Source organism: Pinus tabuliformis, chromosome 1_2 (genome assembly GCF_031772625.1).
Source record: "Pinus tabuliformis cultivar Carrire ecotype Pingquan chromosome 1_2, CPIR1, whole genome shotgun sequence".
NCBI lineage: Eukaryota > Viridiplantae > Streptophyta > Pinopsida > Pinales > Pinaceae > Pinus > Pinus tabuliformis.
Genome location: NC_142298.1, coordinates 203,652,195 through 203,796,373, shown reverse-complemented (window position 1 = coordinate 203,796,373; position 144,179 = coordinate 203,652,195). Strand labels below are relative to the sequence as shown.

General features: G+C 40.1%; 1 protein-coding gene across 1 annotated transcript; it reads right to left on the bottom strand.

The window, feature by feature from the left end:
• Positions 1-61,129: 61,129 nt before the first annotated feature.
• Positions 61,130-121,701, bottom strand: LOC149205178 (uncharacterized). The gene is made up of 6 exons (XM_089397335.1): positions 120,181-121,701; positions 119,569-119,711; positions 118,013-119,459; positions 61,604-61,705; positions 61,308-61,327; positions 61,130-61,187 (listed from the first exon to the last, which is right to left on the bottom strand). Exons 1-6 carry the CDS (start codon positions 121,699-121,701, stop codon positions 61,130-61,132), a joined length of 3,291 nt encoding a protein of 1,096 aa, XP_089253461.1.
• Positions 121,702-144,179: the final 22,478 nt, after the last annotated feature.

Below are 144,179 nucleotides of genomic sequence, written 5' to 3'. Positions count from 1 at the left end.
AACATAAATGTTTCACCGCAACATCGAGAAGGCTCGGCCTGTGATCAATTTTTGTGGTGGCACTAAAAGGATCAATTAAGAAATTGGGAAACATTCATACAACATTTTTTGAAGAGATTTCAAAACATCAATGAGAAAGAGGTTTTTCTCCAAACTCACTCATTTACAACAATTGAGTTCAATGCAAGAATTTTTTAACAAATTACATGTGTTAGGCACTCACATTCTAGGATTACCAAACAAATATATCTTATAAGTTTTATTACCAGGATTAAAAAAACAAAAATAATGAACTCAAAATGTTAGATATAAATGAAATTGAATAGCCACAAATAAAAGCCAAAATTGTTTAAGAAAAAATGGCATCCTTGTAACAAGTCTCTTGGTTCCATTATGAAAAACAAAATTCCAAGGATTACACCATTTGACATAAATGATGACAAAAATTTATGATTTATATGTCACGTTCTCAACTAGAAGCTAGGCCACAAGTGCAAGAACAAAAAATTCTATTTGTGTGAGTTACATAGTGAGAATAACAAGGAGATAGGAAATACATCATCATGTGGGTCAAATTTAGTAATTGAAATGAAGAATAAAAAAAATGATAGAGGATGTGACCATCATAATTCCACTCCAACATATATGTTAACGTATGTTCATCATTTCATAATATCGAACTTTGAATGTTCTAGGCTATATTAAGAAGAGATCAGTAATAGTGTTATTAGATAGTGGGGGTTCCCATAATTAATTGATATTAAAATAGAAAAAAAAATTAAACTTGTTTATCTATTTCTCTTCTAACTTTAGGTAATAATCCCTGGGAATAAAAACTACTTCTTGCATAGGGAAATATCATAAAATAGCAAATTCAATTAAAGATCACCAATTACAATCCTTAATATATGCCATGGAAATTGGTGGAGTGGATATACTATTAAGAACCGAATGATTGTCCATAGTAAGTACAATGGGGATGAATTTATAGAAAAATTCCTAGAGTTCTTAATGGGAGGAAGTATACATTTTATAGAACTCAAATATTACCTCCACCCACCAACAAACACCCCCCTCCCAAAAAAATAATCTTATCTAATAGAATGAAAATATTATTAATAAAAGAGCACCAAATTACCTTCTCAATTGTTATTCATGGGAGTCCTTATCTAATTAAGTCGATGTTTTTGAAAATCTTGATGAAAATCTTTAGAAATAAAGTACAATTTTCAATACCTACCTTAAGGTCTCCCTCTAGCTCAATCTAGGTATCACATCATAGAATTGATCCCTGATTCAACTCTAATTAGAAGGAAATCTTACATACAACCTCCTAGTAACAAATAAAAATAAATTTGAATTTTTTCTCTAGAGTTATTGGATTGTGGTGTTATGGCTAGAACAAGAGTCCATTTTCAGCTTTAGTTATACTAGTAAGAAAAAAATATAGACTTTGTATTGATTATCACACATTGAATAAAATCACCATCAAACCTATTTGGTTTGTGGAAAATCTATTAGATGAACTCCATAGAGCTAAATATTTCTTGAAACTTAATATTAAATGTGATTATTATCAAAGAAGAATATGTGAAGAGAACATTTCAAAAACTTCCTTTTGTATTCAGGAGGGCCTATGTGAATTTCGTGTTATTCCCTTTGGATTTCTCAATGCCATGGCTACGTTCCGATCAATAAAGGATGATATATTTTATCCATACCCAAAGAATTTCTTCCTAGTATTATTTGAAAATATACTTTTGTATCATAAGACATGGAAATTGCATCTTAAGCATGTAGAGATTTTCTTGAAGTTATTAAAAGAAAATAAGTTCTTCACAAAAAATTCAATTGTAGCTTAAAAAGAAGATAAATAGAATTATTGGGCCACATAGTATCGATAGAAAGAATGAAAGTGGATCTTAAGGAGATCGAAGTAATTATTAAATGGTCTAGTCTAGAAATCTTGACATCTTTGTGAGGGTTTTGGGGTCTTACAAGTTATTATTGAAGATTCATAAACAATGGTGTAAAACAAGCTGCCCCACTAATAAAGTAGTGAAGGATTCATTTGGTTATAATAATATTGCTAAAGCATAATTTAGAAAAATGAAGACTTTAATGACTTCAACCCCACATTTTTCTACCCCAGGTTTCACTAAAACCTTTGTTCTTGAATGTGACACTTCACGTACTAATATTGGGATAGTACGAACACAAGAAAACCAATCCATTATATTTTAAAGTTGGAAACTAAATTCCATACAACAAACAAAATCTACATTTGATAAGGAAATGTTGGTAGTAATTCATACCCTAGAAAAATGGAAACAATATCTAATTTGGGATGAAAATCCAAGAAAAAATAGTCCACAACAACTTGAAATATTTGATAAGCTAGAATAACTTATCACCAAAACAACATAAATGAGTTAGCAAAATTTAGGTTTTATATTTTGAAATTCTCTATAAGAAAGGGAAATAAATTCAAGTTGCATATAACTTATTGTAAAGTAACTTATTTGCATAAGTTTTGGAACATTTACTTATCAATTGAAGTTCATTATCTTGTGAAGTGCAACCATATTATATGTAGAATATACTTGTCCAATCACTTAAAATCCTATCTTTAAGAATTATTCTACTTTTTGAACTAAGTTCAAAATGCAATATATCTAGAGATTACCTATTATTCTATGTTGGAACTATGGAAATTCATGCTACAAGCATAAAAAGAACTCTTCATGAAATTAGTTAAGTTTTTAATCTTATGAAGGAACTTCTCTTATGCAAATGAACATTTGATAGAATAAAAAAATTACGATCTACTACAGGAAAAAGGAATTAAATGCATGCATACTTCAAAGGATAAAGCATACAATCAAAGAAAACTAAATCTATGGATGGGATGTATCTTGTAACAATACTCTCATTAACTAATTCAATATCGATTAGGAAGGGTTACTTTCTATAACTGAATTACAATTATGAATCATATTATTTAACCTATGTAATTAAGACACGAAAATAAAAGTATTTAGTTTATGTTATAATTCATATTACACCAAAACTAAATAATATAAACATAGAAATGCAAATCATAGAGAGATACAACATGAATCAGACAAGGGGGCCCTCTAGATCTAGATGATGGGTTGTTACGTTTCACAACTTTCTTTTGCAACAATAATGTTTCTTTTCTAAGTAGGTGTTTCTTAGTCAACATGTATTCACTGGTTTTTTGTAGCCTTTTATTTATGTATCGGGTCTCTCTCTATTGGCTGGGTAGATGCTTATTGCATTTCCTTTCTTATCTGGACGTTCCTCTTTTGTTTTTTCTGCAACATATGGTGTTTATCCATATGCTCTATATGTAACTTATTTCATTTCAATATAAAAGAAAGTTGTTTTTTTTCTCCTGAAAAAAGGGGGGCCTCTAGATCTGACACATGTTCTAAAAGAATTTAGAATATTACAATAATAACACATGTTTACTACTCAATTTTTATATTTTTTCACAACTCCTAGATGACGGGTTGTTACATTTCACAATATTCATTTGCAACAATGATGTTTATTTTCTAAATAGGTGTTGCTTAGCCAATAAGTCTTCTATGCTTTTTTGTAACTTTTTTTTGTGTATCAGGTCTCTCCCTATTGGTTGGGAAGACACTTCTTGCATTTCCTTTCTTATCTGGGTGTTACGCTTTTGCTTTTCCTACAACATATGGTGTTTATCTGCTTGTTCTGTATGTAACTTTTTTATTTATTTAATTAAAAGATAGTTGTTTTTTTTCTCCTGAAAAAGGGGGCCTCTAGATCTGACACATGTTGTAAAAGCAATTAGAATAATAAAATAATGTTAATTTCATAACACATGTTTACTACTCAATTCTAAAATTGGTTATGGGCTAACAAAAAGTCTTCCTCATTCTCTATTCTCTCCTCAATTCATAACCAAACCTTATATATATGGCCTTGAAAGTTTAGGACCCAAAAAGTCATGGAAAATTTTCCATGAAGATAGAGAATTGTTGATTCAGTGGAAGGGATATCCACATGGATCAATCTAATGCCCTTTGTGAATCAATGGAATCAATTACATTAAGTTCCCTCATAGATGGGGAAATTTCTGCTAAATTTGGATCTTCGTGTGCCAACTACCTTGGTGAAGAAGTTGACATGCTTTAACAACCTGGTAGAGTTGTATGTTCTTTTATCATGCATCATTTATATTGGTGTCCATGACCTGATCCATTGTATATATTTCAAGGAAATTAAAATTGATTTCTATGGGGATAGATTGTTTACCTACCTCTGAGGTGTCCAACAATGGTGGAAAACATGGTCAAAGCAACTCCACATTAAATACTAAGTGAAGGCCAAGGAAAGGGGGAATACTCAATTCAAAAGAAATATCCCCCATAGCCTTTGTGATTGTGTAAGGCCCATATCATAGTGGTTTGAGCTTCCTGTAGGGTCCTGTGAGGTGCTTATTTTGTAAATGTAACCATACCTTATCACAAACCTAAAACTTGCATGGAACCTTGTTTTAGTCATGTCGCTACTTCTACTTGTCATTAGCTTTATGTAGGATATCATGAACTAGTTTTTGAAGGTCTTGGATCCTTTTGGATGCTCTATCTACCTTGACCTAAGCATGGGAGGACTCTGCTAGTGAATATGCAATGGGAATAACTATATTAATTTGGGCTAATGGTTGGAACCTCAAGCACACCTGAAGAGAATTGTGGCCAATAAAGCTATGGAGGGCTCTATTATAGTTATGTTGAACATATATAAGGATTTCATCCCATGTACATGGATGGTTGGAGTTGTATGTGTGAAAGATATGTACAATCATCCTATTGACCACTTATGCTTTTCCACCTATTTTGAGATGAAAGGCGATTGATTTGGTCAATTTAGTATTCATCAACGACCATAGAGTACACTAGGAGGAGTATTCATCAATGACCATAGACTAGACTAGAAGGAACTAAGGAACCTATTGTCCCTATTTAAAATAATCATCCAAGGAAGCCCAAAATAGACCCAAACATGCTTAAATAAGAGTTTATTAGTGGCCTGGGCTATGATACTATTCTCGCATGGTGCCAAGATGGTCATCTTGGATTAATGATCAACAACCAAAGAAAATAAATTGTTAACATGTTTTGTGGATGGGAAACCTAACATGAAATCCATGGAAAATGACTCCCAAGGCTTGTTTAGGGTAGGTAGATGAGTGTACATGTTAGGCCCCTATACTACTAGTGTAACCCCTTATTGTTATTAGTACAACCCACTTATTATATTGATGTACCCATGTAGTGCCCATATTGTTACTATTGTGCCACATAGAAGCCCACTATTGTTATTATTGTGCCCTTACATTATTAGTGTTATGTCGGCTCTGATTATGTTATGACCCCTTAGACTCCTATATATAGAAAGGAGGTCTTTTCATTTGTATCATCCAAGAATTGTTCATTTATGTAATGTAAAGGAGGTTGCCCCCTCGAAGAGGCTGAATTCTAAGGCGTTGATCTACCTTTTCTATCTTTTCTTGAGCTGGTTTCATAACATTTGGTATCGGAGCTGTGGATTCTAGGGTTTCGCTGCTCCAAACAGGTCATAGTGGCATTTTCGCTATAACTTTTTTTCTGTGACGTTTCAGAAGTCGCAAAATTTTTTTTTGAGAAGAAATCATGCTGAACCTTGGGTCCGAATTTCAGAGATTTTTGCGCGATATTTATGGAGATATGATCTGAGGAAGTTGGTCTTTTTGCAGACTCCTGAATTACATTCAAAACAGGTGACCTGGGGAAAATCGTCATAACTTTCTCTCTGGGGATCAGATTGAAATTTCGTAAGAAGGTACAGAAAGAGGACAGACTTTAGTTTCTTGTATATCTTTTTCAGATCCAAAGGTAGAAACAGTGACTTGTGGCACATCGTACAAGTTCACACTACTGAACTAGTCTATAATCAGGTCACTGTGGGAGATTTGGCATAACTCTTCCTTGGAGAATCCAATTTGGATCAGACTGGTGGCATTGGAAAGAAGACACAAAGGGCTACTACAGGTCACAATTTTAGAACTGTAAGAACTGAAGTTACAGAGTTATAGTCATTTCAAGATTGAGCTCCTAAAATCAAGAAAAGGCGATATGAGGAAGTTTGATGGCAAGGATCTGGTAAATTGGATACATCAAATGGAGCAATATTTTGATCTACATTGTGTACAATTGTTACAAAAGGTATGTATTGCATCTTCATATTTAGAACCGGATCAATTTTTATGGTATAAAGGGCTTTGTTCTCGTAAACAACTTGTTACATGGTCAATTTTCATGGAGGAAATGATAGCACATTACGAGCATACAAAGAGAAACACCTTCTTTAGAGCAACACCACAACAATTGGAAAGAGTAAAAGAACTTTTTTACATACTGGAAAGTAAAATTATGGCTACCCATCACAACTATAATAATGGAAGTGTTGTTTCTCCTAGTCTTCCACAACGTACAAGGGTTACACCACAAAAATTGGAAGAGAAAAGAGAAAAAGGGCTTTGTTACAATTGTGATAGAAAATGCACTAAAGGTCATAATTGTGATGAGAAGAAATTATTTTACATAGATTATGAAGAGGAGGAAGAAAAGGATCAAGAAACATCAAAAGAAGACTATATACACCAGGAACCAACCCCAGAGAAAGCAGAAATGAATCTGACCATATCTTGTGAAGCATTGGCAAGAATTACCACTCCTCAAACTCTCAAGATAGAAGGACATAGCAAGAAGAAAAAAGTTCAAGAAGTGAAAGATCACATCGAGAAAGAAGAAATGAATCCAACCATATCTTGTAATACATTGGCCGGAATTACCACTCCTCAAATTATCAAGATAGAAGGAAATATCAATAAGAAAAATGTTCAAGAAGTGAAAGATCACATCAAGCATCAAGAAATGAATCCGACCATATCTTGTAAAGGATTGGAAGAAATTACCACTCCTCAAACTCTAGAGATAGAAGGAAATATCAAGAAGAAAAAGGTTCAAGAAGAGAAAGATCACATCGAGCATCAACAACAAGTTCTCCAACTTTTAAAGGATAACGCCACTTCAGTGCAAAATCAAACGAAACAACAGGTAGATCAACATCGTAGTGAAATTTTTTTTGATGTAGGTGATTGGGTATTTTTACTGCTACATCTCAAGAAAGCTATTTATGAGGAGGAAATGTTGGCAATACTACATGCACTTAAAAAATGGCGACCTTACAGAATGGGAAGACTCTTCAAGGATGAGGATGTGGAAGCATTGTTTTTTGCTATTTCTATTATCCAACCAGATTGGATAAACGAAGCAAGGGATGAATGGAAGAAGGATGAATAATTACGGCCACTTATTCAAAAGTTGCAAAAGATCCCAATTCAAACAATATTGCCAAAAATTAAAGAGGAAGGAAAAATCATATTGGAACCTGGAGCAGTCACAGAAACAAGAACCTGACAGCTACGAAATCGATCAATTTCAGAGTATCTCATCAAGTGGAAGAACTTAACCGTTGAATATTCCACATGGGAGGACAAGAATTTTATACAGAAGCATCAAGAACTACTCAAGCATTGAGGACAACACTTTTTGAAGGAGAGGGGCATGTTAGGCCCCTATACTACTAGTGTAACCCCTTATTGTTATTAGTACAACCCACTTATTATATTGATGTACCCATGTAGTGCCCATATTGTTACTATTGTGCCACATAGAAGCCCACTATTGTTATTATTGTGCCCTTACATTATTATTGTTATGTCGGCTCTGATTATGTTATGACCCCTTAGACTCCTATATATAGAAAGGAGGTCTTTTCATTTGTATCATCCAAGAATTGTTCATTTATGTAATGTAAAGGAGGTTGCCCCCTCGAAGAGGCTGAATTCTAAGGCGTTGATCTATCTTTTCTATCTTTTCTTGAGCTGGTTTCATAACAGTACAACCCCTGCTTCTTGATAGTTAGTTTAGCAATGTCACAGGAATTGTATGATCTCATATTCTAGTGAACATCTCGTAAAATCTTTGGCTAGTAGAAATAATTTTAAACTACTACTATATTCTCCAAACTAAAGTGCCCTCCCCACCAACTATAATGTGCCTTCCATATTATCTTGCCACACTCACATGAAGGAAGATAATGTGGACCGTGTAGTACAAGAGCACATCTTGGGGGTGGAAATCTAGAACTTTTTTCATATGTTCAATATCTGGTATGCGGTAGTGAAGTCAAACTCGTTGTTGTATAATTATGGCCACCTAGAGGTCTCATGCCCATAAGATTTAAGAACTATGTTGAGCACCACAACGGTGGGCTAGCTATGGAATTATTCAACATGATTGGTGCTACTCTTTTTGTATTTGATGTTTGTGGAATTTTTGTAGGTATGTGGACCATTTTCAATGGAAACCAATTTGTAATTTTTTTTGTGTCTACATGAATATTAGATGTACGTCATCAATGTGGATGATTATCTTCTTCCCCATAATGTAATGCTTATATTATTAGAATGCTTGCATTATGGGATACATATCCTTACCATATGTGGCTTATCTCTAGATGGTATCAAAGAGTATTTTCACTGTGATAGGCTATAACATTTCCTTATTGAGTGAGAATTGCACCGATAACATAATAAGAGGCATTTTTCTCAATCTAAAATGGTTGTTGTAGGTTTGGTGGGGTCAGTACTGGTGGGGAATGTAGGCAGTGTTTCAAATTCTTGAATCCTTTCTACTATGACTCGGAGTAGGGAAAATTATATTTAATTCTATCCCTGGTCAATTGACCAACATAAAACTTCAGTAGAGGCTATCAAGGAGAAAGAAGCTTCTGAGTTTTATTAAAGTTATTTGGGCTTCCGAATCCACGATGACTTCGATCTTAGCTAGGTCCACATTGTAACAACCCTGGTGAAAATTCCATGTAATAAAAGTTAATAAAGGAAAAATAATAACCATGATTTATGGGACAATTATTACAAGTTGAATGTTGGGAAAGACATCCTAATGTGGGTGTTCATTTGATTTATTATGGCTAAGGAAATTGTCAAAGGAAATGGCTAAGGCTCTGGAAAGACAAAATGGAATTTTTGGCACATTTATTTATGAAAATAATGGAAATTAGGAGGAAAGGAAGGTGAAAGGTCACAAGTTGCATGTGAGGAGGAAAATGAAGGAAAGTAATGGAAAATGAAGAAAATAGAGGCCTCATTAATAAAAAGTATTTGGAGGACCAATTGGTACCTTTTGTTAGTGTCACATTTTGTCAGTTCAGTTTTGGAGCTCCCTCACTCTTGGACACTCAGAGATGTCTTGGAGAAATTTGGCATTGGATCAAGAAAGGAAAAGGAGGCAAGAGGAAGGAAGAAGCAAGCAAGGAAGAGCAGGATCAAGCAGCTACAACAGGATTCTTTGTAGGCATCGATTTTCATGTGTGTTTTCATTACTAGATTTGGCGTGCATGGTATTGAATGTGGTTTTTTGTTGTTATGTCATCGGTGTTGCTAGCTGTGACAATGTTTTTCAGCCTAGACTTTCCATTTCTGGATAGACATGGTGTGATGGGGTTCTCATGTTTTGGTTGAGTTGGATTGTTGGATGCATTCGAAGCTAAGTGAGGTGAATCTCTGAATAATAGACCACATGGCATATTACCCCCTTAAACCAGACTGTGGGTTGCGATAAAGCCAGATTTTTTGTTGCTTCAATGGGCCTAGGAATCCTTGACTGGTAAAGCCTAGAGGTGGGTGCTCTCTATCAGGCCTAGTAATCTCGAGATGGGATATGTGGTAAATCTTGGAGAGTGGGTATCGATTTAGGGCCTAGTGTTCCAATGTATATTTCAGTAAAGCTTGAGAGACTAGGAGATAGGAAACTTCCTCACAGTGTAGGAGGAGAAATCTGGTGGCATCCATGATTTTTTGGCCTAGTGATCTGGTGGAGATAATGGTAAATCCTGCTGTTACATATTTATTATTTGGCCTAGTGATCTGGGGTGGATTATGGTAAAGCCTGGTTTCTATTGATTAGTATGAGGTGGTTTAGCCTCGAGATGCCCTGGTTGGTTATTTTGGTTTGAGTCCCACATTCATGCTTGGAATATGGCACGAGGGTGAATGGTCGAAGAGAGAATTGGCTCATCCATTCTATGGTCAGGTGGAATGTGGTAGTCCCATCCTGGGTTAGCTTTTGAATTCATTAATAAGAGGTTCTTTCCTTGGTATCTTATGTCTGAATGTATTGGTTTATATGTGGATTATATGGCTGATGTATCCTTGATATTTATGTTGTTATTATGCTAGTTATAAGCATGTATTATGATAGTGATGATGTATGGATCTCCTTGTGTTTTGATTTGTAAATGAATGGATAATGTATCTATGAACTAATAGATGATAATGCAACTAATGATATAAGGTAACAATGCTTCTTAGTGATTCCTAGATAAGTATGAGACCCCTATGCTCAGAGTTATTTAAACCTATAGATTACATATTTGTGATATGTTTGATGAAATTATTGTCATGGCGAGTAGGGGTCCAGTCTAGACCTTATTATTTTTTTGCAAATGCATCATCAGTATGTTGTGTAAACTCATTTCTGAAAGTTTCATTGAGTTTTGGGTAGTGACTTGGGCTTTGGGACTGAAAAATTAGCTCAAATCTTGGAGATGCAGACACAAAATTGGGCAGAAATTCCCTGGGTGCATGCATACCCATGATGTAGGAGCATCTAGAGCCTCCTAGACACATCCATGCCCACATCTAGGGGTTTAATGGTGTAAAACTTCAGTTGGTCTCGGGGGTTGGTTACCTGAGTGGTTATGATGGCTCCTGGGAGTTCTGTTGCTGATGTAGAAGGTATTTATGGTGTTTTTCCGTCGATTCCACTTCCTTGAGGTCACCTAGGAATTTGAATCTCATTATAGTGGCCTCTCGTCACATATTTACCCTAGTTGGCTGGTTACTTGGGTAGATGTGGGATGAGGGTGTTATATAGTGGTATCAAAGCATGGTTCACCCATTGGACTGGATGGGCGGTGTGTGTTGGTCATGCATTCATGTCAGTTTCATATGTGTTAATCATCCTTGTGGTATATATGCTTGTTGCATATGCAAGGTATCCGTCATGGTTGTAATGATGTCGCCATATGAAAGAGGATGTTGTTGTTGTGAAGTGTGTCGTCATGAGTGCATGATTGGTTATGCATTGCTATGTGTGTCAGTTCTTACATGTTGTCAAATGTGCATTGGTATGGTTGTTGTTGTCATGCATGTGATCATGATGTGCAATTAATATGGTCATTCATTGATGATTGAACTCTAGCTAGACTGATAGTTACATGGTTATATGCTTATGTATTATATGTATATATGTTGTAATGATTATGTTATTCATGTATTATGTTGATTTGAAGATCTTCCAGATGAGATATCCTCCCCAAATTATACTAAGGTAAGTTTGTTTATTGTGATTTGGTTTAGTTGACATAATATGCTGTGCAAGAAAGAGATAAAAAATGACTAGAAAGATGGAAGACTACAAAGATTCTCCCTATGAATCAGATGACCAGAGTGATGTTGGGCACTCTTATGATTTAATAGACACATTGAGAAGCTTTAAGGAAGAAATAAGGAGTTGTAAGGCAGACAATGAGAAAATCATGAAGGCACAAGAGAAACAAGCAGAGGTTAATGCAATACTTCTTCAAATTTTGTTGGAATTGCAACAATAGGAGCCACTTCGGATCAGCCATGGGCAGGAGGACAAAACTAATGGGGCATATGGAAGTAGATATCATGGTCATCACAGTTAGATAGAGATGACATGGTTAGAGATGGTAGGTTGTTGGATATTCCAAATAGGAGAGGTGATGGAAGAAGGTACTACTCTAGTTTTGGTTTTGATAGGCATTATGATGATCATCATTATCATCCTTACAAGAGGAGTGATAGGGTATACTTTCCAAATGAATTTAAGAAATAAAATCCACCTACTTTTGATGGATATGTGAAGAAGCCAAAATATTTTTGAGACATGTTTTCGGCGATAATCACATTAGAAATTCTTTTTGTCAACACATTCCAAACCATCCAGTGTGGTTCATCACCAGAAGATGCAGAGGCTTGGATACTTAGGATCAAGAATTTCTTTGAGTTGCAGAATTACACAGATAATGTAAAGGCTAGAGTAGCTATATTTAGCCTATGAGGTAAAGAAAATATCTGGTGGGAAGATGTGAAGCAGGCCAGAGACATGAAGACAAAGGACTTGAGTTGGCATGAGTTCAAGTGGCTTTTCAGGAAGAAGTAATTATCAGAAAGGTATTGTGATGGTAAGTCCAAAGAGTTATAGGAGATAAAGATGGGATCAATGACATATGAGGAGTATATGACCATGTTCCTGGAGCTATTAAGGTATGTAACATATCTTAAATATGAGAAGGCTAAAGTTCAGTGGTTTGTCAGTGGTTTTCCATTAGCATTTAGAGATCAGATTGAGTATGATGAACCTCAGTCATTTGAGGAAGCTATTGCAAAATTGAAGCATTTCTATGAACAGTCAAAGTGTAAGAATGAATCTTAGCAAGGATGGAAAAGGATAAGGATAAAGGTAAAGATAAATGGCAGCTGAAAAGAACAAAGCCTTAGGATGCATAAGAGAAAGAAAATGTGGCACCATAAAAGAGGTTCAATGCAGCTAGACAGGGACATGGGTCAAAACAACAACATAAAGGTGATGGTATTGGATGGATGGAGTGTTAGGCATGCAGTAAGGAACACCTTAAGAGAGATTGTCCATAGAATTGGGGTGGTATGCCTCTGATCTATAGTGCACAGGATGCACAGACTATTGGGGATGTTGGTGAGAGCATTCCTCGCATATATGTAGCACTAGACAATAGACAGACAAACCATCAGGCATTTATCATTGAGATGGATGGTAATATTTATGATCAAGTTGTTTCTATTCTGATTGACCCTAGATCTAATTACACTTATGTTTGTCCTAACTTGGTGGATAAGTGTGGTTTGAATAAAAAATTGCATGTAGAATCTTGGTTAGTGTAGTCAAATATAGGTAAAAAGAAAAGAGTTCATCATTGGGCAAGAGCTTGTGCATTTGAGTTCAATGGCATGTCTACAACAACGCACTTGAATGTATTGTTGTTGGGATCATACAGTATGTTATTGGGTATGGACTCGCTATACCTTCATAGGAGCAAGGTGGATTTTTATGACAAATCTATTGAGTGCTTCAATGACAATGGGGAACCAAGAGTTTTATAGGGAAATAAGAAATCCACATTAGTTAGGATGGTGATAGCTATGCAGGCCAAACATAGTCACAGGAAAGGGTGTGTGTTATTTGAAGTGCATATTTCTAGCGACAAAGGTAAGGAACTTGAGGACGGAAATGTTTTGAGTAGGTACCTGGTTCTACAACAGTTTCAAGATGTATTTCCTCCAGATATTTCAGAGTTTCCACATCACAGGGAAGTAAATGTTTCTATTGAGTTGGTGCCAGGGGAAACTCCAACATCAAAAGCACCTTACAGGATGAGCACTCTAGAGTTGGTAGAGTTGAATTTGCAGCTGAAAAAGATGCTTGACAAGGGATACATTAGGCCAAGTGTATCACCTTGGGGCACATCAGTATTTTTTGTAAAGAAGAAGGATGGTACTTTCATATTGTGCATTGACTACAAGCAATTGAAAAAATTGACCATCAAGAAAAGGTATTCGTTACTGAGGATTGATGACTTGTTCAATCAGTTGAAGGGAGTAGTGGTGTTCTCGAAGATTGATCTAATATTCAGATATCATCAAGTACACATTAAAGAGGAGGAAATTTACAAGACAAATTTATGGACCAGGTATGGACATTATGATTTTTTTGTAGTTCCATTCGGGTTGACTAATGCTATAGCTACCTTTATGTGTTTGATAAATAGTTTGTTTCATCCCTATTTGGATAAGTGTCGGCCGGATAAATCATTCTTGTGGACAAGATCGATTTCCCTAGTATCAAATGATATCTAGCGACAAGCAGAACAAGCAAATCTACCTTTCTCTAAATATTGCGATTTATAAATAAAAACCAAGAGGTGTCTTTAGACCCTACCTTAAGTCCAACGCTAGTTTGTGGCAGCCATGCTTCGACCGTCTGAATGAGTTTCCTTTTAAGAACCTACAAACACAAATAAGCACACATCAAATAACACCTGCATAGCTAATATAATAAATCATATTCATCATGGTGATCAAGGAATCCATGAAATAAACCATAAGAGACAGCTTATTGAGAAAAATAAACTTGATTGTATTAACTTTAAACAAAGAAGAACTTTACAACCTTGGTGCCTTGATGTTGTACAAGCTCCTCCCAGGGTCCAAGAAAGAATCTCCTCTACTTTGACAAGCTTCACACTCTTCCCAATGAGATCAAAAGGTATGTAATCTCTCCTCTCAAGCTCAATTAGGAAGTCTAAATTCCAATAGCATTTACCCTCAAAAATATTCAGCTTTCAACCTCCTTAGTAACCAGCCCAATGCCTCATTTTATAGTGCAGAGGAAGGAAGTTACAGGTCCACCTATGAAGGGATAGAGTCCTCCTTCAAAGGGATAAGCTCCTCACATCAAGGGGTTAGCTCCTTTAGTTATGGGATGCATGAACCACCAAGGAGCGAACTTGCCACCTCAAGATTCCCTCTAGAAGCTTCCAGAAATAACCCAAAGTGAGTTTTTAAGAATGTACTTGCACCTTTTTGACTTTTACAGGGGTCCACACCCATTACACAGAAACAGAGCGGGCAGGTCCGCAGGGGACATGACCAGGGGGTGCGGGACCGCAGGTAATGCTAAGAGAAAGTGCGGAACCAGAGTTTTAGAGATTTTCAAGGACTTTCTCTCACTTTTCAAGGCTTGACATGAAGAGCTTAGGTTTAAGACTTGCATAGGAGGAAAGTATGAGTGGTGATAGACTCACACTGACTGCAGAATGTCATGGTGACAATATTTTGTGTAACAATAAGTTTGTTATTGTGTTCATTGATGACATATTGGTATATTATAAAAATGAGGAAGAGCATGTCGAGAATTTAGAAGCAGTGTTGATATTGTTGAGTGAGCATCAATTGTATGCTAAGCCCAACAAGTGAAACTTTTTTTAGGCTGAGGCATACTACTTGGGACATGTGGTTTCCAAGGATGGCATAATAGTGGATCTAGCGAGGATAAGAGTTATCATGGAGTGGGCAGCTCCCAGGAATGTGGATGAGGTGAGATCCTTCATGGGATTGGTAGGCTATTATAGGAGGTTCATTAGGAACTTGTCACAAATTGCTTATCCTATTACATCATTGCAAAGGAAAGGTAAGAAGTTTGAGGAGTGTGAGGCTAGTTTTGAGTAGCTTAAGTAGTTGTTAACACATGCACCAGTGTTGAAGATTGCAGATCTAGACAAAGAGTTTGTAGTATGTATAGATGCTTGTAGGAGAGGACTTGGTGGAGTCCTTATGAAGGAAGGATAGGTTGTGTGTTGTGAGTCACAGGAATGAATGAGAATGAGCATAACCATCTAGCACATGATCTTGAGCTAGCAGCAAGCATACATCCATCGAAGATGTGAAGGCACTATCTTCTTGGCAGGAGGTTTGTATTGATGAGTGATAATAATGGATTGAGACAATTGTTTGACCAACTGAATTTGAACTCCAGGAAAGCTAGATGGTTGGCCATGGTCAATGAGTTTGATTTTGAGATTAGATACATTAAAGGAAAGTAGAAAAGGGTCACATATTTTCTTAGCAGGCGGGTATAGATAAATCATATAACAACTATGAGTTCCTATGGGACAGATCTACAGGGTTGGATCTTGTAGGCAGTGTTGGGTTGTGTTATATTCTTTCCACAACTAGCCTCAATAGTTAAATTGGGGGGTTAGAGGGGAGCAGTTAGCCCCCCTCTACGGGGTCTGGGGTAGCGCCCCAAGGAATTTTTTTTTTTTTTGGACCCATGGTTTTGCCCATGGTTTTGTGTATGGTTTTCGCACATGGTTTTGGGCGCGATGATTTTCAATCCATGGTATTGGATGCTTCAACATGTATATATATATATATATATGTGTGTGTGTGTGTGTGTGTGTGTGTGTTGTAACATTGAAAGGAATATAATGAAAAATCAAGCTGGTAGTCCCGATTTTGGGATCCAGGGGAAAATATCTATGTATATGTGTTTTATGTGTTATGCTCTCGCATTGTTTATTTTCTGTTCTTAGAATTCGTATGCAGGTAATTTTTGTATGGGGTTAAAACATACATTTGGTATTATAGTTGTTTTGGCTTCAAGGGGACGTCTTTGTTGTTGAGCGGTTTTGCTCGAGCCTATGGTAGATCATATTCAGTGGGAGATCTGTGAGATTGATTCTTGTGGTGAAAGAAGATGGCGAGCAGTGGAAAGATAAAGATCAAGAAATCTAATGGTCAGAGTTTTGAGTTGTGGAAACGCAATATGGAGAATCTGCTGGTGGACAAAGATCAATGGATTGCGGTAGATCTGGGTACTAAACCAATGGGAGTGCTTGATGAAGAATGGAAGAAGTTGGATCGGAAGGTTAAGGGCACAATATGATTGTGTGTCTCAGATTCAATATTGCTGAATGTATTAGGGGAAGCTATTGTTGAGCCCTAAAACTACATCTCTTCTACACACTTTTCTAGACTTTTTCCCCTCACCAATGCCTCACAAGCTATCAAAAATCATTACATATTGATTCTGAGAGTGCATTTAAGTGGTTTTCTAACTATGTTTTTGTGTTTGCTATTTGATTTAGATTTTTCTCATCAGTTGTGGAATGTAGCCACTTTCCACAGCTGACTTGAGATTCTGCAGCTGTTTTTGTTGATCTCTAGGATGCAGGTGTCAAAAAGCAAAATAAGGCACGTGGGCAGGTCAGAAATGATCTGGACATGGACCAGGTCCTATTGGTTTAGCCAAATTCGTAGAGGAAAGACGTGGTCAAACGGTGGTCAAATGAGGAATCCTACGGTAAATAGGTCTCTGTTTCAGCACGTAAAAGGGTCCGAGACCATTCCTAGGTTCGTGGATTCATTTTGACAGCTGTAGACGGCCTTCATGACACAAATCCAACAGACACCTTTTGGTAGATTGAATGATCATGACAACCAACACGCTAAGCTCACAGATGCTGTCTTTTTACGTGTCTTCTGCTAAAGGAGTTCCATAAGAAAAACAGTTATGTAATTTCCCTTATAAATAACGCGTTTGCAAACACAAGTCGCTAGTTTTTGTTGATGTAATCTTGCTGTTAAGTTTATGTACTATGCCGTGACACTGGTTCTATTGTGGTAACGAGAGGATCCTTCCTCTGTTTTGCAATATAATAAGACTCTGTTTTATATGACTGTGTGAGCATAATCTCAGATTGACAACATGTTAACCGAGGCCATGCAAAGGGCCCCTGCTGGCTAAGGTTTCGTTCTTTATTTCTGTAAAGTTTTCATATGCTGTTGTTTTATTTCCATTGTAGATATTTCGTAGTTTTTTCACTTGTGTATATTTCACATTTCAGTTATGGTGTTAATATTTCATTCCTGTACATGATTTTCCAAGCATTGTATATTTTTGTTAACACTGATTAGTGTGTTTCAGGTTAGGATAGGCCCGGGCATTTTCATACATTTTTGCAGTAAATAGTGACATGAGATTGACCTCTCTGCTGAATTTGTTTTTCTTAGCTTTCAATTTCAGTTATGCTTAGTGTCATGCGGAAAGAGTCGATAATGCGGACAAAACCGACCTCCCTAGAAGCAAAGGCTTTCTAGTGACAAATAAGACAAATAAACACTACCTTTCTCTAAACATGCATTTAGAATACAAGTAATCAGGTGATTTTAACCTACCTTTAGTCCAACGCTTTGTAGTAGTCCAGTCTCGCCGATTCGGATGAGCTCCTCCTTCTCTTCGAAACCTGCATTCACTAACAAGCCAAAAGATTAAATAGCACCTGATAAACTCATAAAATAATACATATCCATCATACAGACCAAGGAGTATATGAAAAAAATCATGAATAACAATCTGTTGAGAAAAATGAGTTCATTTGTATTAAGTGGAAACAAAAGAAACCATTACAACCTGAGCCTTGGTGTTGTGCAGGTCCCTCCTAGGGTCCAACAAGAGTTTTCCTTTACTTTGATCAGCTCACCCACTCTCAAATAAGGCTAGGAAAGGATGGGAATCTCTCCTCTCAAGCTTTACAAGGGAGTCCTAATTCCAGCAGCATCTACCCTTAGGAATGTTCAGCTTTCAACCTCCCCTCCCTTTGGCCCAATGCCTGTATTTATAGTGCTCTAGAGGAAGTTATTCAGGTCCACCATCAATGGGATAAGCCCCTCTTTGGATGGGATAGCTCCCCTCTTGATGGGATAAGTTCCTCTTTCATAGGGATACATGAACCATCTGGAGGCGCTCCATACACGTCAAACAATCTTCTAGAATGCTCTAGAAATGACCACAAGTAACTTTTTTGGAGTGAAACTTGCGCCTTTTGACCTTTACAGGAGTACGCACCCTCCCCTTTACAGACAGAGCGTACAAGTACACAGGTATTGTGAACTTGGGGTGCGTACACGCAGGTAAGGCTAAGAGAAACTGCGTACCCAGAGATATATAGATTTTTAAAGACTTTCTCTCTTTCTTGGAGTTTGACATGGAGAGCAGAGGTATAAGACTTGCCAAGGAGGATAGTATGACAGTTGATGAAGCCATACTAACTACAAATAGTCATGGTGACAAATTTTAGTGTAACAGATTGCCCCCTAAAGTGCGAAGCCTGTAGTAGATAAGGGTTTCATATCATCTAGGAAGGGTGAAGTACTTTATCATTTCAAGGATTATCTTGTGGAGAGCCCAGTCGGAACCTGCAAGTATTCAACACAAAATACATATATAAGATCATATCATCGCTGAGGTAGGCATTCCCATACTCAGATTGAAAACTTTAACTAACAAACTATCTACTGCTCTGATACAGGAATGATTTTGCAGTACATCATAATCATAGACTTTTTGTAGACATAGTATGGACGCAGCCATCTATTTATAGTTGGTCTACTATATAATGAATACAAAACTCCTCGTAGCCTGGATGGTGGAAACTAGATCCAGGGTCTTCATTTCTACTTCCCGAATAGGTACGATTCTATCCATGCGAATAAATGAGTTGATGTCGAACATGGTAGAAACCACTTGATTACCAGTCAGTGATGTAAACTATTAACAAGTGTGAGAGAGACCACCAGTGATGTCAATGGTTCTCAAAGTACCCAGTACAATCCATGAGATGTGAATGAATGAGTTGATGTCGAACATTTCACGGAATCCTTCGATCGAAAGTCAATGATGTAAACCGTCATCAAAGGTGAGAAACCTGCCATTGATGCATGCAGACTTCAAGGTACTGACGATTCCTAGGTCATCTTTCTAGATAATGTGCTGATGTCGATAGAAAGCGACCCATTGCAGGCAAACCCACAACACGAAATCATAAATCAAGTTGAAGAAATGTAGCTGTAAGGACTGACTTAGGGATGGTCAAGATGAATGACGGGTATTTTGCAGATGAATGGTTTATATGTAGAGACCTCTTGAACACATAACGACACAACAGATGGCTTGGTGACATTTTACCCAAAGTTAATACCCGGCTGAAAAATTTCAATGTGGTTTGATCAACTGTGAGGCAAAGGATTTCCCAACCCAGGTGAATGCAAAGTGTCGTGTTCAAGAGTGGTAATAAGGCTTCTTCTAAGACAAAGGATAACAAATAGGCTCATTTTTCTCTCTTTTCCCCCACCATTTCTGGCAAGTACCTCTTTATTTTTTACAAGCTTGAGGAGGATAACATATGCTTGATTATAAGCTCATCCTTCGGATGAGTCCAACTTAGTTTTGATTCGAACCCTAAGAAGGAGTGGTCCATTCCTGTTTGTAATCGAACAGGTCCTTTACTGTGAAATTTTAACGAGTCCAGTATAGGAGAAACTTAGCATTTTTCATTTTTAGAGAGTCTGAAAAAACTTAAGAAGACTCCAGGTTGAACTTTTTCGTAAAGTTGTGTCTCCCAAGCCCGAAAAAGTATAAAATAATACTTGAGAGAACCGCTTGATCTTGCGACCAAGGAGTACTTTCATGATTAGTGTCTTTGACCTGAAAAGTAAAAAGCGATCAAGGACACGTCGTTTTATTTCCAGTATCGAATTTGAAATGACAAAAATCCGGCAATCTTTTCCTGTTTTTTACGGTCAGAAAAAGGGCTATAAGGGGACCGTCTTTTAATTCCGTTTTAACGAGTGTAAAAGAAATGCTCGGCAATCTTTTCATGTTTTAGGAGTCAGAAAAGGGCTTAAAAGATGACTCCGATGTTTTTGTATATGAAAAATGACAATTTTCCCTGAAAATCCTTTTATCCTGCACAAAAACCAACACATTACTCATACCTGTTTAATATAGATAAAAATACTTTGAAAAATACCTTTTCATGGTGGAAAATAAACAAATTTAACATTCATTTACTCAAAAAACCTATAAAAAGGGCTTTTACCATTTCATTTTTACCATTTCACTGTTGAGGAGAGAAAAAGGGCTTTTGGCAAGAAACTTCCCGTGGTCGTTGCGGAGAATCCGACCGTCGAAACCGAACGCCGTCTCATCAGGTATTCTTTAACATCCTCCCTTACATTTCCATCCATTTAGAATTCATTTTTAGGCTTTAGATTTATTTTTTGGAGGCCTTGGGGGTTTCAAGGTCTACTTTTCGAGGTATGCAGGTGCCCCATGGGTGACCTGCGTACCCCGACATTTTCTCCATTGGGAAAATGCCGGGCATACGCAGCTTGCCTTAAGAGAAGGTGCGTACATACGCCCTGTCTCTAAAAGGCTGGCTGTGTACACCGCGGAGTGGATTTTTAAACTCCAAATTCTCCAAAATGAACCAAAAATTTTCATTTTTATGGACTCTAACAGATGTTTTATGGTGTGTAGATTTCCCACCATGCTTGATTGGCATGAGAGGGAGCACGAAGATGTTGATTTGGCCGCGATTAATCATCAACCTTCCATTGATGCTTTGAAGGCATGCGGTCTTTACAAATACTGGGCCATACCAGGCATGAGGGCCCAGGTGCGCTTTCTAGAGTGGCTAGTCGAAAGGTGGAACGTTCAGGATCAGTGCTTTTACATTGGAGGGCACCAGCTCGAGATAGAGCCCTCTGATATTTACTTCCTCACTGGTTTGCCCAAGAGGGGTGAACAATTGACTCTATCTGGGACTAGGCCGAGTGGCCAGTCCATTGCTAGCCTCCGACTAGAGTGGTGTAACAACCAAAACCAGGATAAGGGGATAGAAATAAAAAAGATATCTCTACCTGAACTTATGGTAATTGCCTTTACAGTTACCAGACTTTGCGGCGCTGCCGCTTTGCACATTGCCACCGGGTCCCAAATGCGGATGGCGATTGACTGCTATCGAGACACCATTTTCAACTGGTGCAATGCTGTGTTGGCCAATTTAAAGGGCCAACTGACTAGGGCAAAAAAACGGGCAACTGAAGACTTTTGGTTATGGGCCCTTAGCTGTGAGTTTTGCCCTAGAGAGGGTTCCGATGTTGATCCCGCAGCAGCTCACTGTTGAGGCTGGGCTTCCTCGAGAGCCTAAGTTGATGTGATGGGTTGCGGTGATGGCCCGTCATCCTGACGAGGGCACGGAGGTTGTCCGATTTAGACCGGAGTATTTTCATTGGTTAGAGAACCAGGTCTTCTCGATTCAGGATTTTCCGTATACCGGAGTTGATTTTTGCGGAGATCCGGACATGATTCTTCCACCGGGAGAACAGTGGGATGACACAGGTACTTCATTTTCCACAAGTTTTTAAATTATTTACTTTTTTTTGTTTTTATATCGTCTCAAAACTGACAGTGACAATTTTCAAAATGCAGATGTAGGTCCACAGCGTCCGGCCAATCTCCGGCCTTTCGAGAGGAGAGTACCAGTTGCACCAGCACCGGCCCCACAGGATGCAGCCGTAGAGACCTTAGCTGAGTTGGAATAGGACCTAGAGCGTCTTACGGCAGACATACCAGAGACAACTATAGACGATATTCCTATCAGACTTCAGTGCTATGTGGTCGTAGTCCCAGGACTTTTTAGGAGGTTCTTGTGTAGGGTAGCGCGTGCAGTGGTGTCGTATAGAGAGCACCACCAGTGATTGGCTAGTCACTTTTTGTAGACACATGTGACATTTTGGTTTTTTGTACTTATCATTTTTGCCAATCATAAGGTGTTTTTCAACCTATGATCGCAGATGATGTATTTTTTGACACACTCCTATCTATATATATCATTATTACCGGCTTATCTTGTTAAACATGTGTGATGAAATGTTTTTAAATTTACATGTATAATTATCGCAAATGTCTGTCTAACATTCGAGAAGCAATTGCATCTGCTAATGTATTTAATGACCTTGGAATATGCTGATATTCAATGTAATCAAATTCACGTTCCAAGAGGCGCACTCTCAAAAATAACCTTAATAACACTGGATTTCTAATGGCATAAACTTTGTTAAGCTGTAATACAACGAGTTCAGAATCTAACCTCACTATCAAACTCTGAATCCCAAACGAAATAGATTCAGATAATAACTCAATCACTGCACTGTATTCTGCAATGTTGTTTGTTGTTTGACCGAGGCTCACCCCATGCATAGAAACTAACTCGTCAGAGGGCGAATAGATAACCCAAGCTACGGAAGAGATATTCCGTGTACTACGACAAGCACCATCAGCGAATCCAATGTACGTTTGGAGAGGCATCGACATCTGCAATATCAAGAGTATAACCAAGATAAGCCAGAATAACGACGAAAAACACACTCTCTAAGCTAAGCACACTGTCTATACTAACAAACACACCAGCTAGAAAGAAAAAATCTAACCTAACTAAATCTCCCATCATTTAAGCATAATACCTCTTTAGGTAAAGTCCATTTCTGGGCTTACCCAAAGAGTCCCCATCAAAATCTACCAGCTCATAGGCCCCTTTTGCTAGCTTTCGCTTGACAATGTAGGGCCCATGCCACATAGGAACGAATTTTCCAGCACCTAATTTATCGTTAGCTTGATCATATAATAGCACTAGGTCTCCTTCCGAAAAATTTCGAGGGGTCACGTTGCGATCATACTGAGCTTTCATCCGTTTTGCGTGAGTCTCGATTGCCAATGCAGCATCACGTCGAGTCTCATCTAATTGAGCTAAGTATAATAGACACTTCTCCTCTTCAGAAGTAGCTGGAAGTAATTCGTCAGCCATTTGAAGTGACGGGATTTCGCATTCAATGGGCAGCACTGCTTCCAAACCATAAACTAGTTGGAAAGGAGTGAACCCTATTGATGTTTTCACTGAGGTTCGGTACACCCAAAGCGCGGAAAATAACATGTTGTGCCAATTCGACCGATGAATACCAATGATTCGTCGGATCATGATAACTAAAACTTTGTTGATAGACTCAACCAGGCCATTTGCTTGTGGATAATAAGGAGTTGAGCTATCGTGATGCAAACCAAGCTGGCCTGTAAGTTCTGTCATCATAATGTTTCGAAAATGGCGCCCATGGTCAGTGATTATCGCTTGTGGGACACCAAACCTAGCAATAATGTGATTGAATACAAAAATCGCAGCTGTCTTGCCGTCTGCCTCGAATGTAGGCATCGCCTCGGCCCACTTAGTAAAATAATCAACCGCAAGGATGATATACGCATGCCCCCCAGCCGAGTGAGGGTTACATGTAATAAAATCGATACCCCATTTAGCAAAAGGACCAACGGCAATTATAGGGTGGAGAGGAGCAGGTGGTGCGCGCATCTTGCGATCAAACACTTGACAATTGTGGCATTTCCGGACCGCAATAATACAGTCTTTAAACAAGGACGGCCAGAAGCAGCCAGCGCGCAATATCTTTTGGGCTGTGGCATACCCAGACATATGACCGCCACACGCTCCAGAGTGACAGTCATTCAAAACCCTTTCAGCTTCCTCATGAGTTAAGCAGTGACGAAAAACCAAGTCCGCCCCACGATGATAAAGAGTATCTCCAATAATTTTGTATTGTTGGGTCTGGAATCGAATTTTCCGACGTTCCGACTTTGAAACTTCGGGCCGAAAGGATTGGGTTTGGAGATAGACAATTATATCCCCATACCACGGATCTAAAGTGCTGATGAGAAACAAAGATTCGTCCACAAGGGGTTCCTCTGCCACAGTTTCCGTGTCAGCACGTGGGAAATCACACATCAATTCCGCAAAAACTAAAGATTTCTTAGACTTAGACTTTTCAAATTCCAAGTCGAACTCCTGCAGGATAACGATCCATTTAGAGTACTTGCCCCCTAGCAATTGTTTAGTCAAAATGTAGATCATAGGGTTGCAATCCGAAATGACTGTAGTTTTACGGAGAAGAATGTAGTGACGAAAACGTTGGACAGCTTGAACAGCTGCCAAGGCCAATTTCTCCACATGTGAATATTTGAGCTCAGTGAGATTTAACGTCCGACTAAGATAATAGATCACATGTTCCGTTCCGAATTCATCTTCCTGAACTAAGACCATTCCAATGGTGGAATGAGCGGCGGCGAGGTACAAAAAGTAATCCTGGTTGTAGTTGGGAGGATGCAGCAACGGTGCATGGGTCAACGCGTGCTTGAGCGCATCAAAAGATTTCTGAGCTATCTCATCCCAAGAGAATTGAGAATTTTGTTTCAACAACTGGGTAAAACCCTTGGTAATCTCCGCGTAGTTAGGAATGAATCGGCGTAAAAATTTTGCTTTCCCCTGCAAACTTTGGAGTTGGCGCAGACTCGAAGGAGGAGGCAATTTGATGATAGCTTCTACCTTCGAGGGATCGATGCGAATGCCGGCTTTTGAAACTACAAATCCCAAAAATCGTCCCACTTCTATGCAGAAGACACATTTGTGTGGGTTCAACTGTATACGATAATGCCTACACCTCATAAAAATTGCTCGTAAATGGACAAGGTGATCAGCTCGATGTAAGGAGTGAGTGGGCAAATCATCGAGATACGGTTGCACAATGTGCTTGATGTCATGAAATGCATAAGACATCGCCCTTTGAAAAGTGGCTCCGGCATTCTTAATCCCAAAAGGTAATTTGCAATAAGCAAATGTCCCCCATGGACAAATGAAAGCCGTTTTTGGTTGATCGGCAGGTAGAATATTGATTTGGTTGTAACCGGAAAAACCGTCCATAAAGGAAAATATTTCACTGCCGGCACAATCATCAATTATTTGATCGATATAGGGTGTTGGATAGTTGTCCTTGGGACAAGCATGATTGATATCCCTATAGTCAATACATATTCTTATTGTTCCCTGTTTTTTGTTAACCGGAACAATATTCGATACCCAATCCGTTAACAGGATCGGATAAATGAAACCTGCTTTCAACAGCTTCTCAACTTATGCTTTAATCGCAGCCGCTTTTCGTGGGTGAATCTGACGCAGACGTTGCCGGACGGGTTTAGCGTCCGGGTAAGTCTTGATTTCATGGACAACAATGGCGGGATCAATTCCTGGCATTTCCTCGTAAGACCAGGCAAACACGTCGCAGAATTCTTGAAATAGGGCCTTGTATGTTTGAATTTCGTCATCTGAACACGAGGCACCTATATGAATGTGTTCAATAATTCCGGGCTTCACTGAAATGTCAATGGGAATAGTGCGAGAAATGTTTCCCAAATTCAGCTCTGAATCAGGATGTTTCATTGGACTCTGAGCGTCTTTGACATATTCAGCTGTAAAGATTGATGAGAAATCGTTTTCAAAATGATCATCCTCAGGTAAAAACGAAGATCTATGATGGAGATCTTCCCATGGTAAATCGTCTACGCACAGGACTTCGCAAATTTGTTCGTCAGATGACACAACTTCGGGAAACGTTATTAATTCCGAGGTTGACGCGAAAAGGGATTCCTCACGGACCACATTCATTTGGTCGATTTTGGTTGAACTTGGGTCGGAAAAAGACTGCACGGCTTCATAGGCAATTTCATATGGACTCAAAGGCATTGCATCACCAAATGAGTCTATCTCAGATTCAGAAGGAACGATCCAAGGATCGTCATAAATAATAGTGTCTGAAGTAATCATATGAATAGATGCAAACGAAGACACGACGTTGATTGGAGGAAAAGGAAAAGTTCCCAGTAAACCGGCATCTTTAACTAATCCTACGCCAACATCCTTGTAAGGGATAGTCGTTTTACCGACATGCTGGATACTCTCTGAAGAGGCTGGGTCAGATGAAAAATAAGCCAGCTGGTCTATGGTTACGATCTTGCCATTGTGTGGAAACTTTATTACTCTGAAGACCAATGAAACGACTGCTGTCATAGCGTAAGACCAACTTCAACCCAAAAGAAGGTTGTAGTCTAGAGGGGCATCAACCACCTCCACATCTAGACTAACGGTTTTTCCTTCAACCCCTATAGGCAAATCCTGTAGAATGCCAAACGGATGGAACCCACAGCCATCAAAGGCCTTAAGAATTGTCGGGGATTGATTTAGTGAAGGAGAACCAAGCGATCTCCAGCACTGTATCGACATAATACACGTGGAAGCTCCCTCATCAATTACAGTCCGATGAATAGGCCTGTTTTTGACTATCACTGGGATCTAGAAAGCCATATGATGAGGTAAACGCGGTGTACTATTTTCTATATCAAAGATTATTAGGTTCGGGTCCTGAACATCAACAGCTCCTATAGCCGACAAAAGTAATTTTCGCTGTGCTGGGCATGATTGCAGCACTTCTAAAGCCGACATTGCTGAGGGTGAAACAGCTAAATCCTCAACAATGTTGTAATTCTGGGCTGCTCTCGCATGTGGATTGAAAGCAGACCTTCGAAGTACACCCTTGGCGGGCGGTTTTATTACTAAGTCAGGGTTAGGTTTCTCGATCTGTAGTGGATCGGAACCGGGAGCTGAGGTTGATGGATTTGAATGAGAAGATTCTGCTTCTTTCGATCCATCAACAGGACTTTTACTACCATAATCTTGCGATCGAGTCACAATCCTTACATGAGACATCATCAATATGGGCTCTTCAGTGGCATCCGAGGAAGAACCTATCATCTTACTCTCCTGCTTTGGAAATGGATCCTTCAAAACGGCAGGAGTTGAGGAACCTTTGACGATTTTCACAACCTCGGCCCGATGAGGGCAATCTCTTGTAAAATGATCCTCTTCACAAATAAGACAAGGATATCGAGGTTTGCGCTTTTCGTCATTGGTTTCCGAATTTTCTGTTTTCTCCTTTGGAGTCTTGTCTGCTTTACTCTTCTTCTTACCTTTCTTCTTTCCACCGTTTTTTGATTTAGCCGTAGATGACTCTACAGTGTGAATATCAGCGGAAATTTCAGGAGAAGATTCTCCCGTCGGGGAATCTGGTAGGGTTATAATGGGCGAAGAATTCTTTGAAGACTTCTTCTTGCTTTTAGTATTGACCGTACCAATCATGCCATCAGTAACATGAGATCCCGAAGGAGCAGCAACGATTTGATTTGACTTTGGAAGATCTGGGATCTTTTCGTGTAACGTACCTGACTGAGTGTACACTAAGTCAAGGTACTGCGCTTGAGCAATTACTTGCTCCTCAGTAACTACTCCGGCCTTAGCTACGTCTTCAGTAATCTTCGGTAATAATGATTTAACAAACCATTCAGGTAAGATTTGGTCTGGGATAAAAACTTTCACTAATCGTCGTCAACGTCTCCATTCATGTATATGATCGAAAATATAAGTGGACGTTGACTGTTTTAGTGAAGTTAGTAGCTCCGTGCCATTATCATATCTGACCGGCAACTGAAAATGAGTTAGGAACGAGGTAGCTAACTGACTAAAATTGTAAAAAGAGGCCCGTGGTAACTCAATGTACCACTTGGCCGCGAGACCAATGAGCGTACGCTGGAAAAGACGTAAGTGGATCGAATCATCCGAGATGGAATTTAAAGCACACCAGAGGTGATAAGTCATCACATGATTTGACGGATCCTCTCCAGACTTACCTTCGAACTTGGGTATATCACTGGGCAACTTATTTGGCATTGGCGGCCAGAACGGAAGATAATTTATTGGATCGTTCGTTAGGCGCGACAAATCTGGTAAATCCAAAGTTGCGATAAACGGTAACTGCCGATTAGGATCCCTAAAACTCTGGGTCACAAGACCAGTTCCAGGAGGAGGATATCCAGGATAACTTGGAATAGGAATCGCATTCGGGATATTATATCCTCCTGGAAAACCAGGATTAACCGGACCGTACTGGGGTTGCTGAGGTTGTTGATAAGTGTACCCAGGATACGGTTGATACTGGTAAACCAGCTGTTGGACAGCAGGCCCGTATTGGTACTGTCCCTGGTACGGTTGATAAGCGAATTGTGGTTGACTAGTGACAACCGTACTTAAACCAGGTTGTCCTACAGGCATCTAAACCGTAGTTTGAATCGTAGATCCAGACAATGGTAAAGATGCCTGAGGAGTAGTTGCAGAGACAGTAGAAACCGGAGCTGTCGATACTCCAGAAGCAAGTGTGGTGGAATGAGCAGATGTTGCGGTAGTTGCAGCAGTCGTTTGAGATGGAGTACTAGGTGCAATTGGCGACTGAGTAACTACCGAAGGTACAGAATTTTGAACATTAGACTAGACTGGTTGTTGGGATGAACCAGCAACTAAGGGTTGTCCAGCTTGAGATGACAACCGTACGCTTGGCTGCAATACCTGTTGAACTTGCGATGGATCCCACACTATGTTCATTCCGGGGTATTGACCCATGACAGGTTGAGGATATTGAAATCCATAACCGGATTGAGGGTAGGATTGATAATTGAAAGGTACATTTCCCATACCTTGAACATAAGATTGACCTTGAGGTGGTTGATAACCTTGACTCGAGTATTGACCTTGAGGTTGATACCCTTGAGGTAAATACTGATACTGGGGTTGACCTTGAGCTATAAATTGATACTGAGGTTGACCTTAGGGTACATATTGAGGTTGGGGTTGACCTTGAGGAATGTATTGTACTATGGGTACATACTGTCCTTGAGGTTGCCCCCCAGACACAATTTGTGTACCTTGAGGTTGCCCCCCAGGCGTTAATTGAGGCTACCCCCCAAGCGGTAATTGGCCACCTTGAGGTTGAGAACCGGGAACTGAACCTGACATCATGTAAATGTCTCCTACACCCAACGGTTTATTACCATTGTTTCCAGCTAATAACCCATGTTCAATGGGTTGAGGAGATGCTCCCGCAAAAGTACCAGAAAGCGACTGATACCCGGAGGGAACAGAAGGACCGCCGTACAAGAAAGATTCAGGAGATTGAGTGAACACGGACGACTGACCAAACATATTTACAGGAGTATAAATACCTCCAGGTGGAAAAGGAGTACGAGGTGGAGAAAAACTTATCCCTGAGTTGTCTAAATAATTGGTTAACGAAAGGTACCAAGTAGTACTTCTAGGAGGACTGTAAAATATGGATTCACGCTCCCTTAGATCAATGGTAGGTTGATCTTCAAGGATAGAAACGCCAAATTCTTCCTCTGGAGCAAGTTCTTCAATGGCTATCAAACCAGCAGGAAGATTTTCAGTGATAACTCTTTCTACCCTAGGTGAATCAGGTGCACTAGAAGTTGGAGTAACAGGTTCAGATATTTCAGGTTCTTCGCCTATATCACTAGTAGATGAAAAACTACTAGCAAGATCAGAAACTGCAACAACTTCAGGATTATAACCTGTTTCTAGACCTTGGTAATCTGGATGGACTACCAACGACGATTCTCCTTCTTCAAGTGAACCTACTTTACTATCACTAGGAGTTACAAGGACTTTCAAACCCTCGTAATGACCCGGAACCTCTTCAGGAGGTTCGCCCCGAAGTCTACGGGACTTCCTCAACAAATCAGCCACGGTAACAATCTCAGGAGACTTGCCCCGAAGTCTACGGGACTGTCTCGGTAATTCAGCCACAGTTAAAAACTTTTAACTACTGCACACGCAAACAAAGTAAAATCTCAAAGCAAACCACCTAAAGTCTCTAAAGAACCAAACAAATTCGAATCACACGCCTAAAGAATCTAGGGCGTCAAACCATACACAAACAGTAGCCTTCCGGACCGAAAACACTAGTTGGAGATGAAACCCAAGATCACCGAATTCAGTACAGAAGTGGTGGGCGGAACAGTTACCCCGGCAACCTGCTTAATGAATAGACCGGCACAAGTTCCTCCACTTTAACCGTCTCGAGTGAAGTGAACCCCCTGGAAAATCCAAGTGAGTCTAGCCGACGTCTACTCCAGGTACAGTGGGATCTTCCCTCCACCGTCACCTCGGTAGAATCCTAAAGATAATGGTCACTAAGGTTACCAACAACAACAAATATACCTGGGGGAACAGTCTACGACCCGATAGCACGCAAGGGCAAAGTAACAAGCTCAATTCCCTTGCCGTCTCCTTGACAATAATCCAAGGTTTACCGACAAGTGATCCCAGGCTCCTCGACAATAATCCGAGGTTTACTGTTTGTAGTACGTGCATATCTGGCGTCTTTCCCAATGAAGGAGGATTGATCCCCTCACTGGTTCGGACACGGTCTCGTGCTTCTCCTTTAAGAGGAGCTTTCCCAGAGTACAAATGAAACAGTTGGATTTATCCTACCACAAGATGAGCTACTTGTTTGGTTTTACTGTCTTGGAGAGTTAATTACTCTCCTACTCCAAGACACTAGCCTGATCTATATTGGTGTTTCAGAGCCCTAGTAAATAAAAAGTTACTAAGTTGATTTTACTTTAAGCGTTAATTTTTATGGCTTTTCTTTAAGACAAAAGGTAGTGGAGATGAAACTGATGGTGTGTAGACTCGACCGAAATCCACTAAAAAGATGCACTTAGGATGATTTATACTAATTTTCTTTTTCAATGAATTCCTTAGCTAAGAGAGTTGGAGAATGCAAAATTGATATAAAGACAACTTTCTTGGCAATGAAAATCAAAGAAACAAACTCTTTATCTTTTCCAAAGCATACAACACATGACCACTAATTACTTCACGAAAATTCCTTTTCCTTTCAAAGACTCAAATGCTACCAAAGCAAACTTTCCTTCAAAAGATATTTTTGTATTTTTTCCTAATTAATAAAGCATGTAAAACTTACTTTAACAGAAATCAAAGTTAAAAAAGCTATGGCAATCAAATCAACTCAATTTCACTCAAAAGCAAATCTAAGAGAAATGCACCTAAAAGTAAATCTAACGAGGCAAAAGCCTACTAAAGATGATTCTCGGATGTTTTACTCAGTCAAAATGTAACTAAGGACTAGTTAATGCAGAACCAAAAACCAGTCAAAAACAAAAATCAAAATCTTTTGTTCTTTTTCTCAAGAATAAAATTCAAAGTTCAATCAACAAACTTTTTCGAGATTTGGCAAAGAGAGAACACAAAGGTAGGTTTCTCACAAGGGTGGATTCTATGAAAGGCCCGACTCCTAAGAGGACTGAACAAAACCAGGGAGATCCAAAGTTTGACAACCTCTAAAGCCAAAGTCACTACAGGACCAGTGCAAAAATCAAACCCTAGGGAAAAATCTCTATAAATTTCATTAAAACTCTCGACACTGACGAAACAAGCTTAGGTGAAGATTGATGGCAGATAACCAGTGGATCTGGGCAGAAAAAACAAATGAAAAACAAAATCTAAAAGGCAAAAAAGGAGAAAATTGGAATTTTCTCAATTTTGACAGGGTACGCAGGCAACCTGTTTGCACAGGTGCATGTACGCTCTGTGCACAAAGCTGCAGTGCGTACAGGTACGCACTGTGCTCAACGCAGAGGCTGCGTACTTCTAGCAAAACTAAGAAAAACTAAAATCTAATTTAACCCTAAGCTAGCCCACCCAAAAACACAGTCAAACAGCCAAAAACCAGAAAACAAACGACTTTTCTCAGATCAAAATTTCATACAAAGGAAAAAACATTCACATCAATGGATTCCCCAGCGGAGTCGCCATTTTATCATGCGGAAAGAGTCGATAATGCAGACAAAACCGACCTCCCTAGAAGCAAAGGCTTTCTAGTGACAAACAAGACAAATAAACACTACCTTTCTCTAAACATGCATTTAGAATACAAGTAATCAGGTGATTTTAACATACCTTTAGTCCAACGCTTTGTAGTAGTCCAGTCTCGCCGATCCGGATGAGCTCCTCCTTCTCTTCGAAACCTGCATTCACTAACAAGCCAAAAGATTAAATAGCACCTGATAAACTCATAAAATAATACATATCCATCATACAGACCAAGGAGTATATGAAACAAATCATGAATAACAATCTGTTGAGAAAACTGAGTTCATTTGTATTAAGTGGAAACAAAAGAAACCATTACAACCTGAGCCTTGGTGTTGTGCAGGTCCCTCCTAGGGTCCAGCAAGAGTTTTCCTTTACTTTGATCAGCTCACCCACTCTCAAATAAGGCTAGGAAAGGATGGAATCTCTCCTCTCAAGCTTTACAAGGGAGTCCTAATTCCAGCAGCATCTACCCTTAGGAACGTTCAGCTTTCAACCTCCCCTCCCTCTGGCCCAATGCCTGTATTTATAGTGCTCTAGAGGAAGTTATTCAGGTCCACCATCAATGGGATAAGCCCCTCTTTGGATGGGATAGCTCCCCTCTTGATGGGATAAGTTCCTCTTTCATAGGGATACATGAACCATCTGGAGGCGCTCCATACACGTCAAACAAGCTTCTAGAATGCTCTAGAAATGACCACAAGTAACTTTTTTGGAGTGAAACTTGCGCCTTTTGACCTTTACAGGAGTACTCACCCTCCCCTTTACAGACAGAGCGTACAAGTACGCAGGTATTGTGAACTTGGGGTGCGTACACGCAGGTAAGGCTAAGAGAAACTGCATACCCAGGGATATATAGATTTTTAAAGACTTTCTCTCTTTCTTGGAGTTTGACATGGAGAGCAGAGGTATAAGACTTGCCAAGGAGGATAGTATGACAGTTGATGAAGCCATACTAACTGCAAATAGTCATGGTGACAAATTTTAGTGTAACACTTAGATTTCAGTCTTATTCATTTGTTGTTGGTAGTTAGTTTAGATATCAAATTCTTCATGTCATTTAACGTTATCTCCAGAGCCATGGCTTAGCCCCGAAAAGCTACTTGGCAAGCTATCGGATTTTGAGTGAAGTGATTTGATTCTTCATGTTATTGATGTTATCTCCAGAGCCATAGCTTAACCCAGAAAATCTACTTGGCGAGCTATCAGACTATAAGTGAAGAGACTTGATTTTATTTTCATTTGCAATTAGATAATTTAGATATCAATTCCTCATGTTATTGATGTTATCTCCAGAGCCATGGCTTAACCCCGAAAAGCTACTTGGCGAGCTATCGGACTATAAATGAAGTGAATTGGTTTTACTTTTATTAGTTTGTAGTTTTTTATTTGTTTGAGTGCAATAGCTTAACTTTTATTTCTGTATTTAGATGAGCGGTAGAGATAGATATTTCATGATCAGTAGTTCATCACTTGTTTGATTCAAATAGCTACACATTTACATTCTTGTTCAAGTATTAATTTCATCATTAGAATGTTTTGAGATCCTCTGAAGTGTTAAGTTCTAGAAGTCATCACAAAGGACACAATTGCCTTAAAATCTATACCCATACTTGCCTTCTAAAGTATTCTTAAAACTTAGTAATAGGATTTCCATTTGCATTAGGAGACAAACCAAGATAAAACCCCCCAAAACAAGATAAAATTGAAAACAATAAAAAGTAAGAAAGAGGTTGTCTTGCACATATAGTGCGCCACAATTCATCAGTTTACGACTCTCGGATTGATAATTAATGTAGCAATTTAGGAAATACTAAATTGACTAAACAACTATGACAAAGGCTCTATGGGACAAGTTAGGGACTTTGTACCAATCTAAGTCTCTGGTGAATAAACTGTTCCTACAGAAAAAGTTCTATAACCTGAGGATGAAAGATGGAGACTCAGTGACAGAGCATCTGAACGCATTTAATACTGTGGTAAGTCAGTTATTATCAGTTGATATTAAAATTTCAGATGAAGATAAGTGCATTAGTTTGTTGTTTTCTCTACGAGATTCGTGGGATAGTCTGGTTATTGCAATAGGTAGCAATGCAACTGCCTTGCAGTTTGATGAAATAGTCTCATCCTTGCTAACAGAGGAGATGAGAAAGAAAAATGTGGAGAGCCAGAATGGTGATGCCTTGTCTGTATAAGGATGGTCCTAGAACAGAAACAAAAATAACTCATTGTGTGGGAGATCTAAATCCAGAGGGAGATCTAAATCTCCAGGAAAACATGTAAAGGTGTGCTGGAAATTCGGAATGGAAGGGAACTACAAAAGGGACTGTAAATCTAAAGCTCATGACAAAGGAAATGGATCAGATGATAATCCTTGTGTAGAGGTGAAAACCACCTTAGATGAAGGTGGGGATGTGTACTTGGCTTCTTCTTCAAATACACGTGTAGATCATGAGGTATGGTCGATTGACTCATGTGGATCCTTTCACTTCACTCCCCATAGAGAGTGGTTCTACGAGTATGATAAATATGTTGGTGGCGATGTCTTATTAGGGGATGATAGGAAAGATAAAATTGTTGGTTGTGGAAACGTAAAGTTGAAGTTGCAAGGTGGAATGATTAGAACACTTCCGGGTGTTCTGCATATTCCTGCATTGGCCAGAAATTTGATTTCTATAAGCAAGATGGATGATGTAGGTGTAAAAATAATGTTCGATAAAGATACTTGCAATATGGTTCGGGGAGCACAGGTAGTGATGCAGGGAGTTCGGATTGGAACTTTGTACAAGCTGTAAGGTAGCACTATTGTTGATGGATGAAACATTTCTGTGGTTCCTGAAAGTGGAGTAGAAAATCTAGTGGTCTCTGGAGAAAAGACCATGCTTTGGCATCAAAGGCTTGGACATATTGGAGAGAAGGGCCTTCGAATACTTCATGGTAAAGGTATGGCAGAAGGTATGACTAATAGCTCTTTGGATTTTGATTTCTGTGAAAATTGTGTATATGGGATGCAAAATCAGGTGAGTTTCCCCTCTGGTGGTAAGAGGGAAAAACAAATATTAGAGTTTGTGCACAATGATGTGTTTGGACTTGTGAAGGTTCCATCACTAGGTAAGTCTATGTACTATGTGTCATTTATAGATGCCTTGTCAAGGAATACATGGATATATTTCCTCAAGAAGAAATCTGAAGTCTTTGACAGGGTTAAAGAATTTAAGGCTCTGGTGGAAAACCCGACAGAGAAGAAGATAAAGGTGTTGAGGACCGATAACGGTGGAGAGTTTTGTAAGAAGGAATTTGAATAATTCTATAAGAAGTGTGGTATAGCATGGTAGAAAACTACTCCATACACGCCTGAGAAAAATGGAGTTGCAAAAAGAATGAACAAGACATTGATGGAAAGGGAAAGAATCATGCTTAGTGATGCCGAGTTAGGACAGGAATTCTGGGTAGAGGCGGTGGAGACAACATGTTACCTGGTCAATAGATCACCTTCATTAGCGTTGAAGGATAAGACTCCACAAGAGGTATGGACTGGTAAGAAACCCTCTCTTTCACATCTGAGGGTATTTGGATGTGATGCATATGTACATGTTCCAAAGGAGAAAATAATAAAGTTGGATAGTAAATCTGAAAAGTGCATCTTTATTGGGTATAAGGATGGTTTAAAAGGCTATAATCTTTGGAACCCAGTAACAAGGAAGGTTGTGTACATCCAAGATGTGGTTTTTAGAGAGGTGAAAGATGTTATTAAACATGAATTCCCATAAAAGGAACCTAAGAAGATAGAGTTTGAGCTAAAGAGGAAGAATCAAACTCTACAACAGAAGAGGAATCAGAAGATGAAGAGCCACAAACTCCGGTTGTGAGAAGATCAGTTTGAGAAAGAAGGCGGCCAAAAAGGTATAGTCCATCTACTTTTTGTTCAACTTTTTCTTTATCTATTAATGATGACGATCCTAGAACTGTGAAGGAAGCAGTAGATTCAGAGGATGGAAAAATCTGGAAAGAGACCATGGTTGATGAAATGGCATCTTTGCACAAAAATGAGGCATGGGATCTGGTGGAGTTGCGGCTGGAAGGAAACCCATTGGCAGAAAATGGGTGTTCAAAAAGAAGACAAATGCAAAAGGAAAGGTGTAGAAATATAAAGCTCGGTTGGTGGAAAAAGGTTATTCCCAGGTGCCGAGAATTGATTTTGGTGATATTTTTTCTCATGTTGCCAAGGTAGCTTCTATTAGATTACTTTTATCTGTTGCTGCTGCTTTTGATTTTGAGGTAGAATAGATGGATGTGAAGACAACATTTCTTCACAGGGATCTGGAAGAGGAGATCTACATGAAGAAACTTGAAGGATTTGCAGTGAAGGGTAAGAAAGAACTAGTATGAAAGTTAAAAAAGTCTCTGTATGGGTTAAAACAACCACCAAAGATGTGGTATCATAAATTTGATACATCTATACGGAGACTTCGCTTCGCTAGAAGCAAAGAAGATCACTGTGTGTATTTTAAATTAATTGGTGACTGTGTTATTTATCTGGTCTTGTATGTGGATGATATGTTGCTGGTTGGAAATGACAAAGAAATTATCTAGGATTTAAAGACCCAATTGTCCTCCAAATTAATTGGTGTTGCAAACTATATTTTGGGCATGGAAATTAAAAAACATCGGGTAAAGAGGAAGCTCTGGTTAAACCAGAGGAAGTATGTTGAGACAATACTGCAGAGGTTTAATATGCAGGATAGTAAACCGATGAAGGCTCCTATTCTTGTAGGTGTATAGTTATCTATTGAACAGTGTCCCAAGACACAAGAAGAGGAAGAGGACATGTCCCGTGTTCCATATGCAAGTGCAGTTGGTAGCCTGATGTATGCGATGGTCTGTACTATACCAGATATTGCACATGTAGTGGGAGTATTGAGCAGGTTTATGTCAAAACCAAGGAAGGAGCATTGGACAAAAGTGAAGAGGGTTTTCAGATATTTGTGTGGCACTAGCGATTATGGTTTGTGCTACCGAGGAATACTAGGATTGGATAGAGTTTTGGATATTCATGGCTTTGTTGATGCAAACTGGGCTAGAGATCTGGATTAGACAAGATCTACAAGTGGGTATGTGTTTAACCTATTTGGAGGTGGAATCAATTGGATGAGTAAGAAACAATCTGTAGTGGCACTATCAACTACAAAGGCCGAATACATCGTAGCCACTCATGCAAGCAAGTAAGCAGTTTGGTTGCAGAGATTGTGTTCAAGTATGGGGTTAGTATAGGGAGCTATAAGGATAGACTATGATATCCAAAGTGCAATTTTATTGGAAAAGAACCCTGCCTATCATTCAAAGAGAAAGCACATTGATGTTCAATATCACTTTGTGAGGGATATGATAGAAGACAAAAAGGTGTTGTTGGTAAAGGTGGACACTTTGAAGAATACTACAGATGCATTGACAAAATCCGTGAGCTCTGAGAAGTTCTCTTGGCGTAGAGAAACAATGGGCGTTGCAGGGCTAGATAAATGACTAAGCTCTCATGTGGCCCTCTATGGAAAGAAAACAACAAGTGGGAGAATGTTGAGTTGTGTTATATTCTTTCCATGACTAGCCTCAATAGTTAAATGGGGGGTTAGAGGGGGGGTAGAGCACCCCCTTCATTGCACTGACGTGCAGCGGTGGGGTCACAAGGGGTTTGAGGGGGGTGGTTAGCCCCCCTCTACAGGGTCTAGGGTAGCACCGAAGGGATTTTTTTTTTTTTTGGACCCATGGTTTTGCCCATGGTTTTGTGCATGGTTTTCACACATGGTTTTGGGCACAATGGTTTTCAATCCATGGTATTGGATGCTTGGGCATGCAAATATATGTCTTGTAACATTGAAAGGAATATAATGAAAAATCAAGTTGGTAGTCTCGGTTTTGGGATCCAGGGGAAAATCTTTGTGTATATATGTTTTATGTGTTATGCTCTCACATTGTTTATTTTCTGTTCTTAGAATTCATATGTAGGTAATTTCTGTACGGGGTTAAAACCTACAGGCAGGTCAGCAGGATGTTAGGTATATGGATATTTTTCACAGGTTGCAATAGAGTACAAGTATAGGTACATGTGGTGGTACAGGTATAGGTACAGGTAGTAGTATAGGTATAGGTGCATGTATAGGTATAGGTATAGGTAGTGGTATAGGTACAGGTACAGGTGCAGGTGCATAGGATGTGGAATATCATCTCATGGTATATGGATTGGTTAGATTTAGGGACAAGATATATGTGCCAGAAAGGAGTGAGCTCAAGAAGGTGATCTTAAGGGAGTTTCACACGAAACCATATTTAGGTCACCAAGGCTACCAAAAGATATTGACTGTTGTGAAGAAGTTCTATTATTGGCCAAATTTGAAGAAGGATGTAGCAGAGTTTGTGTCTAGATGTTTGGATTTTTAGTAGGTGAAGGCAGAGTGTAAACATCCAGGTGGACTACTGCAACTGATTGTGATTCCAAGGTGGAAATGGGAGGTCATTTCCATGGACGTTATCACAGGTTTGCCGAGGACAGTGAGACAACAAGATTCCATCATAGTCGTTGTGGATATGTTGAAAAGGGTTGCACACTTGATTCCAGTGAAGTCTACATTCTCAATGAATGATGTAGCATAGGTCTTCATCAAGGACATGGTTAGGTTGCATGGAGTCTCAAAGAATATTGTGTTAGATAGGGATGTGAAGTTCACTTCCAAGTTTTGGAAGGAGTTGTTTGCAAGTTTTCACATAGAGTTGGGCTTCAATACAACTTATCATTCATAGATAGATGGATAGACTGAGAGGGTCGAAAAAATATTGGAGGACATGTTGAGGATCTATGTGATGCATCATAGCAGAAGTGGGAAGAATATCTTCCATTGGTAGAGTTTTCTTACAAAAATGGGTATCATGAATCTTTGAGGATGAGTCTATTTGAGGAATTGTATGGGTGGAGTTGTAATACTCCCATCAGTTAGAGTGATCTAGTTAACAGGGTGTTGATTGGACCAGACATGACGGTAGACATGGAGCAGGAAATGTAGGTAATCAAGGAGAATTTGAAAGCAGCATAGGATAGGCAGAAGAGCTATGTAGATCAGAATAGTTTTTTGAAGGAGTTATAGGTTGGGGAACATGTGTACTTGTGCATCAAATTGAAGAAGAGATCCTTGCATATTGGATCATGTGCCAAGCTGGCACCACAGTTTTATGGATTTTTTCAGGATTATTGAGAGGATTGGGCCAATAGCCTATTGAATTACACTGCCTCTGGCAGTAAAGGTCCATGATTTTTTCCATGTGTCATTTCTTAAGAAGTATTTTAAATATATTGATCATGTGATTGACTGGTTTGTATTGCAGGTGGATCGAGATGGAGAATTATAGCTAGAGCATTAGTGTATACTGCAGAGAAAGGTGCTCATGCTCCAGAACTGAGCAATCGAGTAGGTTAAAGTGCAAAGGAAGCAATTTGGGCCCGATGAAGCTATATGGGATATGGTAGATCAGATGTGGGCTATGTATCCTTCATTATTTTCTGTTTGAGGCAAAGCAGTTATGGTATGATGTTTGGTATATGTTTTGGCATATGTTTGGGTGATGTTTTGATATATGTACATATTTATATGGATGTCAATACCACCATGAGCTATGTTATAAATCTCCAATAAGAGGTATGGTTGTCATGTTATTATGTTGTTATGTTGTCATGTTGGTTTTCTTCTCAGGAGGGTGATCAGTGTAAATACTGCATCGAGCTATGTTATAAAGCTCCATCAGAAATATGTTTTATTTTCAGTGGTTTTGCTAAGGTATAGGTGTGGTTGAACACCGAGGATGGTGTCTTCCAAGGGGGAGGGTTCTTTAACAGACCTGGTGAAAATTCCATATAATAAAAGTTAATAAAGGCAAAATAATAAACCACGGTTGATGGGACACTTATTCCAAACTCAATTTTTGGAAGGACATCCATGTGTGGGTGTTCATTTGGTTTATTATGGCTAAGAAAATTGGCAAAGGAAATGGCTAAGGCTTTGGAAAGAAAAAATGGAATTTTTGGCACATTTGTTTATGAAAATAATGGAAATTAGGAGAAAAGGAAGGTGAAAGGTCACAAGTTTCATGTGAGTGTTAGAAAATTATATATTACAAAGCAATGGAACACATAAAATATATTGCAAAAATATAACACAGAAAACACATAAAACAAGAGAGACATAGATATACGTGGTTCACCCAATCTGGGCTATGTCCATGGAGAAACTGCCAGTCCTTCCTTTTATATTATCAAGTAAAATGAAGAGATACAACCTATAGTAGATCCATTGTAATTCCCTTTTCGCTCTCACACAATATCCTCTCTCTTTCTCACTCAGAATACATATCTACATAGACGCAATACAATTCCCTCATATATAGCGAGGGGTTTCCTTCTAGAGCAAAAAACCTTAAATTAAACATAACTTTTACCATCAGATCTTCGCCTAATGAATGGCCTAGATTGACTATGAAATTACAACATTTTACAAGGAAATTTTCCATCTATTTTTTGGCTTCGGGGGTGCTGCTCCCGATCCCCCATTGGGGGGGACTCCCAAAGATCGCATTCATCCCCCTTGGACCTCCCTTGCATTGAAAATATTACTGGCGGCGTTGCCGCCACATTACAAACAGGGGTCCAATGCGGTGATACCTATGAATAAAGAAGATACTCAGGCTCCACACCCAACAGTGAGGAGGACAATGAAGGAAAATAATGGAAAATGAAGAAAATAGAGGCCTCATTAATAAAAAGGATTCTAAGGATCAACTGGTACCTTTTCTCAGTGTTACCTTTTTTCAGTTTAGTTTTGGAGCTCTCTCATTATTCTCTCTCTCCCTGTCACTGTTGGACATAGAGATTTCTTGGAGCACTTTTCCATTGGATCAAGAAATGCAAAGGAGGCAAGAGGAAGGAAGGAGTAAGCAAGGAAGAGTAGGATCAAGCAGCTACGACAAGATTCGTTGTAGGTATCAATATGCATGTGTGTTTTCTTTGCTAGATTTGGCGTGCATGTTATTTCATGTGGTTTTGTGTTGTTTTGGCATGGGTGTTGCCAGGTGTGACAATGTTTTTCAACTTAACATTTCCATTTCTGGATAGCCATGGTGTGATGGGGTTCTCATGTTTTGGTTAAGATGGATTTCCGGATGGATTCAAAGTTGAGTGAGGTGGATATATGAATAATAGAACACATGGAATATTACCCCCTAAACCATAATTTGAGCAGCGGTAAAGCCAAATTTTGTGTTGCCTCAGTGGGCCTAGGAATCCTTGACTAGTGAATGGCGGGCTCTCTATCAGGTCTAGTAATCCCAGGATGGTACACACGGTAAATCCTGGAGAGTGAGTCTCAATTTTGGGGCCTAGTGATTTAGTGTGGATTGAGGTAAAGCCTGAGAGACTAGGATACAAGAAAATTCCTCACAATGTAAGTGGAGAAATACGGTGGCATCCATGCTTGTTTGGCCTAGTGATTTGGTGGATATCATGGTAAAGAATGTTATTACATGTTTATTATTTGGCCTAGTGATCCAGGATGGATTATGGTAAAGCCTGGTTTCTATTGATGAGGGTGAGGTGGTTTAGCCTCAGGATGCCCTGTTTGGTTCTTTTGGTTTTAGTCCCACAATCATTCTTGGAATATGTCACGAGGGTGAATGGCTGAAGAGAGAATTGGCTTAGCCATTCTATGGTTGGGTGGAATGTGGTAGTCCCATCCTAGGTTGGCTTTTTGATTCATTAATAAGAGGTTCTTTCCTTGGTATCTTATGTGTAAATGTACCAGTTTCTATGTGGATTCTATGGCTGATGTATCTTTGGTATTTCTGTTGTTATTATGCTGGTTCTAAGAATGTATTATGATGGTGATGTTGTATGGCTCTCCTTATGTTTTGATTTGTAAATGAATGGATGATGTATCTATGACCTAATAGATGATAATGCGGCTAATGATATAAGGTAACAATGCTCCTTAGCAACTCTCAGATAAGTACGAAACTGCTATGCTCAAAGATGTTGTTTAAACATGTAGATTACATATTTGTGATATGTTTGATGAAATTCCTATCATGTCTAGTAGGGGTCTAGTCTAGTCCTTTTCATTGTTTTCAAATGCATCATCATTATGTTGTGTAAATTCATTTCCGAAAGTGTCATTGAGTTTTGGGCAGTGACCTAGGCACTGGGCCTAAAAAAGTGGGTCAATTCCTAGAGACGTAGGCACAACACTAGGCAGAAAAGTCCCTGGACACATGCATACCCATGCTGTGGGAGCATCAAAATCCTCCTCAATGCATGCATGCCCATATTAAGGGAGCATCTAGGGGTTTAATTGCCTAAAACTTTAGTTGGTCTCAGGGGCTGGTTACTTGAGTAGTTGTGATGGCTCCTGGGAGCTTTGTTGTTGATGTGGAAGGTATTTGTGGTGTGTTTCCGTCAATTCCACTTCCTTCAGGTTACTTAGGAGGCTGAATCTCATTATAGTGGCCTCTCATCGCATATTTACCCCGGTTGGCTAGTTACTTGGGTAGATGTGGGATGAGGGTGTTACACACATGCACCCCATTTTTATCAATGAAGTATCCCAAATATTGAATTCTCTACATGCCAAATGAGCATTTCTCCACATTATAATAAACCTTGTATTATTGTATGGTGCTTGGGACCTATTTAATGTGTTTTAAATGTTTTGACCAGGTTATGCTAAATATCAGTATTTCATCCAAATATACAACCACAAAATATTTTGTGAATAGTTGTACGAAATCATCAAACATGATCATGAAGGTTGTTGTAGCATTAGTTAAGCCAAAGGGCATGACCAACCACTCAAAAATTCCTTCTTTAGATTTGATGGTCGTCTTACATACATTGGTTTATTCCATTGGAACCTAGTGGTAGCATAACTTCATATGAATCTTACTAAATAACTTCACACTTATAAGTTGATTAAGAAGATCATCAGCTTGGGGGATTAAGTATATGCTCTTGATAGTGATTTTGTTCATGGATCTATAATGAATATAGAGTCTCCATGTCCTCTCCTTCTTTTGCACCAACAAAATTGGACTCATGCAAGGTGAGGAGCTTGGTTAAATGTGGTTTTTTTAGACGAGCTCATGAATATGACATTTTATTTCCTCATCTCTAAGTGAGAGAATTTATATATTGGGCTATTATGTAAAGGAGCATCAAGTATAAATTCAATTGGGTGTTTGACCTAGCAGTGTAGAGGTAACCCCATAGGTGGAGTGAAGATATCAATGTAGGTCTCTACAATCTTATCCACCTACTTCTATTGTGTACATAGGCCTTGTGTTGAGGTTGTGGTGGTCATAGTGAAGAGGAAAAACTTCACCTTTTGACTTGTAATTCCCACACCATTCATGACATAATAAAAATATACAGATATTTAGGATGGTGGGCTGAAACTGTATTGTGGGGCCTATGTGCCCATGTAGCAATAATAAATAGAAGGCATGGTTAGTGTGCCTAAATGGATAAGCCATTAATGGTTGTCCGGCCCTAGAGCTTGAAATTGTAATTAAATATTATTTTAATAAAATAAGGCTAGATGTGGATCCCAATCCATGAAAAGAGTATGGGGGGCATGACTCCAAATATAAAAGGTAACATTTGGGTTTTCAGTGAAGGGTGTGATCTGGGGCCCACGTGGATTCAAGGAAGTTCCACATGACTAGTTGGGGCCATGCATGTAAAAATAAGTTTAGGTTCTATTTATTAGGATTATTCTATCATTCATTCAGCCACTATTGGTTAGATGGGGAGGTAATTCAGTTTTTGTGACAGATGGCTAGTGAGTCCCAGGGTTAGACTCTGAAACTAGCTAAGGTGGGGTTATTAAGTTAACTATGTTGCATTGATGCAACCATATTTTATGTAAGCCCCTATGCTTTCTATGGGATCTTGGTTCTCTAAAGGGTTTTTTATCCCTATTTATGGCTTGGTGCCATGGATTTCTAGTTAGGAACTTGATTGGAGATAGTTGGTGAGTCCTTGTTGGGACTCTGGAACCAACTATGGGGATTTTGGTTTGGTTTTTTGACACTTGGACACTGGGAAATAACATAGCTCATGGAGCTGTAGGTGAAGATTTTTCTTGCCAATGGTAAGTCACCTTGGAATGTGGGCACCACCGAGGGATTCGGGCTACGTTACTTGAGTGCTAGTGAGGGGGACATGAGCCCGTAGTTGGAGAATGAGGTTGTTATGGTTGGTGTAAAGGCTAGTGTTTTGGTTATTATCGAACCAATATTACCAATGGATTTGTTGCCCCAGCTTGGGGGTGACTAGTGGCTGAACTTATGAACCACACAGTCTATGGTTCGGAGGAACGTGGAGAACAAACAACTAGTTGACATTTTTATTGAGATAAGTATGCATGCTAATATATTTTGTTAATTTATTCTTGTGTGCAGAGTTGTGCTTGAAAACCATAGTTTCATGGTTGTGCTTCTGTCGAAATACTGATTAATTTGATTGTATATTCTGTTGGATGAAATTGATATAAACCCTAGTTTCTGGGTTATGTGAATACTTGTTGTTAATTTTACATTCAAGTACATTTATGCATTGGTGTTTCTCTATGTTTTCATGCTTTCGCTAATAAAACTTCGAATAGGGAAAAATGTTAATTGTTTAAACATGACTTTGTTTATTCTTCCATTATACATGCTATTATGAGATTTAGTGATAAGGTTTAATAAATAAAACCCAGAGATCAGGTGCTTCCACAGTAGTACTTGAGAATTCAACTTATGGATTTGGCGATAGGTCACGTAATGTTTCTTAACCAAGGGGTTGGGGGCATTACAGAGTGATCATGTAGTGTTAACCGACCGAGAGGCTAGGGACATTACAGAGTAGTATGAGAGCCCAATTTCAACACTGGGTTTGAATTGGGCCATAAATTTCAGGTTTATCGCCATGTGTTTAATGAAAGTACATATGGCATAAATAGAAGGAATATTTCTATTTTTCAAAGCGTATGCCATCAAGAAATATTTGGTGGAATTTAAAGAAACTACTAGTCAAAGTTTGATGATTTCTAGGCTTGATTGGACTAGATTCATGGTAAAATAAAAAAAATTATAGGTTTCTTGTCAACCATATGACAAAATCCCTATGTTAAGACAGGTAAAATATTACTTAAAACCAGTCCATCTTAGCTTCTACACCTTTCTTTAAACCATCCATCTTAGCCTCTACATCTTTCTTTAAACCATCCATCTTAGATTCTGTTCCTTTTTGTGCAAGGGACAGTTGTTGCACTTGGTCTTGTAATTTTGATATATCATGTTGCATTTCTTCCTCTTCTTCATGAGTCATGCTAGAGATTTCAGGTTCCTTACTAGGTGTTTGAATTTTCTTTCCTCGGGGCATCAGTTACCGATAATAATGCTCTACTATGCCCTTTGAATTCCTTCAAAATAAATTTTCAAACCAAGCTTAAGCAAAAATTTAAGAAAATCTACACACCTTTTTTCACTTTGTAGGAGCTTGATATTGCCTCTGATGTATCTCTGTACTTTCCAATCATCTACTTCTAAATTTGTGAGCTGTAGTAGCCCTCTGTGTCCTCTTTCCAATGCCACAATTCTGACCCAAATTGGATTCTCCAAGGAAGCGTTATGTGAAATCTCCCACAGTGACTTGCTTATAGACTAGTTCAGTAGATAGAACTTGTACGACGTGCCACGAGTCACTGTTTCGACCTTTGGATCTGAAACACACATAAAAGAAACTACAGTCTGTCCTCTTTCTGTACCTTTTTACGCAATTTCAATCTGATCCTCAGAGAGAAATTTATGACGATTTTCCTCAGGTCACCTGTTTTGAATGTAATTCAGGAGTCTGCAAAAAGACCAACTTCCTCAGATCATATATCTGCAAATATCGCTTGAAAAGCTCTGTAATTCGAACCCAAGGTTCAGCGCCAATTCTTCTCAAATGGGTTTTTTGTGCGACTTCTGAAACGTCACAGAAAAAAAGTTATAGCGAAAATGCCACGATGACCTGTTTGGAGCAGCGAAACCCTAGAATCCAAAGCTCTGATACCAAATGTTATGAAACCAGCTCAAGAAAAGATAGAAAAGAAAGATCAACGCCTTAGAATTCAGCCTCTTCGCGGGGGCAACCTCCTTTACATTACATAAATGAACAATTATTGGATGATACAAATGACAAAACCTCCTTTCTATATATAGGAGTCTAAGGAGTCACAATATAATCCAGCCGACCTAACAATAATAATATAAAGCCACAAAAATAACAATATGGGGGTAATAGGGGCAAAACAATATAAATAAGGGGTATAACTACAATAGTAATGGGGTAATCACTAGTATTATAGGGACCCAACACATTTCATCCTTATACTCCTCCACACCTCAGTGGAATGCACCACCCTAGGGGTGGAGGCTCGCATACAACAATGCTCTAGATTTATTGCCTTCACCTCCATCTCAACCACAACTTTTACACCTTACTGCACCTAAAAACCCTCAGATGCCTGCCCAACTAAACCCAAACCCGAACAACAAACAGGAACAACAGGTCTATAGTGGAGAGACATCCTACCCTACTTATGTTGTGGAAATTCAAGAAATCAACCTTAGGTCTCATAGCATGCTCCCGATAACCAACCTCCTTATCCATCTATGGAGAGTGAGGAGGAAAGAGAGGAAAGTATTCCTAGAGTGAATCCACCACCCTTTCCTAAAAGACTAACTCATCCCGTCCAACATGCCCCAGAAGAGAATGAACTTCTAGGTGAATTGAGAAATATATGCGTTAAAATCCCACTTCTCCAAGATATTAAGGATGTACCTATTTACAACAAACTAATTAAAGAGAAGTGTTTCAAACATACAGGGAGGTGAAAAAGAGACACCCCTACCATTACTGTCATTGGATAGTTGTCTAACTTAATTATGGGGAAGGTAATTTGCTTAATGTATTTAGACCCTGGGAGCCTTGTAGTAGATGTACACATCAATGGCACCATTATCCCCCATACCTTGATTGGTCTTGGGGCTGCCATTAATGTAATGACTAAGGGCACCATGCTCAATCTGAATCTCTAGGGTTCATTAAGAAAGACCATGACAACCTTGCAGCTTACAGACCGATCCACAGTAGCCCTTGAGGGGATTGTTGAGGATGTGATGGTCTCCATTGACTCCTAGGAGTACCCTGCAGACTTCTTAGTTCTCCAGCCTAAGAAAAAAATTTAATGGTTATCCTCTCATACTTGGAAGGCCTTAGTTAGCCACTACCGATGCCTACATAAGCTACAGGGCTAGAAACATGACTATAAAAAATGGGCATCTATCCAAGCAGTTGATCATGTACCATCCTACTCAACCATCTTTAGAACATGACTTACCTTTATGTCTTGAAGAGGAGGAAGAATATGAAGACTACTCCTCCCAAATCTACACCCTAGAAACTACCATAGGAGGAGGACAACCTGATGAATATGATTTGATTGAATGCATCCTCCAAAATCCAACTCCCAACACCATGACTCTAGAGGAAGTAGTGAAGGAAACCAATAACAACCATCAGATTTATCTATGCTTAGCTGACTCAAATCCTACTCGTGTAAAAACAATAGAATTTGACCCTGAAATAACACTGAAAATCAACCCCTCTCTCTCTATACACCAAGAACAAGAGTTACGTCATATGCTAAGAGAGAATTTGGATGCCATTACTTGGAATTAAAAAGAAATGAAGGGAGTGCACCTCTTGGTGTGTACTCAGAGTGCACCTCTCGGTGTGTACTCACCACACCTACATCAAAGCAGTTTGCAAACCAGTCTGACAACCCCAAAGGAGAATGAATCCAACTCTCAAGGATATAGTCAAAGAAGAGTTTCAAAAGTTGTTGGATGCATGATTCATTTATCCTATCTCAGATAGTGAGTGGGTGTCTCCTTTGGTGCTGGTTCCAAAGAAAAATGGAAAGTGGAGGATTTGTGTTGATTACAGAGAGATAAACAAAGAAACAAATAAGGGACATTTTCCTCTACCTTTCATTGACCAAGTGTTACATGGCATGACAGGGAAAAAGTGTTTCTCTTTCTTAGATGGGTTCAATGGGTAAAATCAAATTCAAATTAGCCCAGAGGACTAGGATAAAACCATCTTCACCTATCCTTGGGGTACTTTTGCTTATAGGGTCCTTACTTTTGGTCTATGCAATGTCCCTGCCACTTTCTAGAGGGCAATATTGAGTATCTTTATAGAGCTAGTCCATGATACCATAGAAATATATATGGATGACTTCACACCCTATCCGTTAGTCTTGAAAAATGTGAGTTCTTGATGACTGCAGAGACTGTTATAGGTCACTAAATATCCTAGGAAGGACTGTAGGTAGACCCAAATAAAATAGCCATCATCAAAAGGGTCCCAACTCCTCAGAAACAGAGGGATGTCAAAAGAATTTTAGGTTTAGCTGGATAATATAGGAGATTTATAAAATATTTTAGCAAGTTAACTTCTCCTTTATTTGGGTTATTGGCCAAAGTCTCCGAATTTTTGTGGTTAGAAAGCTGTCAAGAAGCCTTGGACACTGTGAAGGAAAAGTTGACTACTACGCCTATTCTCCGAGGCCAAAATTGGGCTCTTCCTTTTCATATCCATGTTGATGCCTCTCACAAAGCTATAGGAACAACTCTAGGCCAGATAGATGACAAGCTACGTTATGCCATTTACTTCATCAGCAAGAATCTGTATAAAGCTGAGCTGAATTACATAGTGACTGAAAAAGAGCTCCTAGCTATTGTGCATTCATTGAATAAATTTAGGAATTACATTAATGGTTACCAAACATTTGTACATACCAACCATGCAAAAATTAAATACTTGATGAATAAACCTGATGTAAATTCTCAGATTATTAGATGGTTACTTTTATTGCAACAATTTGATTTAACTATTATTGATAATCCTGGCAAGGAGGATGTTGTTGCAGATTTTTTTATCCAGATTGAATTTTCTTGCAGGGGAGGAAGGAATGGTTGATGACCAGTTACCAGATGAACATTTATTCGCCATTTTAGTTCTCTCTCCATGGTTTGTTGACATAGAAAACTACTTTGTGTCTGCACAGTTTCCATCAAATTTGTCCTAAAAGGAAATGAGAAGAATCATAATAAAGAGCACCCCATTCACTTGGATTGGGGGCAATCTTTTCAAGCTAGGTCTAGAGAAAATGCTTAGAAGATGTGTCAAGGAGGAGGAAGTCTTCAACATCCTTCTAGCCTATCATGATGGGCCTTGTGGAGGTCACTTTGCAGCTAAAAGAACAAGATTCAAGGTACTACAAGCTGGTTATTACTGGCCCACTCTTCACCAGGATGTGAGGAGGTATACCATCCAGTGTGATCGGTGCCAAAGGATGGGGAACCTACCCCAAGGGATGAGATTCCTTTGCAACCTCAAGTGAATTTCGATCCATTTGACAAGTGGGGCATGGATTTCATCGGGCCCATTGACCCTCCATCCAAACAAAAGCAGTACATCATTGTGTGCATTAAATACTTAACAAAATGGGCTGAAGCCAAAGCCATCAAAGTAGCAACAGAAGAAAACGCGGTTGAATTCTTAAGGGAGAATGTGTTTTATAAGTTTGCGTACCCTAGAGAATTGGTCACTGATCAAGGCAGTCAATTTACATCTCACATGATTGAAAATTTGCTAAGCCAACACAAGATCAAGCACAAAACATCCACCCCTTACCACCCACAGGCTAATGGGCAAGTGAAGGTAACCAACAGAGCATTGGAAGGCATTCTGGCCAAGGTGATTAGCAGCAGAAGAAAGGATTGGGCAGACAAATGAGTTGAGGCCTCTTGGGCCTACAATACCACCTAGAAGACCACCACTGGTGTTACACAGTAATTTGTCACCGTCCCTGTTACCCCTTCTCCCGCACATTGGAGGACTTATTCCGGAACTTGTGAGAAGTGACATAACCTGAAAACACTTGCATTGTATCCCCTTCAGTATGTACTTCATATGCCCTGAAGACACCTTCTGCAAAATACCCATAAAAATAGCCCTTTTTCCATTGGCGCGGTTCCACTGTGTATCACTCGCGCCAATGGGGGAAATCCTCAAAGAGGGTGCACCAGCTGGCGCTCTGTCTCAGAGTCGCACTCGCGCCAACCCAGTTGGGTAAAGTTTTTAACAAACAAACTTACGAAGGTTCTTCCTAACCTATTCATGAACTGATTCCATCTTGAGTTAGTTCAGCTAGGCTTCGAATCTCCATAGAAGGGAAGTAGTTCTCCACCTCTCATGGAAGCTTCTTAGTTATAAAGCCAATCCCATGAATCTTGTGGATGACCCTAACTCCTAATCCTCTATCTATAAAATCTTGTCCTTTTGCCTTTGACAAGTTAGTCTCCAAGTTCCAAATTCTAAGTCTCAAAGTCTGAGAATTGCCAAGTTCATGCTACAAGGAGCCTTCTTCATTCCCATGAAGCTAAATCTAAAGTGAGGAGATTCTTTTCCAAGTAACCAAGGAGAGAGAGGCTTGTTCCCCATTCCCAACAAGCTTTGCAAGGCATGTACTGCTGATCACCCAGCCAAAGGAGGATTTGACATCAGAACTATGGTTATATTCTTCTTTGTTTATCAATAATAGATGACTATCATTATGGTTCCACTCTTATTGTCTTTGTAATGATGATTGAGTTATATCCTTTCTGACTAATATATAGTTGCATCTATTGGATTTTATGCTTGTATTTGTGTCGTTCTTTGCATGTGCAGGTGTCTGTTCACGAGGATCATGGGGATTGTGACCGACCGGAGCAAAGGAACGGGAGCGACGACTCTTCTACAAATATTAGCGTTGGAATCTAGGTAGGCCCACATCATCGGTCTTTGATTTGCAATTAGGAACTTGCACGTTAGCGATGTTTGATTGTTGCCAGACCCCATTTGGGCTAGTAGGGATTTCCTCTGTCCAGAGAGGGGATTTACCTCCACAACAATTTGGCGACTCCACTGGGGAGTTGGCTTTTTTCCTTGTTGTTTGTTTTTTCTTGTTGTTTGGTTTGTAAACTATAGACGAAGCTTGAAGTACGGCCAGATAGCCTTCGAAATGCTATTGATCGCATTAGCAAAGTAGATCAACGCCACTTCAGTCCATCTCCGGTTTGGTTTACAAGCTGAACGACTTGGAACTTGCCTTGTTTCTTGGTTGTTTCTTGGTTTCTCCTCCTTGATTAGCTTTCTGGGTTGAATCCCTGTGTTGATTCTTGCTCCTCGGTGTACCTGGGTACTGTTGACTTAGATTTGGCTCGTTTGTTTTTATTTTTCCATAGCAAACTCGGCTGGCGCTATTTTATAACGTTACAGTCGCACCAGTTGGCGCTTGTTGCACATTGACAACCCGCGCCAATACCTGAAAGGCGCTAGTTTCAGCCTGACAGTCATGCCAGGCCTGGGAACTTTTGAAGTTTGCTTGGCTGTGAGCCCTCTGAGCTTAGTTTTTGTTCTGGGTACCTTTTTTAGACTACTTGAGTGTGTTGGAGTGTGATTTGACTGGCTTTGATCTTTACCCTTTGGGTGTTTTCTTTTTTCTATCGATTTCACATTTCTAGCCCTAGGGCATCTAGTGGCTTTGTGTGTCGAGCCTTCCTCAGGTGTTTTGATCTTCTAGTGGTCCAGTCGATTCTTTGATTACTCCCTTGCACTTGTTTGGTGGTTGTAAATCGTTTTGTTGCGTTATTTGGGTGACTTGCTTTGTCTTCACTTGAATTCTACTTCGTCTCACTTTGAGCCTAGATTACACAGCTCATTGGTGTCTTTGGGATCTTTCTTGTTCTTTGGAGTTTTGATTTGTGATTTAGGGAACTGAATGTGCTTGTATTGAATAGAATTTGTTTGTTGTCATTTCTCAAAGTTTTTTAGTGCGTTTTGCCATCATCAAAAAGGAAAAAATCTCTTTTGCTTTGTATTAGTTAATGAGAATTAGAACTTTTCATTTTGATTAGTGATTAGTGATCTTAAAGAAAAGTTTGTTAATTTCCATTAGCTGCATTAGGGAAGTTCTTTGTTGTTTTGTGATCATTTCGTTTGTGTGAAAGCTCTCAAACCCTCTCGTAACTAGCGTTCATCGAATGGAATGACATATTTTGGCATATAGTTTGCATTTAGGGAATTTTGAGAGATTACATACAGTAAGGCCTGAAAAATGAAACCTAATACAAGATCAAATTTAAAATGAACTGAATGAATCTAACAATGCGTTGGAACATAATGCACACATTTAGAGGTCTAGGCTAGAGACGTGCTCCAGGGTCGTTAAACCTAGTCACTTTTGTTTCACTCAAGGTTCAGTGATTCCTCCTTCCGTGACGCAATAGTGGTCTAGTACGGATTTGAGCTCCCACGTACCGTCGAGTATATGGGGATACCCCACTAGGTTATCATCCTTTATCCGTAGGAAGCCGTGTCTGCTGCCTTACAAGCCGTAACGCACCGAACACAGCATTCGGGAAGATTGACTACCGTATGGGAAGTCCTTGGTTTTCATATGACTCCCAAGGTGTATATGCAGTTTTAAGGATTTGTTTGGTAAACCCTTTTGCCTAGCTCTCCAGAGTAGTCACTTTTGATCCTTTTTAGACTCCCTAAAAGAAAAGGCTCACCTGAGCACTTGTCACTTCAGGCTCATTAAACATTCGAAGGTGACTAGAGTCATCTTTTTGTCCTTTTCTCAACTCTTAAAAAATGAAAAGGTCAAGTTATGTCCTTGCGTCTTAAAATTTATTCGGCCACAATTCACATTTACCTGGTTAGATCTTGTTTGCGTTAGTTTGAGTAGGGTTCTTTCTCGTTTGTGATGGCAGCTTTTTCCAGAGCTTACTAACCCAGGCATCCCCTCTGATGGGAATCCTGGTCATTTCCCTCCGTTTGGAAATGTTGGTGCTCCTTACATGGCAACGTTGTCCCTTCCTGGGTTAACTGTTGGGTTGCATGTTTGGTTGTTCTCAACCTCTCTGGTCCCTACCATCTCAAATGCTAGTCAATCAGTTCCTCCACCCGAACAACATCATGTCGATTCTAAGGTGGACCTCTCCCCTTCTTCGCCTATTTCTGCATCCTCATCTTCTACTTCGCCTGGTGAAAGTCTGGATTCAAGTAACCAGGTGGCTAAGAAGAAGAAGAAGAAGATGAAGAAGAAGAAGTCTCCTAAGTGAGAGGTTAAAAGTACAACTGAAGTCGAGTCACCTTCTGCTCCTCCGCGGAAGGTCAAGTTTCCTCGTAGCAAGGATGACCACCTTCTTCGTGATTGTCCTGGAATTCCCAGGATCCTTGAAGTATCATCTCGCGATCCGGTTCGTCCCTCATCATCCTTTGAAGCTCATGGCAATGCCACCCTATCAACTGACAACATTCAGAAGAAAGGGAAGATTCGAATCCCCTATAGACTATGTGAAGGCAATCATCCCCTTCACCTTTGTCCGCTCATGGATAAAGCTTCCGCTGTTTTGGAAAGTCTTACAGCTTCTTCACCCCAACTTCCTATTGGTTATTAGAAGCTCTCTTCTGACCCCCTCCTTGTGGATAAAGAGATCGACTTAGATTCTTCTCTTTTCTGTCCTCCTCCTTCCGAACCTAGCTGTGCCAAGCCTGCTCCAGACCAACCTTTGGTCGGAGAGAGTATCGACTTGGGTTCACAACCTGTTGATTACTCTATTCCAGACGAGCATCATGATTCTACTGCTCATGTTCTTCTCGTCTCGTCAGATTCTCCCGAGTCTCAGAACGACCCTCCTATCCTTTCTGATCAAGAGGGTCCTTCTTCGTCTCCTGTAGCGCAGGGGGGAAATCATACGATTCCCCCACCAAGTAGTTCGGTCATTTCCTTCGACTGGAGTCATTTGACTACGTTCCGCCTTCCATCCCATGTGCCTTTCCAGATTACATTACATGCCTATGATAAGGCTGTACCTGGCACTGTCTTGGATGAGGGTCCATCTGTCAGTCTCATGCCTTTCACTACTTGGCAAGCTTTGTGCTCCCCACAACTTGTGCCAGTTTCACAGAATCTGTTGGCATTTGATGGAGGAACCAGTTAACCGTTATGGATCCTCCCAAAGTTTCCTGTTACTTTGGGAGGCAAAACCGTTTATATAGACGTACTGGTTACCCAAGGTGCTCCAGATTTCAGTATTCTCCTTGGCCATGACTATGTTTACGCCATGGGGGCCCTTGTCTCTTCACTTTTCTGTGTGGTTTATTTTCCACACGACCGAAGAATCGTGACTATAGATCAATTATCATTCTTTAGTCCCTTGGTGCTTCCTGCGCAGTTGTTATCCCCTCCTAGTTTTTATCCACCAGTTGTATCTGCCCCACCGCAGGTCAACTACGTGGCTACTTATATCGAGCCTGTATCCAGTGATGATGCCATCATGCATGATGTTCTGGGGGCATTGGGTCCTGACTTCCAAGACGTTTTCCTTCCACCGAGAGTGACACTCTTGGTAGAAATGACTTCCTGTTCATTATGATGAAGTTCGATCGGAGCATAGTTCCTTTCCTGTGTCAAGCTCCTTAAAAAATGAAATTAGGTCTGGTCGGAGCATAGTTCGCTTTCCTATGTCAAGCTCCTTAAAAAATGAAACTGGGTCTGGTCGGCGCATAGTTATTTTCCTGTGTCAAGCTCCTTAACAAATGAAACTAGGTGGCACGAGGATAGTTCTTCTAAGTGTGTCAACCTCGTTAAAATAATGCAACATGAACTCGTACAATTTGAGTGCGATCACACTATTTTCAACCTTCACTCCATTTTCAATGGACTAAAGCTTGGGGGGCATGTACCTCGAATTGAGACATCTTGTTGGGGGGCATGCCTGTTTCCCTTGTTTTCAAGCATAGTTTGCATGTGTGTGCTTTTAAGCTTGCATAAAAATAAAATCCATTTCCAAGCATAGTTTGCATATGTGTTGTCATGTGTGCTTTTAAGCTTGCATAAAAATAAAATTCATTTCCAAGCATAGTTTGCATATGTGTTGTCATGTGTGCTTTTAAGCTTGCGTAAAAATAAATTATGTGATTAAATACATTTCGCATTGGGTTGTGTGTTATGCAACTGATACATTAGATTACATTTGTGTTAGACATCTGCATAGCATATAAAAACATCATCACATGTAAAATATCCATCCAAAATAGGCATATGTATATATATATGTGTCGAAATGTATGCACAGCGTGCATCACATAGCTCAAAAAATATACATGTTCGTCTTAATACATCCGGAGACGACATGTCTCTCAAAAAATATGCATGAAAATAAACCCTATATGTCTAATCCCTGTGATGCTCATGATAGCACGTCACTGCACGCACTAGGTGCTTCAAGAGATAGTGGATGCGACTGGGCACTCCCACTGTATATCTCTGGTACGCCAGTGGGACATCTGCCAACCGGGCATAGTCTGGAATCCCCCGGGCAAGCCCCTCGAGGTTCTGGATCAACTCTCCTCCCTTGAAACCCTCTAGCTGAGGGTCAGCTGCAGGCTGGTTTCTCCGCGAAATAGGGGAAATGCTGGCTGGTCTCTCTAGGCCAACATCTGCATATGCATATAAATGTTATTAGAACAAGCATGTATCAACAAAAAAAAATCATAAAACAAAAAATTAAAATGAGTTCATACCTATCTCCTCGTCCCAGTCCTCTCCCTCTAGCAGTGGGAGGTCAGGGTCACCAGTGAAGTCTGTCCCCGCATACGGCCAGTCCTCCACCACGATCAATTGGCGACGAAGCCACCCAAAAAACCCAGGTCTGAATGACATGTGCTAACCGCCCCCCCCTCTCGGCATCCGTGCCGCCCAACGAACCAGCCTCGGCTCTCGAGGTGCCGGGTCAAGAACAAGGGCCCCTTGGCCCTGGAAGAGTGGCACATGTTCCAAGAAGAACGTCACCAAGATGGAGCCATACCTGAACTGTTGCATGTTGCCGCGCTTGGCCTTTGTTAGCTGCCTCTTCATATTGGTCGTCACTGTTGACGCCCAATTGAAGACCGTCAGGTTAAGACACTCTGTTGCCAGTATCAGGTGATTCTTCGTAGCCTCATGGGGCGCCTGTGCCCCCGCAGCTCGTGTAATGGTGAATAACAGAGCTCGGAGTGTTAGGTCCTGAATAGTGGGGATATCCACTTTTGAGCTGCCCGACCCATATCTTGCCCCTGGGCAAACTCGAGCCTTCACTTCTTCCATCTTCTCCCCGGATGGCCTACTACCAGTCAATCAGGGCACCGGCCCTCTACGCGACAATCCAGTGATGAAATAGACGTCAGACATGTCTAATTCCAGTACTTGGTCTCGTATGCGGAACACTTGATCCTGTTCATCCCATAAGTTGATCAAATATTGCAAGAGCTCTGGCTGAGCTCGTAGATAAGACATGAGGAATTATTTCTTGAGCCCGCAAGCTGTAAGCGCTTCCATGAAGTTTTCATCTGCTAGGGCCAATGTGTTTGTTTGTTCATGTTCCCTTTCTTTCCATACGACTACCATTTTTGCGTGTCTTCCTGCAATCACAAGGTCAAAACATCAAATTAGATCCTTGGGAAATTAAAAAATGTAGTGAAATAGCTTTATAATTGTTAAATTTTGAGAAACGGGTGCGCTCGGCCATTGGCACGACTGTTTCTAAAACAGTCGCGCCCATGGGCACAATCCTGTATGGAAAATTTCCCCATTGGCGCGGGTCCGTGCCTGAAACCCGCACCAATGGGCGCAACCCTTATTTTTGAAATCCCCTCCACAGAGGATGAAAAAACAACCTAAAACAAATTCAAAATGGACAAAAATGGAGTAGAGGAAGAGGCTTCTTACTTGTCACTGACGGTGCTCCGAATGGTCACCTGGATTTGTCGCAATCTTCACCTGAAGATCGCACACCAAAAGCACTAATGTCACTCTCAAGAGGTAAAAGTGAAAAGTAATTTCTTGTTTTTACCATTTTCACCTATTTTATAGCTTTTTTGACCCTCAATAGGTTTTAAAAGTCTTTTTATGAATATTTTAATGTATATTTGTGTCGAAAATGGATTTTACATTATTTTTTTGTGCAACGACAGGTGTTTGTGTGGCTTAGGCGACGAAACGAGTTATATTTTATACTTTTTCAAACTCGGTAAATACACGAAAAAGTCACTTTGGAGTCATCTTTCTGCTCTTTTCTGACTCTTTAAACGTGAAAAGAACGTCGAGTTATTCCTCTCGACTCGTTAAATGTAAATGAGAGGTGGTCGTCTTTAAACCCTTTTCCAACCGTGTAAAAACGAAAAGATCGTCGGACCCTTGTCATTTCAGGTTCGTTAACGGTTACGAAGCGACGTGGTTTCGATCGCTTTTTTACCTTTTCAGGTCGAAATCACTACTCATGAAAAGTACTCCTCGATCGTAATGATCGGGCGGTTCTTTCGAGCATTGTTTTATACTTTTTCGGGCTCGAGAGACGCAACTCTACGAAAAAGGACACCCCTGGAGTTTACTTTTCTGCTGTCTTTTCAGACTCTCTAAACATGAAAAGGCGTCGGGTTCTTCCTTTGTCAGACTCGTTAAAATTTAATGACGTCGGATGCCGTCAAAATGACGCCTCACAAGCATATGCTATCCCCGTCAAGCTTGTTGATAAAAATAACTGGGGTACTCGCCAGAAATGGTGGGGAAAATGGAGCCACAATTATTGTCGTGTCGGCAGTATGTCGCTCTTAAACATGGCACTTGTTTGCATTCGTGTTTGGGTGGGGACATCTCATCTTGTTTTTACACTTGCCTCCATGCGTTTGGGTTATCCTGTTTGGCCTCTCATCTGCTCATTGCCTTGTCACCATGACCCCTGATCATTTGATGTCAAATACTGCCAAGTCCACTGTCGTGCCGCCAATATGTTCAAGAGAAGTTGACCTCTGTAGAATACTCAACCTCCCTCTGATACCTCACACAAAACATCTTATCTTTCTCCGTCTCGTGTCAATGATGTGGGAAAAATTATGGCCCACCTTCGATCAAGGTCACTTCCTGTCGACTTCAACTCATTATCCAGGAAGTTTACCTAGAGACTCCCTTCAGGTGCCTTGGAGCCTGCATGCCTCAATGGCAGGTTCTTCGTGTTCGATGCGAGGTTTTCATCATTATCCACCGATCGAATGATTCTACAGGTGTTCGACGCCGGCTCACTGATTTGCACGCCGTAGATTGTACCTATAGTACCTTGAGGACCATTGTCATTATTGGTGGTACCTCTCGCGTTTGTTAATAGTTTTCATCATTGACTGGTAATCAGACAATGCTCTTGCATGTTCGACTTCGACTCCCATATTCGCATGCTTGAACTTGTACTTTTTTCGGGTCGAGATGGAGTGCAAGACCCTGGATTTTGTCTGTTGAGATCCAGGTTGCGATTTTGTGGATTATTATGATCATTACATGACTCATTCACTGGATGGCTGCAACCATGCCTGAGTCTACTTATCGATCCTTACTGGATGGCTGCGCCCATACCTTGGATCTGGATTTTTATGTACTCTGCTATGGATGGCTGCGCCCATACCACATATATCATGTACTTGAGATATCAGTTGTACTTCTTCATGCAGGTTCTCCGGCGGCAGTGTTTTCAGTTGGCCATGTTCTTGTAAAGCATTTCACCCCTCTCTCTCTCTCGGGCCTCATGCTTTAGGGGGCATCTGTTACACAGTAATTTGTCACTGTCCCTGTTACCCCTTCTCCCGTACATTGGAGGACTTATTCCGGGACCTGTGAGAAGTGACAAAACCTGAAAACACTTGCATTTTATCCCCTTCAGTATGTACTTCATATGCCCTGAAGACACCTTTTGCAAAATACCCATAAAAATAGCCCTTTTTCATTGGCGCGGTTCCACTGTGTATCACTCGTGCCAATGGGGGAAATCCTCAAAGAGGGCACACCAGCTGGCGCTCTGTCTCAGAGTCGCACTCGCGCCAGCCTAGTTGGGTAAAGTTTTTAACAAACAACTTACGAAGGTTCTTCCTAACCTATTCATGAACTGATTCCATCTTGAGTTAGTTCAGCTGGGCTTCGAATCTCCATAGAAGGGAAGTAGTTCTCCACCTCTCATGGAAGCTTCTTAGCGATAAAGCCAATCCCATGAATCTTGTGCATGACCCTAACTCCTTCTCCTCTATCTATAAAAGCTTGTCCTTTTTCCTTTGACAAGTTAGTCTCCAAGTTCCAAATTCTAAGTCTCAAAGTCTGAGAATTGCCAAGTTCATGCTACAAGGAGCCTTCTTCATTCCCATGAAGCTAAATCTAAAGTGAGGAGATTCTTGTCCAAGTAACCAAGGAGAGAGAGGCTTGTTCCCCATTCCCAACAATCTTTGCAAGGCATGTGCTACTGATCACCCAACCAAAGGAGGATTTGACGTCAGAACTATGGCTGTATTCTTCTTTGTTTATCAATAATAGATGACTATCATTATGGTTCCACTCTTATTGTCTTTGTAATGATGATTGAGTTATATCCTTTCTTGCTGATATATAGTTGCATCTATTGGATTTTATGCTTGTATTTGTGTCGTTCTTTGCATGTGCAGGTGTCTATTCACGAGGATCATGGGGATTGTGACCGGCCGGAGCAAAGGAACGGGAGCGACAACTCTTCTACAAATATTAGCGTTGGAATCCAGGTAGGCCCACATCATCGGTCTTTGATTTGCAATTAGGAACCTGCGTGTTAGCATTGTTTGATTGTTGCTAGACCCCATTTGGGCTAGTATGGATCGCCTCTGTCCGCAAAGGGGATTTACCTCCACAACAACTGGCTTCACTCCTTATGAGCTGGTCTATGGGAAGAAAGCCATGTTGTCCATTGAATTTGAATACAACACCTTAAGGATGGAAGCACAAATGGATTTGGATATCACTAGGGTACAACAAGAGATATTTCTCCAGCTGAATGGGTTAGATGAATTTAGGATGCACGCCCTCCTGCACACATACGTGACTCAAGTTCAAAGGAAAATTTTGCATGACAAAAATATAAAAGAAAAACAGTTTCAAGAAGGTGATTGGGCTTTGCTGTATGCTTCCTAGTATAAGGATTTTAAAGGAAAGTTATGTACTAGATGATTAAAGACTTAAGTAATTGAAAAGTGTCATGATAATGGTGTTGTGCAGATAAGAACCATTGATGTAGAGGTTATCCATTTGCTTGTCAATGGATATAGATTAAAAATCTACAAGAAGCCCTTATCAAAGCAAGAATTCATTAATAGCATCAGCAATACAGTGATGGTGGTAGAGAAAGTCTCAGCTTCCACCCCACCAAGTCCCTGAAGAAAAAGAAAAAGACATAAGAAAAAGAAAAAGAGAAAAGTAAAGAGACTCGGGTGAAAACCTCCATGAGGTACCTGAGTCCCATTGTTGGGTTGAAAACCTCTTGAGGCGGTCCAAGAGCATTAAAAAAAGGGGATAAAAATAAAAATATATCTGGGTGAAAACCTCTTTTGAGGCACCTAGGGTAGGAAACTAGGATGGAAAACCCCTTGGGGGTAGACTAGTTGTTTTTCAAAAAAAAGGAAAAAAAAGAAAAGATACAAAATATGACAATTTTTTTTTGCAGGTCTGCAAGAGCAGGATAAGCACAACATGAGGAAAGCAGGACCTATAGAAGCCATGTTTTAATTTGCCCATCTCATATCCTCCATTATCCCCCCAGTATTCAATCTATAAAGCACTCCATCTCATTTCACACAAATTCTGTGTTTTCTATAGGATTCCCTGTAATCGTACAAAAGTTTCCTGTAGAAATGAAAAGAGAATTTGAAAACCACAAGAAGATCATTCCAAGATAAAAGTGATAACACAAGACTATGTTTGAATGAAAAATATCCATTCACCTCACCACACCACAACCAATACCTTTCATCACCATGTCGTCCCTGCATACATCAAAGAAATAAATTCAAAAAAATTAGATTACAAAAGAAAAAAGGAAGAGAAGAAAAAACATAAAAGAGAGAAAAGAAGGAAAGAGGAACCATACCCAAAGACAACATCCCTCACCTACCATTCCATACCACCCTTCTCCACTCATTTCAATACTCCTTCTACTTCAGATTTGAGAAAAATGTGAAAGTTTAAGGGAGAGGCAGCTATAGGACATCCAGTAGACATCCTATAGGAAATCCTGTAGCAGCCTATCCCACAAAAGAAACCACAAAAACTATAGCCATCTTCAGCACAGGGACTACAAGGATGAGAAAGCTCCTCCAAAGCTCAGCAACAGCAAGAAGATCACTAGCAACAAGGTCCAACACCTGCACATCAAAAGGAACAAGGCATCAAAAGAGGAAATACACCGTGAAAATATGCAGATTGAAAAGTACAACAAAGTGGAACCACTCTCCAGCATGCATCATCAACGAAGAAAAAGACCCATAGGTATGCCATCTTATTAATGCTCTCTCATAAGTATGATATGATGAAAACTGTAGGAATAATGCGAGAGTTGATTTTATAAGTAAAGGTGGCCAGTTAACTTGGCCACCTTTGGTTAAGTAACTTGGCCACCCTTGGCTAGTCAACGAGAAGAAAAGAGTTAGACCACTCCACACGTGGCAAAGGTAAAATCAAAGGAAAGGGGGAATGGATCCAAAAATGGTTAAGTTATGGAGGATAGGAGTGGCAGATGATTACGAGGTAAGGTGAACTGATGGACTAATAGTGGGACCAATGGTCCAAAAGGAGGTGCTCATACTCGGCCAGCTAGCACACCACCCCATATGATCATCCATAAATAGAAATAAAACATTGATTCCCATACAAATAAAGCAAAGGAAACTTCAAGGATTCATCGAAGAAATAGGTTTCTCTCGATATTCCTAAAATATCACCTACAGGAAACAATCAACATCTATAGCAAGTAGGAAACCTATAGGAAGCCTACATGATACAGAGAAATCAGCCTACAGAGCTATCAATGGACACTAAGGGAAGTCAAATCAAGGGTTATCCTCACCAGAACGTAGAAAAGTGAGGTAGGAGCCATACCTTCCATATTTTCCATTAAAAAAAAAAAATCCTCAATTTGGTTAGGAATTTGCAGTGCATATCAGGATAGAAAAATTGTATTTCATGTCACTAAAAGTCAAATTCCAAAACTTCCTCACCTACCAAAAGTCTTAGACTATATCCACACAAGCCTCAAGAATTACTAGGAAAAGATGATAGGAGGTTTCAATAAGAGAGAACCCACCAACACAGCAAGGATCCACCAACATCCTCCTGTGGTGGAAATTTTTACAAGGCATCAATGGATGGGGTTCTTTGAGAGGATGAGAGGATACGATAATGATGTGGCTAGAGAATTTTCCTTCTCACACATACCCCTCATTAGGACCAATTCCACTATTGTGGTGAAGCGTTTATCAGTAGAAATTACCTGTGAGGTTATAAGCAGAATCACAACACTCCCCCTAGGGTTTCCATGGAGAAAAGAAGACAAGGATAACAACACCCTTGCAAAAAAAAGCTTATTTTTGGAAGGAGAAGAGCCAATAGAGGACAAAAGTGGGGTTAGAAGGGAGAGCATTCCATACCCTTGGAATGAAGTCAGTTAAAACCTCATCAAATATATTTCATGTGAAGGGAGACACAGTGTAGTGTATGGATACCACTTTAGACTCCTCCAAGAAATGAGATTTGGAGAGAACACACCTCCTCATAACATATTGATTATACCCTATTTTCTTCTACAATCCATGATAGACATGAGCATCAAGGTGCAAGAGGGAAAACATCAGCCACTAGCCCATCATGGGTTGATCAAACTCATCCTTGAAGATGCTTTACAAAACTTAAGATACCCTATTGCATGGACAACATTTTCGGAAATGCAAGAAGAAGGATAAATTCAAGCTATTGAGTATGACATAAGCCCTACTGCTACTGAGGGATAAGAAGAAACAAAGGAGGAAAATAAAGAAGAAACAGAGGAGGAAAATGAAGAAGAAATAGAGGAGGAAAATGAAGAAGAAACATAGGAGTAAAATGAAGAAGAGACATGGGAAGAAATAGATGAGAAGAGTGAAGAAATAGAGGAAGAAAAAGAAGAGGATGAAAATGAAAATGGAAAAGAGGAAATAGGATAGAAGGATGAACAAAAATTTGCAGCTCAAGCTAGATAAGAATAAGAATCACCATGGGTGTCTCCAGAGCCTACAAATAAAGAGGAAACAACTGCTCTAACTAACCTAAGGACACCCATCAAATCAAAGGGAAAGAGGCAAAGAAAAACCCCAATTTAATTCAGGGCAAGAAAGAGCACTAGGATTAGACAAGGGAGACCTAATACCCCTACCAAAAGTCCAATTGTCATTTAGGATTCACCAAAACAAAAAGAGAAGGTAGTCTCTGTAAGGAAAAATGAAGGAGAAGGAACATCAAAACAATCTTCTCCCAAGTCTCCAATCACCTATGTTAGGAGGTCTGTCACAAGGGAAACCTCATCAAATGGAAAAGGTCTCCTACAGGAAGTAAAGACCATCCTATGGAAAACTCTATCAAGCCTATAGGAAACACAAAAAAGAGACTAGGAAGGAATTACTCAACAAGAAACAAAGGAAGAGGGCCAAGAACTGAAAGAACCTAGCCCACAGCCAAACCTCAGCTCCTACTACAAGTTCATTGAAGGAGGTAGGGTGATACCAGATAAGTTTTCCATTCCCCTATTCTTTGAACTTGAAAAATAGAGGGAAATGACACACAGGTGGATGCAAATTACTAAATCAAAAGGGGTAGAAGATGTAGGCCACATGGAGGAGAAATTGCATGAGATGGGCAGAGAACTGAGCAGCATAAGAGACATAGAAGAAATGATGAAATCTCATTTAGAGGTTGAGAACAAATGGCTAAGGTAGAAACTACAAGAAAGGGAAAGCCAATTGGAAACTATGGCCAATTTTCCCATGGAGGCAATCCAATGCAGGATGCCAACAAAGTCATATGCCTTTTACCTCAAGGAATAATGGCTACAATTCCAGATAAATACCCTAGCACAAAGAGGAACTATGCCCTTCCAAGACTATAGACAATTCATTGATATATGTGATCAAAGCACCTTGGAAGATAGATCAAAGATATTTTATTTTTACCTACACAATTTGGCGTTGACAGATTTAAATGTGTTGGACCCAAATCCAAAGCTAGGGGACTTGCAATTGATGGCCTTAGCATCTTGGATGAATCATGAGGAGGCAAGAGCTACAGAGATGAAAAATATATTGGCAAAAGAAGAGGCAGAACCCCTTATGATCAAAGTAGAACAATCTAATCCAATGGCTATCATCAGCACCCACAACCTCATCGCAAATGACCCCAAGCTTGCACCAAGGTACCTTGTTGTACAAGAATAAGTAGTCACACACTTTGAATACATGTTAATATTGCTAGGATATGATAGCTAGCAAGCCTGCCAAAGGAGATGGAACACCTTACCTTACAACCTAAAAATTAGAGAATATCATTCTCCTGATAGAATGAGAGAGGCACTAAATAGAACCCCAATGTATAAGTAGGCACTACAAAGACTAAAAGTCAATTGGATTAGCATGAGGCTAAGTCCAACATTTCTTTTGGGAATGTTGGAAGGAAGAAAAGAAGAAGAAGAAGAAGAAAGAAATTAGTGGGAAGAGATAGAGAAGAATGCATGGTTTTATTCACAAGAGGAAGAGGCTACAAAAAAAGCATGGGATGTCAGTGAAGCCACCAAAGTAATGAAGGACATGGATATAGATTAAGTTTCTCAGAGGATGAGAAACACTTTCAGTAGGGGGTGATGATGAGGCTTATCATTTGGTAAAATATATGGACCTTAATACACCTCCAAGCTTACTAAAATCAAATCTTCTCATAATTCTTTAAATGTTTTAATTATATTTTTCTTAATGAGATGAGTAAAAGTAAGATGTTATGTCTAGTGATCTAATGTGCATTGACTGCAATTTTTTGGGAGAAAATTATGGCTAATTAGGGTGCATGAACTCGAATGAGACAAGAAGGAGATATTATAGGAGATGGATCTTCCTCATTAAATCCTCACTCACTTGAAGATCCCTTAATCAAATCACACCATCTCAGAATTGCAGGCAGCCGAGTGATGAGGATCGTTGGCTACCAAGCTAGTGATAGTTAAGAACCAGTTAATCTTAATATTGGGAGCCAAGCCTCCCTAGATGTAAGAAATTTGTTGGGAACTTCAGTTGTATAAATAAAGAGGCCTAGAGCCTCATTAGGATTCATATTTTTTATGCAACATAGCTAGGAAGTTTTCAAGTTGAAGGATTGTGACAAAACATTGTTATGTATTTTTTGATATGTTAATGAAAATGAGTATTCCCTTGATCCAGCAATGAGTTGACTTAGAGGGCTGAAGATCTTGGGTTAGGCCCCAACCCTAGCAGCATAGGTTCCTCTTACTGTACTTGTATGCTTAGGTTAGTTCATATATTACTTGTTAAATTGATTTTAGTGTTGTTACATTGCAAGTATTGGTAAATTTTATTAGTTTGCTTCCATTTGTGCATAGATTTAGCAATAGCATTAGAGAGACAAGAAAATACTTGAAAAAGGTTGATAAAAGGTGGATCTTACCTCATTCCCCCTTTAGGGACCATGGTTTGAGGAAGAACTCCCATTCAGCTCCAAAAAGACAGAATTCTGGTTTCTTATGAAATTTAGGGTGTTTCTGCTAATTAGGTCATCATCTTTTAGTTTTAGAAGATAGATTGCAGTTTTCATTTTTGATATCTCAGGTTTTGTATTAGATTTCATGTTTCTTTCATAACAAGATTCAAGCATTTCCATGCATGAACTAGGCATATAAATGATGCAAATTCTATTTTCTTATATTGTTGTAAACCCTTCTGGTTTTGAAATGATTTATGGATAAATGTCAATAATGATGTGTATGTCTCAAGAGCTTCAATATTGCAGGAATACCTCATATCCTCAGCCTCAGCCAAACCATACCCACCCATGATAGCCAAAGGCCACTAATTTCTCAATCCGAGTTATCATTTCACACGGACAACTTGCCATGCTTGTTGAGCAAATCCAACCATCATAGAGCTTCCGTTTGAGTTCTGAGTGATTTCCAACCACTTCCTTGCCTTATTCCTTCCATCAATCACCTTCCCTAAGCTCCATAACACTATCCAAATCACTCCTTATGCTTTTGGCCTATTCATGTAGGAAAATAGGGGATCCTGTAGGTGAACTAGGACATCTTGTAGACATGTTGTAGGAAAACTTGTAGTGGCCTGTTTTGAGACTGATTTGTGAAAATGCATCATGAAATCTAGGACAAGTCACATGTCCCCTGCTTTCCTCCCAAGCCATTTAACCCATCACACTCATCTCCTTTCACACCTATCCCACCTTCCATGCAACCAAGAAGGATTAGCATTTATGTTTTCACAAAAATACAAAAAGAAAAAGGTATTTATGCTTATTCATGTGCACATGAATTAAGTGCTTGTTTAGATCAGATTTCATCCTTAGGTTAGTTAGGATTTAACATTTGTTAAATTAGAATTAGTTTGAAGTAAGGTATATTAACAAATAATTAGATGAGTTGTGTGTTTTAGGCATCTATTTCGATCTTTCATTATTGCAGTAGGTAGCAATTCAATCCTCTCAATTAGGGTAAAATTCTTCTTTCTCAATTGGTAATCAAACTTCTTCTTAATCAATAGAAGGCTGGTTTGAGAAAACCTGGTGGTCTATCGCCCCAGCTCAGCAGTGACAAAGAGTGGACCTATTACATCTATTTGTGTATACAACACTGTCACCTCCAAGTTTGTATGAACCCCGGGTTGATGAAGTAAAGTTGGTAGCTGCAGGAGTTGTGTCATTCTTGCTGCAATGCTACTGCTCATCACTTTTTGGTGCCGTTGTTGGGGATGTGTCTGAGTAGATGTGATTTCTACTTTCTTCCATTTCTTATCTATTTCATTATGCTATTAGTTCCATTTTTGCAAATAGTTGTAAGTTGGTTTTCTTTCCTTTCCATTATGCAAGTGATTTCATTCCGCAGTTGGTTTCAATTCAGTTTGTCTTTTCAATTTTGCAATTAGTCTTAATGTTTGAAAAACAAAACAAAAACACTTCTTTCTCGCCTCGTAGGAATAGCGATAACTTAGGAGAATTTCTACCAAATACCCCCACCACTTTAAACAGCCAACCTTTCCTCTTTTTGGTGGATGTGAATTAGAGGACCCATTAGGAAAACAACCATAGGTTTTCGAAGAGCCTATAGGGGAATAAGAAGAACCCATTCCAACTGACATAATGGTTGAAAATAGAAATGAAAGGAAAGATAGAGAAAGAATTGAGGGTGATTTTCCCATCAGAGAAACCAATGGGGATGCCAAGATGAAAAACATAAGCCCCTCTTCTCTTCCTCACTTCCATGGCTTGACCTCAGAAGATCCAAATACTTTCTTGTTTGAAATTGATGTCATAGGGAGAACTTATGATTACACCACTGATGATCAAAAGTTGAAATTATTCCCATCCACTTTTAAGGATGCAACTCTACACTAGTTCATGGTTTACCTGGGGATAGTATCATCACTTGGGCATAGCTCCAACAAGCTTTCAACAACAAGTATAGGGAATACTGTAGGTCCAAAGACACCAAAGTTAAACTTTTTAGAATGACCTTGGGGCATGATGAGTCCTTAGAGGATTATGAGGAAATATTCCATCTCATTTATAAAAGGGCCAGGTGTACACTCGATCTTGAGTCACTTAAGCTAGTCCTACTTAAGGGGATCAGGGAAGATCTCCTGGATACCCTAAAACTACTATTAGGAGGGGACATATACCAGCTAGACTATGAGGATATCATGACTATTTTTAAGAACCATTCTAGGGCGGCTAGAAAAAGGGGTAGGGTTAATCAAATAGTGGCCAACTCATCCTCTTCCAACACATCTATAAAAAGTGAATTTGGAAACATGTTGAAATATTTTAAGAGTGAAATGCTGCAAAACCTTGCCCTGCAGATGGACACTATGCAAATCAAGAGGAGGAAGGAAGAAGTAGAGAGAGCATTAGCCATGCTCTACCCTAGATGCACAAGGAGGAACCCTAGGAATGAATGTCCATTAAACCTTATAGAAATGTGCTCGGTCTATGAAGAAAACCACTCCATAGAAAAGCGCCCTTCTCATCCTGGAATAAAAGCTGTGTATCAGGGAACTGAAGGGGTGATTGAACAACTCTACTACATAAATCAAAGGAGGCCTCTTGGGCCTCGACCATACTAGTAGGGAATACAAGGGTCATCCTATGCATATTACAACCCTAACCAAAACAAATCCATTCCCTCTTGGCCCCCCCTTGCTCATCCATCCTGGTCTACACCTTCTCCCTATTTGTTTGCACCTCAATACCATTCCCAACTGACCAACTAGCCATTTCAGCCATATACTCCTCCACAACCTAAGTGGAATGCACCACCCTAGGGGTGGAGGCCCGCGTACAAAAATGCTCTAGCTTTATTTCCTTCACTCCATCTCAACCACAACTTTTACACCCTACTCCACCTAAACAACCTCAGATGCCTGCCAACCAAACCCAAACCAAATAATAGATTGGCACAAAAGGTCTACAGTGGAGAGACATCCTACCCTGCTTATGCTATGAAAATTCATGAAATCAACCTTAAGTATGGGAGAGTGCTCCTGGATAACCAAACTCCATCTCCACCTAGGGAGCGTGAGGAGGAAAGAGGGGAAAGTATCCCTAGAGTGAATCCACAACCCTTTCTTGAAAGACTAACTCATCCAATCAAGCATACCGTAGAAGAGAATGAACTTCTAGGTGAATTGAAAAATCTATGTGTCAAAATACCACTTCTCCAAGCTATTAAGGGTGTACCTATTTACAACAAACTGATTAAAGAGAATTGTTTCAAACATCCAGGGACGCGAAAAAGAGACACCCCTACCATTAATGTCATTGGACAGTTGTTCGACTTAATGCTGGGGCAAGTAATTTTCCAAAAGTATTTAGACCCTCGGAGCCTTGTAGTAGATGTACATATCAATGGCACCATTGTCCCCCATACCTTGATTAATCTTGGGCCTGCCATTAATGTAATTACTAAGGACATCATGCTCAAGATAAATCACCAGGGTTCACTGATAAAGACCACGAGAGTCTTGCAGCTTGCAGATTGATCCATAGTAGCCCTTGAGAGGATTGTTGAGGATGTGATGGTCTACATTAACTCTTGGGAGTACTATGAAGACTTATTAATTCTCCAGCCTAAGACCAAATTAATGGTTATCCTCTCATACTCTAGAGGCCTTGGTTAGCCACTGGCGATGCCTACATAAGTTGCAGGGCTGGAAACATGATTATAAAAAATGGGCATCTATCCAAGCAATTGATCCTATACCCTCCTGCTGAACCATTTTTAGAACATGACTTACCTTTATGGCTAGAAGAGGAGGAAGAACTATATGAATTCTACTCCTCCCAACTCTACACCCTAGAAAATTCCATAGGAGGAGGACATCTTCATGAAGATGATTTTATTGAACACATCCTCCAAAATCCAACTCCCAACACCATTTCTCTGGAGGAAGTAGTGAAGGAAACCAAGAACAACCATCGGCTTGATCTATAATTAGTTGCCTCAAACCCTATTTGTGTCAAGATAATAGAATTAGGCCCTGAAAGAACACTGATAATAAAACCCTCTCTCTGTACATCGAGAAGAAGAGTTATGTAATATGCTAAGAGAGAAATTGGGTGCCTTTGCTTGGAATTAGAAAGAAATGAAGGGAGTGCACCCCTTGCTATGTAATCACCACATTTACATCAAAGAAGGTTGCAAACCAGTCCGAAAAACCAAAAGGAGAATGAATCCAACTCTCAAGGATATAGTCAAAGAAGAGTTGCAAAAGTTGTTGGATGCACGATTCATTTACCCTATCTCAAATAGTGAGTGGGTGTCTCCTTTGGTGTTGGGTCCAAAGAAAAATGGAAAGTGGAGGATTTTTGTTGATTACATAGATTTAAACAAAGCAACAAAGAAGGACCATTTTCCTCTAACTTTCATTGACCAAGTGTTAGATGGCCTGGCAAGGAAAACGTTTTTCTCTTTGTTAGATGGGTTTAGCGGGTACAATCAAATATAGATTAGCCTAAAGGACCAGGATAAAACCACCTTCACCTATCCTTGGGGTAATTTTTCTTATAGGGTCCTTCCTTTTGGTCTATGCAATGCCCCTGCCACTTTCTAGAGGTCAATCCTGAGTATCTTTGCAGAGCTAGTCCATGATGTAGTAGAAATATATATGGATGACTTCACACCCTACGGGTGTGATTTCCAAGAGGCTCTCTCTAACCTGGGTAAGGTGCTGAATAAATGCATTGAAATGAACTTATCTCTTAGTACCAAAAAATGTGAGTTCTTGATGACTGTAGGGACTATTATAGGTCACTCAATATCACAGGAAGGACTTCAAGTAGACCCAAATAAGATAGCCATCATCAAAAGGGTCCCGAATCCACAGAAATAGAGGGACGTCAGAATTCTTTTAGGTATAGCCGGATACTATAGGAGGTTTATAAAAGATTTCAGCAAGTTAGCTTCTCCTTTATTTGGGTTATTGGCCAAAGTCTCTAAATTTTTGTGGTCAGAAAGCTATCAAGAAGCCTTGGACACCATGAAGGACAAGTTGACTACTACACTATTCTCTAAGGCCAAAATTGGGCTCTTCCTTTTCATATCCATGTCGATACCTCTTGTTGGCTTGAGGGGGCCTGACCCAGGCTCAACATTATTTAGCCAAACAAATCCCTACACTATTGGACGTTTCAGCATTAGCCCACGGAGTGTGGACCGAAGTCTCACCTGAAGCAATATGGGGGGATGATGGAACCAAGTTTCTTCACCCTTAGATGGTTATGATTTCACTTGATCTCTTCTATCCCTTCCTTCACATGGGTGATCTCGCTCTAGGGCTTTTAAGACAAACCCTTTATTTTGGCTTTCAATACCTTCGTGAAAGCATACAAGCAACCTTCACGCAACCCTAACCTGGGGCTCAAATACTTTTTTGTTGCTATGGCAACGCATCGTGAAGATTCCTCAATTACCCTAAGTGATTTTCTTATTTTTCTGAATACTTAAGTTTATCACCGCATAATCGGTTTTTTGTAATTGCGTTTAATTATTCAATGTAACTGTATTCATTCGCGCAACATAGAAGCATAAAAAAGGAAATTCATACAAAAAATATCCAAACCCATCAACAAAACAAATACAAAGAAATTGTAGAGTAACTACTTTAATTAATATCTTCCAAGTGTTACAGACTCTGTTCACCCTGTGCACACAGCTGTAAGGGGCTACGCACTCAGCTGCAGACTTCTACCCTAGGCCTCCGCGCACTCAATTGTAGAGCCTCTACCTATGCTAGAACTCAAGACTTAGACTTATTTCTCTAAAGCTATGATTCTCGTACTTCTTCCATTGATTCCTCTAACTACTTAGAGCTTAGCTCTTTTTATACTATCGCGGACCATGGGTAGATCTCTTACAGCCAACTTTACTTTACAAAACTAATGGAGGACTACCCTTTGTGACACATAATACCTTCATGCTCTGCAACCACAAAATGCGGAGTCTTTACAATAATATTACAAAAACTTTACTTAAACATGGGCTTTTAGCCCCAAAACTTCCCTTGGGGGATCCCACTCCCAACAGGCCCCCAACACAAACATTGTGACTCTCCCTCGAGTCACTCGGTAGGTGTGGAGATCTTTTCACGAAGCCCATCTAGCTCGACCCCGATGACTGTAACTTCGACTGTACACTGAGATGCTACCTGCTTTGCATCTTTGACCACCTTCTTAGTTACTGCCCCTGTGCTGTCAGCTTGAAGCTATTGTTGCGTCACTTGCAAATTCGCAAGATTTCCTTCAATTTTTCCTGTGACTACATAAGCTTCCTCCAGCCAGGGCTTTAGTTGCACCTTCAACACTTCTTCCTTGTGCAGCACTGCATCCACCTGTTCCTTCAGCTGCTTGGCTTCCTGCAGCTTGGCTGACCTCTTTGTCAGCGTGACGATTCGCACTGTGCCCTTACCTTTGTCATAGCACTGTTGGAGTTCGCGTGCTTCTGTCTCGAGTCTCTAGATGTTTGGGTCCTCCTACAAGCTAGTCACCTCAAATGTTTTTTCAAACAACTAGGTGTAGTCGGCTACTACACTCTCCAATGCTGCCACTACTTCTGTAACAATGACCACCAGTTGTTCCTTTACCTCTGGTGGTGTTGAGGGTTGAGCCCTCAACTAGAGCTCTGTAATCTGCAAGTTAAACTCCAATTGAACCGTGCCATCTCCATCTGAGTGTCACGCACCCCTGTGTCCAGTTTATAGATGCGGACCTCGACTGGCTCCTCCTCTAGAATGGCCAATTCTGGGACCATTCTGCAGGCCTCCTCCATAACCTGGATGATCTTCTTACTCTGACTGTTTGACTCAGCCTTGGTGGCGATGGTAGCATTCCTCTATAAGGCCATCTACTCATTGTTTATTCTCTATTCAGTGATCACTTGGAGGGCACGGTGCTCACGGGCCCTTAGCTCCGCAATTACTCCATTCTGCAAGAGGTGGAGTGCTTTGTGCGGGAGCACCACCATGTTCAATCCCACTCCCTTCAAGGTGTTGATAGTGGGCCTGTCAGCCTCATTTTCTATTATCAGTGCTCCATCTGGTAGCACTAGCACATTGGAAGCCTTCGTGCGCAGCATATCGACAACCTCTGATGTGCCGATAGCCAAGCTGGTAGACACTGTACCAACTTGCGATGCACAGGCCTGCAACTCCTGAAGTCCTGTTTGGATGGCCCCTGATCTGCCACTGCTTTTCAAATTTTTGTAGGACCTCTATGGTGACATCTCTGACTGTGTCACTCATGTCTTATAAATCTCCCTCTGTCAGTGTGATAGGGTCCAATGAGGTCTTAGTCGCTTTCGATTTCTTTTTGGACCCTCCCTTTTTCAGATCTCTCAGGCACTTAATGTGGTCGGACGTCTCCTGAGGGTCTGCACTGTGCTACTCTGTGTCCTCTTGCTTAATTTCAGGTGAAGGTGACCACGCTCCTTTGTTAGAGCCCCGTTTTGTGCCACCTATCTGTTTTCCTGCCTCCTTCCCTTTCTGATCTACCTTAACCTTCTTAGCAGCCTCCTTCTTCCTCTTTTCAAATTGCTGCACCATCTTCAGCTTGGCCTTGTCCTTCTTCTTTTGTGTGGCAAACTTTCTTCCACCCACCACTTAGTCTGTGGAGGTGTGCCACTCTGCCTGCCATTTATCTAACACTGCATCGATGGCATCATCCATGGCTAGGTACAGAAAATCGTACCACTTCTACACAGGGTCCTTCTGTGCTCTTATTGATATCCGATGGAAATCAGCTTTGAATTTGGCATAGGTTTGCAAGTTAGCATATACCGTGGGCGACAATCATGGCTTGTGATTGATAGCCATCCTTATGTTCATTTCCATCAAGGTCTAGAAGATCTTCTTGTCCTGCATGCGCTCCACATCCTTGGTCACCCAAAGTGAACCTTACTTCACTGCTTCAGGAAGGTCTGGCGCGACCGAGGGGAATTGGCTCTCTTCTGATAGCCCCCACTCTACGAGAACAATCGATAGCAAGACCCACGCGTAGTGGAACATCTTCCTTTGCTCTTGTGCTTCGCGACAGTTTGCTAGGAACTCGCCGCAAAGGTAGTCTGACTAGTTAAAATGGACTCCTTCAGCACACTGCTATGCGAGTACGACAACAGGTGTCGGCACCTCGTCGGCGCAACACTTCCACATCACCTTTCCTACAAGGATATCCATTTCCATCTTCACAATGGGGTCCCCGATGCTGGAGATTGTGTAGCCACGCAACTTATTCACCAATTTGAACTTTTCTTTCATTGATTCTGTTAGTGCCAGCTCGCCACCCTTGCCACCAAAGATCATCGTTGGACTTTTTCTTGTATATGACAAGCGTGTTATGCGATGAATCAACATATCAGTGATGGGTATTGGCTCATCCAGCCATCATGCACCAAGCACAATAGCTGCTTGATGACTAGAATTGTCACGGGGGGTGTGGTTATAGTGCGACACCCAGAGCAGTTTGAGTAATCCTGCCTTCTCTACTCCTCTGAGCCACTTCCGCGGCTCCAATGTATTCCTTCCCGTCTTTGTGTCTATGATACGAAACATCAATTGTTCGGTCACTAGGTGCCGAAACTTCTCATGGTTCGCTAAGTCCCAATCTTGGAGCTTCAAAATTGGCACCCATGCCAAACACGGACTGTCAAAAGTGATCTCATCTGTTAGCAATGGGGTTTGCAAAGAAGTCTTACTTTCATCAATGTCCTTGGGGACCTTAGACTTAGGCTTGCAGAGAGGGACATACTCTGACAACCATGTAATAGGGTCTGCACCTTAGGCTTCAACCTCCTCTATTTCCACTCCCACATCTTCATCATCCATGGGGATGTCTTTGATATCCTTCTCTTCTACCTCTAGGTTTATAACCTTGCCTTTATCCTAGGAAGTGGGATTTTTTGGGTTTCGTCTCGGTGATGCATGCACCGGGATGGCAGGTTGCTTTCCTTTCTTATATTTCATCGTATCTTTGGCTGGGGTTGGCTTCGGTCTCAGTGTTCTCAGAGATTTAGGAACCTCCGCCAGTACTTCGGCTACTTCTAGGGAAACTTCTTCTGCCTATTTCTCCATCTCTTGTGCTACCTCTTATACCACTTTCTATGTATTGATAACTTCTAGGGGTGACTCTCTATCAATACTCATGATGTCTCAGGCAAGTTCGCAAATGTAATAGTCACTTTCTAGCCGACCTGCGCGATTTCTCCCTGGGTATCACAACTCCCTTCGCGTTGTCGTGGACCCAGTGACACATCCTTGCTTCGCACCATCTTCCAATCGCACAGATCCCAAACTTGGGCAATGTATTTTATAGTCCCATGCCTCCTTTCAGCTGCCTAAAGTGCTAAGACTGTGCTACTTTCATTTCGTCACATGGCCAGACCACCGGTGTATGGCTTCAAACGACTGACATTCACCTTTCCTGGGAAGGGTTCTTCATTTAACTTGACTATTTGTATCACTCCTCCATCGGTAATCTCCTTAATAAAATAAGGCCCTAACTAGTGCATCTTTAATTTTTTGAGGAATTTATCAAACTTACTATCATACAACAAAACTAGATCATTTACCTTAAATGTGTGCATCTTAATGTGTCGATCATGGCATGACTTTTAACATTGCTTTTGGACCTGATGGTGAAATCCAATGAAAAATATTTCTTCTTTGAGTTCGTCCAGCTGCGTGAGCCTCTCTTCCAGGGCTCTGTGATCCATCATACCTGTGAGAGCTGCTATGCGCAAACTAGGCACGATGTATTCAATAGGTATTATGGCTTCCACACCATAGACAAGCCTAAAAGGAGTTTGTCCCATCAACTTCTTGCATGTCGTTCGATAAGCCCACAATACAGCAGGTATGCGTAAGTCCCAATCACTTCACCGAGCATTGCAAACCTTGTTCAACACATTTTCAAGCACTTTGTTGAATGCCTCCATTGTCCTATTAGCCTGTTGGTGATAAGGTGTGATCTTTTGGTGATATACCTAAAATTCCTCCGTTAGTGCGCTGATCATCTCATTCAAGAAGTGCATGCCATGATCACTCATCAAGATCCTTGGACATCCAAATCATGTCAGTACATGCTCAAATAGGAACTTTGTGGCCATCATGCCCATGCAATCCTTCATTGGCTGCACTTCTTCCCAATGAGTCAAATACTCCGTCGCAGTGATAATGTACCTTGCTTCTATCTTCCCTTGTGGCTAAATGGGTCCTACAAAATCTATTGCCCACTTCTCAAAGGGTTGCAATGTCATTTTTGGATTTAAAGGAATTTCATCCCTCCATGATGGCCTGCTCATTCTTTGACATACATCACACGTCTTGCAATATGCTTTTGAATCCTAATGAAGGGTTGGCCACCACAACGCTGCATGTAGAATTTTCAGTGCGGTTGCTCTCCCTACATAATGTCCTCCCGCAGCACCCCCATGAGTGTTTGTGAGGATGCTGCTTCGTTTGATCTCAGGTACATACCATCGCAATATCTCATTAGTCCCCATCTTGTGTACATGCCCGTAATGACAGAGAAATCTGCTGCGTGCACCACTAATTCCTTCTTTCGCTGGACAGAGTATCCTTCTAGTGCAGTTCATGTTGTTAAGAAGTGTATTATATCCTCAAAATGACCATCCATGACACGCACTACAAATAGTTATGCGTCAGGAAATCCTTCTTCCAAGTTAGTAGGTTCCTCCCCTATTTCGATGCCCGACAGATGGTCTGGTCTGGCATTCTATCATCCAGGATTTACAACAACTTCAAAATCATACTCTTGGAACAATAAGAGCCATCTTCAGATTCACCTCCCCAACACAGGCTTATTGACCAGGTAATTTAGCGCTGAGTGATTCGTATACATCTTAAAATGGCCTCCTAACAAGTAGTGCCGGTACTTCTAGAGTGCATACACCATAGCTAGCCCCTCGCGTTCAGTGGTAGAATAGTTCTTCTCTTCTTTGGATAATTTGCAGCTTGCGAACACGATAGGATGGTCCAAGCCTTCTCTACCATCCTGTGTTAGTACTACCCCTAGCGCTATACATGACGTGTCGACATGTACATGAAACTCTTTCTTCTAGTTTGGGAAGACTAGAATCGGCGTGGTAACCATATTTTCTTTCAATATATCCAAGCTTTTCTTACAGTCATCATTCCAGTAGAACGTGACATCCTTCTTCAACAATTTTTCCATCGGCGCGGTGATCTGGGCATAGCCTTTAATAAACTTTATGTAATATCCCGTATGACCCAGAGTAGCGTGCAACTGTTTCACACTCCTTGGTGCTTCCAAGTTCAGTATCACCGCGATATTTAAGGAGTATACCATCAGTCCTTTTCTGCAAACCACATGCCCCAATAAGTTCCCAAAAGGAACGCAAAACAAACACTTCTTGAGATTGAGTGTGATCTGGTATCTTTGACAGGTATCTAGCATCAAGAGAAAGCTTGCTACATGGCGCTTAACTAGCCAAAATACAGTCCAGTCATCAAAATATACCTCTAGGAACGTATGAATAAATCCCTTGAATGTCACAACAACCACACGCGAAAAGATGGTAGGTGCATTCTTCAATCCAAATGGCATTACAGTGTATTGAAAACAACCCCACTCAGTCATGACGGTTGTCTTATTCCTATGTTCTGGCACGATTTTGATTTGGTGGTACGCAGAGAACCCATCAATGAAGGAATATGCTTCCTAGCCACCTACGTTGTCCAACACTTCATCTGTGAACAAGTGCGGGAAAGGATCATGCACACAAGCATTATTCAGTTTTCTGAGATCCACACATATCCTTATCTCATCCTTCTGCTTCTTCTCTTGCACCACTATTGGGCTTACCCAATCGGATTCTTCCACAGGCTTAATGATGCCTACCACCAGCATCTTGTCTAGCTCTAAGTCGACCTTCTCCTTGTATTTTGGATTGAGGCGGTAAGGCCTGTACTTAACTAGCTTCACACTGGGATTTAATGTGATATTCATCACTCCTAGGTCTCCGATTATTCCTTTCAGATATGTAAACTTGGTAGGTAATAAGTCCTTGTATTTGTGGATCAATTCAATGACCTTATCACCATCGCGTCATCCCAGTAGTCTCCAATCTTCATGAATTTGGGTTCTACCTCCATACCAATGTTCACTTGTTTTGCTTTCACCGGTGCAGTTATATCAGGGTTCTCAATCTGCAGTCCTTGAACCTCGTGGTGGCCTTCTGTTTTTGGAATGTTAATCTTCTATGGATCCTCGTCCTCTGCTTCAGTATTTATATTATAACATTTGAGAGCGTGACTCAGTTGAGTAGCCTATTCAGGATGAATCAGGTCTAAAGGATCCTGCGGTATCCTAAAGATGGTTGCTTTCACTTCTTGTAGCACTTCATCAATACTGTCAAACCCATCCTCAAAACGGAATGTCATCATGAATCCTTCACACAAGATATCCCATTTTCCTGTCCCATGGTGGAGCTCTGTTTATGTATACCAATTCAATGGGATAACATCCAGGGTATGATAGAATAGGTGTACCCACTCTGGTTGAGGCTTTTCTCCATAAGGTTGCGTCCATTTGGCCAGATGTGCACGCGGATCATTCTGCCCATCGTACTTATCTGTTAGTCGCATATTAGGCTTCCCAAATCATGTTCTCATCATCCTCCTACATTCATGCCAATCATCAAGGCTTCCCTTGTGCGTACCCCACCATCTTGTGGGCATAGTGCGTAGTGCCCAGTCCAAGGCCTAGAAGCACTGCTTTTCTGGTACCTCCCTTTCAAATGCATCCAAAATGATATCTACCTCATTTAGACCATCATAAATAGGCATATTTCTTACCTCTGATGACACACAATGCAGTGATTGGGTCATCATGTTGCAATTCAGCGTAGTTACTTCATGTAACCGATTTTGCTAGCGTTCTATTTCTTTGTCAAAGTTCGAAGTGCAGGAACTCTCGCGATCCCACATAATCCATCCATCCGTGGTGGGATTCACCCAATCTTGGTCTCACGCTGTTATCTTATAGATACAGTCCAGGTCGTCATCACTCTCATAATCACAGACAGGTTCAGTATAGCGCGATCCTTCAGCAAGATCGAGGGGTATTATTATGCGTAACGATTACTTCTCAAAGATCATATTTCGCTTCTTCAGATTGATTACCTCATTCATATCAATAGCCCAGTCAATTCCCAGGAATGCAGGGTAGGGATTGCTATCATCCACTATCTCTATTACTTCAAAATCCACCAGCGTGCTCGCTCCCTCAATATCCATAGTCACCCCTGCAACTGCCCCATGGGGATGATTTTCTGCTGATTCACCATCCTTAGCTGAACCGGAGACCATTGTAGTGCGGGTCTCCTCATTCGCTCCCAAGTCTACTTTGGTACGAAATTCGCATCTGAACCCAGGTCCAAAATGACCTGATCCATTTCATACTCTCCTATTTGTGCGGTTAGTCTCATCTCCCATCCCCTCATTGTTTTATGATTTCCAATCCTTTGCACTATGCGTGGCTCACCTGGCGTGGTTCTAGCGCATCTATTGATGATTTCTTGTAACCCTTTCATAGCCTTACTGTCACATAGTAACTTCATACAGGCTTCTAGGAAAGTTGTGAACATAGAGGGGTCCATCTCTGGCTCATGCTTATCTTTGCTTCCTGAGGTGGAGGCCTCAACAAAGCTCTCCTTAGCATCCATGAAGGTTTCAAGGGTGTACTCCAAATCAAACTCAACCTATTTTTTTGGGGCTTTGCAAACCCATGTGTTATAGACATTTTTGTGCCTTACAGCATTAAGCATGAAATGTCCATAATCTAAGGGATCCAAAGTCCCTAAACATGTTGTTCCTACCCCTAGAGGAACAAGGCTAACAAACCACAGCAATTCACAGAAGTTCTCCACCAGAAACTGCTCAAAAACAAGTCAATTCAGGATCATTTCAGTGGCTACACTAGCTGTTTGCGCTGAATGTCAAAGCCAACACTAGCTACCTGCGTTGAATGTCAAAGGGAACACTGGCTACCTGCGCTGAACAAGAGTGGACATGTGGCAAGCTCATTTCTCAAGGTGTCAAAACCCAGGAAGCTTCCAAAATGACACTTGCCTCAGGGAATTCGACTGGTGATGAGTAAGAGGTTCCAAATCTCCAAGTGGAAGCAAGAACCTCCAAGTGGAATCAAGAACTGACAGAGGGAGAGGACACTAGTCAGATCTCAAGCTGACTCATCCTCTCTCCAAACATCTATATATGGATCTCTCCTCCATGAGATCTAGAGGCTGGAATTTTATTATTGCAAAGAATTGCTGTTGGTTTGAGATTGGAATCATTGGATGCCTAATGCTTTGAAGGGGGTGAAGATAGGAATTCCATTTGCTGGGAAGGAGATGCTGGATTGGAGCCCTCTGGGTTGTATCTCTTCCTGAACCTTGTTATTCATCAATAAAGCTATCTTGGTTTCTCCTATATACTGATGTATCTTTGATGTATGATTGCATTAGTGTATTTGGTTCATTTCTAATCCTGAACTAGTTATGAATGTGAATATTTGTCTTTGTGTAGTGTTCTTCTCTTGTCGCAAGTAGCTGTTCTCTTGTGATCTTGCAGGAATCTGTTGAAGCTGGGCTAGCGAGAAAGCAGGTAGTTATTCTCTTGTGATCTCGTATGAACCCGTTGAAGTTGGGCGAGCAAGAAGGCAAGTAGCTGTGAACACCCAAAGAGAAGAGAGACTGGATCGAGGGACAAATGGAAGACATCGGTTAGTCCATCCATCTCTCTTCATTCTTAATTCATAAAGGAAGAATACTAGAATAGCTGTCTCTGTTTGTTGCTAAGGCACTGTCACACCTTAGGTGGATAGGATCGTCCTGCATAGGCATTTTTCCCCACAACACCATGTACTGTCTTTTGGTTGTTTCCCCTTGTCATCTCCCGTTGTGATTCCACTTTTGAGTACTATATTTACGCTTGGATCTTCCTATCTCAGCTCAGAACTCATCATCTGTAGGTTTTGCATTGGTAGAGATGGTAGCGCCCCTTTGTCACGTATCCTAGATATCAACGTAAGACAATCTTTCATTTCATGATCAAACAACATGCAATTTTTGCACGACAAACACGTTGGATTAGTGAAATTGCGGGCATATTGTCCTGGTCCTCTGCAATTGTGGAAAATCAATTGTCCTCAACCTCTACTAGGTCCTCCTTCACCTTAGCCTTGTCCGCACCCCTAAAATCATATCTGTGCCATCCCTGCATTTTGGTCAATGGGTCGTGTTTTGGCTTGAACCCTATAGGCAGGAGTTTTATCCATCATCAATTCATAGCTCCTACAAGTATGCTCACCATGTCCTACCGACCTACAAAAGTTGCAGAACAGCTGTTGCGGTGCTTGTACATACTTATGTAGCAAGTGACAGTTATTCGTGGCATGTTTTCCGGCTACTTGACATATAGCACACCATAAAGCAGGCCCTGCGCTAGGACTTGATTGAGCTTTCAGCCTTAAAGGAATCGGTCCTCCTCCTGCTATGTAATTTGTAAATACCGGGAAATGTTCTTTGTCATGACCCTGACTTTTTCATTTCAAGAACCATACCTCCTTGTGTACCTCTGGCCAAACCATCCTGTCCTGCTTTAGAATTTGCATATCAAGGCACAAATTCTTCAGCTGTGCATGGATCTACTGAACTCCTATATTAGGATCTTGCATCAGAGTCTCATGTAGTCTCATGGCAATCTCCAAGACCTCTGCTTGAGTTGTTATCTTCTGCTGCGACAATGCCCTCCTTAAGTGTGGTAGTAGCAAAGCGACAAACCACTCGCGATGTTGTCCATCTGTCAAATTCATGTTGGCTTCACAAATTGTACATTTCAGCCTCTGATCTAGTTCCCAAGGCATCTCTCTTGGTTGCATCGTGATCTCTTTGAATCCCACAATCAATTGTGCCTTATATTAAGGCCAACTAAATTCCCTATTTAGTGTTTCTTGGATGTTTGCTACTCCAGCATTCAGGTTATCGTTAGAGTACTTAATATACTAGGTTAGCGTGCGATCTTGTAGAGCACTAACCAGTGTCGTCTTCTTTATATGATCATATATAACACCTTGAGCTTCCCATACAACCCTCACAATGAACCAGAATTGGTCTGGGTCATCATTTTCCAATCCTTTGAACAAAGGAAACTTCACTGTATTTGTCATATTGAACCTCAGTGGAGGTGGAGGTAGTACATGTGAAGTTGGAGGCAATGGTGGTGAAGTCAGAGATGGTGTGGGTGGGGGTGGTATTCACGGGAATGTTTGTCTTATTAACTAAATATAACTTCGTGGAGAAACCTTAGCTATCCCTTCTTCGTCTCTTTGTGGAGGTGAAATCAAGGGGCTATAATCCAGACCCTTTTTTCCTTCATTCCTGTAAGTTTTTCCACTTTGCGTAGTCCCGTACATCAAGGTAGCTACATAACCTATTTTTCATACAACAACATTTAATCCAAGTATTCAAATATTTTTACGTACTTACCTCACGGTCTTTTGAAAAAGTGTCACTTCGCCTAACTATAGCTGACTGAGGTGTTGACCGCGAATTCAGTCACAAATCCTCCTATGATGCGATCGATCCAATGATCGACAATGCGGGCGATCTTATCCTTCTATGCTTCCAACATTCGCACTAGCTCTGGGGTGCACACAATAGGACCGTCAAGTTTCCACCTTCCTTGGCTATCTAATAGCTTCACGATCTACTCATATAGCTCAATAGGGAAAGAGCAGAAAAATATCTCATGGATCTCTATATGTAGGTACTGGTTCAACCATTGTTCCTTTGTCAGTTGCGGGTTTATATTCTCTTGTGTCGTGAATTCATGGATCTTTCTATCCAACTAGTCTCTAATCTCCTTCTTAGTTGGATTCTAGTGATACGACATCACACATCTCTTATGCAGATTCTGGTCTCGACAACGGAACCATTTTTTGGATTGATGGGCCTTGACCTAGATTCAATGTTATTTAGCCAAACAAATCCCTACACTACTGGCCCTTTCAGCATCAGCTCGTGAAGTGCAGACCAAAGTCTCACCCAAAGCAGTATGGGTGGATACTGGAACCAAGTTTCCGCACCCTGAGATGGTTGTGATGTTGTTTGATCTCTTCTATCCCTGCCTTCATGCAGGTGATCTCGCTCTAGGGCTTGTAAGAAAAACCCTTTATTCTACCTTTCAATACCTTCGCAAAAGTATACGATCAACCTTCGCGTAGCCCTAACCTGGGGCTTAGGTACTTTCGCACTGTCGCCATGCAAATTCCTCAACTACCCTAAGTGATTTTCTTATTTTACTGAATACTTAAGTTTATCAACGCGTAATTAGATATTCGTAATTGCATTTAATTATTCAATGCAACAGTATTCATTCACGCAACATAGAAGCATAACAAAGGAAATTCATACATAAAATATCTAAACCCATTAACATAACAAATACATAGAAATTGTAGAATAACTCCTTTAATTAATATCTTCGAAGTGTTACAGACTTTGTTCACCCTGCACACACAGCTGTAGGGGTCCGCACACTCAGCTGCGGACTTCTACCCTAGGCCTTTGCGCACTCAGCTGCAGAGCCTCTACCTACGCTACAACCCAAGACTTAGACTTCTTGCTCTAAAGCGATGACTCTCTTACTTCTTCCATTAATGCCTCTAACTACTTAGAGCTTAACTCTTTTTATACAATCCCATGACCCGTGGACCATGGGTAGATCTCTTATAGTTGCCTTTACTTTACAAAAACTAAGGGTGGACTATCCTTTGTGACACATAATACCTTCGCTCTCCACAACCACAAAATGCGGAGTCTTTACATTAATATTACAAAAACTTGACTTAAACATGGGCTTTTAGCCCCAAAACTGTCCTTGGGGGATCTTGCTCCCAACAGCTCTCACACAGCCATAGGAGCAACTCTAGGCTAGTTAGATGAAAAGCTACCTTATGCCATTTACTTCATCAGTAAGAATCTGTCGAAAGTTGAGCTGAACTACACAGTGACTGAAAAAGAGCTCCTAGTTGTTGTGCATTCATTAAATAAATTTAGGCATTACATTACAGGTTACCAAACATTTGTACATACCGGCCATGCTACAATTAAATACTTGATGAATAAACCTGATGTAAATGCTCAGATTATTAGATGGTTACTGTTATTACAACAGTTTGATTTAACTATTATTGATAAGCCTAGAAAGGAGGATGACATTGCAGATTTTTTTATCCAGATTGACTTTCCGTGTAGAGGAGGAAGGAATGGTTGATGATTAGTTACCAGATGAACATTTATTCACCAGTTCAGTTCTCTCTCCATGGTTTTCTAACATAGCAAACTACTTGTTGTCTACATAGTTTCCACCAAATTTTTCCTCCATGGAAAAGAGGAGAATCATAATAAAGAGTGACCCATTCAATTGGATTGTGGGCAATCTCTTCAAGCTAGGTCCAGATCAAATTCTAAGAAGATGTGTTAAGGAGGAGGAAAAATTCGACATCCTTATGGCCTATCATGATGGGCCTTGTGGAGGTCACTTTTCAGCCAAAAGAACAACATTCAATGTACTACAAGATGGTTATTACTAGCCCACTCTTCATCGAGATATGAGGAGGTATACCAACTAGTGTGATCAGTGCCATAGGATGGGGAAACCTACCCCAAGGGATGAGATGCCTCTGCAACCTCAAGTGACTTTCAAGCCATTTGACAAGTTGGGTCTAGATTTCATCAGGCCCATTGACCCTCCATCCAAAAAAAATCAGTATATCATAGTGTGCACCAACTACTTAACAAAATGGGTTGAAGCCAAAGCCATCAAAGTAGCAACATAAGAAAAAGTGGCTGGATTCTTAAGGGAAAATGTCTTTTATAAGTTTGGGTACCCTAGAGAATTGGTCATTGATCAAGGCAATTAATTTACATCTCACATGATTGAAAACATCTTAATCCAGCACAATATCAAGCACAGAACATCCACCCCTTACCACCCAAAGGCTAATGGGAAAGTGGAGGTAACAAGCAGAGCATTGGAAGGCATTCTGGCCAAGGTGATTAACAACGGAAAAAAGGATTGGACATAAAAATTAGTTGAGGCCACCTGGGCCTACAATACCACTTGGAAGATTGATGAGCACCAATATTGCAGCAAAAATGTTGCAACTTTTGGGCTACCAATTTTACTTTATCAACCCAGGGTTCATACAAACTTGGAGGTGACAATGTTGTATACACAAGTAAAAGTGATGGTTCTGCCTTTTGTCACTATTCAGATGGTGAGAGACCACTAGGGTTTTCAAGATAGACTTCAATGGATTCATAAGAAGCTTGGTTCCTTGATGAAAGAAATAGAAATCTACTCTAAGAGAGAGCTGATCTACTACAAAATTGAAAAAGACTGAAATTCAATGCTAAGGCACACCATTCCCTAATTAACTATTAAGAGCTATGCTTTGCAATACTGCTAAATTAACATGAACAAAATGCTATTGTCCTAAGAATGGAAGTAAAAACATCAAACATCGTTTTTATGCATATAAAGGGCTATCATAAATCTTTTTTGTCTTTTTGTGCTTTCCATGAAAAATCAAGTGTGCAAGCTGATTTATTTTGGTGATGTAGCAGGTGGTTTACGGGTGCTGATGGATGGCTAGAAGGTTCAAGAGATGGTTCAAAGGTTTGGGAGACCCTTGGGTGACCTCGGGAGGCTTCCTAGAGGTTTTTCCTCAATTCAGCCTCACAACAAGCCACTACAGGAAAACCTACAGGATGCACTAGAAACCTACAATATTCCCTGTATTTCTACAGGATGCAGCCGTGAGAAAAATGATGGGTGTTGGAGGTGATGGAAGGTTTTAGGAAGGTGGTTTATGGGTGGAATGGAGTGAGAAAAGGCCTAGGATCACTCAGAAACCAAAACCAATTTTAGGAGATGCTTAGATTCGCTCAACATGCTTGGGGAAATTTCTATGTAAAATGGTGAAATTGGTGAAGGTTTTGATGCAAATGAGGAATGCTTATGGGTGGATGAATTTGGAAGGTGGTTTCTTGTTATGAGATCTCTGTGTACTTTTGAAGCACTTTCTCTGCATCAAACATGTGTAATTTCCAAAAATTCATATAAACAAGAAGAATTCTCATGAGCTAGAAAAACAACATTTAATGAACTAATTGTCTACCTTATGCATGATGAAATTGCTGAATAAAATGGAATTATGGATGAGATCTACTACAAGAATGAAGATATAAGATATGGCAATGAAATCCTACTTTTCAAAACTTATCAAATGCTAGTTTAAGTACGACAAACTCTAAATCTTATGAAAGAAATGGAAATTTGTCTTTTTGGGGTTGCATAAGGGTCTTTTCCTCAAATAATGATCCCAAAAGGAAGAAGTGAGGCCAAGACACCTACTGAAAACTTTTTGGTGCTTCTTTTATCCCTTCTAACCTACTACTGAAGTAAGGCACAAATGGAAGCAAACTAATAAACAATTAAACAAATCTACACTACTTGTAATGAAATACTTCTAAAGATAGTTTAACCATGAATCTATGAAACTAAGCTAAGCATAAAGATACAAGAAGAGGAGCATTTTCTACTTGGGTTGGGCCATAACCCAATATCTTCGGCCCTCTGAGTTAACTAAGTACTGGATCAAGAAAAAGCTCATTTTTATTACCAAAACAGAAAATTACATCAAAATATTCCACAAGTCTGGAGCTTGAAAATAACTAGAGTTTTTGCAATATAAATTTGAATCCTAATGAGGCTCTATGCTTCATTAAATGACTTCCTTAAATTTAGGGAGGCTCAGATCCCAAACTTGAGATGAACTAACTCTTTGTCTATCACTTGCTTGGTTTCCTTCTAATCTTCATGATTTGGCTGCTTTCACTCCGAGCTGGTGGGATTAATGGATGAATATTCGAATGGGGGAGGAGTAAATGAGGAGGATTTACCTCCTATAATCTCTCTCCCTTGTCCCATTCGAGTTTCAAACCTTAGTCTTTCCAAAATTCCTTTATTTTCTCTTCCAAACCTGCATTCAATGCATATTAGTCCACTAGGCATAATATCTCACTTTAACTCATCTCATTAAAAAAATATATAATAAAAAAATGTAATAAGTTGTGAGAAGAGTTGGTTTGACTAAGCTAGGAGGTTGATTAAGGCCCATATAATTACCCAATGATGAGGCTCATCATAACCCCCTTACTGAAAGTTTTTCTCATCCTCTGAGCAACTCAATCAATATCCATGTCTTTCATAGCTCTAGTGGCCTCCCTGACATCCCATGCCTCTGCTATGGTTTCCTCTTCTTGTGCATAGAAACTTGCCTTCTTCTCTATCTCCTCCCACTGCCTCCTTTCTTCTTCTTCCTTCCTTCCTTCTAGAATCGCCAAGAGTAGTGGTGGACTGAGTCTCAAGCCAATCCAATTAACCTTGAGCCTTTAAATAGATTGCCTGTACATGGGTGTCCTGTTCAGTGCTTCTCCCATTCTTTGAGGAGAGTGGTACTCTCTTATCTTTAAACTATATGGCAATGTGTTCCATCTCCTTAGGGAAGCTTGCATCTTGTCATCCCCTAACAACCTAAACATGCCCCCAGAATGTGAAATTGCTTGCTCTTGGGTAGCAAGATATCTGGGTGCAAGATGAGGATCATTTGCAATTAAATTATGTGTATTGATGAGGGCCATTGGATTGGAATGCTTAGCTCTGATCATAAGAGTCTTTGTTTGTTCTCTTGCCAATATCTTCTTCGTTTCTGCAGCCCTTGCTTCCTCATGGTTCATCCATGATGCCAAAGCCATCAACTGTAAATCTCCTATCTTGGCATTAGGGTCCCATACATTCATGTCTGTTAAGGCCGTGTTATGCAAATAAAAATCAAACATCTTGGCCCTATCTTCCAATGTACTTTGATCACAAAGATCAATGAACTGTCTATAATCCTGAAATGGGATAGTACCTCTCTGTGCTAAGGTCATGATTTGGAATTGTAGCCACTATTCCTTAAGGTATAGGGCATAGGATTTAGCTGGCATCCTACAATGGATTACTTCCAAAGAGAGATTGGCCATACATGCCAATTGGTTCTCTCTTTCTTGCATTTTTCCTTTCAACCATGCATTTTCTGTCTCTAACTAATTTTTCATTATGGCCTCTCTATCCCTCAAGCTACTTAGCTCTCTGCCCATCTCTTTGAGCTTCTCCTCCATGTGAACAATGTCCTGCACCCCTTGGACTTGACAATATGCATACATCTATGAGTTCGGGTTCTCTCCTTCTCAAGCTCAAAGAATAATGGAATAGCAAATTTTGGTGGAATGACCCTGCCCCCTTCAATAAATCTGTAGTATGAGTCAAGGTTAGGTTGGGGGCTAGGTTCCCTTAGCTTCGGGTCCTTTTCTTTAGTTTCTTGCTGTATGCTTCCCTCCTTATCCAATTTTTGAGTCTCCTATAGGTTTAGCAGAGTCCCATGTAGGACTGCTTCTACTTCCTGTAGGTCCTACTGTGTATCCTGTAGGATTTCTTTTCCTTTGCATGAGGTGGATCTAGTTATAGGCCTTCTCACATAGGTGATAGGAGACTTAGGAGGAGGAATTTTTCCTTGTTGTTTAGGTGAGCCCTCAATTACAATGGTAATTTTGGTTGGATTTTTGGGTTTCCCCTGCCTTATCCTTGTGCTTTTCCTTGTTCTGAAATATAAGGGGGTCTGCCTCTATCTTTTACCTTTTTGTTTGATAGGGGTGCTAAGAGCAGCAAGGGAAGTTGCTACTTCTCTCTCAGTAGGTTTTGGAGACACCCTAGGTGACTCCACCTTTTCTTCTACCCCCTATTTTCCATTGCCCTTTTCCTCTATGTTTTTCCCCTCTTCTCCTCCTTCGAGATCCTCATTTTTTTTATCAACCTCCTCCTTGACATCTTCCTCTATTTCCTCATCAGCTTCCTTCTCTTTCTCCTCTTCTTCCTCCTCATTTGTCTCATCTTCATCCCTCTCTGTTTCTTCTCCATCTACTTTAGTTTTTTCCTCATCTTTTTCACTGACAGTAGGTGTCACACGGAATGAGTCAATCTTGCGGACAAGATAGACCTTCCTAGAATCTAAAGAAGACCTAATGACAAGCAAACCAATCACAAACTATCTTTCTCTAAATATGCATTTATAAACAAAGGCAAACAAGTGTTTTAGGCCTACCTTAGGTCCAACGCAAGTTTGTGGAGGCCTCGCTCCTTCGATCCAAATGAGCTCCCTTGTCGTGAATCTGCAAACACAAACAAGAAAACAAATTAAATAGCACCTGAAAAGCCAATATCATAAAACATATTTAACATGAAAGTCAAGGAATTCATGAAACAAATGACATGAGACAATTTGTTGAGAAAAATGAATCTGATTGTATTAATTCAAATCAAAGAAGAACTTTACAACCTGTGCCTTGACGCTGTACAAGCTCCTCCCAGGGTCCAGCAAGAAGTTTCCTCTACTTTGACAAGTTTCACTCTCTACCAAATGAAGCCAAAAAGGTATGTGATCTCTCCTCTCAAGCTCAACTAGGAAGTCTTAATTTCACCAACATTTACCCTAAAAAATGTTCAGCTTCTAACCTCTCTAGCAACCAGCCCAATGCCTGAATTTATAGTGCAATGGAGGGAAGTTACTAGGTCCTCCTTCAAAGGGATAGCTCCTCTCATCAAGAGATTAGCTCCTTCTCTTCAAGGGATTAGCTCCTTCTCTTTTGGGATGCATGAACCACCTAAGAGCGGCCAATCCACATCAAAATTCCTTCTAGAATCATCTAGAATTAACCCAAAGTGAGTTTTTAAGAATAAACTTGCACCTTTTTTACTTTCACAGGGGTCCACACCCACACCTTTAGGGACAGAGCGGGCAGGTCCGCAGTTTTTGTAAACAGGAGGTGCGGGACCGCAGGCAATAGTGAGAGAAAGTGCGGAACCAGAGCTTTGTTGATTTTCAATGTCTTTCTCTCATTTTCAAAGCTTGAATTGAAGAGCTGAGGTCTGAGACTTGCTTAGGAGGTTAGTACAAGTGATGATAGACCCATACTGACTGCAAATAATCATGGTGACGATATTTTTGTGTAACAGATTGCCCCCTAAAGTGCGAAGTCTGTAGTAGATGAGGATTTCATTTATCATTTAGGAAGAGTGAATTACTTTATCATTTCGAGGATCATCTTGTGGAGATCCCGGTTGGAACCTGTAAAAACATTCAATGCAAGATATATATATGAGATCATATCATCGCTGAGGTAGGCATTCCCATACTCAGATCAAAACTGACTTAGAAAACTAACTACTGCTCTGATACAGGAATGATCTTGTAAGACATCACAAGTATAGACTCATATGGACACAGTATGGACACAACCATCTGTTTATGAATAGTCCATTATATAATGAATACAAAATTCCTCACAGCCTGGATTCTGGAAACTAGATCCAGGGTCTTCATTTCTACTTCCTGAAACAGTACGATTCTATCCATGCGAATGAATGTATTGATGTCGAACATGGTAGAAAACACTTGATTACCAGTCAATGATGTAAACTATTAAAAGGTGTGAGAGAAACCACCGGTGATTTCAATGGCTCTCAAAGTACCCAGTACAATCCATGAGATGTGAATAAATGTGTTGATGTCGAACATGTCACGGAATCCTTTGATCAAAGGTCAATGATGCAACCTGTCGTCAAAGGCGAGAAACCTGCCATTGAGGCATGCAGATCCCAAGGTACTGATGATTTCTAGATCATCTTTCTATATAATGAGCTAAAGTCGATAGAAAGCGATCCGTCGCAAGCAAGCCCACAACACGAAATCATAGATCAAGTTGAAGAAATTTAGTTGCAAGGACTGACTCAGGGATGGTCAAGATGGATGATAGATATTTTGCAGATGAATGGCTTATTGGCAGTGACCTCTTGAACACATAACAACACAACAGATGGCTTGGTGACAATTGACCCAAAGTTAATACCCAGAAACCGGCTGAAGACTTTCAATGTGGTTTGATCAACTGTTAGGCAAAGGATTTCCCAACCCAGGTGAATAAAAGTGTCGTGTTCAAGAGTGGTTAAAAAGTATGACAAACAGGCTCATTTTTCTCTCTTTTCCCCCACCATTTCTGGCAAGTACCTCTTTATTTTTGACAAGCTTGAGGAGGATAACATTTGCTTGATTATAAGCTCATCCTTTGGATGAGTCCAACTTAGTTTAAATTCGAACCCTAAGAAGGAGTGTTTCGTTCTTGTTCGTAATTGAACAGATCCTTTACTGTGAAATTTTAACGAGTCCAGTATAGGAGAAACTCGACGTTTTTCAATTTTAGAGAGTCTGAAAAAACTTAAGAAGACTCCAAGGTTGACCTTTTTCGTAAATTTATGTCTCCCAAGCCCGAAAAAGTATAAAATAATACTTGAGAGAACCGCTTGATCTTTAAGACCAAGGAGTACTTTTCGTAATTAGTGCCGTTGATCCAAAAAAGTAAAAAAGCGTTCAACGACATGTCTTTTTATAACCAATATAAAATTTGAAACGACAATAATCCGGCCATCTTTTCATGTTTTTAACGGTCAGAAAAGAGCTCTAAGTGGACCGTCTTTTAGTTCCGTTTTAACGAGTTTAAAAGAAAAACTCGGCAATATTTTCATGTTTCAGGAGTCAGAAAAGAGCTTAAAGGTGACTCTAAATGTTTTTTCGTCGAAAATGATAGATTTCGCCTGAATAATCCGTTATCCTGAACAAAACGCAAACATTACTCATACATGTTTGAAATGGATAAAAATGTTGCAAAAATTACCTTTCCAAAGTGAAACATAAACAAATTTGCAATTTATTTACTCAAAAAACTTATAAAAAGGGCTTTTGTCAATTCATTTTTACCGTTTGAGTTTTGGGTGAGAAAATAGTGCTTTTGTTCATAAAACTTCCCATGAAGATTGCGGAAAATCCAACCGTCGGAATCAAACGCCGCCTTCTCCAGGTAATCCACATCATCCCACTCTTCATTTTTAACCATTTCATTTCTTGTTTTAGGCTTTTATTTCATTTTTTGGAGGGTTTTTAGGCTTAAAACCTGCGTGCGGGGGCCCGCAGGCGTAACACTGCCAGCCCGCGGACCCCGAATTTTCCTCAATGGGGAAAACGTTAGGGGTTTGCACCTTCCATGTAGGCAAGGTGCAGACCCACGCACTGTGTCTAACCGAGAGGGTGCGGTCCCCGCTGCAAGGGTTTTTAACCCAAAAATTCTCAAATTTGGCCCAAACAAATTAATTTCTAGCATTCTAATTTGTCTTTTTACTTGATGTAGAGAGTACATCATGCTAGATTGGCGTGAACGAGAGCACGAGGACGTGGATCTAGCCGCGTTGAATCACCAACCTTCGATCGATGCATTGAAGGCCTACGGCTTGTACAAATTCTGGGCCATACCTGTCATGAGGGCCCAGGTGGATTTCTTACAGTGGCTGGTTGACAGATGGAGCATACAGGACCAGTGCTTCTTCCTTGGTGGCCACCAGCTCGAAATCAAGCCGACAGGCATATATTTCTTGACCAGTTTTCCTAAGAGAGGCGAAGACTTGACTCTATTCGGGACTAGGCCAGGTGGCCAGTCTGTCGATAGCCTCCGGCTAGAGTTCTACAATAGCCAGGCTAGAGACAAAGGGATAGACATAAAAAACATATCCCTTCCTAAACTCATGGTGATCGCATTTACTGTCACAAAACTTTGCGGGAGTGCCGCATTACATATTGCCACCGGATCCCAGATGCGGATGGCAGTTGACTGCTTTCGAGGCACCATCTTCAACTGGTGCGATGTTGTGTTGACCAATGTGAAAGGCCAACTGACCAGAGCCAAGAATGGACAACTAAAGACCTTTGGTTATGGGGCTTTGGTTGTGAGCTTTGGTCTAGAGAGGGTTCCTATGTTGATCCCGCAGCACCTTACTGTTGGAGCTGGGCTTCCTCGAGAGCCCAAACTGATGCGATGGGTCGCAGTTATGGCCCATCATCCGAACGAGGGGACAGAGGTTGTTCGATTCAAACCTGAGTATTTCCAATGGTTGGAAAACCAGGTTTTTTCTTTTCAGGACTTCCCTTACGCTGGGGTAGATTTTCGTGGTGACCCAGACATGGCTCTTCCACCAAGAGAGCAATGGGATGACTCAGGTAAAATCATTTTCAACATTTTTCCTATTTTAATTTTTTTATTATTTTTCTATTGTCCCAAAACTGATAGTAAAATTTTCAAATGCAGATGTGGGTCCACAGTGACTAGCCGCTCTCCGGCCTTACGAGAGGAAACAACCAGTTGCAGCCGTGCCAGCCCCACAGGACGAATCAGCAGAGGTTTTGGCCGAGTTGGAGAGTCATCTAGAGCGCTTGACAAGAGATATTCCGGAGACCACCATAGATGACATTCCTCGTCGACTTCAGCGCTATGTGATTGGGGTCCCAGGACCTTTTAGGAGGTTCCTTTGCAAGGTGGCCCGTGTAGTGGTTTCTTATCGAGATCATCACCAGTGATAGGATGATCGCCTATTGTCGGCACATATGACATTTTGTTTTTTGTACTTATCATTTTTGCCGATCATAAGGTGTTTTACAACCTATGATCGAGGACGATGTATTTTTTGACACACTCCTATATATATATATATATATATATATATCACTATTACCGGCTTATCTTGTAAATCATGTTATGGAATGATTTTAAATTTACATGTATGATTATTGCAAATGTCTACTTAACATTCGAGAAGCAATTGCATCTGCTAATGTATTTAAAGATCTTGGAATATGCTGATATTCAATATAATCAAATTCACGTTCCAAGAGACACACTCTCAAAAATAATCTCAACAACACTGGATTTCTAATGGCATACACTCTATTAAGTTGTAATACAACGAGTTCAGAATCTAACCTCACTATCAAACTCCGAATCCAAAATGAAATAGATTCAGGTAATAACTCAATCAGTGCACTATACTCGGCAATGTTGTTCGTTGTTTGACCGAGGCTTACCCCATGCATAGATACCAACTCGTCAAAGGGCGAATAGATAACCCAAGCTGCGGAAGAAATGTTCCATGTATTACGACAAGCACCATCAGTGAAACCAATGTATGTTTGGAGAGGCATCGACATCTGCAATATCAAGAGTAAAACCAAGATAAGCAAGAATAATGACGAAAAACACTCTCTAAACTAAGCACACTGTTTAAACTAAAACACACCAGCTAGAAAGAAAAACTATCCAAACTAAAAATCTCCATACCCATTCTTTAAGCATAATACCTCTTCAGGTAAAGACCATTTCTGGGTTTACCTAAAGAGTCCCCGTCAAAGTCTACCAATTCATAGGCCCCTTTTGCTAGCTTTCGCTTGACAACATAGGGACCATGCCACATAGGAACGAATTTTCCAGCGCCTAATTTATCATTAGCTTAATCGTAAACTAAGACTAGATCTCCTTCCGAAAAATTTCGAGGGGTCACATTTCGATCATACTGAGCTTTCACACGTTTTGCGTGAGTCTCGATCGCCAATGCAGCATCACATCGATTCTCATCTAATTGAGCCAAGTATAAAAAACACTTTTCCTCTTCGGAAGTGGCTGGAAGTAACTCGATGGCCATTTGCAATGACGGGATTTCGCATTCAATGGGTAACACAGCTTGCAGACCATAAACTAGTTGGAAAGGAGTGAACCCTGTTGATGTTTTTACTGAGGTATGATACGCCCAAAGCACTGAAAATAGCATGTTATGCCAATTCAACCGATGAATCCCAACGATTCGTCGGATCATGATGACTAAGACTTTGTTGATGGATTCAACCAGACCATTAGCTTGTGGTTAATAAGGGGTTGAACTATCGTGACGCAAACCAAGCTGGCCTGTAAGTTCGGTCATCATAACGTTTTGAAAATGACGCCCATGATCAGTGATAATCGCTTGTGGGACACCAAAACTAGCAATTATATGATTGAACACGAAAATTGCAGCTGTCTTGCCGTCTTCCTCAAATGTAGGCATCGCTTCGACCCACTTGGTAAAATAATCTACCGCAAGGATGATATACGCATGCCCCCCAGCCGAGTGAGGGTTACATGTAATAAAATTGATACCCCATTTGGAAAAAGGTCCAACGGCAATTATAGGGTGGAGAGGAGCAGGTGGAGCGCGCATCTTTCGATAAAAAATTTGGCAGTTGTGGCATTTTCGGACCGCGGTAATACAATCTTTAAACAAAGACGACCAGAAGTAGCCAGCGCGAAATATCTTTTGGGCTGTGGCATACCCAGACATATGACCACCACATGCTCCAGAGTGATAGTCATTTAGAACCCTTTCAGCTTCCTCGTGAGTTAAACAACGTTGAAAAACAGAGTCCGCCCCACGGCGATAAAGAGTATCTCCAATAATCTTGAATTGTTGGGACTGGAATTGTATTTTCCGACGTTCTGATCTTGAAATTTCCGGCCGAAAGGATTGGGTCTGGAGATAAACGATGATATCCCCATACCATGGATCTAAAGTGCTGATTAGAAACAAGGATTTGTCCGCAATGGGATCTTCCGCCATAGTTTCTGTGTCAGCATGCGGGAAGTCACACATTAACTCTGCAAAGACTAAAGATTTCTTAGACTTAGATTTTTCAAATTCCAAGTTGAACTCCTGCAGGATAACAATCCATTTACAGTACTTGCCCCCTAGCAATTGCTTGGTCAAAATGTAGATCATAGGGTTGCAATCAGAAATTACCGTAGTTTTACGTAGTAAAATGTAGTGACGAAAACGTTGGACAGTTTGAACAGCTGCCAATGCCAATTTCTCCACATGTGAGTATTTTAGCTCAGTTGGATTTAAAGTGCGACTAAGGTAATATATCACATGTTCATTACCGAATTCATCTTCCTGAACTAAGACCATTCCAATGGTGGAATGAGAGGCGGCGAGATACAAGAAGTAATCCTGGTTGTAGTTGGGAGGATGCAATAACAGTGCATGGGTCAACGCGTCTTTTAGTGCATCAAAAGATTTCTGAGCTATCTCATCCCAATAGAATGGAGTATTCTGTTTCAACAACCGGGTAAAACCCTTTGTAACCTCGGCGTAGTTAGGAATGAATCGTTGTAAAAAGTTTGCTTTCCCTTGCAAACTTTGGAGTTGGCGAAGACTCGAAGGAGGAGGCAATTTGACAATAGCTTCGACCTTCGAGGGATCGACGCGAATGCCAGCTTTCGAAACAACAAACCCCAGCAATCGACCTGTTTCTATACAGAAAACACACTTGTGTGGATTCAACGAAATCCGATAATGCCTACACCTCATAAAGATTGCTTGTAAATGGACGAGGTGATCAGCTCGATGTAATGAATGAGCAGGCAAGTCATCAAGATAGGGTTGCACAATGTGTTTGATGTCATGAAATGCATAAGACATGGCCCTTTGAAAAGTTGCTCCGACATTCTTGAGTCAAAAAGGTAATTTGCAATAAGCAAATGTCCCCCATGGACAAATGAAAGCCGTTTTTGGTTGATCGACAGGTAGAATATTGATTTGATTGTATCCAGAAAAACCATCCATGAAGGAGAATATTTCGCTGCCGGCACAATCATCAATGATTTGATCGATATAGGGAGTTAGGTAATTGTCCTTTGGACAGACTCGATTAATGTCCCTATAATCGATACATATTCTTATTGTCCCTTGCTTTTTGTTAACCAGAACAATATTCGATACCCAATCCGTTAACAGGATCGGATAAATGAAACCTGCTTTGAGTAATTTTTCAACTTCTGCTTTAATTGCAGCAGCTTTTCTTGGGTGAATCTGATGCAAACGTTGCCCGACGGGTTTAGCGTCCGGGTAAGTCTTGATCTCATGAACAACAATCACGGGATCAATTCCTGGCGTTTCCTCATAGGACCAGGCAAACACGTCACAAAATTCTTGAAATATGGCCTTATATATTTGAATTTCGTCATCTGTGCACGAGGCACCTATATGAATGTTTTCAACAATTCCAGGTTTAACCGAAATGTCAATAGGAATAGTTCGAGAGATTTTTCCCAAAGTTAACTCTGAATCAGGATGTTTCATTGGATTCTGAGGTTCCTTGACATATTCAGTCGTAAAGATTGATGAAAAATCATTTTCAAAACGATCATTCTCAGGTAAAAATGAAGATCTGTGATGGATATCTTCCCATGACAAATCATCTAACATAGGATTTCACGAATTTGCTCATCAGAGTGAACAAGTTCAGAAAACGTGATTGAATTCGAGCTTGATGTGAAAAGTGATTCTTCACGGACCACATTCATTAAGTCAATTTCGGTTGAAGATGGGTCGGTAAACGATTGCACGGCCTCATACGCAATTTAATATGGACTCAAAGGCATGACATCACCAAATGAGTCTATCTCAGATTTAGAAGGAATGATCCAAGGATCATCATAAACAATGGTGTTTGACATAATCATATGAATGGTTGCAAATGAAGATGATGTGTTGATCGGAGGAAAAGGAAAAGTTCCCAGTAAACCGGCATCTTTAACTAGTCCTACTCCAACATCCTTATACGGGATAGTCATTTTACCGACATGCTGAATACTTTCAGAAGAGGCTAGGTCGGATGAAAAGTAAGCCAATTGGTCTATTGTTACGATCTTTCCATTATGAGGAAACTTTATAACCCAAAAGACCGATGAAACAACAGCTGTCATAGCGTAAGACCAACTTCGACCCAAGAGAAGGTTGTAATCTAGAGGGGCATCAACCACCTCCACATCTAGATTAATGGTTTTTCCTTCAACCCCTATAGGCAAATCTTGTAGAATGCCAAAAGGATGAAACCCACAGCCATCAAAGGCCTTTAGAATCGTCGGGGATTGATTTAGCGAAGGAGAACCAAGCGATCTCCAACACTGTATTGACATAATACGCGTTGAGGCTCCCTCATCAATCATAGTTTGATGAATAGGCCTGTTTTTTACTATCACTGGAATCTAGAAAGCCATTTGATGAGGTAAGCGCGGTGTACTATTTTCTAGATCGAAAATTATTAGGTTCGAGTCCTGAACATCAACAGCTCCTATAGCCGACAAAAGTAATTTACGTTGTGTTGGACATGATTGCAGCACTTCCAAAGCCAACATTGCTGAGGGTGAAATAGCTAAATCCTAAACAATGTTATAGTTCTGAGCCGCTCTCGCATGTGGATTGAAAGCTGACTTTCGAAGTATACCCTTGGCGGGCGGTTTGATTACCAAGTCTGGATTAGGTTTCTCGATCTGTAGTGGATTGGAACCAGGAGCTGAGGTTGATGGGTTAGAATGAGAAGATTCTGCTTCTTTACCATCAACAGGACTTTTACTACCATAATCATGCGATCGAGTCGCAATCCTAACATGGGACATCATTAGTATGGGTTCTTCATTGGCACTTGAGGAAGAACCTATCATCTTACTATCTTGACTTGCAAAAGGATCCTTCAAAACAACAGGCATTTGGGAACCTTTGACAATCCTCGCAACCTCTGCATGATGAGGGCAGTCTCTTGTAAAATGTTTGTCATCACAAATGAGACAAGGATAACGAGTTTTGCGTTTTTCATCATTAGATTCCGATTTTTCAGGTTTCTCCTTTGAATTTTTGTTCGTTTTATTCTTCTTCTTTCCTTTCTTCTTCCCACCGGATTTTGATTTGGCTGTAGATGACTCTACAACGTGAATATTGGCGGAAATCTCCGTGGAAGAATCTCCTGTCGGGGAATCAGGCAAGGTTATGATAGGAGAAGAATTCTTGGAAGACTTCTTCTTACTTTTAGTGTTAACCATACCAATCATACCATCAGCGGCATGAGATCCCGAAGGAGCTGCAACAATTTGATTTTGCTTGGGAAGATCGGGGATTTTCTCGTGTAACGTACCTGACTGAGTATAGACCAAGTCAAGGTACTGTGCTTGAGCAATTACTTGCTCCTCAGTAACAACTCTAGCTTTAGCTACATCTTCAGTGATCTTTGGCAACAAAGACTTTACAAACCATTAAGCCAAGATCTGATCCAGAATAAAAACCTTCACTAAATGTCGTCGACGTCTCCATTCATGAATATGATCTGAAATGTAAGTGGACGTCGATTGCTTTAACGAAGTTAACAATTCCGTGCCATTGTCATATCGGACTGGCAACTGGAAATGAGTTAAAAACCAGGTAGCTAACTGACTAAAATTATAAAAAGTGCCTCGCGGTAACTCAATGTACCACTTGGCCGCAAGACCAATTAGAGTGCGCTGGAAAAGTCTTAGACGGATTGAATCATCTGCAATGGAGTTAGACGCACACCAGAGGTGATAAGTCATCACATGGTTCGACGGGTCCTCTCCTGATTTGCCTTCGAACTTAGGGATATCACTAGGCAAATTATTCGGCATTGGCAGCCAAAACGGAAGATAATTAATGGGATCGTTCGTTAGGCGCGACAAGTCAGGCAAGTCCAAAGTTTCGATAAACGGTAATTGACGATTAGGGTCCCTAAAACTCTGGGTCATGAGATTAGCCCCAGGAGGAGGATATCCAGGATAACTAGGAATAGGGATTGCATTTGGGATATTGTATCCTCCCAGAAAACCAGGATTAACCGGACCGTACTGGGGTTGCTGACGTTGTTGATATGTGTACCCAGGGTACGGTTGATACTGATAGACTGGCTGCTGCACAACAGGACCGAATTGGTACTGTCCCTGGTATGGTTGGTAAGTAAATTGTGGTTGACTTGTGACAAATGTACTTGAACCAGGTTGTCCTACAGGCATTTGAACCGAAGTTTGAATCATGGATCCAGACGGTGGTAAAGATGTCTGAGGAGTAGATATAGGAACAGTAGAAACTGGAGTTGTCGATACTCTGGAAGTAGGTGGGGTAGATTGAACAGATGTTGCGGCAGTTGCAGCAGTCGTTTGAGGTGGAGTACAAGGCATACTAGGCCCAGGCTGAGAAACTGCCGAAGGTACAGAAGTTTGAATATTAGACTAGACAGGTTGCTAGGGTGTACCAGAAACTAAGGGTTGTCCAGTTCGAGATGACAACTGTACATTTGGCTACAACACCTGTTGAGTTTGCGATGGATCCCACACTAAATTCATTCCAGGGTACGGACCCATAACAGGTTGAGAATATTGAGGACCATAACCAGGTTGAGGGTAGGATTGATAATTCAAAGGTACATTTCTCGTTCCCTGAACATATGATTGACCGGAGGGTGGTTGGAAACCTTGGTTCGAGTACTGACCTTGGGGTATAAATTGATACTGGGGTTGACCTTGGGGTACATATTGAGTCTGGGGTTGACCTTGAGGAACGTACTGTCTTGTAGGTATGTACTGTCCTTGAGGTTGCCCCCCAGGCGCAAATTGGGTACCTTGAGGTTGCCCCCCAGGCGATAATTGAGGATTTTGAGGCTGCCCCCCAGGCGGTAACTGGCCACCTTGAGGTTGAGGATTGGGAATAGAACTTGACATCATGAGAATATCTTCTACGCTCAACAGCTTAGTACCATTGCTTCCAGTTAATAACCCTTGTTCAATGGTTTGAGGAGATGCTCCCGAAAAAGTACCAGAAAGTGACTGATACCCAGAGGGAATAGAAGGACCACCGTACAAAAAGGATTCAGGCGATTGAGTAAACATGGACGACTATCTTGACATATTCAACGAAGGATAATAACCTCTAGGTGTTGGGTGATAAGGAACACGAGGTGGTGAAAAACTTAACCCTGGGTTTTCTAAGAAATTAGTCAAAGAAAGATACCAAGCACTGCTCCTAGGTGGACTGTAAAAAATTGATTCACGCTCCCTTAGCTCAATATCAGGTTGATTTTCAGAGATAGGGATGCCTACTTCTTCTTCCGAAGTAGCAAGTTCTTCGATAGCTATAAGTCCAGAAGGAATATCTTGGGTAATTATTCTTTCTACCCTAGGTGAACCAGGACCACTAGAAGCTGGAGAAGCAAACCCCGATGTCGGAGTAGCAACAAATTCACTTTCAGGTTCAGATATTTTAGGTTCCTCACCTATATCACTAGTAGACGAGAAGCTACCAGTAATTTCAGAAACAGACATTGATTGTGGATTATAATCTGCTACTAAAGCTTGAAAATCAGGATGTACCACCAAAGAAGACTCTCCTTCTTCAGGTGACCCAACTCTACTGTCTCTAGGAGTTACGAGGACTTTCAACCCTTCAGGCTAGCTTGGTGAAAACTCAGGAGGTTGGCCCCGAAGTCTACGGGAATTCCTCGGTAATTTAGCCACGATTAAAAACTTTTAACTACTTCACACGCAAACAAAGTAAAATCTCAATGAAAACCACCTAAAGCCTCTAAAGAACCAAACAAATTTGAATCACACGCCTAAAGAATTTAGGAGATCAAACACACACAAATAGTAACTTTCCGTACTGAAAACACTAGTTGGTGATGAAATCCAACGTCGTAGAGTTCAATACAGAAATGGCGGTTGGAACAGTTACCCCGGCAACCTGCTTAATGAATAGACTAGCACAAGTTCCTCCACTTAACCGTCTCGAGTGAAGAGAAACCCCCAGAAAATCCAAGTGAGTCTAGCCGACGTCTGCTCTAGGTATAGTGGGATCTTCCCACCACTGTCACCTTAGGAAGAATCCTAAAGAATATGGCCACTAAGGCTACCAACTGAAACAAATATCCCTGGGGGAACAGTCTACGATCCGATACGCACGCAAGGGCAGAGTAGCAAGCTCAATCCCCTTGAAGGCTCCTTGACATAATCCAAGGTTTACCAACAAGTGACCCCAGGCTCCTCGACAATGGTTAATCCGAGGTTTACCGTTTTTAATACGTGAATATCTGACTTCGTTCCCAATGAGGAAGGATTGATTCCCACACTGGTTCAAACACGATCTCGTGCTTCTCCTTTAAGAGGATCTTTCCCAGAGCATAAATGCAACAATTGGATTTCTTCCCTACCACAAGATACAACTACTTGTTTGTTTTTACTGTCTTGGAGAGTTAATTACTCTCCTACTCCAAGACATTAGCCTAAGCTATGTTGGTGTATCAGAGCCCTAGAAATAAAAATGTTACTAGATGAATTTTACTTTAAGCGTTATTTTTATTGGTTTTTGTTTAAGTCAAAAGGTGCGGAGATGAAACTCGTGGTATGAAGACTCGACTTAAAAACACTAAAAATGCACCTAAGATGATTTAAACAATCTTTTCCCTTCGATGAACTTCTAGCTAAGAAAGAGTTTGAGAATGCAAATACTTTGTAAACACAAATCTTTCTTAACAAACAAATTAAAAGAAGAGCTTTTGTCCTTTCCAATGCACTCAAAACGAGACAACTAGTTATTTTCACAAAAATTTTCCCTTTTCGTTTCAAAGCACTCAACCACTACAAAAACAAACTTTTTCCAAAAGAGATTTTTATTTTTATTTTATAAAACACTCAAAACTATGCAAACAACTAACTTTGAGATCCATAAATTATAAAAACCTATTTGAAGTCAAAGCCTACAAGATGTCTTTTTTAAGGATGTTTTACTTAGCTAAATGTAAACTAAGGACCAATTTATGCAGAATCACAAATCAGTCAAAAACAACCAATTTTGTTCTCTTTTTAAAAATGAACATCCAAACTTTTAAACACAAGCTTTTCGAAGTTTTGTAAAGAGAAAACACAAAGCGGATTCCTCAACAAGGGTAGATTTCATAAATGGTCAGACTCATAAGAAGTCTAGTAGAAACTAAGGTGATCTAAGGTCCCTACAGCTTCTAAGCTCAGAGCTACTACAAGACCAAAATGAAAAACAAACCCAACAAGCAAAACTCCTAGGAATTTCACCTAAAACCCTAACACCAATGAAATCAACCTAAGGAAAGGTTCTGACAGGTTATATGCAGGTATGGGCAGTGGATAATAACTTCTAAACAAAAACTAAGCTGACTAACAGAGGAGATCTTAGGTTTTTCAAAATTTTGACAGGGTCCGCAGGCCCACAGTTAACACAGGTGCGGTACCGCTCTGTGCTAAAAGCAAAAGTGCGGATAAGTACGCACTGTGTCAAAAGGCTAGGGTGCGGTCCTCTCCCAAAGTTATGAAAAACGAAAACTAACCCTGGATCTACAATCTCTACCCAATTCCACACACAATAAGCCAAAAACAGAAATAAAAACACAATTTCTCAGGTCAAAGTAAAAACAAGGAAAAAATCAAGTCCCCAGTATGGTCGCCATTTTGTCACACGGAATGAGTCAATCTTGTGGACAAGATAGACCTTCCTAGAATCTAAAGAAGACCTAATGACAAGCAAACCAATCACAAACTATCTTTCTCTAAATATGCATTTATAAACAAAGGCAAACAGGTGTTTTAGGCCTACCTTAGGTCCAACGCAAGTTTGTGGAAGCCTCGCTCCTTCGAGCCAAATGAGCTCCCTTGTCGCGAATCTGCAAACACAAACAAGCAAACAAATTAAATAGAACCTGAAAAGCCAATATCATAAAACATATTTAGCATGAAAGTCAAGGAATTCATGAAACAAATGACATGAGACAATTTGCTGAGAAAAATTAATCTGATTGTATTAATTCAAATCAAAGAAGAACTTTACAACCTGTGCCTTGACGCTGTACAAGCTCCTCCCAGGGTCCAGCAAGAAATTTCCTCTACTTTGACAAGTTTCAGTCTCTTCCCAATGAAGCCAAAAAGGTATGTGATCTCTCCTCTCAATCTCAACTAGGAAGTCTTAATTTCACCAGCATTTACCCTAAAAAATGTTCAGCTTCTAACCTCTCTAGCAACCAACCCAATGCCTGAATTTATAGTGCAATGGAGGGAAGTTACTAGGTCCTCCTTCAAAGGGATAGCTCCTCTCATCAAGGGATTAGCTCCTTCTCTTCAAGGGATTAGCTCCTTCTCTTTTGGGATGCATGAACCACCTAAGAGCGGCCAATCCACGTCAAAATTCCTTCTAGAATCATCTAGAATTAACCAAAAGTGAGTTTTTTAGAATAAACTTGCGCCTTTTTGACTTTCATAGGGGTCCGTACCCACACCTTTAGGGACAGAGCGGGCAGGTTCGCAGTTTTTGTAAACAGGAGGTGCAGGACTGCAGGCAATAGTGAGAGAAAGTGTGGAACCAAAGCTTTGTTGATTTTCAATGTCTTTCTCTCATTTTCAAAGCTTGACTTGAAGAGCTGAGGTTTGAGACTTGCTTAGGAGGTCAGTACAAGTGATGATAGACCCATACTGACTGCAAATAATCATGTTGACGATATTTTTGTGTAACAGTAGGACTAATGTCATATGTGAGGGCTTTGATATCTTCCTTTGTCTACATGTCTCTGAAAATTTCCCATTGGATAGGAATTCTGAGGTTGTGGAGGGAGTCTTCTATAATGATTCTAATTAATCCATGGTGAGCTAACTGTTGGTGGTTTCCGTCTTGCACCTTTATGCTTGTATCTATCAGTGATTGTAGAAGGAAGTATGGTATGCTGAGCCTATGGTGAGGAGGTGTTTCTGCTCCAAACCTAAATTCTTCAAGAATCCTAAAGTGATACCCATAAACCACACTATACCTACCCTCACAGGATATGTATTTTATAAGGTGGTACCTCACCTCATTCCAGGGGTATGGCAAGCTTGCTCTCCTTACTCCAATTTTTTCCTCAATGGGCTCTTCTCCCTCTAAAAAGAACTTCTTGGCAATCTGGCTATCTCCTTTGTCTTCCTTTCTCCAAGGCACTCCTAGGGGAAGTGTAGTAATTCTTCTTATGAGTTCAGGGGTGAGCTCTATGGAGAGGCCTCTCACCACAACAGTGGCATGGATTCTGGTCAGTGGAATGAGGGAGAGAGAAAAATCTCGGGCCACTTCATCATCATACCCTCTTCATTTTTCAAAATACCCCATCCAATTATGCCTTGTGAAGATTTCTAACACTTGAGGGTGTTCATGTATTCTCATAGTGTTAATGGGATCCCTTATATTAAACCCCCCTATCATTTTGTTGGTAAATTTTGAGGAGCTAAGATGGATGACACAATTTTTGAATGCAGAAGTAAATAGCTGAAAGAACTGTGGAGATAATTCCCTTACACAACTACCAAATTCACTCAATACTAGGGGATTTTCTATTCAATTTACTTTGAAAAAGGGAAGTAATTATATAGCCTACCTCCTCATAGTGTTTGTTGTAGCCAAACCCCGTGTTTTCCCCTCTGAAACTCCTCTCGACCAATCTTGTAGACTGTCTGTCTCTATCCTGTAGGATTCCTATGCAATCCTATAGGATTTCCTATGTAATCCTGTAGGAAGTCCTATGCAGGGACAGATGGAATTTTCCTCTTCTGTAGGTTTCTTGGGTATGAGAGTGACTTTGCTAGAGTGAGCCTTGAGGAAATGAATGCATGAGTGCATGGGGACCAACAATTATTTCCTCTTATGGCTGAGTTATGTGACGTGGCGTACTGGCAGAGAAGGTATGCTTTCTATTTTTGGACCATTGGTCCCCACTACCACCTCATCATTCCTCTCTCCTCATAGTCAAATCCCATTTCATGCCTCCATAGACTTAACTTCTTTTATCCTTCTCCTCTCTTTCTTTGACTTCATTATTGCCACATGTGGGAGGACCAACTGTTTTGTCTTCATCGATTGAATGAAGATGGCCAAGTTAACTAACCACCTTTCACTTATAAACCAACTTGCTCGTAACCTTTACATCTTTTTAATACATTATGCAAATGAGAGAGTGAAGTGAGATACTTACCTATGGTGCTAATGCCTTGTTGCAGTTGTTGAAGACCTGAGGTGCTTCCTGTGTGTTGGCTGCATGCTACTTTTCCTTCGTTTTTTATTGTTCTCTGATGATTCCTTTGATGTGAAGGTACCTGATGTTGAAGATGATGGTGTTTTTTCTATTCTGGAGCTCCTTTTGCCCTTGGATCTTCATGCTGGAAGCTTGCTGCTACTCATGATTTTTATTTTGCGGGATAAGCTGCTACAAGATGTCCTGTAGCTGCTTCTCCCTCAGAATTTCTAATCATTTCTTCTGCTGGGATTTTGACGATGATGACATGCATTGAGAGGGAGGCTAGGAGTGTGGAGAATGAGAAATACTCAAGTTCTGCTCCCTTCGGTTCTCTTGTTTCAATTTTTTTTCTCTATGTTTTCTCTTGAGGACTGTGATTTTTTTTTTTTTGAAATTGATTTTTTTTATGGTGAATGCAGGTTGATGAAAGTGAAGACAGGTAAGGTAATGAAGTTGTAATGTAGGGATGCCATTATTTTGACATGGTAGGTCATTTTATCGCCCTAGGGTCACTTTTTTTAGGATTCTCAAGCCACTTTAATTCCTACAGGATCATCATGTAAGTTTTTAGGGGATCCTGTAGGTTTACAGGGGATCTTGTATAAAACACAGTCCCCTTGTAAACTAAAGCAAAGGAGTGAAAAAATGAAAGAAGTGGTGGAATCATTAATGATGATGAGTGGAAAAATAAAAATGTGACTGAAATAGGTCCCTTTTTTATCCTCCTTTGTTCTATGATCGTCCTCCTGCTGACCTGCAAACATAAATTTTCATGATTTTTTTTTTTGAAAACAACTGGTCTGCCTCTAAGAGGTTTTCATCCTAGTTGTGTTCCCTAGGTGACCCAAGAGAGGTTTTCACCCAGATACCTTTTCATTTTCTCCTCTCTCTTTTTTTTGACACCATTGGGTCACCCCAAGAGGTTTTCAACCCAATAGTGGGACTCAGTCGCCTCATGGAGGTTTTCACCTGAGTCCTTATTTTTCCTTTTTTTTTTCTCAGTGATTTGATGATGTAGGAGCTTAAACTTGCTCCATCACCATCACTATTTTATTGATATCCTCAGTGAACTCTTACTTTGAGAATGGCCTCTTGTAAACTTTTAGTCTATGCCGATTAACAAGTAAAGGAATGGCCTCTGCATCTATGGTTTTGATCTGCACTGAACCATTATCATGGCATTTTCTATAACATAAGGCCCTAGCCATCTTGTCCTTAACTTGCCCTTAAAGTTTTTATATATGGAATCATATAACAAAGCCCAATCACCTTCTTGAAATTTCTTATCCTTGATGTTCTTATCATAGCAGATCTTCCTCTAAAGTTGGGTTACTTCTGTGTGTAGTAGGGCTTGCATTCTGAACTCATCTAAACCATTCAACTTCAACAATCTCTCTTTTTGTGCACTGTTAAGATCTAGATCTAGTTGGGCTGCCATCCTTAATGTGTTGTAATCAAACTCAATGGACAGCAGGGCCGTTTTCCCATAGACCAGATCATAGGGTGTGAATACAGTGGTGGTCTTCCAGGTGGTATTATAGGCCTAGGTGGCCTCAAGTAGTCTGTCTGCCCAATCTTTTCTGATGTTGTTAACCACTTTAGTTAAGATTCCCTCCAGCGCTCTATTGGTCACCTCCACTTGCCCATTAGCTTGTGGCTGATAGAGAGTGGAGGTTCTATGCTTGATCTTATGTTGGTTGAGCAAGTCTTCAATCATTTTGGAGGTAAACTGACTACCTTGATCAGTGACCAGCTCTCTATGGTACCCAAATTTGTAAAATACATTCTCCCTTAAGAACTCAACCACCTTCTCCTATGTTGTTACCTTAATCACCTTGGTTTTAGACCACTTAGTTAGATAGTCAGTGCACACAATGATATACTATATTTTGTTGGAAGGAGGGTCATTAGGCCCAATATCAAGATGAACTAACTCTTTGTCTATCACTTGCTCGGCTACCTTCTAATCTTCATGACTTGGTTGCTTGCACTCCGAGCTAGTGGGATTAATGAAGGAATATTCGAATGGGGGAGGAGTATATGAGGATGATTTACCTTCTACAATCTCTAACCCTTGTCCCATTCGAGTTTCAAACCTTAGTCTTGCGAAAATTCCTTGATTTTCTCTTGCAAACCTACATTCAATGCATATTAGTCCATTAGGCATATAATCTCACTTTAACTCATCTCATTAAACAAAATATAATCAAAACATGTAATAAGTTGTGAGAAGAGTTGGTTTGACTAAGCTAGGAGGTGGATTAAGGCCCATATAATTACCCAATGATGAGGCTCATCAAAGACCACCACTGGATTTACTCCTTATCATCTAGTTTATGGGAAGAAAGCCCTGATGTCCATTGAATTTGAATACAAATTCGGCATAAACATGTGGTGTCAGGTTGTGTATGGGGTCAAAATCGTATATGCATATAGAAATTATCTATACATGATGGCTTTACACATTTTTTTCATATGTTCTATAAGGATTATGTTCTATATGTGTCTCACAAGGCATATACTATTATAGTGTATAATAGACATATAATATATGTAATTTAAATGAGGTGAATGTGGATCAACTTTCCATGAAGTCAATATATATATACCCTACTAAACACTAAGTGTATTCCCGTGGAGGTTTAAGTTGTGTATTTTGTGGCTTTTATTTATAAAATATTTGTCATATTAATGTTTTATTTTCGTATGTATTTATATAACTATATAAGGAATACACATATATGTAAATATATAACAATACATTTATAAAAGGGAGGAAACTATAATCATTTTATGGAATGCAAATGAGAGACTATCGATTTGTGAGGGACAAATGACATACATATATACATACATACATATACATATACCTATATATATATATATATATATATATATATATATATATATATATATATATATGATCACACAAATAATATGAATTACAAGTTGAATGAATGTATTGGTGTTTTAAACAAATGGTCTAATATGGGTCGCAATTTGTTGGTTTTGAAGTTCATTTATGAATTTTTCATATATGAATTGTTTTACATCTACATTATTCCTTAATAGCACCCAATTTTATCCATATATGGTGTCTAGTCAATTTAACGTCTTAAATTGCTCTACATAAATTATCAATCCGGGTGTCGTAAACTGATGAAGTGTGGTGCACCATATGTGCTTAGTTAACCTTTTTCTTACTTTGTTGTTTTATAGATTTTATTTTGTTTTGGGGTTTTGTTTTTGTTGGTTTCCTAAAGTATCTAATGCAAATGGAAATCCTATTCTAAGGTCTTAAGAATACTTTTAAAGGTCAAGTATGGATGTAAATTTCAAGACAAAGTCTATGTCCCTAATGGTAACTTCCAAAACTTAGCACTTCAAAAGATCTTAAAACATGCTATTGATGGAATTAGTTCTTAAACAAAAGTGTAAATATGCAGCTACTTCAATAAAAATAGAATGCAACAACCAAACAATGAGCTAGTGACTATGAAACCCAGTATCCTTGTTGCTGTATAAAAAGAAAACTGAACTTAAAGCAATTCAAAAACTGTAAGCAAAGTAAACTAAATCATATTACATCAACTCATATTCTGAACCCTCACCATTCGACTCGCTCTACTATAGGAGGTAACTGAAAATGACATGAGTAATCTAATCACTAACTTGTAGAAAAATAAACTAATATCAAACTACACGTTCATACTTTAGTCCCTCACCAGTAGTCCCGCTCTGGCTATAGGAGGTAACTGAAAATGACATGAGCAATTCAATAACTAACTTGCAGAAAATAAACTAATATCAAACTACGCACTCATACTTCAATCCCTCACCAGTAGTCCCACTCTGGCTATAGGAGGTAACTAAAAATGACATGAGTAGTCTAATATCTATCTTGCAGAAAAGTAAATGAACAAAACAAAACTGAAAGAAATAAATAGTGCTGGAATTATAACTAAGAAAATAAATCAGTAGAAGGACAAGATAATTCCATCATGTCATTAGTCATTAAAAAGCTATGTGCATTACTAATCTACAATCAACCGGTTGAACACACTTGCATGAGTTAAAATTGCACGAATGAAAAATCTGATCTATCAAACTTGAAAGCAATCAAATGACATAATGAAATCAAAGAAAAATTTACAAAATGAAATCTACTCTACCTTACATTCTAATATGCTCCATAACATCTACTTCACATCTCCTTCCATGTTGAGAACATCGAAGCTTTATTCAATTTCTTCAAAATTACAAAGTACAACAAAGTTCTCCAAAGCTTTCAAAAGCCATCAAGGAAGAACTACAAACTCCAAGCTAAAGAACTCACAAGCTAAAAGACTAACAAATGAAGGAGAGAGATCTCCTATTTATACAAAAAGATGAGAAGCCATCTCATTAATGAGAGTCCATGAATCTCTCCCTCTACCTCTAGAGTCCTAATCAAAATAGGAACTGATAGAAGCCTCCTTTCAACCTACACATATCAACAATCTCAATCCATTTGTTAGGTATAAGCATATGCACATTATTTTCTAATTTTTAACCACAAATTCACTTAAAAGGCTTAGAATTAACTAAGATTTGAAAAACATAAATGTGGCCCAATGATAATGAAAGTGGGATGAATGTGGTGACATAGTACTGAAATGGAGGTGAAATGGAGGTGATATAATGGACATAATAGTGAAAGTGTAATGGAATTGAATGACATTTTCAAGACTCAACATACCCCCCAACTGAAGCTATTGCATGTCCTCATGGAATATATATTACATTAACTCTTTTGATCCTTGAGCTTTGGCTTAACTTTGCATGATATCATTTGATAACTTCATATTTCTGCAAAGTGTTTTACTTGAATTGCAACATGGTTGGTTCTTGTGTTACAACCATTTTTTTTTTTTTGTTGCCTTCTATTTTGATCTTTGAACTTTGCATAATGATATTTTGATTATTGCTGCAAAGTATCTTTTTATTGGATTGCATGATGGTTGGTTCTTGTGTGACAACCATGATTTTGTTTGTATCCAATTTATCCTTTAAGCACTTTTTCAAAAGCCATTGTATGCTCATAATAGCAATGTAATAATTAATATATGTTGGAAGTATGTGGGCTCCTGAATATGATATGGACATGGCAAGATATGAATATGAATGTATTCCCCTCCCCAACTAATGGTATTGGCAATTTTATGAAATGAGGAAGAGAAATGTTTTTCCAACAATTATCATTCTAGCTTTTTATGGAATTCTATGGTCAAAAGTTAGAAAATGGCGTACCTTCACTTACCCTTTGGAATGGATGCGTTGTATGTGTGGTGGCTACAAAATTCTGATCATATTCTTCTTCAAGTGGCTGAACAAGAGGAGTCATGGATAAAGAGATAAGATGACTTTTTATTGCTTCTACTAAAACTTGCTGAATCTGCTCCAAAATGCTGAAAATAATAGTCTTCATGTCTTCAAAACTCATTGGCACAATTCCTACTATGTGAAAAGATGTTCTGATGTCGAACATAGTAGGAAATTGTTAACTTAGTGACCATTAATGGATGCCACTAGTCAACACAAGAACTCTCACCATTGATGACAATGAGAGTCAAGATGCCCAAACACATCTTGCTAGGTACGAATGAATTTGTCGATGTCGAATCACCTAGAAGATCTAACAAACAAGGGACATTAATGTATTCCCATTGTTTATCAGCATGAGGACTTGCCATTAAGGCATGCAAGCCTCAAGGTGTTTTTACAAATAACTTAGACTCAAAGGACTATGGACTCAATAATTTGCATTGAAGCAGGGCTTATTTGCGGAATGAAAATGATAGGAAATGGAAGATGAAAATGGAAGATGGCAATGGAGAATAGAAATGGAAATGGGCAATAAGCATATGAATGAGCCTCTTGCTTTTATTTGTGGGTTATGAATGGACAAAAAGAGATGGAAAGTGTATGTGAATGTAAATGGAAATATGAAGGAAAATGAGATGAATGGTTTATTACGAAGTATGGATGTGATGGAGACAATAGTATCTGAAAGTTTTTTTCGAGTGCTTGGATCTGATTTTGCATCAACATATTTCCTCTTTGTTGCTGATCATCCTCTTATGAAACAAATTGGTCTCTTAGAGAGACACCATTCTCTTGTAGTCATTTGTCCTTCCTCCTGGAACCTGCAAAAAAACTAATACTTCTTCTCCAATTGAATGTAAGGTTATCAAAGGAGAGAGGTGATCAATCTCTATAGTTGTGATATTTACACACAAAACTAAGAATTTGTATTAATGAAACAAGTATTCAAAGGAAAAATCAAAAGAATTTATACCTGCGTTGGAATTGGTGCCCCAAGTTGAATGTTGCTTCTTTTCAGCAATTTATTTCATTATTTTCCATTTCAAACTCTAATGATAGATTTCTCATTGTGTAGATCTTGTTGAGATCTTTCCAATGATACTTAAATCATAAAAATATGATTTTGTATGAGAAAGATAGGCTGATTTGAACAATGAGGTTTTTCTGGTTGCGGAATTAGAGAACAGCTGCGGAATTGGACTTTAGCTGCGGAATGTGCATAGTTTCTGTAGCTAAAAATATTAAATAAAAAGTTAGCCATTCATATTTCATCATCAGTCCAAAATTAATCAATACCTTCAGAAAAGTGAGTAAATAACTTATTCATTTCATTGATTCAAAATTATTATTTTTTTTCTTGACATGCAGCGACTTAGTGTGGCAACTCAGGTTGGCAACTTAGTGATAACACAAAACTTGACTTCCCTTTGACCGAGGTCTTTTTAATTGAATTTGACCAAATGAATAGGACATCATCCATGTACTGACATTCCCCCAACTACCCATGTGGCTTGTTTTGCTTGATGACACCTGCAACCTAGAGTTTAACAAAATAGCTGCGGAAAGTTGAACCAGCTGCAGAAAGTGGCTGAAACAGTCAACCATCAGCTTTATTTTTTTTTTTTCATTATCTGCATGTAGGAACTCTATGAATGGTAGTGGCATATGGAGCAAAACATTTTTAGTGATGGAAATGGAATACCAGAGTACCTACTCTTTTGCTGCTCATTTTTTTTTTTTTTATTAATTCTCTGCATTGTCTGTGTGGAGAAAACTATGCAAATGGCAGTGGTATATATGAAGCAAAACAACTACAGAAATTAAAATGGAATATCAGAGTATTGTGAAAAGAAGATGATGGATATGGCAATGAAACATGGAGGGTATACGAAAAACAGAGTGGCTGTATGCGTGGAAAAGAAAAAAATGTGGAGGATGTAACTCAATTTAACTCAAGTTTCTGCCCTCAACAGTCGTCCCATTCTTCCTTCTGTTCTTTAAAACTCGTCTGAATTAGCAGAGATGGTTAGGGTTTATGAAGGAGACCAGCAACTGTAAGCGGATATCAGAGAATAGGTACACGGAATGAAGCGGAACAGAGAACAAAATGGGGTGAAGGCTTATGTGAGCACGGTGGAAATGAAGCTGTGAGGTCAATAGAACAGTAGGGGAAGAAAGTGCATCCGACAGTTTTTAAAGTTGGGTGGCTGTAGAATGGACGCAAGCACGTTTATAAAATGGCTGCGGATTTTGTGCGGCTGAAAGAAGCCGTAGTCAAATCAACCACGATCCATAATCACAAATGGAGTGTGAGAATATTTCCAAACTTGAGTTAAACGTGGAGGATGTATATCTGGGTGAGTCCGTCGGGTCTATAAGAGGGTCTCCACGCTGCCCATTACCGTAATCATCAATTGAAAACAGAGTGATGCTGTGAAGAGCCGTACCCAACCAGATCACGTAATGGAGAGCCGTCTTAAATTGGAACTGTTGTTAACATGCGTTAATGAATTGCAAACGGGTGGCATTAAGGGCAGAAGACGTGGTGGCAAAGGTTGGAAGACGTCGTAGAGGTAGAGTAGGTGCCAACACAAAACCGAATTAAATCACAATCTGTTCATCTAATTTGAAAATCCATTTTTTACATGCGGCAAGCAAAAATGGGCTCCAAAGAACCGAGGATTTCTCCCAGACCGCCACAAATTTCTTCAAATGGTTTCTGGGTTATCTAATTGACCCAGCTGGTGAAAAAACTCATGTTTTCTTTTCTTCAAATTCAACTTCGTTTGGCCAAATCATGTGTTTGAAGTTAGACGTTTTTTTGTTCTGCGTTTTTATAAGTTAATAGGTTTATTATTCTGCATTTGGTCTGTAAAATTTTCGAATTAGTGGTTGGATGATACGATTTTGTGCATTCTCTGAATTTACCATACATGTTAAAAAGTTCTTGCTTCAATCCAATTTTTTCAATACGGCCGTGGAGAGTTTTTCCTTCTCTGTCCTCTCTAGAACCAGATCGATTTTTTTCATTCAACTACGAGTTCAAGTGAAATCAAAGTCAGTCAGGTTTGACTTGCATGTGTTAAGCATTAGACTCGCGTGCAGTTCTTTCTAGCTGGCTCAGCTCAAGAGATCAAGTTCTGGAGTTTTTGATGCTTAACTTCAAGAAATGTAGAGATTGTTTTATTGTATGAAACGTAATTTTTTTATTTTTTATTTTTTTCATTGAATCAATTGAAATGATGAAGTTTATTTTGTCTCCTATTTTTTTATTTTTTATTTTTTTTACATAACAATTCTTTTTCTAATCCTCCAGATCACACAAAGTGCAGGAGGAGAGCATACTCAAGAATTATTAATTTTTTAGATGTAAGAAATAAAGTCTCCTAATTACACTTTCCCGGCAACGGCGCCAAAATGTCTAGTCAATTTAACGTCTTAAATTGCTTTACATAAATTATCAATTCGGGTGTCGTAAACTGATGAAGTGTGGTGCACCATATGTGCTTAGTTAACCTTTTTCTTACTTCGTTGTTTTATAGATTTTATTTTGTTTTAGGGTTTTGTTTTTGTTGGTTTCCTAAAGTATCTAATGTAAATGGAAATCCTATTCTAAGGTCTAAAGAATACTTTTAAAGGTCAAGTATGGATGTAAATTTCAAGACAAAGTCTATGTCCCTAATGGTAACTTGCAAAACTTAGCACTTCAAAAGATCTTAAAACATGTTATTGATGGAATTAGTACTTAAACAAAAGTGTAAATATGCAGCTACTTCAATCAAAATAGAATGCAACAATCAAACAATGTGCTAGTGACTATGAAACCCAGTATCCTTGTTGCTGTATAAAAAGAAAACTGAACTTAAAGCAATTCAAAAACTGTAAGCAAAGTAAACTAAATCATATTACATCAACTCATATTTTGACTCCTCACCATTCGACTCGCTCTGGCTATAGGAGGTAATCATAAACAAATTGAGTAATCTGATATCTAAATTGCATAAAATGAAACTAAGATCAAACTACGCATTCATACTTCATTCCCTCACCATTCGACTCACTCTGGCTATAGGAGGTAACTGAAAATGACATGAGTAATCTAATCACTAACTTGCAGAAAAATAAACTAATATCAAACTACGCATTCATACTTCAATCCCTCACCAGTAGTCCCGCTCTGGCTATAGGAGGTAACTGAAAATGACATGAGCAATTCAATAACTAACTTGCAGAAAAATAAACTAATATCAAACTACGCATTCATACTTCAATCCCTCACCAGTAGTCCCACTCTGGCTATAGGAGGTAACTGAAAATGACATGAGTAGTCTAATATCTATCTTGCAGAAAAGTAAATGAACAAAACAAAACTGAAAGAAATAAACAGTGTTGGAATTAGAACTAAGAAAATAAATCAGTAGAAGGACAAGATAATTCCATCATGTCATTAGTCATTAAAAAGATATGTGCATTACTAATCTACAATCAACCGGTTGAACACACTTGCATGAGTTAAAATTGCATGAATGAAAAATCTAATCTGCCAAACTTGGAAGCAATCAAATGACATAATGAAATCAAAGCAAAATTTACAAAATGAAATCTACTCTACCTTACATTCTAATATGCTCCATAACATCTACTTCACATCTCCTTCCATGTTGAGAACACCAAAGATTTATTCAAAATTTTCAAGATTACAAAGTACAACAAAGTTCTCCAAAGCTTTCAAAATCCATTAAGGAAGAACTACAAACTCCAAGCTAAAGAACTCACAAGCTAAAAGACTAACAAATGAAGGAGAGAGATCTCCTATTTATACAAAAGATGAGAAGCCATCTCATTAATGAGAGTCCATGAATCTCTCCTTCTACCTCTAAAGTCCTAATCAAAATAGGAACTGATAAGACACATGTCTTCTTAGAGTTACAATACAATTAGGAGATGTGACACATATCCTCATGACCCCATGATTCTTTCCACTCAAATTAGAATTTGGCCTTAGAGTGCCACATAAGGGTCTTCTAGAAGCCTCCTTTCAACCTACACATGTCAAAAATCTCAACCCATTTGTTAGGTATAAGCATATGCACATTATTTTCTAATTTTTAACCAAAAATTCACTTAAAAGGCTTAGAATTAATAAAGATTGGAAAAACATAAATGTGGCCCAATGATAATGAAAGTGGGATGAATGTGGTGACATAGTAGTGAGATGGAGGTGATATAATGGACATAATAGTGAAAGTGTAATGGAAATGAATGACATTTTCAAGACTCAACATATGGCTGAGTGGAAGTATTAAATTATTAATATAATTCGGTGGCATGTCATCTACATAGATAGGGGTTGTGTCGATAAATCAAACATTAAATTGGTGAAGCGGTTTGCAAGCATCCTACAATCATAAGAGCTCACGACATTATCAGTTAGAGGCCTAAAGCTTATGTCAATTATTCACATTGACAGAGGTGGCATTGGAGATATTATTTAGGTACCAGAGTTAATTTCTTTGTTAATGGCTCCCACAACTATCTTCCCTCATCAGGTTTATTTGTGCGAAGATTTATAAGGCAGAGGCGAGATGTCAAAACAACGTCATTTCACACTTGTGATAGAATAGTGACAATCTCTAAACTTTCTCCCACCTGTGAGGGTAAATGAGAAGTAGTATATAAAAATAATTCATAAAAAAAAAATTGTTTGCATCAATGGTGTCAATTCTAAATGGGAATCAAAAGTTTACTGTGGATATGTAAATTGTTTTATACATTTTTTAACCCCTCACAAACACTCCATTTTAATACACCTAAAGGAGCCTCCCATGTTTAGCAATGGTTAACCAAGCATACATATTTTTAATTTTACACTAATTATGTTATGGCGTAAAAGTAACATGGAGAAATTTGAATGTAGGTTTCATAACCCTATGGTTTCAAGGCAACATTACAAGATGGCATATATATATATATATATATATATATATATATATATATATATATATATATATATATATATATATATATATATATATATTTTCCTCTGGAAAAATCCGTAATTTTTCATTATATTGGAAAAATTACATATTGTAGATGCTTATCGCATATGCTGTTTGCCACTGTGAACTATGATCATAAGAGAAACATAAGAGAAACTAAGAGTATCTATAGCCAGATATACCTCGCAGGGCAATCCGCTATATTTAGCTGTATATACTGTCAACTGTGTTATACTTGTTTTGACTATACATTTAGCCGCGCAGGGCCCTCATACTTGGTTCTGTACATTTCAAAAATATCATTTGTATTGTTCAGATAAATTAACAAAAAGCAAAAATGTGTCCTGTTCAGTGACCAGGAACTCTCTGATATATTTGGTCTATATATGGCCGGTGGTAATACTGGTATGCATTTGTCCCTTGCTGCTCGGTAATCTCCCAAATGCCTCTGGGCATTAGCGTGGCCTCCTTGGATAATTTGTCAGCATGGCTGTTATGCTCCCTGTAGATATGAGAGCAAGAGATATTGTTAAAAGCTGCTTTGAATATATTTACTTCATTTAGAATGTTGCTGAGTGTGTGAATGTGACAATCAGAAATGCCATTGAACCAATTGATAATAATCTTTGAGTCCCCGAAAATGTTTATGTTGGTGCAATGGTGACCCAGAGTGAAATGCAGTAAGTGACGCAATGTTATGAGTTCAGCATAGTTATTTGTTCCGGCTCCCAAGCCCATTTTGACTTTATAGTAATGTTGTGCATTGATATATAAAATGAACCCTCCACCGCATCCATGTTGGTTTGCAGCCCCGTCAAAAAATGCCCATGGTGTGTTTGTGTCAATACACGGAGGTGGATGTGGTCGACGCTCTTTAGGAGGCGGGGGATCTGGCAGCTCCCTGAATGCAGATATTATCCCTGCCTCAATCTGTGGCCAATGTGCAGGTCTGTTGTCAAAGATATGGCGATTGCGAGCTTTCCAGATGTGCCAATTGACGAGTACCGGAAGGTTTATGAGCTTTGTTCCTTTGTGTCTATGAGTCCATTCATCCCAAGCGATGTTCAGGTCATCTCCCTCCCAATGCCCGTTGTATGGAATCGAAATGGATAATGAGTTCCACAGGGCTAGTATAACACTGCAGCGCAGAAAGAGATGCTCTGTGGATTCCGATGCACATTTACACAGTATGCACCAGGTGGGCCCTTGAAAAGCTCTGTGAGTGAGCTGTTCCCCTGTAGGTACCTTGTTTCTCAGAATACACCAGAAAAATAGCTTGGTTCTTGGCGGGGCCGTGAGTTTCCATAAGCTTCTCCACCAAAATGGAATGATGTCAGGTTTTTTATGTATATTTAGAGTGATGTATCCGACTTTTGGGGAGTATTTTCCATTTTCGGCCTGGCTCCATATCAATTCATCCGGGCCCTCTTTGATTCTGAGATGGGATTCAGATAAAGCTGATCTGAACTCCTGCCACTCCTGGTGCCATCTATGTGGAAGATCTATTTGATGAGCTGACTTCCATGCCTGAGTAAACATCCCTGAGTTCTGCTGGTCAGCAATTTGTGAGAATACCTTGATCTCCCGGGAGTGAAGATATCTGATGAGATCTTGAGAGAGGATATGTCTACCTCCACTACCAATCCATGGATCCAATCCTATCCGAGCCAGGGATCCGTCGTTGATCCTCCACACCAAGTTGTCTCTAATTAGGGGCAGTGAATGAAGCAACGCCTTCCAAACAGATGAGATACCTGTCTTCTGCCAGCTAGGAAGCCTGACCCAATCCATCATGTCTTGGGGCCAGATATATTTATGATATGATAAGCGGGACCATAGGTTCTGACTAGTCAGCAAGGACCAGCCCATTTTGGCAGCAAGGGCTTGTGCAAATAGAGGGAGATCTTTCAGGCCCCATCCCCCCCATCTCTTTGGCAATGCAATCTTTTGCCAGCTGATCCAGGCAAAAATGTGTTTGTCCTGATTCCCGGCCCAAAGATATCTGTTGCACAGTTTCTGTAGGTGAGATAGAATATGTCTGGGAATCCACGTGAGAGCCATCCAGAAGACTGGGGTGGCTTCCAGGACCGATTTGATAAGCACTAATCTACCTGCCCTGGACAGATATCTGTGGCTCCAACAGCTGAGCCTTTTCTCCAATTTTGTAACGAGCCAGACCCAATCTGCTATCCTCTGACATGTGGGTTTTAACCAATAACCCAGATATTTTAGTCCTCTGTCCAATGGGTGTATACTGAAAGGGAATACCTGTTGAGCATACTGAGATTCATGAACAGATGTGCGAGCGAAAGTGATTGTGGATTTTTGCTGGTTTACTAGCATGCCAGTGGCAGTCGAGAAAAGGTGAAGGATCCGAGAGAAAGCCAGGGAGTCTCTGATGCTGCCATCCAGCAGGATAAGTACATCATCCACAAATAATAGATGTGTGAGGTAACAAACATCAGAGATCTTGAGGCCACTGAGGGATCCATCCCGCTTAGCAGACGCAATTAATCGACTTAGCCCTTCCATGACAATAAGAAATAAGAGAGGGGATAGGGGCAGCCCTGTCTGAGACCCCTTTCTGAGTGAAAGAAATGGGATGTCGATCCATTGATGAGGACACTGAAAGTAGGGGTGGTGATGCATGCCATGATCCAGTTGATGAAATTATGAGGTAGACCCAGATGAATGAGAAGCATTTTGATATAAAGCCAGCTGACTCGATCAAAAGCTTTTGACAGGTCGATCTTGAGGATGATGCTTTTGAGATGTTTGGACCAGATTGAGTGCAGGGCTTCTTGGGCAGATCCTATGGCTTCATGGATCTGTCTATCTTCAAGAAAAGCAAATTGCTGGGGAGCAATGTTTCTGGATAGGATGGGTCTGAGGCGATTAGCAATAATCTTGGATATGATCTTGTATAGGCAGTTGCACAGAGATATGGGACGATAGTCATCAAAAGAGGATGGGGTATCAGACTTTGGGATGAGGGCAATAAATGTAGAGTTGATAGCATGATATAGGCATCCAGATGATCTACTCTCCTCCACCACCCTCAGCAGATCAGGCCCCAGTAGTTCATAGAAGGCTAGATAGAACTCGATGGTCCAACCATCTGGGCCAGGGCTCTTATCTTTTTTGAACCATTTTAATGTGCTTTCCAATTCCTCTGAGGTGACTGGTGCATGGAGTTCATCTGCGTCTTCCTCATTGACAAATCTGGGAAAATGGTTTGCCACATTTATGATCTCAGCCAGATTTATGCCTGGAGGGCTCCTGTAAATGTTCCTGAAGTGTGTAGTTCCTAGCTGAGAGAGCTTGTTGAAGGAGTCAGCTAAACCTCCCTCCGGAAGAGGGAGATTCCAGATAGTATTAGTAACTTTTCTTCCTTTTGCATAGTTTTGAAAAAATCTAGAGTTTTCATCACCTGCTTTAAGCCAAATGGCTCTGCTCCTCAATCTTTGTGATTCCTCCCTCAATTTAAGTATATGAGCCTTTTGGTTTTCCAACTCGATCAAACGAGCCTTTTCTTCTCCTGTGATGAAACCCAAATTCCGATCATCCAATAAAGAGCTCAGTTCAGCTTCAATGAGGGTGAGCTGAGCATTTTCCCTGCTATGCTTATCCTTAGCCCAATTAATAGCATGATGTTTCAGCATGGATAGGTTTTTACAAAAACCTTTTGCCAGTGATGCCTCTCTGTTGATGGGGTTTGCAACCCAGAAGTCAGTAACCAATTTTATGAAGTTCGGGTCCTGCAACCATGTGTGGTTGAATTTGAAGGGAGCTTTCGGCTTCTGGTGAGGGCCTAGGATTTCCAGATATATAGGGGAGTGATCCGAAATACCTCCCGAACCGACCCATTGCTTATAATAATGGAGATGTTGAAAGAGCGGACCCTTCATCAAGAATCTGTCAAGTCTTCGGGCCAATGCCGCTGCTCCCACTCTCCTGTTTCGCCAAGTGGGGAGTGGCTTGTGCATGGGGACGTCCATAAAATTGGTCTGTTCCAGAAGGTTTTTCATATACCCAGTAATAGCATCAACCTGAGCTGAAGACCCCCAGGATTCACTGAAGCCCAAGGAAAAGTTTAAATCCCCGCCCATAATAATGTGATCAGGGGCCAGTAAAGAGAGATTTAGGAGGTGGTGCCAGAAAGGTTCTCTCTGGTGGCAGGGACCATAAACATTCACAATTCGGAGGGTTTTGCTGAGCTCTGTAGAGAAAATATCGATACCCATGAAACCTAATCCCCCCAGGATGCATCAACCCTAATTGATCTAGGGTTGTAACCAATTGCCAGACCCCCGGATCTCCCAACAGCATCAAGAGCCATAAATTTCCATCACGGGGCCAGAGCTTGCAGAGAGAGGGTGATATGCTCGGCATGTCCTAGGGTTTCTTGAAGCAAAATAATATCAGTTGGCTCAACCTAAAAAAGTCTCTGCAAGGCTAGTTTCTTGGAGGCACTAGCCATGCCTCTACAGTTGAAAGATAAGCATTTCATGGGGGAATGCTTCTCGGGGTAGAATTTGCTCTAAGGACCCCATCGAGAGTGGATTGACGGCCGGAGGCAACCTCCACCCCAGCACGCAAAATAGCTTTAGTTAGATCAGATTTTCGTCCTCTGGAAGTCAGAGGACCAAGTCCCGGTATAGCTAATCCTAGCCCGGCCTGATGGTTCAGCGTATCCATGGAATGGGATCGAGAGCAGAGGAAGTATGGATGGGAGATAGAGGTCCCAGAGGATGTCGGCGAGATGGAGGATGAAGAGGGGGGATATAAAGATGGAGCAGAGGCGACGATGGGGGGGGGGTCGACATATTACAGTGTGCCATAGAAATCTGAGCCGATGATACAACCATAGATGAAGTATTATCAAGAACTATGGAGGAAGGGTTTAGAGAGATACCCGAGGCATGTGCGGCTTCTGCAGTAGCACGAGCTCTGGTCATCGGCGGAGAAGATGTTCCATGCCCCATCATCCTAGCCTTTTGTGGAGTAGATTGAGTGGCAGGTGAAGGCCCTGGAGGTGGACGAGATATGACCGGTGAATTTCCCCTGGATGGAATTGGAGTAGCCTTGGGGGAGTCCTCTGGTTTTTTGTTAAGCGGGCACTCTTTGTAGAGGTGTCCCACCTTATGACACCGTCTGCAATGGAACGGGACCCCTTCATAATCCAATATCTGGATCCTGCTGTATTTCCCCCACTGAAGAGTAATCTTCTCCTCCAGTCCTTCACGTGTGTCCAGGTGGACCAGTACACGAGCAAGAGTTCGATTCTTCGATTCCACGAATGTTTGATCATGGTCTAAGTAAGTGCCAAGAGCATTTCCAATTCTGATGAGAACATCCTTGCTCCAATACTGCAGTGGTAACCCTGGCAGTCTTACCCACAGAGGTCCTGCCCCAATTTGTTCACGCTCCGGGTCGAAAAGGGGGCTCCACCGCTTGAGAAGAACCGGAGCCATCTCAATATGCCAGTACTTTGCAAGTACCAGATCCGTGTAAACTTCCTTTGCAAAATGTAGAGAGAACCATCCTCGGGGCAAAACATGAACTTCCGGCAATTCCTTCAATAGGGCACCCCAAATCTCCTTGACCCATTGCGTCAGCCTGTTGGCCGAGTAAGCTCGCCCTCGCACATGTCCAACTAAAACCGTGCGCGCCATGACCGCAGCTTCCCCTATGGCCGAGGTCTCGCCAAATCTGATAGTAATATCTTTAGCTGTCGCCTTTATACACTTTGTCTTCCTTTTTTTGGTACGGGGAGCCGAAGGATGGTCAACAAAGGGATTTGGGACACCCTCAGGGGAGATATTCTTGACAGGTTTAATATTCACCGCCGGGGTTTCGAAACAGCCAGATGGCCGCAGACCAGACACAGGGGGGATGTTAGTACCAACTACGGGAGCATTCACCGGGGGCGCAGAGAGGACAGTGGAGAGGGGCGGGTGAGGGTCAAACGAGAGCGAGTGAGGCGTATAGGTGGAGAGAATATGCAGAGTGCCCGGAGATAGGGGAGGAGCTTCGAGTCCAGGAGAATCAACAGGGGGCGGCTCAGAGATAGAGGGAGCAGTGCTATAGCCGGGCAATGTAACGACAGGCGAGACTGCTGGCGAGGTAAGGTCTGATATCGGAATAGGAACAGAAACCGACATAGAAAAATTAGGGTTACCGAATATTACCCAATCCGGGAAAGGGTCCTCGGAGTAATCCACTTGTTCTGTCTCCATATTCTCCTCCATTCCAGCCAGCGGTCGGTAGCAGATGGCGACGGGTGTGGAAACGGTTAAACGGCACCGGCGAGAGGCTGCTAAACGGCTACGTATAGGCTACAGTCTGCAGGGTTATGTAGTAAACCCTAGGAATTACCCTAATCCGGCACGCTCCATCCTCTGTAAATCCCCCAAAATATGGAAGTGTATGTGTATATATATATATATATATATATATATATATTTGTGTTTGTGTGTGAATATTGAATTTTATAAGGGGATGTTGACATTTTATGTAATTCTTAAAAAGGTTACAACCATAAATTGTGTGTTGATTTCATACACAGGGCCAAAGTCGAAGGGAGTTCACGATAGGGTTCCACAATGGAACTCTTGCCAAAATTGTTAGAGGTAATACAACTGTATTACCACAAATACACTTCCATGAACATTGTTAAGGCTTGAGTGTATGCAGAGCACCTTGTGAATACATCATCCACAGGATTGGTTGCATGAAAATGTGTGGCTGCAATATCTGCCACTAGAAGTGGAATGGAAACCACAACAATGATAGTTTTCTGAGATGGAATCAGTGAATCAAAATTTGAGCCTTTTTCGTCCTCTACTCATAACAATATGTGAATCAAATTGGTGGCATCATGGCTAGGATTGAGCCAGTGCTGTGAAGTTATCATGGACCAAAACGATGATGTAGAAGGTAGAACCGAGATCAGGTCAGAGGATGTTGCTAACGTGTGAGAACTTTGGGACCCGAAGATGACCACAATCATTGGATGGATACAATATCAACCATCAGATCCTTTAGATTAGACACATTGTTGTAGGGATTGATGCATGGGTGGTGGAAAGAAAACCATCTCAGGTTTCCCAGAACCTAAGGCAGACGGATCAAGGGAGCTGCAACTATTTCAGCAAGATACATCCAAGCATGGCAATGTTAACTAAGAATTGACAAAGTAGTGGTGAAGGATTACCTGCTTGTCCTATGAAAAAATATGTTGGAGCAATCAATGTGGCAGAGAGGAATCCTCTGTTGATTCCAAGGGAAAGACTTGCACACAGAGCAGACAAAATTGATTTTCACAACATATGTAAACTTAAACAATTAAGCACATTAACATGTAGCAACATATAGGAATTGAATGCATCAACAAAAAAAAATAGTATAAATTATCATATCATAACACATAATATGTAAACATTATAGCCACGACATAGAAAAAACAATAATAAATCTATATTATTAATTCTGAGAAGGTAGATTACAGCCATGGTGTTGTAACAAGCCTTCCCTCAGCTACTAGCTCCTTTATCTTTATCTCAACAATGTATCGATATCATAACAATGCATGGATTAAGATCCATATTATTGTGGCCTAGCCAATAATATAGGCGACCAGAGGCTCATATTTTTCCATTTTCTTCATGAGTTCACTTTGGGAAAAAACTAGATGTTTCCTCTACTTTATTTCTCTTTCCCTATTCATTAACCTCTTTTAGGATAGGCAATTTCCAAAGACAAGTATGAGGAAAATATTTCCATCTTTTTAGAGTCAACCTTGAGTAAATGACGAAGTTTCAGTGATTTAACTCAGGTTTTTTCCTTCATGATCTCATGAAAGTTAGGTAACATGAAAAATAAAGTGTTCATGCCTAGGTTAACTAAGTCTAATGCACTATTAGAGCGCATTAGTATGCCCTCTGCTAGATTATAGGGTGCGTTACCATGGTAAACAAGCTTGTAACTTAGGATTTCTTCCAGTCCAAGTTGGTATTCTCCTCTGAGCTAATGAGGAGGTCTTTTCTAGTGTAACATATTCCCCCTAATGTGTGAGGTCAAAGAAGAAGATGATGGTTGAAATTTTACATATTGTAATTGAAGAGGGAGATTGTCAGAGTTTTGGAATTGGGGGAGACCTAAAATCAACAACATATGTCAAAAAATATGAATATGTCCTGAGTTAGGCATTCCTGTGCTCAGTAGCAAAACTAGAGTGATTTGCAAGGAAGGTATGATTGCCATGTCCATTGATAGGCACAATGTGGATTCTTGCCATATTGTGATCAATCTAATAAGTTGTCTCTGAAAACAATAGTCACAGTTTTAGAGAGGAAACAAGACAAAGTGATGCAAGCCTCTACCCAAGGTCTACATGTGAATATAGGAGTTGAGGTCGAACATGTGAGAAATCTTCTAATTACCATCCAATGATGAAAACCGTTAACAAAAATGAGGATGGCCACCAATAGGGGTTATGGTATCCAAGATGTACAATACAGTGTAATGAGTGAATAATATTTCTTAGCATTGAACACTCATAGAATCTGTTAGCGTTCGAATCTGCCTCAGGCTGAGGAAGGAAAAACTCGAGGCCACATCAAACCATGCTCAGCCTCGTAGCTAGCCCTACAAGGACAGGAGAGGGCTCTCTCCGGGTCTATCTCAGCAAAAGGTCTTCAAAGGGGCTGAGATGACTCAAATTTAATACTGATTTTAGGCTAGTAAAGAGATAAGAAGGTTTGTTTTATATTTTTGAGTTTTTTGTTGGAGAAATGGGAAAACCAATTTTGGGTGCAGGGATTGAGGTCAGATTTTTGCAGAGATCGAGTTGGGGCGAGGTAGGAAATAGTCTTGATGCCTTTGATCAGGTGGTGTGGATGGATCAGAATGACAAGGAGTTGAAGAGGGCAAAAGAGAATATGGATCCTCTTCAAATTAACGAAAACATGGAAAATCAAACAAACTTAAAGGCAGAGCATAACAATCTATGGATTCTACCTTAACACTTCATTTGTTCAATTGCAGAAGATGAAAGAAGGAAAATGATACACATTAACAACTTACAATTATAGAAGAAACACACCATCAACACACAAAGCCACAAGGATCCCAACAGGTGCTGCAAAATCTCTGATCTTCCCTTAGCCAAAATATGAAAAATATGTACAATAGTGTCCAAAATCTTCCCAAGAGTCCAACCTGTGCTACTGAATGAAAATTTACATATATAGATCAAGCTAACCTCATTCCCTACCCTCTAGGGGTTGAGATCCTCCTTCTAAGAGCAGTTTCAACAAATTCTAAACATGGAGCAGGAATCTAGGTGACCAAAACAACCTGCTTCTAAAAAGAAGGAAACTGATTCATTACATTAATTGTTTGCTAATTTGTGAATGAATCATCTAGAAGAAGGTAGATAGGTGCCATGTTACCTTACATACATCAATTTACATCATGGTGGGTCAAAAATCACATCAAGGAGTAAAACTGGTGAAAACTGGCCGAATTCCTGAGCTAGAGGATGAAAACTGGACCAAAAACCCCAATGCGTAGCGCCCTGATCCCAATGTGTAGCTCACCTTTCAGCCTATTTTTGGGGCACTTCCCGACATCCAAATTGAGCTCATGATAGCTCGTTGGAAAGCCCTAGATGTCTACTTTCCAACCCAAGTGGAATTTTCCAATTTGAAGCTCATTTTCCCCTCCAAAACGGCATTCTCCCAGAAGTAATTCCTGCTGTTGCAAAAGGTGGCAGCAAGGTGGTTTTCATGGTGTTTTTAGGCCTTTTTATCATCCAGAACTTGATGAAATTCCTTGGAAATAACTGAGCATGTATATTTCATCATGAAAAACCCAAAAATATAAGGTCTTTTTCCAGCAAATGCCCCAATCAAAAGCGAGCGCGCGGGTGCGCTACCCATTGAGCGGAAAAACCTGTTTTTGAGACCAAAAATTTCAAAATGACAAAATTTTCTCCGAATTTGCTCAAATTTGGAGCGAAGACCCTCCATCATGTGTCATGCTCAGCCAGCGAAGCCTCAACCAAAACTCGAAGCGGATCTAGCCTCTTTCGCCATTTTAGTGCTTTTCTCAACCTTCTTTGCAAAATCTTCATTTTTGCCTTGCAAACATGCATGCGAGCCCAATAATGATTCTTCATGTGACGAAGCAAGTCTTTGTCTCTATTGGCCTTTTCCAACAACTCCTCCAAATGTTGATTGACTTTTTCAAGCAAAAATTTCCGCGCAACAGGTGTCAAATCACCCAGTCTTTTACGGGCCAACCTTCGGTCTTCACGGATTCGTTGCAGCTCTATAAGTGTGTGCTCGTCCTCTAACTGTTTATTGCGCTACTCCAAGTATTTGATCCGACATTCTGCCTTCAGTAACTTCTCATTCAATCTATAAATCTCGGTTTTTTATTTCAAGCTAGGAGAATTCCTATCCACATCACTCAATGCAACATCAATATCATGACCACCTGAATGGCCCTCCTCGTAAATTGGCTCCTTGCCTCTGTCCTAAACCTGTACCTATACTGAAGAAGAAGGCGAGACCCCTTCCACACTATGTGGAGATAATACTCACCATGTAGCTGCAAATAAGGCCCTGTGGCCTCGCTAATATGTCACACATGCTGGAGCGCTGACATGCTCGGTCTCAGGAATGTCAAACTGATGTGAAGGCCCTCCCTCATCATGAACTATCTCGGGAGGTGGCTGTGGCACTGTGAAAAAGTCGCGAGAAATGAAATCCTCCCAAGTAATGCCCTGCTGTGCCAACTGATGAACCACTATGATCTTGATCAGCGCATAATGATAAATACTCCTGTGCTACTGTGCAGGGGTCTTCCTTTGTACTAATACAACCATCCTCTCTATGTTGCGAAACATGAAATATGGAATGTTCATCAGATGTACCCTTGTAAAATGCATCAACAAACGGACATGGTACGCATAAAGACGGGAGAATCTGCCCTCACAACTGAAGTACCGAATGATGAGCTTCATCAAAGGTGCAAACTGATCATTCAGGTACTAGAAAGGAAAAACTCTACTCAAGTGCCTCATATACCCAGGTTTGATGTATGGCTCATAATAGGATTTCTCTAGTTGCTGACGTTTATTCCATTGATCTCCAATATTTGGTATCCTGGTGGCCTCTACAATAGTCTCTGGTGACAGAATGAAATTAACTCCAGCAAGGTTTACATGGCCATCATGTAAATGTATAACAAACAAGCGAGCTAATTCACGATGATGGTGAATTTGTGAAATTAGCTCACAATAGTGATAGCATGACTGGTGGCGAAAACAATCCATTGCAAGCGGGCAAGCCTGCAATTGAGCTAAAGAAGTGGGCTCTTCTCTGAGATGCTTTCCACCTTTGCCACCTCTGCGAGACCTCGAGGCACATTACCCTCTGTTGTGGAATCACTATCATTCTCCTGCTCATAAACTGAATCTGTGTCTGACATGGCTTTGAAAACACAATGACTGCAATATATAGGAGGTCTGCAATATGTAGGATGTATGTTGTAGCTGTGGTGAAATCACAATTTTAATACATGCTCAAAAGCCAACCGAAACATCATAAGACTTATGCCATAATGGACATTTTGTTTAAGTGTATTGGGCATAAAACAATCATAAGGACAGTTTGTCAAATGGACCAAAATATGAAGTGTTGTTGGCTCAAAGCTTACAAATGGGTATGAGGCTATGTTTCGCCAAGGGAGAGCAGAAAAATCTTCACCAGTCATCCATAAACACCCTTAAGGAAGATTTTGGTGAGGCCTAGGGTTTCATTTGTTTCTTACACTCAACACATCACACCTCTCTTCAAACACACTATAAACAATATCAAATTGATTGAATCGGTAATAGAACACCTACTTGCAGATTTGGAGGCAATTAGACACGATCTGGGTGCATGAATATAAACAAATTTTGTGCTGGACTGAGTGTGTAGCGCACAGCCTGATGCGTAGCACCCGTGTATTTTTACACTGGCCGTGCTAACCCAATGCGTAGCGCACTGCTCGGTGCGTAGCGCACACCTCCAATGCGTAGTGCACCCTCCAACACTGTCCACAGGTATGCAACTCGCGGTTTTGGCCTTCAAATGCTTAGACACGATGTTTCTTTGGGAATTTGTGTGCAAATGGACTTGTTTTCCCTTTTTATAAGTAAACAAAATATCTCATTTAAATTGATTTCAAAAGCCCACTTTTTAAGGTTTGGCACTTTTCACTTTTGATCTTTAAATACAACACTGCTTTTTGATTTTCTCATGCTTTTCTGAGGTTTGGACTAATCATTTTTGTTGATTTTTGCAGGGATCTGGCATTTGGCTTTGGAGAAGATCAGAGACTTGCTCTGAAACCTTTTAAATGACATAAATACAGTTATTTACAATAACAATTTTTAGTTCCAAAACAGAGTTTTGGACTAAAAATGTTTTTAAATGCTCTATGAAAAAATTATTAAATAAGAGTCTTTTGAAATCAACCTCATGGCCTGCAGGCTTGTTTCATGTATATGCAAAGGACTGACAACCCTAGACTCTTGGACACTTTTATGACAATGAATGCATGATTATGGACTTTAGTGATTTTTGAGAAAATTTGTCTTTTCACTAACCCTGTAGGGACAAACATGAGGAAACACAAAACAACCAGACCCCCTCGTTAGTCAATGGCATGCCCCTAGCGGAATGCAACGAAGTGGAACAAGCGAGACACCTAAAAATGATATGCAAAAGCAAAAAGATCTCTGACGGAGGGCTGTAAGGACCGACTTTAATAGAATCATCCAAAAGGGAGCCAATGATGAAAAACCCCCAATCAAATGCACACAAACCTACCACTGAGGACTACAAGTTCTAGGGTACTAAACTGTTTCTCAATCTACATCCTAGATAAGATGTTGAAGTCGATAGGAAGATACCTATCAAAAGTGGGCAATGAGGAGTCCTACATCAATTAACGCGAAATGGGAAAAAAATGATTGCTTTGGAGAAAGTTTAGAACAATGGGGCAAACTGAATTAGGGAAAATATGGCATATGTCAAGTGGATGGCTGATACAATAAGTAGATAGTATGTTGATTTCTTGAACAATAAAAGGAATGACACTAGGAAGACAAGGAATCTTTAGACTAACAAACACCAAGAGGATCTAATCACAAAGATGAAGGGACATATGGGTATCAGGGAAAGACTCATAAAATGGTAGGGTTTGTAGAGAAGTTGACTTGTGTCAAAAGAGGAACATGTTGAGAAAGTTCCATGTTCAAGGGATTGACAACATATTGCTGCCAAAAATACCTTCAAGATATAGATAGTGTAACCAATGTTTTGTCCAATTTTTTCCCAATCTATTTAGGTTTAACGAGTCTAGAAAGGGTAAACTCAATGTTCTTTTCATATTTTGAGAGTCTAAAAATATCATAAAGATGAATCCAATAGGTTCCTTTGTCAAGGTTTATGAACAAGTGTGACAAAGGGTTACTAGTATACCTGATATAGTTCCTTTTCCGTAAGTAGTCCAATGAGCCCGAATAAAGTGATAAACCTATGCTCCATAAAATTCATCCTAATTTTGTTACGAGTACGAGGGGATGAAGTAAACTCAATAATCTTCGTAAAAAAAATTAACCAAGTCAAAAGAAGAAAAATCATAGTATCTTTTTAAGTTTGAAGAGTGAGAAAAAGAGAGAAAAATAATTTCTGAAATCTATTTCATAGAAGTTTTATGAGCCCAAAATAAGTAAATAAGGGTTTTTCATTTAATGAGCAAGAAAAAGTCCCTAAAAGGAATATTCTCATTATGAGTCAAAGTTTGTTAATTTCTGCAGAAATAACTTAAAAAGACCTTAAATCATATAAATCATTTGCAACATAGTTATTGAGAGCGTTAAAAACAAAAACTTGCTCATAAGTGACAAAAAATGGCTTGAGTCATACCTCAAAGTGTTATAAATAGGCAATTAGGTCCTCATTTGCACTAGGCTGAGTTGGTGAGGGCGCTTTGGAGGAGAAAAAAGAGTAGATCTTTCGTGATTGGTTGTGAGCACACTGGGAAACCATTCAACTTCCCATTAGTTCTAGGTAAGAGCATTGATCCTGAGCTAGCATTTTATTCCTTAAATTTTTATTTTCACCAATTATTTTAATTTCTTAGGATTTGCCTAGATGTCTTGGCTGAGTAACATGGTCCCCTAGGCTAGGGGGGCATGTTAGCATCCCTTTCTCGAGTGGGAATTTCGTGTTAGCATGCCTTATGGGGTAGAAGGCGACCGATTTAACCGACAAGGTGCAAGGAGAAATTAGAATTATCTATTTGCAAGGCTATGTGACCAGCAAAAACTAATAGGGTTTCTATGATGCAGGAATCAAGTGATCAAAATGAGCCTTTGGAGAGAAAGAGCCCATGACTGAGAGGAATTGTAAATTTTAAATGATCTAGCATGCTTGGCCGCTTTAAGACAATGCGGGTTGCTCAAATATGCTAGACTTGATCTAATGAAGGGCCAAGATGATCTCTTGGATTGGATAATCTAGTGGTGGTATGAACATGAAGTGGTGTTGGGATTGGGGACCATGAGCTCTCAATTGAGCAATATGACATTCATTTCCTCACTAGATTGTCATGTAGAGGTGCACGAGAAAATTTGATAGGAGGGAGATTAGATTCGAGAACCACCATCGATTTCATCCACAAATATTACACACCAGGTAGTCATTCGGTCAACAATAGGATTCCAGTTGAATGGGTGACAGAAATATTAATGAGGTCTATACTTTGGATGATAGTTGAAGTGGTAGGGGATAAGAGCCAACATGTGGCTACCAAAGGCCAGATGTTACTAGCATTAGACTGTATGCAACTACATGTGTTTGACTGGTGTGAGAGTGTTCTCAAGAGAGTGAAGGTAAAGTTGACAACTTGAAAGACTTAGGCCTAAAGAGAGTTTGGGTATTGTATGGTGACTATCTTCTTTATGCTAGAAAGATTTCCCATTCTGATGCCAAGGGTGAGTCTGGACATAGCATGTCCAAGGGATCCCAAACAAGATAGGTGGGTAGCCTTAGTACCTCGGACAAGAGGTGGACCTATCAGGCACTATTTTGACGATGACTTTTTTTACTAGCTACAACACCATATTCCCATGGTTGAGGACATTCCATATGTTGGGATGAAATATTCATGGGATCCTAAGTTGATTTTTCCACCTGACACACAATGGGGGCCAATAGGTAAGAAGATGAATCAGTGACAAAAGTATTTTTTGACCTTTTTATTTTATGCAATTTTTTTTGTTTTAGGGTGAAAACAATCTGACACGAGACTTTCCATGACACATATGTGGAACCTGTTCATCCTGCAGGTGTACCTCGACATGTTAGGCAAGATGAGAAGCTACCTTGGGCTGGAGCAACAACAAGGTGGCAGTAGCCACCAAAGAGGGATATGAGACACAAATTCTTTGTGAGGTTGCTAGGAACCTCAAAGGTCTTAGCATGGGTGTGCCACCTCTTCCAATGAGGGAGATATCTATCCATTTGCAGTGTCACACAATGGGTGTACCAGAGATATTTTTTGTGCCTCTTATGAGGCTAGCTAGGGTTGTGATATGTTGCCATGAGTAGCAGATTGAGCAGGAGTAAAGGAGAGATGATTCCCCTAGGGTGTCAGTGCGAGGCTCAGTGAAGCCATTTTGTATAAAACACCCAATTTTTGGGAATTTTTTGGATGTAAATGACTGCAAAACAATATATATATATATATATATATATATATATATGGTGATTTTTGGTGTATTTGATGTTTTCTATGTAAATTTTGCAATGAAAATGTACGTACATGCATGAAAAGAAAAATAATGTGAAAGGTTCCAATCGAATACATAATTTTTTAACGAATTATCTAATGCATTAGATTCTCTTGGAATGTGTTCATAGGTAAGACACTCAAAATGGCATTCCAAAAGCCTAACTCTTAAGAAATGATGCAATAAAATTGTATTATGAATGTGATAATGATTGTTAAAATGCATAACAACTAGCTAGGAGTCTAATCTCACCACTAAATTTGACATGCCTAGAGATATAGCCTCTGTAAGGGGTTCGATGACAGACATATACTCAAAAATATTGTTGGTAGCATGACCAAGGAATACCCCTCCAAAACTAAGTATCTTCGACTCATGCGTATAAAGAACCCAAGTAACTGATGCAATGTGACGTGTGTGACAACTGGCACCATCTACATATCTGACGTATGACAAGAGTGAAGTGGACATATTTGAAAAATAAGAGACATGTGTGAGACAAATAACCTATTAAATCCAAAAGCAACCAGACACACCAAAAATAAGTGAAACTTATATACATAAAATTACAAAGTGTATGCCTAGTGAAACACTAGGAAAAATACTTTTTGAGATAGAGCCCATTGTGGGGCTTAGCAAGAGGGATTCCATCACAGTCCTCAAGTTCATAGGCCCCTTTGGAAAGAACCTTACTGACAATATAGGGAACGATCCACAGTGGTTGAACCATTCCTTCCCCCAAGAGGTCATGATTTTGATTGTAAACTAAAATGAGACCACCCCCTTGGGAAGAATAAGGCTTGACACATTTGTCATATTGAGCTTTGACTCGAAATTTGTTTGTTTCGAGAGCTAGTGCAACATCTCAACAAGTCTCATCCAAATGATGTAGTGATAGCAAGAGCTCTACTTCAGGAGTAGTATTGGGTAGGAGTTCAACGATGAATTTGAGTGACCAAATCTAACACTTGATAGGAAGAACTTCATCTAGGGCATAAACAAGCTGAAATGTCATGAAGCTAGTAGTAGTTTTTACAGACATTCGACATGCCCAAAGTGAAGAATATAACATTCTATTCCAACGAGTTTTGTGATTTCCTACTAGCTGACGAATCATGGTCTAGAGGACGTTGTTAATGGCTTTGACCTGACCATTAGCCTGTGGGTAGTAGGAAGATGAGTGATCTTGGAGAAAACCAAGAATTGAAGTTAAGTCAGAAATCATGTGATTCTAGTAGTGTGATCCATGGTCTGTAACGATTGTGCAGGGGACACCAAAATGATAGATGAGCTGATTAAATAAGAATAATTCAGCAGTCTCACCATTAGACCTAAAAGTAGGAATGGCTTCAACTCATTTCATAAAGTATTCGACAACAACAATGATGTAATCATGACCATTAGCTAAAATGGGGTTGCAAGTGATGAATTTTATTCCCCATTTAGAGAAAGGATTGACAACAACTACCATGTGTAGAGGGGCAATAGGCATGCACATTTTCTTTATATAAATTTGACAAGGATGACACTACTGGACTACGGTGATACAGTCTTTAAACAAAGTCAGAAAGTAGTAGCCTGTGTGCAAGATATTTTGGGTAGTATCCATGTCTGAAAGGTGACCTCCACATGCCCCATCATGGAAATCATTAAGAACATGTTTTGTTTCATCATAGGTGAGACAATGTCGAAGAACTAAGTCAATGCCATGATGATACAAGTTATTGTTCATCACTAAGTAGTGCTTAGCTTGGTGGCAGATGAAACGAATGTCATCTTTTGATAGATATGGGAAAATCATTGGGTCTAGAGATACACAAGGATATCTTTGTACCACAGGTCAGTAGATTTGACTAGATAGACAGATTCATCTGGCATGGGATCATAGGCTACTTCATTTGTGTCGACTCTAAGAAGATTCAACAATAGCTCTATGAAGACTAAAGATTTATTCAAATTACTGATGGTGAAGACCAAATTGATGGAGGATGACTATCCACTTATAATAATTTCCTACAATAATCCGATGAGACAAAATAGGCCTCATTGGATTCTCTAGTGAAACAATAGTAGTCTGATGCAGAAGAATGTAATGATAGAAGTGATTGACAACAAAGACCACTGGAAGTTTCTAAACATGTGAGTACCTTAATTATGGTCCAAAAATACCTTTGGAAAGGTAATAAACCACATTCACACGGTTATCGTCGTCCTCTTGGACCAAGACCATGCCTATGATGGATGGAAAGGCTACAAGATATAATAAAAAGTCGTGTGAGTAGTTAGGAGGGCTCAAAAGTGGGATGAAGCTAGTGCCTTTTTCAAGGCATCTAACAATCATTGTGCTTGATCATCCCACAGCAAGGGCACTCCTTTCTTTAGTAAGAACATAAAACTTTTCATTAACTTAGCATAATTGATGATTAAGTGGTGTAAGAAGTTTTCCTTCCCTTGCAAACTTTGCAGATGTAGTAAGTATTATGGTGATGTTAATTAAGTAATCACCATAACATTTTTGGATCAACTTGTATCTCATGTTTTGATACAATGAACCCAAGAAAACATCTAGACTTGAAAAATAATATAGACTTATTTGGATTCAGACAGATACGGGAGAACCGACACCTAAAAAAATAGCTCGAATGTGAGCTAGGTGTTGCGCTCAACATTTGGAATGTGCAAGAAGGTGATCTAAGTACACCTGAATTATATGTTTGATATCATGAAAGGTGCAGTCTATTTCCCTCTTAAAAGTGGCACCTACATTCAATGGAATATTGCAATATGAAAAGGTGCTCCAAGGATAGATGAAGGCAATTTTATGTTGATCAGCTGGTTTGATAGCGAGCTAGTTATAACCCGAGAAGCCATCCATGTAGAAAAATGATTCACATCTAACACAGTCATCGATGATTTGGTCAATGAATGGGGTAGGATAGTTGTCTTTCTAACAATAGGTGTTCAAATCATGGTAATTAACACATACACAGATGGTACCTTATTTTTTTTATATACGAAATAGATTAGATACCCATTTAGTTATGGGAACATGATAGATGAAACCGACGCTCAATAAATTTTCAACTTTTGTCTTGATGGCAACTGTCTTACAAGGGTTGATTGGTCAAATTATTTTCTAGACAGGCTTGGAATTTGTGTAAGTCTTGATATCATGCTCGACAATAGATGGACATATACCAGGAATTTCCTCATAATGCCAAGAAAAAACATCACGAAATTCCTAAATTAGGCAGGCGAAGCTTGCAATCTCCTTGGGAATGCAGTTGACTCCAATCTGAATGTTTTCCACAATACCTATCTTGATCGGGATGTCAATAATTAAAGTATTTGAAATATTACACAAGTTACCTTGTGCATCGATGTCATGAATAATCATGTAGGAAGAAGGAACAATCTCAAGTTGATCAAGAGACAAGATTTCTAGAGAGTTTGAATTCAAGTCAGATGGTTAAGAGACTGAGATGCAGTGATGAAAATATGACATGATTTCCATGATAAACTCATATGAAGGTAAGACTTAATTAAGGATATTAATAGAGTGAGAGGTGATGGGGGAGGAAAAGGTACCATTGGTCGTAACCAAATCGGACAGAGAGTTAGATGTAGACTGAATATCCTAATAAGAAAGTTCTATTGGTGATAGTGACATATTCTCTCCATAGGAATCAATGGTAGAAGGGTCCGAGAGGATCCAAGGATCCATTGGGCCATTCAATATGGTAGATACCATTGACATGATCAGTGGAACCTCAGGAAAAGAAAGAGGATAAAAACCTAAAAGCAAGGAACCATTCAAAAGACTAGTGCCTACACTGACGTTTCCAATGGGTAACAGGGAGGAATCAAGGGTGCAAAAGCATATCTAATCCACAATTACTATTTTTCCATCCAAAGGAAGAAAGGATGATTCAGAAGACCGATGAAACAATGGTAGTCATAACATAAGTCCAATTGTACCCCAAGAGCATATTGTAGTCAAGATGGCAATCTATGACTTCGTTATCCTTCGTTACAGTTTTCCCACCAAGTGTGATGGGATTTCTAGAAAGGTAGCCTTTTGGTGTGAAAGTGTGGCCATCAAAATATTTGAGGGAATTTGACAATGGTGAGAGAGTGGAAAAACCCAAGGCGATCTAATAGGAACTAGCCGTAACATAGGTTGATGCACCTTCATCAATGATGGTGCAATGAATGTCTTTTCCTTTCATCGTAACTTTCACTTGAAATGAAAAATGATGAGAGAGGCGAGGTTTACTTTTCTCCATGTCGAAAATTGGTAGATTGGAATCTCGAGGATCGATTCTACCAATAGCCGAAGGAAAATATTTTTCTTATGTTGGGCAAGTTTGGAATAATGTAAGTGCAGACATAACAAAGGGTGCTTGCGCCAGATATTCTACAATATTGTATTTCTAGGAAGTGCATGCATATGTATTATTTGTCATGCGTCAAAGTGTCCCTTTGGGAGGAAGAATCATATGGTCAGGGACAAGCCCTTCGATATGTAGATCGTTAAGAAGCAGTGGAATGAAACTTGAGGCAGTGTATGAAGGATTTGGGAAAGGATTTCCATAGTTTTTGTCTCATGTTTGGAAATCAATTGTTTCAAATGCATAAACATCTAATGATCCTTCTCTAGAAGGAGGGGGGTGTGAACCGTCATTGCCCCCTTACAGAGGTGGTGGTGGGTTCGATACAAGGTGTTTCTATTGCTGAGCAAGAAAAGGGTTATTGAGGACTACAAGGGTCCATCCAATGTCCTTTTATGAAAGGAAGTTTGTGCACTCTTGGAGATGAAGAAATTTATAGGTCAAATGGTCCTTAGCACATATCTTGCAAAGGGAACTTGATAGTTTTCTCCTCTCCCTTCTCAGATTTAGCAGTGGATTTCTGATTTGGGTTCTTTTGGGTCATTTTCTTCTCTTCAGAAGGAGTGGTATTTTTCTTATTCTTCTTGTTCTTACTGCTAGGCTTTTGTGTAGACTGCACAAGGTTAATCATAACGCTTGTAGGAGAAACAAATTAGGTAGTAGGAGTTGTATCAATAGTAATAAACAACTAGGTAACTTTCCAGCTCAGTTATTTTACAACAGACCTAGAGGTGATGTTGATCATACCATTGACATGAACACTAGGTTGCTGAGTAATGGGAGAATTGGAATTTTTAGGGGCATGAGGGAGAAAATCATATAGCATGTCAGATTGTGAATAGCTAAGATCTAAATGTTGGGCTTGTCAAATGGAGAAGAGGCTTGCAAAACCAATCTACTAAGAGGTAATATAGAATGGAGGCCTTAACAAGCCTTCATATACATCTCCATTCATGGATGTGATCGGAGATGTGGGTGGAATTGTCTTGGCATAAGGTAGTGAGAAGTCCCATTCCAATTTCATAGTGAATAGGTAGCTAAAATTTATTTAGAAATTACATAGAAAGGGAATTAAAATTATGCACTGAAGCTTGTGGTAACTCAATGTACTAGTTGGTAGCATTTCCATTCAAGTTGTGGGGGAAGAGTCTAAGCTAAATGCTATCATGAATCATAGAGTTTGATACACACCAAATGTGGTAAGTTGTGAGGTGTGTTGTTAGGTCATCTCCCTATTTTCCCTCGAACTTTGAGATATCTACAATAATTTTATGTGGGATCAAAGGTTATAGAAAGTTATGATTTATGGGGTCATTCATTAACTTGTACAAATCCAGGATGTCCAAAGTAGCCAAGAAGCATAATGGTGTTGGTGCCCCCTAATAAGACTAGGGTGGTGTAGGATGACTTGAGGCACCAAAAGGACCCGCCATCATTTGGTTTCCATTAGGGTACGTAGGTTACAATGGATGATAGTTTCCTAGCGGTGGAGGTGGAGTCATATAAAGCAGAAAGCCATACGACATAATAGGTTAGGTGATAAAGGATTGGTTGCCCCAGGATAGGAGTTTTCCCCTTGACTCAATGACTGTTGAGGAAGGGGACCCAAATAGATACAATAAGACCAGGTTGAGGGATACTGTTGGCCACATAATCCACAATGGGTGAAGGGCCACCACCAGTAGGATGTCTACCGGGAGGGAGAATATCAATCAATGAATAGTTAGATTGTGTCATAGGAGGTATGGGGACTGTAATGCCCCTAATGGATATGTACATGCTGGAAACATTCCCCCCATACATAACTGCCTGGGGGTTATAACTTAACAAAGGGTTCCAACCAAATGGATTCTTGAAGGTAGTCATACAAAAAACACTGATAAGAGTGATAGTTGAAGGTGCAGGAGCTGACAAAAAAGGACTAAAGAAAGGAAGGTGTAGTTTGAATCCCTGGACTAGGAATAGTATGAGTAGTAGGATAACCCATTAAAGGTGTTGAATTGACTATGGGCATGGGAAGTGGCGGTGGAGAAAAAGTGTCCACAAAATAACATGACCCACTAGTATTCATGGGAACAATGCGAGTGGAAACTAATCAATACATAATAGGAACAAGTGCCACCTAAACAAAAACAAGCCCAAGAGGATCAGTAAGTGGAGGATTAAAGTGAGGTAAGACACCTTTAGTAAAGAAGTCCTTTGATAAAAGAGTCTCTTGGGAAGTACTGTGTGATTTAGTATTTTATACTTGAGACTAATTCCCTTATGTAGAGGGGGATTTGATTCACTGAAGCTCAACAGTTCCTACACAATCAGTGGAGGAAGACTTCATTGTCGCCTAGACAGATGACGAGGCCGAAATGTAGCCATGGTGAAAGATATACTTAAAAAAAAAATTAAATTAAGTGTGATATCTATATATATATATATATATATATATATATATAGTCTTAGTAGCAAAGAGCACACTCCTAAAACCAAAAAGATCTAAAGAAAATCAATAAGCAGTCAGGGAAAAATACTTTGTTTGGTAGCCACAACTAGCTGGAGTTGAAATCCAGTATCGAAGGGCTATAAGAGAGAGTTGGTCTAATGCAACAGTTACATTTACTTCTGAGATTTCCTTAAACCTCAGTAAGAAGGGGCCAAACAATCTCATGAATACAAGTACCCTCCCAAGAAACCAAAGACAAAGTAGTTTCGTATGTTATGGCCACTAAGGTCACCTCAAATCAAAGGCACCACCGAGGGTGGTGGACATGCTCGTAGACAACATGTTATGTGAGTAGGACACCTAGGTCCCCAACTTAGCTCTGAGATCCTTGAAGGGAATCCCGATATAAAAAATACCCACTGAAATGCAATCAAAGATGGGTTACTTTTGTCACACTTTGTTGTTGTCTCGTGCTTAATTCCCTTGTTAGAGGAGCAATCTTGGATGATGGAAGTGCAACATGAGTTTATTTCTTTAATGATACTAGTTCAAGTTTTAAGGTCTTGGTTAGTTTACTCACAACACCCTATGCCAAGATGCTAGCTGTTACATAGTAATTTGTCACTGTCTTCACTCCAGTCTTCCTACTGTGTCATGCGTCCAAGTCATACATTCTCAAGTTAGACAAATTCTCTCTGATGTTGCCAAATGACCCACTTTCCCAAAGGTTTCTGCATCATCGCATCTGTTTTCCAAATAAACGTGCTGATGGGTGCTCTAAAACAGTCCAGAAGTGCTGCCGTCGCGGAAGTACACGTGATTCCCGCGATGGTCAAATTTCATGTGCCAGCACAACTGTCTCTTGTAGTTTCCCGTGATGACCTGACTAGCTACGTTATTCAAAAGCGATGTCAGTGCGGCAGACCAGTTATGTGCCCACGATGATCTAGATTGGGCGAGTTTGTTCCAACAGTCGGCCTTCCAGATGACTCCAGACCTGGTTGTTGGCCTTGTTTATGTCGCCCTCCTTTCTTTGGTATGGCTATTCCATAATTTGTGCTGCCTTCCTTGGAGATAAGCTCACCCTCCCATCATTCATGGAGACTCCTTCTCCTATTTAGGCTCTCACCATTGCTATGGGCTGCTAGTTTTTGGATAGTTTGGAATTCTTAGTCAGTGTTGCTGATAGTGTTGTGAGCTTGTTATATAGCTAGTGTGAGTGTGACACGTGTGGATTTGTTGATAGCTCGAGGAAGGTTTATGAAGTGCCTTTGATCTTGTGTAAAACTTGTGAGTGAGAGAGACTTGTGTATTAGGAGATCCATCTTCAAGAGTGAATGCTTGAGGAACATGCTGGCTGACCCTTCTGAGGAGGCTTGTAACATCAAGACCTTGGTTGTAAGCTTACTCTTATTTCATATTTAATGCAATCGATGATGTTTTCCTATGTCTTGTATGCAATGTACTAGATAGCTCATGACTTCTTGACTTTATGAGTAAATAGATCATTGTTGTATCCGGTTACATGCTTTGTTGTATTTCCTTTGCTTTGTTTCAGGTTGATCACTCATTAGAAGAAGGAAGCAGAAGCTGGAGCAGCGAAACGGAACTCCATCGACCACCGGTTGGGGTAGGCCTCAAACTTGAACTATTTAAGGAGAATTTTTGTTGATTTGTCCTTGTTTGTGACTAGACCCACTCTAGGGCTAGAGGGGTTGCCTCTGTCCGTAGAGGGAACACTTTCCTGCATCACAAATTGGCGACTCTGCTGGGGATCCTAGAAGTATGGTCTCACGATATGGTTTGTCCCTCATCATCCTCTGAAGCTCAAGGCGATGCTATCCTAGCAACTGGTGATGGTAAGAAGGAAGGGAAGATTCGATTCCCATGTCGACTATGTGAAGGCAATCATCCCCTTCACCTTTGTCCGCTCATGGATAAAGCTTATGCAGTTTTGGACAGTCTCATAGCTTCTTCACCCCAGCTCCCCGTTAGTTATCAGCGGCTCTCTCCAGAACCTCTCCCTGTCGACAAAGAGATTGACTTAGATTCTTCTCTTGTCCATCCTCCTTCTAAGCCTCGTTGTGCTAAGCCTGTTCCAGACCAACCATTGGTCGGAGAGAGTGTCGACTCAGGTTCACCACCTGTTGATCACTCTGTCTCGGAAGAGCGTCATGCTCATGTTCTTCTCATCTCATTAGATTCTCCAGAGTCCGAAAATGACTCTCCTATCCCAGCTGATCTGGGGAGTCCTTCTCCAGTTCCTGGGGGGCATGGGGGCAATCATACGATTCCCCCACCAAGTACTTTGGTCGTCACCTTCGATTGGAGTCATTTGACTACTTTCCGCCTTCCATCCTATGTGCCTTTCGAGATTACAATCTACGCCTACAATAAGGCCGTACCTGGCACTGTCTTGGATGAGGGTCTGTCTCAGTCTTATGCCCTCCACTACTTGGCAAGCTTTGGGTTCCCCATAGCTTGTGCCGGCCACAAAGAATCTATTGGCATTCGATGAAGAACCCTGTCAACCTCTCGGTATCCTCCCAAAGTTTCCTATTACTTTGGGGGGAAAAATCGTCTGTATTGACGTCATGGTTGTCCAAGGTGCAAATTTTAGTCTTCTCCTTGGCTGTGACTACATTTATGCCATGGGGACCCTTGTTTCTTCCCTTTTCCACATGGTTTTTTTTCCACACAAAGGAAGCATAGTGACTATCGATCTGTTACCATTCTTTAGTCCCCCGGTGCCTCTTGCGCAACAGTCATCACCTCTCGGTTCTTGCTCTCAAGTAGTACCTTCCTTGCCACAGGTCAATTATGTGGCTACCCATTCCGTCTCCGCCTCTGTTCATGACCATGTAGCTGGTCTCGTACAAGATGTACTGGGGGCATTGGAACTGGATCTGTCATTGGTACATCCTGACCTGGGTTTCTCCCAAAGTGCGTTTCTTCCATCCCGTGAAGGCCTCTTGGGAGCCACGTTCTTGGATGGCCCATGAACAGGGTTCCGAGGATAGTTATGATCTTGTGTCGACCTCGTTAAAAAAACGAAACAAGGTGTACGAGGATAGTTTGTTCCTGTCTCAACCTCGTTAAAAAATGAAACAAGGAGTGTCGAGCATAGTTCCTGATCTTGTGTCAAGCTCATTCCAAGATGAAACAAGGGTTATGAGGATAGTTCTTTCACCATGTCAACCTCATTAAAAAATGAAACAACTCCCCCTTTTCCAAATCGAGTCTTTGATTAAGATCTCGTAAAATCCAAGTCGAGTCTTTCCAAGATCTCGAAAGAGAACCTTCATTCCATCCACCTCGTTGAATGCAATGAAGATTGGGGGGCATGCACCTCGATTTGCGTCATTATGATAGGGGCATGCGAACTTATAACAAGCATAGTTTTTTCGTTTCAAGCTTGTGTAAACATGAAACCGAATCCAAGCAGAGTTCTCCATGGTTCAAGCTTGTGTAAAAATGAACCCATAGCTGATTTACATATCGTGATTGCCGTTTATCCGCTAAATTTTGTTAGATGAGCCTTGGTTGTTTCATTCCATTGCCGCCATCTCTTTGGCTGATCATATGCTTTCACTTGATTGTTTATCCCTTCTTGAGGAACTGCAGTGATGAGTTGTTTTATTAGCCAGCCTCTTGACCATTACATGTTTTGAGCAGTTCCACCATTGCCGGAACCAATTGCCACCACTTGTTCCTCTACGACGAGTCTATTTTAAGCTCTTTTATGACTCGTAAAAGATGAAAAGATGGTCAATTTTTTCCTTTTTTGACTCATTAAACGGAATTAAAAAGGCAGTCGCCTTTAAGCTCTTTTCTGACCGTTTAAACACAAAAATATTGTTGGGTTCTTGTAGTTTCAAGCTCGTTACCAGTTACGAAATGACGTGCTTCCAACCACTTTTATACTTTTTAGGTCGAAGTCACTAGTTACGAAAAGTACTCCTCAATCGTAATGGTCAGGCGGTTCTTTCGAGTATCGTTTTATACTTTTTCTGGCTCGAGAGACACAACTCTACGAAAAAG

Bases quoted from the DNA above. Each gene is read 5' to 3' on its own strand.
- LOC149205178 (XM_089397335.1), bottom strand. From the start codon at position 121,701: ATGGGTATCGATATTTTCTCTACAGAGCTCAGCAAAACCCTCCGAATT. The intron at 61,706-118,012 runs GTAAATATATTC...TTTGATGTGCAG, and splicing joins TCAGCAACATTCTAAATGAA to GTGTTGGACCTTGTTGCTAG. The intron at 61,188-61,307 runs GTATTGGTTGTG...TCATTTCTACAG, and splicing joins GGACGACATGGTGATGAAAG to GAAACTTTTGTACGATTACA.